Source organism: Pecten maximus, chromosome 12, assembly GCF_902652985.1.
Source record: "Pecten maximus chromosome 12, xPecMax1.1, whole genome shotgun sequence".
NCBI lineage: Eukaryota > Metazoa > Mollusca > Bivalvia > Pectinida > Pectinidae > Pecten > Pecten maximus.
Window position 1 is genome coordinate 29,651,887 of NC_047026.1, and position 144,179 is coordinate 29,796,065.

Here is a 144,179-nt window from a genome sequence, read left to right on the forward strand (position 1 = left end):
ATATTTACCATCAGATATAACAAAGATGGTCATATGAGGAAAGATATTTGGAGGATTACCATCAGATATAACAAAGATGGTCATATGAGGATAGCTATTTGGAGGATTACCATCAGATATAACAAAGATGGTCATATGAGGAAAGATATTTGGAGGATTGCCATCAGATATAACAAAGATGGTCATATGAGGAAAGATATTTGGAGGATTACCATCAGATATAACAAAGATGGTCATATGAGGATAGGTTTTTGGAGGATTACCATCAGGTTGAAACAAAGATGGTCATATGAGGATAGGTTTTTGGAGGATTACCATCAGATATAACAAAGATGGTCATATGAGGAAAGATATTTGGAGGATTACCATCGATGTAAAAAATATGGTCATATGAGGATAGGTTTTTGGAGGATTACCATCAGATATAACAAAGATGGTCATATGAGGAAAGATATTTGGAGGATTACCATCGATGTAAAAAATATGGTCATATGAGGATAGGTTTTTGGAGGATTACCATCAGATATAACAAAGATGGTCATCAGATAAAGCAAAGCAACGAAAGAAGGGACAGGAGAGACAGAACAACAGCACAAAGACTCAAGGGGTAACAATTGGCGCAGCAGTTCAATTTTGATCACTTTGATGTCTCGTAGAACAACCCTCCAAATGATGTGGCTGATCTATCGTCGGATGTCTTTATATACATCGTGACGAGTATGTGATGACTGTAATTCATCAAATCATTTTCTGAGTTTGTCTTGTCTTTTTCTAAAATAAAAAATGGCATTTACGTTGTATGCGGTATGTATAACGAGGTCAATGTTCTTGTCAGAGACATAGCAAGCAAAATCCGCCCTTAACGTCGTAGTTTATTGTTTCTTGGAGATATTACGTACAAAAAATGGTAGCAGCTTCGGTATTAACAAAATATTTCCATTTCATATAAAATACGTTTTGGTTCCTGCCTTCTATTACATGTATATTCACCTCTATAAACATTGGTAGACACTCTGTGTCATACACCTGTACACAATAGCATGCCCAGGTCTTTTGGGACAGTCACACAGGAAATATGCCTCAATTAATTACATAGCATATTACATCATTTGCAACACATTAAATGCATGATAAATATCTGAAATATTACTAGTTTTGTCGTCAGTTACCGCGGAATGCGAAAATCAGTAGAGCGTGACGACTATATATAATTGTTATGATGGGACTTACGTATGGCCAGCGGTAAACAATTCGTGTTAATTCTTTCTTAATATAAGATATAAATTTGAGATATCATTTAAACAGTAAACTTGGCTTTTATCATCATATAATTGTCATGTAAATACAGTAATCTTAAAATATACATCATCATAACTCTTCATATACTCATGTAATTACAAAATGTTATACGTATATTGGTATCATTATGGTGGTATTGTTGCATTTTAAAGGTGATTATTGAATCTGTGCCACGATAGTATATATCTTACCTCAATATTGAATTGAGTATTTCAAAAGCACAAGCTCCATACATTAGATTCTTTATTGTGTCATAAATTGCTATTACATCTGATATTGTTTCTTCAGTCAGACATATTTTGCTTTTGATTTTTAATCATTATCATGTAATATATTAATTTTATTTGACCAATCATTAGATTTGATCTGTATAATTATTTGCCCTTTGTATTATCCACATCGTAAATTCATTGGTATCTATATTGACATTTGACCTTTACTGTTACACTTGTGTATTCTCTGGGTGTTGAAATTTGACCTATATTGTTTACATTTACTTATATAAGTTTATTATTTCCATAGCAATAAATTGATAGAAATGCATCTATATATAAAAAAAAAATGACAAACAAATGCGAACTACTTATTGTGCGTTTTCATTTCCGAAACCACGTGAAGTGATCTTCAAGCATTAGCCAATCAAATCGCATTAAACCACGTGATAACACGATAATCCCGATCAAAGGTCACCGTGTCAATTAATCAATACGCATTTAGATTTTATTCCACGTGTGGTATAAACGGAGTCATTTTACAGGTGTAAGTATTATCGTATGCCTTTGGAGTTAAATAACACCCATTTATTGTGGTAGAAATAATTTTAATCTACGGAAGGCGATCTTACTAAAATGTTATCCACTCATTAGAAGATATTTTAAAGAACAGTGCCATAATGTGATTGTTATTCAACCTGAATTGTTATTTGACCTTTTTTGTTATTTGTCCTTCCATTGTTTATATGTCCTTTTTTCTTAATTGATCTATGTTGTTTTTTGCCATGTTTTATAATTTGACCTATTTAATTATCTGACCTATTTTATTATCTGATTTATATTGTTATCTTAAAACACCTTTATTCGGCATTTATTGCAATAGTTTATTTCTATTCGACCTACATGTTATATATTGTTATACATATGTATACCTCTATGACCTACATACTATATGATGTTATATACCTCTATGACCTTCATACTATATGATGTTATATACCTCTATGACCTTCATACTATATGATGTTATATACCTCTATGACCTTCATACTATATGATGTTATATACCTCTATGACCTTCATACTATATGATGTTATATACCTCTATGACCTTCATACTATATGATGTTATATACCTCTATGACCAACATGTTATATAATGTTATATACATCTATGACCTACATACTACATTTGTATATGATGTTATATACCTCTATGGCCTACATGTTATATATTGTTATATACCTCTATGGCCTACATGTTATATACCTCTATGACCTACATGTAATATATTGTTATATACCTCTATGGCCTACATGTTATATACCTCTATGACCTACATGTTATATAATGTTATATACCTCTATGACCTACATGTTATATAATGTTATATACCTCTATGACCTACATGTAATATATTGTTATATACCTCTATGACCTACATGTAATATATTGTTATATACCTCTATGACCTACATGTAATATATTGTTATATACCTCTATAGCCTACATGTTATATACCTCTATGACCTACATGTAATATATTGTTATATACCTCTATGACCTACATGTTATATATTGTTATATACCTCTATAGCCTACATGTTATATATTGTTATATACCTCTATGACCTACATGTTATATACCTCTATGACCTACATGTAATATATTGTTATATACCTCTATGACCTACATGTAATATAATGTTATATACCTCTATGGCCTACAAGTTATATATTGTTATATACCTCTATGACCTACATGTAATATATTGTTATATACCTCTATGACCTACGTGTTATATACCTCTATGACCTACATGTAATATATTGTTATATACCTCTATGACCTACATGTAATATATTGTTATATACCTCTATGGCCTACAAGTTATATATTGTTATATACCTCTATGACCTACATGTAATATATTGTTATATACCTCTATGACCTACGTGTTATATACCTCTATGACCTACATGTAATATATTGTTATATACCTCTATGACCTACATGTAATATATTGTTATATACCTCTATGACCTACATGTTATATATTGTTATATACCTCTATGGCCTACAAGTTATATATTGTTATATACCTCTATGACCTACATGTAATATAATGTTATATACCTCTATGACCTACATGTTATATACCTCTATGACCTACATGTAATATATTGTTATATACCTCTATGACCTACATGTTATATACCTCTATGACCTACATGTAATATATTGTTATATACCTCTATGACCTACATGTTATATATTGTTATATACCTCTATGACCTACATGTAATATATTGTTATATACCTCTATGACCTACATGTAATATATTGTTATATACCTCTATGGCCTACATGTTATATATTGTTATATACCTCTATGACCTACAAGTTATATATTGTTATATACCTCTATGACCTACATGTTATATATTGTTATATACCTCTATGACCTACATGTAATATATTGTTATATACCTCTATGACCTACATGTAATATATTGTTATATACCTCTATGACCTACATGTAATATATTGTTATATACCTTTATGGCCTACATGTTATATACCTCTATGACCTACATGTAATATATTGTTATATACCTCTATGACCTACATGTAATATAATGTTATATACCTCTATGGCCTACATGTTATATACCTCTATGACCTACATGTAATATATTGTTATATACCTATATGGCCTACATGTTATATACCTCTATGACCTACATGTTATATATTGTTATATACCTCTATGACCTACATGTTATACACCTCTATGACCTACATGTAATATATTGTTATATACCTCTATGGCCTACATGTTATATAATGTATCACTATAGCCTACATGTTATATAATGTTATATACCTCTATGACCTACATGTAATATATTGTTATACACCTCTATGACCTACATGTAATATATTGTTATATACCTCTATGACCTACGTGTTATATATTGTTATATACATGTATACCTCTATGGCCTACATGTTATATAATGTATCACTATAGCCTACATGTTATATGATGTTATATACCTCTATGGCCTACATGTTATATAATGTATCACTATAGCCTACATGTTATATAATGTTATATACCTCTATGGCCTACAAGTTATATATTGTTATATACCTCTATGGCCTACATGTAATATATTGTTATATACTGTATCACTATGATCTACATGTTATATATTATTATATACGTCTATATTTACCATTGTATGGCACTGCCACTATATAACACTACCAATTCAGTTGCGAGTTCACCAGCTTATGAACTGCCAACTGAAATTTGAATTTGAAAATTTCAAAAAAAAAATCGCACGACAAATAAAAAATCGCAGATGGTAAATATAAGCATTGAACGGCTTTCAGTTGGCATTCATAGTCAATATGAATGCCAACTGGACAGAGGCAAATTCAACATGAAGCGCGGCCTACTTTTAATATATTGTTATTACCGCTATGAACTACATTAAATAGTGTATATATCTTTTAGAAGTAGATTGATATGAAGTTTTATTCACTCACTTATATTCATATGTATAGTTAATATTTTACTTATATTAAGTCTACATACGAGACAAGCGTACATTGACTATATATGCACACATTTGCAAGTACCATAACGTGAAATTTGAATATGTTTGGTATTTTTTTTTACTAGCGATGTATTTATTTTTCTAGTCGACATTTAGTTTTGTTTTCAAAACACGGATACAATTTTCCACGTATCAGCGGCACGTCCACCAGAAACATCAAAGATAGACTTGGAAAATAATCAAAGTGAACAAACATTTTTAATGTTACGTTTACTTTATGTACATTGGTTCGTTAGCTTTATATTGTACCGCCCTCTGTTGGTTAATTCCGGCAAAACAAGGGAGATAAATCACGCTAAATTCCGATGCGGGACACACCCCAACAGCAGAGAGCGAACTACCTGTCTAACAAATGACACAAGTTACATAAAGCACTTGAAGGTATACGATGTAACATGTAACGACATTTATACCTTCTTGTGCAATGAATGCGAGAAAAATGCGTTTACCTCTCACTAGCGCGGAATGTTTTCTACCTGTTCGCATCCACGTGAAAAGGTATGCCCTTAGTCCCAGACTTAGAATGAGCTAAGGCACAGTCTCGGCTTTTAATGTCTGGCTATTACTGTCTCTGGGCGGCCATTAGGCAGTTTGAGTGGCTGTAACATGGCCAGTATGTATGTCTTTCAGACAGCGAACAAATCGCCCGGATCGAGACATTTATGAGCAGACAAGTTGAAAAGATGATAATTTTAAAATCTCAATTTTATTTTTCTCAACTTTAAATAGGATTTAAATAGCATTACGAAGCACAAGAAACGAACAGAGATCACCTGTTTCTATCAGTGTTATGTACGCATTTTTTCTCTTTTTATTAAAGTAACAGATCAGACAATTTCAGAGTTTGACATTTGCTGCTGAGAAAGACAGGCTATTATGGACTTCTGATATTCTAGACAGCTCAACCCTGTGCGGCCTAACGGATAATTTTGATCGGAGTCGATCTTGCCAAATCATTGACCGATGTTTTATGGGTTCCTACAGCAGTAATTTGCATTGAACGTTTTAAATACACAAACAAATATGTGGGTAATTATGTCATTCCGTTATTAACGAATTGATAGAAAACCGCCCATGCTTTGTTTATATGTATGCTTCATTAAAAGTCAAGAGAGAGACAAACACAAATTAAAAGATATGTTCTCAAATCGGGACGCAAAAGAAAGAGCCGAATTTGTCCTTCTAGATTGGATATAGACTACGTATTACATATTTCAGTAGCCGCATTGGACATTTAAGGCCCGGGATCAGGACACAAAATACTGGTAAGCTTACGAGTTACTAATGACCGTGCCGTGCGACCACAATATCATTTAATACAATGTTCATTTTTGTGGTTAGGTATTTTGTTTCTATAATACCTTTCTGAACCCTAATTAAATATTGTCTCCAAGTTGGCGTCGCGATATCTATTTTCGTAATAGCGGTTTGTTTATGCCTATTGTTAAATGTTGTTTTTGTTGTTGTAAAACGCATTGTCTTTTCTGTTTGATTGGTATTATTCTCGTCGTCTGAATGACTATGAATATGAAAAAATCAGCAATGTTTCATTTTCTATAGCTTTCAGTAATAAATTGATTATCTAACGGACTATCTCACATATTTCTTTTACACTGATGATATGGTCAACCATATGAGATCCCAGCTAATCACGTATCCAATGGGAAGCAATTATAGGGGCCCCACGCCCTAGATGGGGGACATTATCTGAGAGTAAGATAGAATCATTGATATTTTGACTCCAGTGTGCTTCCCAAAATAACATGTTACCTTAAAATAACTTGACTGGCTCCCGAACGAATATTTCATTTGGTATTATCCTAAACAAGGCACATTTCTTTGAATGGATATTGACCATGTTAGATAACCTATTCCTTGTAGATAAGTAGATTTATTTTTACACATCAGTTACACAGCCCAAGATAATTGTTACTTAGTCCTGTTAAATATATAATAACCGTTATCACACAATACAAGCTTAATATAATGTCCCGCATCTCGCTTATTGCTGCAACGTCCCGATTTCTCTAATAGTTCATTTAAACGCTCCCCCCCCCCCCCCCCCCCCCCCCCTTCCCCCTCTGGATATTGCTAAACATTTAGATTGACTTAGTTTAACTTACTATATATACAAGATAACAGGTGAGCATTAGGTTCTAAGCGTGCACATTCCGTTCGATATGTTCATATTTATTTTAATATCTCCCGTCTGGATTTGTATACGTTCAGCTCCAAACGTTACTGAGGAGTATAGAAAGACGAGAGCTGGTAGTTATTTTTCAGAATTTTGCTATATCTACTACTTAACCTATATTTAATGGTGTTAGATATAACGAGGTTTCTTACGTGTAGTGTAACAGGTATTTGTGAGTCGTTGATTTCATGGAATGTTAATTAGCTATTCTAGATTTCCATAAGCAGGGTGTGGCACCTTATACAGACTTAAACAGTTCTCGCTTGCCACCCGTAATACAACGCAGCCACCTACGTCTATCGCCATCATCAGAACTTCTACAGAAACCTTTAAAACTATCAAATCTGTGTTATCATTTCAATTTAGATATGTGTAGATTCAGATTAATAAATTCTTATATGAAATTTGTCTTTTGAAAAAAAAGGCACAGAGGAAATTAAATTTCTATGAAGAAGACATTGCTTTCAACACACAAAGAAGTTTAATGACCCTTTTAGTAGGATTTCGTTACTCTCGGTGAATTCTGCTCTTTCCTCGGCGGAGGCGAGTGAACTTGACTAAGCTTGAGGAATGTCGACTGGTATATACATAGATCTCTTGGGAACAAGTAAAATCTGTTAAAACGCCACAACTGTGAAATGTATGCAGTCCCAAGAAAAACTTAATAAGTACTTTTAGTGATTTCTACCTAACTTCTGTAATTCGGTCATTGTATAACCAATATAATATCAGCATGTATATTGTATGCATCGTATAGTTATTTCTGTCTATTCAGAAATCATATTTCCAAAATGTTACAACAAATCTTAAATAATTGAAATGTGACAATGTCATATAATATTGCACATCTTAATGACATAGAAAATACAATAAATATATACAGAAATTTCTCATGTGTCAAAACTTAGCACAAATATCAAATAAATTTCTGATTGGATGAACATTTGACGAATCAATATATGTGTTCTATATCCCTTTGTATCACGGATCATAGATAGGGAATGCGAGCCCTTAATAGGAGTAAAACTATTAACAATGAGCTATCCAAATAACAAGTTTGTGCACAGACCAATGATGACACGACCAGGATCCGGAATAGCGGCCGTTCTCTGCTTTGTAAGCATACTAGAGAAAATCAACACTCTTGTCTTCGTAACGAACAATGAAAATAGAACATTTCTATATACATTCAATGAGGACTTTGTGACAAAACAACCATTCCCCATCGTCTTTCTCGATACAGTCGCCATTTTCCTCGTCAGCGGTTGACGTCTATCACCGATATCATGATATTATGAAAAACTTCGAACTTCGAAAAGACTAAAGCTTGTCTTATCTGCAATAGTAAGAGCTTTCTTTTCCTGGGGATATCAGGCGCCAGTATATTTTCTTGAATGGATTATGGATTATGCATTATGACCTTCACATTAGAGGTCTTTGTTGTATGCTATGAGGATTATTTCACTAAATATTAACAAATCTCAATGTCTCATATTAAGGAATATTAACGATTCGTCATTTTTTTTTTTTTTTCGAAACCATATATATATATATAGTCGTTTACTGTTTGGCATACAAACAAAATTTAGATTCAAGAAATGTATCATTCGTTATTTTAAGGACAGTTATAGATTTGTCAATTGTTTTGGCGAAACCCTAGTCGTTTGTTGGTATTAAGGCCATCAATTCCCCAGGCCGTCGCCAAAGTTACGTAATATCCAAAAAGGTATGAAAAGATTGAAAAGGTGGCTGTTTGTATAGAAGGGAAGACGAAAGAGCATCAATGTTCGATAGAGGTGGAATAATATTGAGATATTTCTGTTTCGACACCTGACAGTGAAATACTTCATTGTGTAATCCACAAACGGTGGGAGGGGTAGAGAAACATTACGGGAACACGTTTCTATTCTCAACATTGCCAGTTGAAAGCTGTCTCGGAGTTATGAGTGGAGATGACTGAAATGCGCAATATGGAGGAATAAAGAACTGCCTTTGTTGGTAATATTTTGTGAGGCTCATTACTAAACTGTCTCCACTGTACACACACAGCCATACAGTGAAGGGGCGTCATCATCTCCCTACCCACAATACCAAATCTCCAGACACTTTCCTAATGTTAGGATCGTCCTTTTATACCGCTCTGAAAAGACACGCCATATTAACTAACAAAAATGATCAACATATCTATTGTATATTTAACCCATATGTAAGTTTATTGAAATATGTATAAATAAAAATTGATTAAAGTTGTTTGGAAATAGTATTACGTGGTATTTATTTATTTATTTTTCTCTGATTTTTCTGACGTGTGGTGGTTAATCGACAGGGTTTTATATAGATAACACAGGACCGCTAGAGTAAGTATCTGTGACTGACAGTTCTAAAGACCGCTACTTGTTAAATTTCACCTATTGTATATACTTTCTTGACATGAATTTAAATGCATAACATACCCATTATATACGTAGATATAGACGATCCGGGTTATAATTAATATCAGCACGTTTAGGTGTTTTTATCCTTCGTTTCCCGTCAGATTTCATACTCACTGTCTTGTGTGATGTATTCTAACGCGAAATCACGTACAGATACTAAATGCATGTCTCTCAATATATTGCGACTCAAAAAAATAAATAAAAATTAAAAAAAAATCTTCCTGGTATATGTATGTATCCGCTACATGTGTGGTCCATAATTCATAAATAAGAAATTTCATAGCTATTTTTACTATTTGCTTTTACATCTTTTTGTTTTCTGATTTTCACATTTTGTAAGACATAGCCGCGGAAACTGTATAGACTTTTACAGCTTTGATTTAATATCTTATCTAAATTTCAATAAAATGTTAGTATATAACAGTTATTTAAAACCTGATATATACTGTTTATATGTGCATTTTTATCATATTTTGAGGACGACTCAAATATTTTGACATGTCGGGAGAATAATATACCAAAACAATTATAAAATATGACTAGTATCGAAGACATTGGACAGTAAAGCATTCGGTTAACGAAATACCATAGTACGTCTTATTCATCATTCTTATTATTTCTTTCCAGAATATCCTTCCGCGACAGCGAAGAATAGTTCGATTTGTTTTCTGATTTGAACACATAATCCCATCAACTTGGGAACTGGACAAGATTTTTTGTTACAAGTACTCTCCGTAATTAATATTGACATTGATAGTTACTGTTGTAAAAAGAGAAAAATTCGGTCTTTAGGACTGTCTAGAAATTGAGCAAAGCCTCGTTCTGAAAAATCTGAGCTCGGTTTGGAGATTTTTTGTCTCCTATCTCATACTCTGTTGATAAATCCATTCTTTCTCAATACAGCTAAAAACAATTCACAACTAATTAATGAACATGGTTTTATCGAGGCTTGTTATTGAAACCATCAATAGTCCATGGTGGGATCAGGCAAAGCTTAATGGTATCATACCTTCATCTGAAAGTTATGTTCAGCGACCATTCTGGAACTCTCGTGATTAGAAGCCAAAAGTGTAGCAATCAAGAAAGGACGTTTGGAAGATCAACCAAATGGGTCTAAACAAATGTTTTAAAGTATAAAAGCAGTGGACACTTATTCCTTTAATGAATTGAATCTAACTACATGTATTTAAAATATGGCTTATTTGAATAAAATATAATGTTTAACAGGTATGTGCAGCGGAACAGGACAGGCTGAAGTCCGGGTAGCCTGACACCTGTTTCATCCTTATTCCTTTACTTAAGGGAAATCCATAACTTATGCATTTCTATTGAAAAATATAATTTAAATTTCCTTTAATACAATAATGCGTCTTATTGGGGAATTTGAGTTAAAGGGATATTCCTTGAAATAAGAAGCATTGCTGGTAACTTCCGTCTTGAGGTCCCGGATTCGGGTCTCGGTCTGTGTCAACAGGCTTGTCTGGCCGTCGAATCTTTGTCTGTCACTATCTATAAGACTTAAAAATCAGCGACGAGAGCTCACTACCAAACAATTGTAAGTAGTTTCTTTACAATCTTCCACGTCTTAACAACGTTAATGAAATGTTTGTAACGCACAGCCCCCTATAGACGTGCTTCCAAGAGCTTCAACACCTTGACTAGGTGTGAACGGAAGCCAAGGTACCATAGTACCAGGCGGTATCGTTCCCAGGTCCGGTGGGAACCTCCATCCCTATTCACGGAGGGTTAACAGGATATCGATCACACCACATGGTGGTCGATGTAATTTTATATTTGTAGTAAGTAGAACATCCTTATAAATCAAATCGCATTAATTAGTTTTTATATTCTTTTAATGTAATATATAAGGAATGAGACGAAAAAACAAAAGTTATTTACAAAATACCCCCTCATGGGCCCCAGTTAGATTTAATACCCGGACAAGTGCGTGACAAAACTTACTGATATACATAAAGTAGTTCGGATTCCCTTTGAGAACTCCCGATCCTGCCTGAAACCCTCTCACGGGTCCGCTAGGTGACTAGTTTGCAGTCGACATGCTATAGTGACGGCCGCCTCCCCAGCCCTACCACATTCCCCTTTGTCCGTGTGCATGTTAGACAAACATTACTGATTCCGTAGTTTTTTATTTGTTAAACATTGTGAAAACGTTCTCTGCGTTATTTGCTCCTTACCATCGCTTGTTACTCCTGCTAGACCTATCAGGCGAAGGTATCGGGTTTTAGGTGCATAGGTAACGCTTCCTCCCCCATATATATACCCGTCTAATGACAAGCCAACAACACATCTCCAAGTATCGTTTGCACACAAACAGTCGTTTTGCTTTGTCATTTAACTTTTTCTTAACATAATTTATTGCTACATTAATTACTTCAGAGGGAAATTAGGCGGCCTAGAGAATCGTTTAGGGTGACGGAATGTGGTGTCTGTAAACCTAATTACCGATGTGTTGTTACCCTGTATCAGTACACAGGTACCGTTTATAAATATATTTACAGGTAAAAAGCACAGGTACATTTTATATATATATATACAGGTAAGTATCACAGGCACATTACAAAGGTACATTCAAAGGTACAGTTTATATATATACAGATATGCATGTATGCCATAGATGCATTACACAAATTAACTACAAGGATACAGTTTATATATATACAGGTAAATATTACAGGTACGCTATACATGTAAACTACAAGGGTACAGTTTGTATATATACAGGATAATATCACATATACACTACATATTTTATTGATGTTCGAAAAACTTTTATACATTATACATGTGTCCATTATGCAGGTGTAATTATACATGTGTAATTATACAGGTGTCCATTTACAGGTATATAGTATATAGAAAACATTATAAAGATGTACAATATACAATAAACAGTATACATAAAACAGTATACATAAAACAGTATACATAAAACAGCATACATAAAACAGTATAGTGATGTATAGTATTCATCAAACCATATATAGATGTACAGTATACATAAAACAGTATACATAAAACTGTGTAAAGATGTACAGTTTACATAAAACAGTATACATAAAACAGTGTAAAGATGTACAGTATACATAAAACAGTATACATAACACAGCATACATAAAACAGTATAGTTATGTATAGTATTCATCAAACCATATATAGATGTACAGTATACATAAAACAGCATACATAAAACAGCATACATAAAACAGTATAGTGATGTATAGTATTCATTAAACCATATATAGATATACAGTATACATAAAACAGTATACATAAAACAGTATACATAAAACAGCATACATAAAACAGTATAGTGATGTATAGTATGCATTAAACCATATATAGATATACAGTATACATAAAACAGTATACATAAAACTGTGTAAAGATGTACAGTATACATAAAACAGTGTAAAGATGTACAGTATACATAAAACAGTATACATAAAACAGTATACAGATGTACAGTATACATAAAACAGTATACATCAAACAGTATACAGATGTACAGTATACATAAAACAGTATACATAAAACAGTATACAGATGTACAGTATACATAAAACAGTATATAGATGTACAGTATACATAAAACAGTATACATAAAACAGTATACAGATGTACAGTATACATAAAACAGTATACAGATGTACAGTTTACATAAAACAGTATATAGATGTACAATATACATAAAACAGTATACATAAAACAGTATACAGATGTTCGGTATACATAAAACAGTATACATAAAACAGTATACAGATGTACAGTATACATAAAACAGTATACAGATGTACAATATACATAAAACAGTATACATAAAACAGTATACAGATGTTCGGTATACATAAAACAGTATACATAAAACAGTATACAGATGTTCGGTATACATAAAACAGTATACATAAAACAGTATACAGATGTTCGGTATACATAAAACAGTATACATAAAACAGTATACAGATGTACAGTATACATAAAACAGTATAAAGATGTACAATATACATAAAACAGTATACAGATGTGCAATATACATAAACAGTATACAGATGTGCAATATACATAAAACAGTATACAGATGTACAATATACATAAAACAGTATACATAAAACAGTATACAAATGTTCGGTATACATAAAACAGTATACATAAAACAGTATACAGATGTTCGGTATACATAAAACAGTATACAGAATTTCGGTATACAGAATTTCGGTATACATAAAACAGTATACATAAAACAGTATACAGATGTACAGTATACATAAAACAGTATAAAGATGTACAATATACATAAAACAATATACATAAAACAGTATACATAAAACAGTATAAAGATGTACAGTATATATAAAACAGTATATAGATGTACAGTATACATAAAACAGTTTACATATTTACAGTATTTAGAAATCAGTAAACAGGTGTACAGTATACATGTGTACAGTATACAGGTGTACAGTATACATGTGTACAGTATACAGGTGTACAGTATACAAGTGTACATTATAGAGGTGTACAGTATACAGGTGTACAGTATACAAGTGTACATTATACAGGTGTACATTATATAATATACAGGTGTACAATATACAGTATTCAGGTGTACAGTATACAGGTGTACAGTATACAGGTGTGCAGTATACAGGTGTACGGTATATAGGTGTACATTATTCAGGTGTACAGTATAAAGGTGTACAGTGTACAGTATATAGGTGTACATTATACAGGTGTACATTATACAGGTGTACATCATACAGGTGTACAGTTATACAGGTATACAGGTGTACAGTATACAGTATACAGCTATACAGTATACAGGTGTACAGGTGCACAAGTATGCAGGTGTACAGGTGTACAGGTATACAGGTGTACATGTACACAGGTGTACAGGTATACAGGTGTACAGTTATACAGGTATACATGTGTACAGTATACAGTATACAGCTATACAGTATAAAGGTGTAAAGTATACAGGTGTACAGGTGTACAGGTGTTCATGTATACAGGTGTACAGGTATACAGGTGTACAGATTACCAATGTAGGACATTTTACGAGCATTGAAGGGAAATAGTACCCTGCGATTGATTTCTGTCATTATTATGCTTTTCCCGTTGATGTTTCTTATGTTTTTTGATGTCTGACAATATAACAGTATTTCGGCATTAATTATCATACCAGATATTATTTGCTTTCTTTAAACACAAAAAGACATTAGAAATTCCCGGAGAAAACTTCAAAAGAGATCACTGTGGTTTGGTAAGAATGACTTGGTAAGAGAAATAGCTATTTTCTCTTTAATCTATTTCATTTATCTGTTTACGTTTCCTTTTCTACTATGAATATTTTTATATTGAAGTAGAATTACTGGAAAATATATTACTAACAATCTAGGGCGTATTATCATTTTACAAAGTGTTTGGACACATCTGAGACATTCACAATAAACATTTCTTAAATGAACTCAAATTTTATCTATAAAATATTTGTATCATTTAAAGAGTTTGTCTTTTTCTCTTGGGGACTGTCAATCATACCTAGCTCTATCAATAAAAATCAGAATTGTACGTGACAAGGATAGGGCAGATGAAAAGGCCGAACACTGCATTGGTGGCCGGCATTTTTTGACAAAATATGAATCCGCTGATGCATAAATATTAATTTCATGATACAAATCTCCTCACTAAAGGTTATTGGTTGGTTTCGGACTTTTGACGGACCCATTCAATATATAAGTCAGCTGGACACTGACTGGAAATGTCGACTATTCGTCAAAATATGTTATTGACACGATCGCCAGCGCGACAAACCATATAATTGTATATAACAAACAGCGAAGAAATTAATTTTTCCACACTGTCAGTGAATCGGCGAACATAAAAATATATCATTTTTAATATAATTATGCTATAAACATTCGCAATGGGAACATTTAAGAACATTATTTGAAGTCCTGTTGAATCGATCCCTGGTCTAACAGTCTATAGTCTAGGCCATGCCACTATTAATGGAACACCTTAGTAATGGCTGATAAAGAATTTTGAAATAATTATGTAAATATTCCATTTTATTTGTGATCCATTAGAATTATTGCGGAATGTGTGAGTTTTCTCAGCGAATTTTGACGGAGTATTCAATATACACCTTTTACCAAGAACTAATTAAAACAACTGCGGGGGACAACGCTTGTAGCTTTAGGGGAAAACTACAAATATACTAACTCGTGTTGTCAAGGACGATTTCAATCGTATATAGATAATTGTCGAGAGAGTCTTTTTCTACTCGTTTTTGACAACTGTTCAGTGTATCTCTCAGTACCTTTTGGCCTGTTCCTGACCTTATTGGATAGATGTTATCATATAATGAAAGCATATACTACCATGACAGAGACGTTTTGTGACTGACAGTCCGATAGTGGCTATCAGTACTATCAGACTGGGTGTTGGTTCCATACGTGACGTCCTATATACATTGTACCATTTAGCATCCGACCTGCATTCCGGGTAATTATAAAAAAAGACAGTTGTGAAATCTTCAATTGTGAAATAAGAAGGACCGAATCGTGATTTTGATTATCTCGCGGGGATGAATTGGATCGTTCTGGAGACAACTTTAAAGTAGTTCAAGTTAAATTAGTTTCAAGACTTACCCAGACCACTACCCTATTTGATCGACACAGCCAGGCACAATCCTTCATTATTAATGTATTTTTTCACATGTCAATAATATGACAGATACACCATACCATATCAACCCATGTGGTGGGTTTACGCAGATTATAAAATAATAGGCGAACTGTATTTAGTTTCATTAAATCGTAAAGTTAAGTTGTTGTAGAGGACGTTAGTTGGCAGCTCAAGCTGGACAATTATTGAAACTGACACCAAACCACATATATGTATGGATTATCAAGCAGTTTACTTTGAAACGAAGTTTATCATCGGTCAGGTGACCAAACTGATGAGCGAGCCCGCTAAATATTGATACCCTTTATAAGCACGAACGATAAATGTATAATGTATAATATGATTGGTTTTATTTTTCGGAAAAAATACCTTTTCCTCTAATGTTATCCATTGATGTGGTTAGATACGTGTATTTACCACCCTAGAGGGATGAAACGCGAGAATTTGGTTACCAGAAATCTGAGCTAAGGGCGACTCGAGATTAGGGGCATGTATACAGGGTGGCATAATGTCTACCCGACTCTGAGTCTGAGCAAGAGAGCCAAGTTAACGAAAGCCAACATCAGCAGGGCGTACGTATGTCAGTTTTGTATAAAATCTTCTTGTAGTGTTAGCTGACTACATTCCGGATTACTTATTTTAGCGGGTTCGACACGGGCCTATAAATATGCCGTTGTGTAATGCTATATACACTGTCATGCTGTGATGCAACCTTCCAAGTGACAGAGCCATGATCGACATGACATATGTCACGAGGCACAAGACAGATAGCCATATATGGGAGTCAGACTAGCTCATACCCAGCCGTGGGATCTTACGCGCTATTTGAAAGTGAGATGTCGGGTTCATCGAGACGTTTGCGTGCGATTACAACCAAGCGGGTAGGTTTTAGCGTGTGATGGGCTCTGATCACGCTAGTCTAGGTATGCGCTTTGTACGTAATTGAGAAAGACCCACCACGGATTTTCCCGCAGTCACAGCGATTCATAATATCGTGTTCTGTCTCTACAAATACACGTCGCAATGTCTCGTATTGTAGACGATCCAGGAATCATATTGAAAATCCAACGTATTGCCTGTAACAGTGTATGTTATGCTTTGTGTGGAGTAAATTGGTCGTGTTTTAAAACTAGTTTAAATATGATATAAACATCGTATATGTACAGACTGTTTTTTTTCTTTTAGTTAAGATATCTGCTAAAACGCATCCTCGAATGTCTAATTCTGGGGAGAGGGGACATTGGGATTGTTGTGTTGCTCATTCGTTGGTAAATACAAATCATATTAAACTTCTATATCAGACCCCATCACTCTTTTCACAGAATCCAATCTTTAAGCCCACCCTTTCGTCATTTCACTCCAGAAAAAGTAAATAAACTGTAGAATAATTTATGATGGTTTCTTGCAGACAAGATGTTTGCTCTATTCGTAGTGGGTAAGTTTACCCAGGGGTTAACATTGGTAGTTAGTCGGTATACGTAGTGGGTTAGTATAACCAGGAACTGATTTACCTAGTGGGTTAGTATACCCAGGTACTGATTTACCGAGTGGGTTAGTATACCAAGCTATCGATTTACCTAGTGGGTTAGTATACCAAGGTATCGATTTACCTAGTGGGTTAGTATACCTAGTGGGTTAGTATACCTAGTGAGTCAGTATACCTAGTGGGTTGGTATACCTAGTGAGTTAGTATACCTAGTGGGTTAGTATACCTAGTGGGTTAGTATACCTAGTGGGCTAGTATACCTAGTGGGTTAGTATACCTAGTGAGTTAGTATACCTAGTGAGTTAGTATACCTAGCGAGTTAGTATACCTAGTGGGTTAGTATACCTAGTGAGTTAGTATACCTAGTGAGTTAGTATACCTAGTGAGTTAGTATACTTAGTGGGTTAGTATACCTAGTGGGTTAGTATACCTAATGGGTTAGTATACCTAGTGAGTCAGTATACCTAGTGGGTTAGTATACCAAGTGGGTTAGTATACCTAGTGAGTTAGTATACCTAGTGAGTTAGTATACCTAGTGGGTTAGTATACCTAGTGGCTTAGTATACCTAGTGAGTCAGTATACATAGTGGATTATACCTAGTAGGTTAGTATACCTAGTGGGTTAGTAAACCTAGTGAGTTAGTATACCTAGTGGGTTAGTATACCTAGTGAGTTAGTATACCTAGTGGGTTAGTATACCTAGTGAGTTAGTATACCTAGTGGGTTAGTATACCTAGTGAGTTAGTATACTTAGTGGGTTAGTATACCTAGTGAGTTAGTATACCTAGTGAGTTAGTATACCTAGTGAGTTAGTATACCAAGTGGGTTAGTATACCTAGTGGGTTAGTATACCTAGTGAGTTAGTATACCTAGTGAGTCAGTATACCTAGTGGGTTAGTATACCTAGTGGGTTAGTATACCTAGTGAGTTAGTATACCTAGTGGGTTAGTATACCTAGTGAGTCAGTATACATAGTGAGTCAGTATACCTAGTGGGTTAGTATACCTAGTGGGTTATACCTAGTGAGTTAGTATACCTAGTGTGTTAGTATACCTAGTGGGTTAGTATACCTAGTGGGTTAGTATACCTAGTGAGTCAGTATACCTAGTAAGTCAGTATACCTAGTGAGTTAGTATACCTAGTGAGTTAGTATACCTAGTGGTTAGTATACCTAGTGAGTTAGTATACCTAGTGAGTTAGTATACCTAGTGAGTTAGTATACCTAGTGAGTTAGTATACCTAGTGAGTTAGTATACCTAGTGAGTTAGTATACCTAGTGGGTCAGTATACCTAGTGGGTTATACCTAGTGGGTTAGTATACCTAATGGGTTAGTATACCTAGTGAATTAGTATACGTAGTGGGTTAGTATACGTAGTGGGTCAGTATACCTAGTGGGTTAGTATACCTAGTGGGTTATACCTAGTGGGTTAGTATACCTAGTGGGTTAGTATACCTAGTGGGTTATACCTAGTGGGTCAGTATACCTAGTGGGTTAGTATACCTAATGGGTTAGTATACCTAGTGGGTTAGTATACCTATTGAGTTAGTATACCTAGTGAGTTAGTATACCTAGTGAGTTAGTATACCTAGTGAGTTAGTATACCTAGTAAGTTAGTATACCTAGTGGGTTAGTATACCTAGTGAGTTAGTATACCTAGTGGGTTAGTATACCTAGTGGGTTATACCTAGTGGGTTAGTATACCTAGTGGGTTAGTATACCTAGTGAGTTAGTATACCTAGTGAGTTAGTATACCTAGTGAGTTAGTATACCTAGTGAGTTAGTATACCTAGTGGGTTAGTATACCTAGTGGGTTAGTATACCTAGTGGGTTAGTATACCTAGTGGGTTATACCTAGTGAGTTAGTATACCTAGTGAGTTAGTATACCTAGTGAGTTAGTATACCTAGTGAGTTAGTATACCTAGTGAGTTAGTAGTAGTTAGTATACCTAGTGGTTAGTATACCTAGTGGGTCAGTATACCTAGTGGGTTAGTATACCTAGTGGGTTAGTATACCTAGTGGGTTAGTATACCTAGTGAGTTAGTATACCTAGTGAGTTAGTATACCTAGTGAGTTAGTATACCTAGTGAGTTAGTATACCTAGTGAGTTAGTATACCTAGTGGGTTAGTATACCTAGTGAGTTAGTATACCTAGTGGGTCAGTATACCTAGTGGGTTAGTATACCTAGTGAGTTAGTATACCTAGTGGGTTAGTATACCTAGTGGGTTAGTATACCTAGTGAGTTAGTATACCTAGTGAGTTAGTATACCTAGTGAGTTAGTATACCTAGTGAGTTAGTATACCTAGTGGGTTAGTATACCTAGTGGGTTAGTATACCTAGTGGGTTAGTATACCTAGTGGGTTAGTATACCTAGTGAGTTAGTATACCTAGTGAGTTAGTATACCTAGTGGGTTATACCTAGTGAGTTAGTATACCTAGTGAGTTAGTATACCTAGTGAGTTAGTATACCTAGTGAGTTAGTACCTAGTGAGTTATATACCTAGTGGGTTAGTATACCTAGTGGGTTAGTATACCTAGTGGGTTAGTATACCTAGTGGGTTAGTATACCTAGTGAGTTAGTATACCTAGTGAGTTAGTATACTAGTGGGTTAGTATACCTAGTGAGTTAGTATACCTAGTGGGTTAGTACCTAGTGGGTTAGTATACCTAGTGAGTAGTATACCTAGTGAGTTAGTATACCTAGTGGGTAGTATACCTAGTGGGTCAGTATACCTAGTGGGTTAGTATACCTAGTGGTTGTAGTATACCTAGTGAGTTAGTATACCTAGTGAGTTAGTATACCTAGTGAGTTAGTATACCTAGTGAGTTAGTATACCTAGTGAGTTAGTATACCTAGTGGGTTAGTATACCTAGTGGGTTAGTATACCTAGTGAGTTAGTATACCTAGTGAGTTAGTATACCTAGTGAGTTAGTATACCTAGTGAGTTAGTATACCTAGTGAGTTAGTATACCTAGTAAGTTAGTATACCTAGTGGGTTAGTATACCTCGGGAGTTAGTATACTAGTGGGTTAGTATACCTAGTGGGTTATACCTAGTGGGTTAGTATACCTAGTGGGTTAGTATACCTAGTGAGTTAGTATACCTAGTGAGTTAGTATACCTAGTGAGTTAGTATACCTAGTGAGTTAGTATACCTAGTGAGTTAGTATACCTAGTGGGTTAGTATACCTAGTGGGTTAGTATACCTAGTGGGTTAGTATACCTAGTGGGTTATACCTAGTGAGTTAGTATACCTAGTGAGTTAGTATACCTAGTGAGTTAGTATACCTAGTGAGTTAGTATACCTAGTGAGTTAGTATACCTAGTGGGTTAGTATACCTAGTGAGTTAGTATACCTAGTGAGTTAGTATACCTAGTGAGTTAGTATACCTAGTGGGTCAGTATACCTAGTGGGTTAGTATACCTATGGGTTAGTATACCTAAGTGAGTTAGTATACCTAGTGGGTTGTATACCTATTGGGTTAGTATACCTAGTGAGTTAGTACCTAGTGAGTTAAGTATACCTAGTGAGTTAGTATACCTAGTAGGTTAGTATACCTAGTGGGTAGTATACCTAGTGAGTTAGTATACCTTGTGAGTCAGTATACCTAGTGGGTTAGTATACCTAGTGGGTTAGTATACCTAGTGGGTAGTAACTGGGTATACATGTAGTACCTAGTGAGTAGTATCCTAGGAGTATACCTAGTGAGTTAGTTATACCTAGTGAGTAGTATACTAGGGGTTATACCTAGTGAGTTAGTATACCTAGTGAGTTAGTATACCTAGTGGGTTAGTATACCTAGTGGGTTAGTATACCTAGTGGGTTAGTATACCTAGTGGGTTAGTATACCTAGTGAGTTAGTATACCTAGTGAGTTAGTATACCTAGTGAGTTAGTATACCTAGTGAGTTAGTATACCTAGTGAGTTAGTATACCTAGTGGGTTAGTATACCTAGTGAGTTAGTATACCTAGTGGGTTAGTATACCTAGTGAGTTAGTATACCTAGTGGGTTAGTATACCTAGTGGTTAGTATACCTAGTGAGGTTAGTATACCTAGTGAGTTAGTATACCTAGTGAGTTAGTATACCTAGTGAGTTAGTAATACCTAGTGATGTTAGTATACCTAGTGAGGTTAGTATACCTAGTGAGTTAGTATACCTAGTGAGTTAGTATACCTAGTGAGTTAGTATACCTAGTGGGTTAGTATACCTAGTGAGTTAGTATACCTAGTGAGTTAGTATACCTAGTGAGTTAGTATACCTAGTGGGTTAGTATACCTAGTGAGTTAGTATACCTAGTGAGTTAGTATACCTAGTGAGTTAGTATACCTAGTGAGTTAGTATACCTAGTAAGTTAGTATACCTAGTGGGTTAGTATACCTAGTGGGTTAGTATACCTAGTGGGTTAGTATACCTAGTGGGTTATACCTAGTGGGTTAGTATACCTAGTGGGTTAGTATACCTAGTGGGTTAGTATACCTAGTGGGTTAGTATACCTAGTGGGTTATACCTAGTGAGTTAGTATACCTAGTGAGTTAGTATACCTAGTGAGTTAGTATACCTAGTGAGTTAGTATACCTAGTGGGTTAGTATACCTATTGAGTTAGTATACCTAGTGAGTTAGTATACCTAATGAGTTAGTATACCTAGTAAGTTAGTATACCTAGTGGGTTAGTATACCTAGTGAGTTAGTATACCTAGTGGGTTAGTATACCTAGTGGGTTATACCTAGTGGGTTAGTATACCTAGTGGGTTAGTATACCTAGTGAGTTAGTATACCTAGTGAGTTAGTATACCTAGTGAGTTAGTATACCTAGTGGGTTAGTATACCTAGTGGGTTAGTATACCTAGTGGGTTAGTATACCTAGTGGGTTATACCTAGTGAGTTAGTATACGAGTTAGTATACCTAGTGAGTTAGTATACCTAGTGGGTTAGTAACCTAGTGGGTTAGTATACCTAGTGAATTAGTATACCTAGTGAGTTAGTTTACCTTGTGAGTTAGTATACCTAGTGAGTTAGTATACCTAGTGGGTTAGTATACCTAGTGGGTTAGTATACCTAGTGGGTTAGTATACCTAGTGAGTTAGTATACCTAGTGGGTTAGTATACCTAGTGGGTTAGTATACCTAGTGGGTTATACCTAGTGGGTTATACCTAGTGGGTTAATATACCTAGTGAGTTAGTATACCTAGTGGGTTAGTATACCTAGTGGGTTAGTATACCTAGTGAGTTAGTATACCTTGTGAGTCAGTATACCTAGTGGGTTAGTATACCTAGTGGGTTAGTATACCTAGTGGGTTAGTATACCTAGTGGGTTAGTATACCTAGTGAGTTAGTTTACCTTGTGAGTTAGTATACCTAGTGAGTTAGTATACCTAGTGGGTTAGTATACCTAGTGGGTTAGTATACCTAGTGGGTTGGTATACCTAGTGAGTTAGTATACCTAGTGAGTTAGTATACCTAGTGAGTCAGTATACCTAGTGGGTTAGTATACCTAGTGGGTTAGTATACCTAGTGGGTTAGTATACCTAGTGAGTCAGTATACCTAGTGAGTTTGTATACCCAGTAGGCTAGTATACCTATTGGGTTAGTATACCTAGTGAGTTAGTATACCTTGTGGGTTAGTATACCTAGTGAGTTAGTATACCTAGTGGGTTAGTATACCTAGTGGGTTAGTATACCTAGTGGGTTAGTATACCTAGTGAGTTTGATTTCGACTGTGAGCTTGCAATCAAACTAGAACATTACCTCTATTGATATAGGAGTTGCCGATTACACAACTGGAACATTACCTCTATTGATATGACAAGAGTTGTCGATTTCCAAACTTGAACATTACCTCTATTGATATAGGAGTTGTCGATTACCAAACTAGAACATTACCTCTATTGATATGACAAGAGTTGTCGATTTCCAAACTTGAACATTACCTCGGTTGATATTAGAGTTGTCGATTACCAAAAGACGCTCACTCTTCTGGAACACACGGCGGTTTTCTCTGGTGTTATCGAGTGGTTTCCGAATAAACATTTTCTCCCTTATTCCAGTTAGAAAGACTGTTGGATTTCTCGTTTTGTTTTTAAACTTTGTATTTTCAAATTGAGTTTTTATTTATCTATTTACACGTGGTATTGTTTTTATCCGCTGTTCTTTAAGTCAAACACTTGGGACGGACATTTATCTTTTTTCTTTTGTCTTTTCATATTAGCGTAACGCACATCAAGATGGTATTTGCACGAATATCTAGTTATCAGTCGACACTGCAGATATATATTTTCTGCGATCAACTGAATACGGTTTTGACTCCTCATATTGACTTCCACTTAGTTACAAAGTGTTGGTGTTATTGATGGTAGAGCACCGAAAACGTTGCACCATATGCTCAATAAAAATCGACCTCGGGGAAGCTACAAAAACGAAACGACCACTTTCTATTTAAAGCCATCTATGAATGCTATTTCCGTCTATTAATTAGAAAAGTAAATAGTTTGCAGCAAAGACGAACGCGGGAGGATCAGAGGCATTCCTGAGGCCGACGTCATTGTGTACAGAAATTGAGACGCATTTACCTCGAATTAAGTTCGTAGACTGAAAACATGGTAAATATTTTTAATTTAATTTCACAAATGAAGTAGAGTAGAGGCTTTCTCGATACATAAATTCGCAGTTATACGTCAAAACTCGGGTTGAGAGAGGGCAGAGGAAGAAGTATTATGCTCCGAGACAAAACTAATTTAAACGTTCATTTTGTCACGATTATTTTTTTAAATCAAACTGCATTTAATCATGAAAATAAATAATACTCCACCCATGAAATTACGGAAAATTTACACCGATTTTAACTCTACTTTTACGTTTAAAAGATTCTGGTTAAAATGTGGGACATTAATTAATTATCATATCGAGCTATCGTATTCTAACATTTAGACATGACACTTGAACAATTTGAATTTTTACAGTTTATATCACTAACGATATTCATTTATTTTTTTTTTACATTAAGAAAACAGACGTAAAACGTTTACAGCTGGCTGGAGATCCGGTAGTAAAAGTCATATCTCGGTTTTCTCAATGGTATGGCAATCCAAACGTAAGCCAAAAGTAATATCAAAAAATTAAAAATGTATGAATTAAGTGTTTAAACTTCACACTGTACGTCAAAGGTTGACGAAACGTTGATAGCATCAGGACATGTATGAGATGTCTTAAAGGAATAACAAAATAATCTGTCGATTTGACTTGTAAAATATTCCTCAGGTGTGTGGCAGGGTTCTCTTTCAGGAACATCCGATACTCTTGTTTGTATCCCTAGCAATCCAACTGTTTATCTACATCTACCTTCGAAGCTCGGCAGAGAACTCCACGTGGACAAGCTTACGTAAATACTGACAAACATTAAAAAAAATGTATACCAAAATATACTTATTATATATAATTGAATATTGTTTACTGTCGTTTGTCACTCTTAATTAATTTGTGCTGTATCACACATAACACAGTCAATGTTCTGCCGATCTAACAATCTGCCGTACACGTTAAGCTGTTAAGTCTTTGACGGAAATCCCAGCCGACATAACTTAACGCTAAGATAAAATGACCTAGGTGTTGTGTAAGCATTAATGTTGCATTGTGTTAAATCCTACATTTTCAATATAAACAACACATAAGGATATACAGGCATTCCTGTTATTCGGCATCTTTCCTAGTTTGCTCCATAAAGTGTCCATACACGTGTAAATATCTCATTAAACTCTATACAAATGAAACCAATAGTGTATAATTCACAGCTTTGTTTAAGGTAATAACACGTAATCTGTCAGCAACATAGACTAACAGACGGCTAACAAACGTTACCCTCAACAGACAGCTTACAGACGATACGGTCAACAGTCGGTCAACAGACGGTCAACAGACGATACGGTCAACAGACGGCTTACAGACGGTCAGGTCAACAGACAGCTTACAGACGATGCGGTGAACAGACGGTCAACAGACGGTCAACAAACGGCTTATAGACGATACGGTCAACAGACAGCTTACAGACGATACGGTCAACAGACGGTCAACAGACAGCTTACAGACAATACGGTCAACAGACATCTTACAGACGATACGGTCAACAGACGGTCAACAGGCGGTCAACAGACGGTCAACAGACATCTTACAGACGATACGGTCAACAGACGGTTAACAGACGGTCAACAGACAGCTTACAGACGATACGGTCAACATACAGCTTACAGACGATACGGTCAACAGACAGCTTACAGACAATAAGGTCAACGGACGGTCAACAGACAGCTTACAGACGATATGGTCAACAGACAGCTTACAGACGATACGGTCAACAGACGGTCAACAGACAGCTTACAGACAATAAGGTCAACAGACGGTCAACAGACAGCTTACAGACGATATGGTCAACAGACAGCTTACAGACGATACGGTCAACAGACGGTCAACAGACGGTTAACAGACAGCTTACAGACGTTACGCTCAACAGACGGCTTACAGACGATACGGTCAACAGACGGAAACAGACGGTCAACAGGCGGCAACAGACAGTTTACAGACGATACGGTCAACAGACGGCTTACAGACGATACGGTCAACAGACGGTCAACAGACGGTCAACAGACGGCTAACAAGCGTTACGGTCAACAGACAGCTTACAGACGATACGGTCAACAGACGGCTAACAAACGTTACGGTCAAAAGACGGCTAACAAACGTTACGGTCAACAGACGGTCAACAGACGATACGGTCAACAGACAGTCAACAGACAGTCAACAGACAGCTTACAGACGATACGGTCAACAGACGGTCAACAGACGATACGGTCAACATACGTTACGGTCAACAGACGGTCAACAGACGGTCAACAGGCGGTCAACAGGCGGTCAACAGACGGTCAACAGACGGTCAACAGACGGCTTACAGACGATACGGTCAACAGACGGCTTACAGACGTAACGGTCAACAGACTGTCAACAGACGGCTTACAGACGTAACGGTCAACAGACGGTCAACAGACTGTCAACAGACGGCTTACAGACGATACGGTCAACAGACGGCTTACAGACGTAACGGTCAACAGACTGTCAACAGACGGCTTACAGACGATACGGTCAACAGACGGCTTACAGGCGATACGGTCAACAGACGGTCAACAGACGGTCAACAGACGGTCAACAGACAGTCAACAGACGGCTTACAGACGATACGGTCAACAGACGGCTTACAGACGTAACGGTCAACAGACGGTCAACAGACGGCTTACAGACGTAACGGTCAACAGACGGTCAACAGACGGCTTACAGACGTAACGGTCAACAGACGGTCAACAGACTGTCAACAGACGGCTTACAGACGTAACGGTCAACAGACTGTCAACAGACGGCTTACAGACGATACGGTCAACAGACGGTTAACAGACAGCTTACAGACGATACGGTCAACAGACGGTTAACAGACAGCTTACAGACGATACGGTCAACAGACGGCTTACAGGCGATACGGTCAACAGACGGTCAACAGACGTTACGCTCAACAGATGGCTTACAGACGATACGGTCAACAGACAGCTTACAGACGATGCGGTGAACAGACGGTCAACAGACGGTCAACAAACGGCTTACAGACGATACGGTCAACAGACGGCTTACAGACGATACGGTCAACAGACGGTCAACAGACGGTCAACAGACGTTACGCTCAACAGATGGCTTACAGACGATACGGTCAACAGACAGCTTACAGACGATACGGTCAACAGACAGCTTACAGACGATACGGTCAACAGACGGTCAACAGACGGTTAACAGACAGCTTACAGACGTTACGTTCAACAGACGGCTTACAGACGATACGGTCAACAGACGGAATCAGACGGTCAACAGGCGGCAACAGACAGTTTACAGACGATACGGTCAACAGACGGCTTACAGACGATACGGTCAACAGACGGTCAACAGACGGCTAACAAGCGTTACGGTCAACAGACAGCTTACAGACGATACGGTCAACAGACGGTCAACAGACGGCTAACAAACGTTACGGTCAAGAGACGGCTAACAAACGTTACGGTCAACAGACGGTCAACAGACGGTCAACAGACGGCAAACAAACGTTACGGTCAACAGACGTTATAATCAAAAGATGGGCAATAGACGTTACGGTCAATCCGCCATAACAATGGCTATGGTAAAACAGGACATCTGAAATACTATAAAACAAATCGGTATGAAATTGTCAATCTTTTCAACTGGATCTAAAGTAACAGTCGTTGCATCACTGTTTTTAGAAACCAGTGTTAGCAGTTACGCCCATTATGGGGCTCAGACTGTTTGATATTTTGTACCTTGTGGCCATTTCGTTTAAAAGCAGATCTACTGTATTCTAAAGAAGCAGGAGCCACATGTAAGAAACAAGAAAAAAAACTATATACATTATATGTATGTGTTCCTTTAATATAAAATCGCAAAAAGAATTATATTTTTTCAAATCACGCATGATTTACTCTATATATTAATTGGCGTCATACACGTCAATACCACAGAAACGCCTGAGATTATTTTTAACATCGCTAACATCGAACAGAACAGATTGGACAAGAAATCGGGCTTTGGGGTAGCTGTTAATGTAACTTTCAGGCGTTTTTTTTTTTGTTTTTTGTTTTTCCAGAGATTTGGAATCCTCGAAAACAACGAGAAATTACGAAGAATTCGTATGTACTGAGTATTGTTGTAGCTCAGAGTGATTGTGGTCTAGATTGATGTCCCCTGAAGTACAGGACACCGTGGAAAGTCAGTGTTGCCCCATCAGTATGTCCAAAGATAGAGAATGTAAAGTAATTATTCATTCGACGATCATGTTTCAAAAAATTGAAAACAAGATAAAAATATCTTTTACTTATCTGAATACCTCTGGCTCTTAAACCTCGAATCGACTTCCGTTTTATTTCATAAATGAAATGCTATTTGTAATGAAGTCTGATATCATGTTTCATTTTTTTCTAATAAGATTACAAAAAAGTATATGACTATCGTGCTGAGATGTATGTAGCATCGGCTGGTTTTCTGGTATGATTTATGAATGAGTTAACTCCAGAAAGCCCGGATGCACAAGCATTCAATTACCGGGTGAAACATGTCATGTTCAACATTAGAGGGATTAGACCTCCGTACGTGCGTTACATTAATTGTAACCGACAGAAACATGATGCAGTTTGTCACCGGGTCATCTTAGATATCTCACATCGCAAACATGCTATTCCTAAGCATGATATGCTCAACAAGAATTTGTCCGGTTACATAAAAACAAAAAAACGCAATTTCTGGCAGAAGGGAAAGACTTTACTGATGTCAGGCGGACACAGATTGTATGGATAAAGTGTGCGAGCATTGCTGGTCCTTCGTGACCTTGACGTTGTCCTTGTGTTGCATTCATCCTCCCTAACCCCTTTGTATGTGAGCCTGACTGTTGTGAGGACGTTAGATTCATGTAACTAAACAGTATATCTAAAGCTTCCTCCTAACTTCTGTCTGTCGCCTTTTTAATCAGCTCCTCCTACGATCTGTCCTTGTTTCTCCCTACGCCTGTTATCCCTGCGAACAGGAGGTAATACTGTACACGTGTTGCCAATTGGACGATGATACGAATTTTTTTATCTTTTGGAATAGTAATCTCTTTTCTGTCTTTTCTACCGTTATGCAGGAGTAGTAACTACAGTAACTACATTGTAAGCAAATCTGGTATTTCTCGACCAGGGGACAGAACCCGAAACATTCCTCACATGGGTGGATGCTCATCTAAAGACCAAAAATCAGGCAGTGTCAAGGAGGATATTAAGACGCAGAAAGAAACGATGACCCCAAATTTAGTCGCCTCTTAAGAATCCTGCAATGCGGCATCAAGTGCAGTTCTTAAGCCCTACCTGCAGGGTAGCCAAAAGAGGAAATCCTCAGTCCAGGTCTAAGGTATCCAGGTTATTCCGGTGTAATAGGTTGAGACCGCTGTCGTGACTGTTGGAACGTTTCCCAGAATACGTTCCTAAGCCAGGTGCCAATTATAGGAGTCTACAGGGGGTATCCTGTTTATAGGACAACTTCTTCCATAAACAGTCTGATATACACTACCACGTAATACTTAACTCACATTCCTCTTATTCAGATGTCCTGTGTAATTTGAATTCCTTTGGATAAATCATTAAAATTGTAAAGCTCTATTTACTTAGAATTACCGCTGGAATTCAACAATCTTGTTTTTTTTCTATGACATACATTCGAGTACCTGGTGGATAAAAACGTTTCTTCCGATAAACTTCTTTCTTTCGCCATTACGTAAATTGTAAAGACTCAGATTGGATTTTGCATGGAAAGAAGAATGAATTGGTTTATTTTAAGTCAGACTAAGGTTCAATAGTTCATTGGGAAACTAATCACTGCTCTGTAATTATCGTACAATAACACACTAACATACCCATTAATATGATCCGATAATTCTAAGTATAGTTGTTTTTACGCCAGAAGACCAAAAGGTTTAGCTGTTTCTTTTTAGAGATGTGTAATGCAGATATACATCAGTGTAGTACTTTAGACATCTTTAGGTTTAAATCTTACCAGAAACGGGATAAAACAAAAATAAAACAAAAATTGATAGCCTTTAATTCAGCGACGTTTCAGAACAATAGCATATGCACAAGCTAACAAGACATTATGTTACGGTTGCAAGCCATGATCATCGAGTACCATGGACAATGGTTGCACCGTACACCCTGTACTAGTCGTGTCGACCCATACGTACCGGGAGATTGGCTGTGGTCGGTACCTTGTGATGGGCCTGGTTTACCACTATGACACACTTCAAAGACAGGTCCGCTCCGCCATGTAATCAGGCGACACTGACAATTATAATTTGGCCGTTTTGTCCAACCCCTGTCCCACCCACTGCAGACGTGATCATGTAAACGGTGCGTGGATCGAACGTAGAATTAACCGACCCACAACTCAGCACCTTGTCGAGACCTGATGTAGGTACCCGATGTACAGACACGTGGGGCTGTACAGACCGCGTTCTGGAACGTGAAGACACTATCTCTCTTATTCTACAGTGGCATTGTTAAATGGCTAAAGGAAATTCAAATCTAAAAGTTATATTTGCGATTGAAATTGATGATAACTTAAGGATTTCTTACGTTTGGTTTATTGAGCTGCTTACGCTTTAAGACATGTTTCAGTAGAATGATGTCATAACACCAACAAATATGCGAGGTTATCACTTTTTTTTGTGTGTAAAAAAAGGTAAAACATTTTTGTCTTTTTTGTTGTTTGGCATCCTACGCGCTCGGGCCGCCCATTTTGTTGTAACTTAACTTAAAATTATTCACATTGCAATGGAATCAACATTAAACTACGCTAATGACAATGTTGAGAATGCTATGAGGCTTTCAATTCATCTATTAGATGATATATGCATGTGTAAACAGGTTTTATTGTATAGCATTATTTCAGACAGTTATGGTTTGTGTTTCTCGGGAAGCTGAGCAATTTATTTGACCGCCTATGCGCTTCCATCCGGGTCAACATACGTGATTAATATAAGTTGATATGACTTGTTTCGCAATTGTTGTTATATATGTATAAAGTTGACATTTATATTCTCCTAAATATAAGTTAGCTTTGTTCAACAAAAACCTAGAATTATGGAAATATGTTGTTGTTTATCTCACAATGTCACGCTATTCTGATTTATTTTTCAACACTAATGACGGCGATGTTTACAACATCTATAAACAATTTCCTTACACGAGTAATCAGTGTTTAGCTACTAAGTACCTGTTGTACAATCGTGTATATATCCTGGGTCATTGGACTGAACAGGTAGGGAATACCGTCCACACGTCATCATCCCTCTTAGTCAAATAAATTCGAAATAGACCTAAGTTGGAAAAGTACAAATGGTGTGACAAATACCCATGGGCAACGTAAGAACATATCTAAACCACCAATGGAAACGGCGTCGACATAAAAAGCAAAAATAATGATATCACAATTCTCCACATGACGTCAAAACCAAGCAACAAACCTGGAAGGCATAGCGTTTGATACGTTTTACAATATATATCTAAATATTCAGCGAGATTATCCGGATTTGTTGGATGGGGGATGTATTTAATGACGTCAAACTATCAAAATCTGTCATTTTAAAATATATATTGTCACCAGCTGACACAAACATTACGGACACACGAATGAACGGGGAGAGATCATGCTTCTTTTCTTTAGTTGAACATCTTTACAAGACTGTTAGAGCTGACACAAATGACACGAACTTGCATACAATATTGTAACACGTTGTTTGTATGTAAAGACAAGTATTATGGACATTCCGAGAGGTCACTGGTTTATGGACGTCAGCTGTACACGGAGAGGGTTTCCGTCACCACGAGGACAGGTCTGCATGTCAGAGTTTGTTATGATTTACCATGGTGTGTCATCATGGCGACTTCTGAGTGTCTTCCTCCTGGTGTTACTCCACTAACTGGCATTTGTTGAGTTTAGACTTTTTTCTTCATGTTGAAAAAAACAACAAACTTGTGTACACTTCATTAACCTACTGGATGTTACTACGAGTGAGCAGGGAAGTGTGATGGCCTTAACTTGTCGTGTTGGTTGGGGACCTCTGCCACATTTCTGTCGTGAATGTTAAGGACACATAATGTGACACGTTTTACATAAGATACAGATGTTCTGATAATATCCATTTTAAAATAGTCTGTACTCAGCCTACGTTGTCGACTTCAAAGTTATTGTTGTAGAGTTGCCGTTATTGTGTATTATATTCCTATATTCTTTCTAGCCTGTTACTTTTAGATTAATAGAAACAGGTAAAAAAAAACAAGTTTGTTATTATTCTAATATGTCGAGGTCGGTAACAGTTAAACAGTTACTTTGAAGTGCTTTCTGTAAATACAATACAATTTTGTGGAAATTTGCATCTCCTCAATTCATTCCGCGAAATTCAATCTAAACCCTGACCTAATATACGTCAGAAAATTTACATCTGGCAGTGTTAATGTTTATATTAAGAAATAAATAAATTGTAGGCCTCTCGGGTGTATGATTGTACCTACAGGCGATACAAGGTGTAAGGATACCCGGCTACAAACACTGGCCTTACCCGACAATTCATTCATCTATCTGCTTTCTGTGTCGTATCTTATTTACACGAACAAATAACCTACATAGTGTACAATTTTATGTACCGGAACCTTACTGAAATGAGAGAAGCTGGCTGACAATGAAGGTATCTATACGTCCCGTGAGAGGTATATCATCTGCTGGTCCAATATTACCGATCTTTACAGTAAATCCCAGGCAATATGACCCTCTCTCTGTCGCCTTAATTATTAGTTGAGGATGTCGTCCATAAAGCGTTTTGTGATAATGTGATATGGTCATAACAGCAGGCAAAATTTGTATGGTCACGTGATAAAACCCTAACAGCAGGCGAATTCTTGTGATCACGTGATGCAGCCGTAACAGCAGACAAAACCATGCGGTCATGTGATACAACCCGTATCGTATATTAACCTTTATTTCCTTTATCGTCTATGAGCCTTTGTTTCCTTATCCTGTATGCCTTTAATCCTTTATTTCTTTTATCCTTTATTTCTGTTTTCGTCTATTATCCTTTGTATCCTTTATTTATTCTATCATTTATTTCTTATTCTACATTTTCTTTATCCTTTATTTACTTATCTTTTATTTCCTTTATACCTTTTTCTTTAACTTCCATTGTCTATTATCATTCGTTTCCCTTATCCTTTATTTACTCTATCTTTTATTCCCTTTATACGTTTTTCTTTAACTTCCATTGTCTATTATCATTCATTTCCATCCTCTATTTACTTTATCCTTTATTTCCTTGGTCCCTTTTTTTCTTTACACTTTATTGTATATTATCCTTTATCATATATTGTACTTTATTGTCTATAATCCATTATTGTTTATTTTCTAATATTTACCATTGCAAACTGTCCCATGACTTCGCTATTTGTAGTGTCTGAATTAACAAAGGCAAACTGGAACTGACAATGTTTCGACTTCGCTATTTGTAATCTCAGGATTAACCCAATCTAACCGGAACTGACAGTGTTTCGACTTCGTTATTTGTAGTGTCTGAATTAACAAAGTCAAACCGGAACTGACAATATTTCGACTTCGTTATTTGTAATCTCAGGATTAACCTAGTCTAACCGGAACTGACAATGTTTCGACTTCGGCATTTGTAGTGTCAAAATTAGCACAGTCTAACCGGAACTGACAGTGTTTCGCCTATCTGTAATATAGACATCACTGTTATATCTGTATTTCTGTAGTAGTAATGGTGTACCACGTCATTCTATGTAGAAATGGTACTGTTATGTTATTACCTATATTTATAATCATATGGTCTATGGTTTATGATGTAGATACGTTATAGTGTTTCTCGATATTGTGCTGTTAAAATGTTTTCATTTAAGACATTATTGTCGTTATTGGCCACAGTTTAGCTCTGCTACTCAATATAACATATATTCGGTATAAATATACATGTTATGTGTCAGTATTTCTAATGGTACCTACACGACAACGATGTTGTTTAAACCTAATATCAAGATGACATCTGCCCAATAATAAAATGCTAGGAGCGAATTTGTTTTTCTCGTTAACCGATTTCAATTGTTGTAAAAGTAATGTTTCCTTACTTGTTTTACTAGTGAAAGTTTGTCGTGGAGATATGATAAATATAAATGCTCACCGTGTAAAACCATGACATAAACAAGTCAGCCAAATCAAAACTAAATATGGAAGACTTCGTAGAATTATATTCAGTGTTTGAATCGAGAGAACATATTGGATGGTCAAGACTAAAGTATAAGAGTAAGCGAAAACCTGATTGTGGTATTATCAACGGATTACTTTGCAATGTTTTTTATGAGATAAGATACTGAACTACGACTATCGATATCTATTTTATCTGATCATTGAGTACCTAATGTCGAGAAGCTTATATCAATGTCTGCAAAAATAATGTCACAATAATTGTATGGTCAAAATGCATACATGGTAAGCATATTTTCAATGTTCTAAGTTGGATCGGGTTGGGGCGTATCGTTGAATCAAATCCAATAGAAACATTTCACAGCAATAGACAAAAGAAAAAAAATCCATTAAATGTAAAAATAGAAAGACCGTGAGAGGAATAGAGAAACAAGAGAAGCAGGATAAAACTTCATATATGGTAAATTTGTTGAACAAAATACTTAGAATTCGCCTTTTAACTCCTACGCTGAACCATCTCCTCAGATCGTTTGCGATTGGAGGTAATATCTAAAGGTTCCAATACTCTCCAACCGAGAATCTTTAACCCTTGACAGGGGGTATTACAAATATGACATGGCATTTTGTGTTCACGTCTCTGTGTCAAGATTGTTGTGATGTATAAGCCGTCTTTGACACGACGTCTCTTTAGCCAAATAGCATACCCGATATCGTCCCCTTAACCGTCCGAGAGTGCTTGAATCACATCTTGAAATGTGTTTTTGAATTCAGATATCTGAGGGGATCACATTGTTAAGGTTTTATCCTTTATGTATACGCCAATATTTAAAATAACTCTGAGAGTATCTAGGAAGGTGATGGTCCTTATTGGGGTAGTCTGATTAGGGTTAAAGTCTTTTAGTTTTGGTAACATTAAATAAACATTTTGTGATGTCTTACTTTCATCATTTATAATTCGACATGAAAAGTTAAAATATCAAAAGCACAATTTGTGGTATTTTTTCAAAGTTAGCCTCTAAAGGCACGCGAATTAAGTGTTTATATCAAATGAAATATTTCAAGTGTCGCTAGTGATCACAAATATCACTAGACGTATTGTGAGTACAATGGCGGAGAGCTCTCATGGCCAAGAAGGGGGCTCAAGTGCTCGCGCGGGACTACCTCTTGCGGAGTATCCCTTTACCCCTTTTGAATTCGTCAAGTAGGTGTCACACGGGTATACCGGGAGGGGGAGCCACTGGCAACTGCATATATCACGTTCTTCCCTAATAGGCTCCGAATTATCATGGGTAGACTCGTTATATGAACGAGTGGATCACTTCCTGTTTTGTTACATGATAATCGTTATAAGTAGATAGTAAATAAGATATGTATGTTGTATGTATGAAATGAACTTTTAAATCAATATTTTCTATTTTAATGAGCAGCATTCACTCAGTGTACATTGATGTATGTGTAAGGTTTAGAATGACTGTGAGTTGTCCGCTTAAAATGCCTAATTTACAAAAGTTGATATACTTATTTAATTAACTCTGTTACGGCGGACAGTTTTGATAAAACCACTTGAATGTAAACTTGATTTGTGTTACAACAATTACGAAACAATATTGAGATGGAGGCGCGCGAGGGTCCTACTGTGGCAGGAAACTGGAATTCCATAAGAAAACCCATAAAGTCGGGCATGTCCGAACATTGTTGGCAAGACAGAATACATGGTCCTGAAATACATTGTCTAAGTGTGAACTTTCATCTTTAGAATTGAGACTGAGTGCAAAATTGTGAGTTCCTAATCACATGAATTGTAAAATATCAAAGCATCCTAATTTAGGAGAGCTTACGGTTTGTGATTGATATACTTATTAATAAGTACAAATGTTCCCAATTGACGACCTTACTTGTTTGAAGGGCAGGATTGTGCTCGCTACGCAAATGCCTGACTGTTTCAGGTAACTGATGCAATAATCCTCTCTGATGCGTTATATTGTGCCCGTTTTCATTAGGGGTTCCAATAATACAAATCTTGTGTCGTTATTGCGACAAATGGAACCTCTGTGAATTGGAATGGTGTTGTCATATAGACTCGATTGCTTGCTGGTTTGCTGAATATATCACGCCGTGAACGGCGAGGGACACTTTGAGTGAGATGGAAGTCCTTGTAGTAGCTGGTAGCTAACACACTGAACAACATACGGGATGCCCGCTACATGCTAACTAGGGAAGAATTGGGATTATATTCTATGTATATAGCTATTTCATAAAGATATTCATCATTTTGTTGTAGATTTTACTGTAATTTGATGATTTTCTTGGACGGAGGCGTCTAACGTGGAAACACGTGCAAAGGTAAGAGACTTCGCACACTTGTATTTAAACAGGCGATGAACTTCTCACTGTATACCAACAATACATTAGTCGTACACCAAGGCGCCTCGCGTGACAGACATGTCTCCATTCCTTTGACGAGAGGTCTGAGAGTTTTGCTGTTAATGGTTTACTGACCGTGTATTAGGAGCCAGGAGGTGTCAGTACTGTACACACGTACCCGTGTTTACCGACACTCGCCTAGAGTTATGGCAGAATCATATATATACACCGCCTCGTAACAACACGTGTTTTAATTGAAGTGCTATTTGCACTTTTAAACGTCTGATTCAATATATCACTGAAATGTCATTATAGATCAAGGACAATTACAAAAACGAACGTAGAAATGATCTAAAACATATACGTAATGGGTCTCACCGCGCGGTCTTCGGGTGGCTGGGGACAAAGGGTGGTACATGCTTATAAGTAGTGGTGTTCATCTGATGATCAATTTATTGCAGTTCATAAGGTATATTGACGGGTTTCTTAACGCCAAGAAGATAACTCGAATTTTGAATACGATAGCTAACATTATTTCCATTTTTCTTACTGAAGTGCATTTCTATGGGATTTTTTATATTATATCTTACTGGCCGGTATGACTAGTCGTGGAACAAAGCATCCAAGGAATATCAATGTTGTTTACAGAAAACAAGGCTAGGATTGATAAACTAATCACCAAACATGTTAAGACTACTATAAGAGATCGATAGACTATTCCAACAGTCGATCCTCCATTAGAAGATTTCCCGATCTCATGAAGCTGCAAGTGTTCGATTTGGAACAAATTGGGCAACCGTAAATTAACGATTGCCTTCAAATGGAGACATGAATGATAATTTTGTTTATATACATTTCCACATTTCCCCGTCGTTACATGACCATAGCTGTTGATCGGACGTTAAACAGCACCAACCCAAGTCAATCCATACTTCCAGCCACTGAAGTATTCACCAGATAGTCCGAGAAGGTCGAGACGATTATATGATAGTTTTATATGCATAGTCCGGCATATATTGCTGTTATTGGTAGTTTGCAATTAAAAGGTTCTACTTATACATACATATTTTATACAATCCTCTTTGTTCATAAACTGTTTAAAAATTTGTATGACGCCTATAACTATATGGTTTAGCTTTGTAATGATAGATTATTCGACAGAAAATAGAAATTCCGTAAAGTGTGACTTTTTTATTAGTAGGTCCATAGATGAAGCAACACTTCCAGGTTTCGTCATGATGTACGCTTAGGGATATACACTATAAAAACTATGATGATTGACAGACTACAAAAAATATACCATGCTTGTATTCTGATTTTAGATCTTCAATATCAAGTTAGATAAACATGTTAAGGGGGCGTTTTATAGTTTGACATTAACGCGGATCATATTTGAGCATCTCTACTTTTTTTGGATCGGTTGAGGATCAGTATAAAAGTTGGAAACCTCTGGAACTCGTCAAAATTTCATTACAGTATAGACTGTCTACAATATAAAGCAAAATAGATTATACACGGGGCATATTTCACATTATTCTATATATATTCAAAGATTTAATGATATTTGATAAGTTTTTGTTAGTTTGTGTAAACAATGTTTTACATTATTTTTTTTAAATTATTTTTTCGTTTAATTTTGATATATGTTAATCTGTTCCCCCATGCACTACTACTGACCGAATTCCGGTCTCCGTTGCGGAACTTTCAATCATGTTTCAGACGGAAATATTCAAATTTATTCAAAAAAGCTCACCTGCCTAGATTCGAAATGACCAGCTTAACACTAAATTGGTAGACATATCTAGGTGTTTCCTTTCACATATTTCGAGTTTTATTAAAAAAAACTATTTTGACATACACGTGGGCATTAAATTAATAATTCTCTAATCCTGATCTTGTAGGCCAGGTGTTGTGCCTCCCTGATAACGAGGACAGGATGAACTCCGCGTCTCAACACCGATCTCTTCCACGTACGAGGTAAACGACCACAGTCGAGCTAGGAGGTACATTGTATGTATAACACTAAGTTGGAAACTCGGTTGTTGTTCTGGTACTATTGATGATAAGTCGGAGACTTAGTACACTTAAATGAATGAATATGATGTTCCCGTAGGTTACACTTGCAGGCAGATATTTATACAATTACTGTGTGTTACATTGTGCTAATTCTTAAATAGGCAATACAAAAAAAGAAAGAAAGAAATATTCCGGTGTAGTAGGACTTGCAGGTGAAGTTCAAACAGATTGTTCTTGATTATGTGACATATGGGCTTTATTAGAGGTCAATCCGCCAAAACAATCCCTGACGAAAATGTCTTAATTAACTATTAGTCAATGGACACCTCCTATACAGAGGATACGTTTTCTGTGATCGTTTGTTTGTTTGTGGCTTTGTGTCGAAACAACGCCTATCTAATATACCAATACATCATCTTACCTGTACACGTCATTACGACTTAACCAATCAGAGTTCCGGAAAGGTGGGTGCTTTATGATATATATCTTTAATTCTTTCAAGCAATTAAGAAAAAGTTGTTATTTTGATAAAATTTCTACCGAAAATATTTTATTGGTACGTGTTTATTGTCCTTGATTATATGCCTCTTGAAATACTGTGGCTTATAAAACTGAAATTATGTTTTTAATTGCAGAAGACAATGGCCGATCAGGCGAAGTAGTTGAAGAGCAATTGATTTGAGTAGAATGTAAAAGACAAGACTATGATCGGCGTGAGCGTGGAGAGGATATTCGTTAAGGTTAGATTGGTTTTGATGCCTTTTGATGCCCTCTGTACATGTCAATATGTCCCTTTTACAGGCCAGACGTTTTCACGACACTGATAAAGTTGTATGTCGAGAAACGTTTGGTCTCAACAGACCGCCATTGTAGAGGAGGTGGTATGCACCCGACCGAGCCGAGTTCGTCATTGTAACATGCAGCTCGGAGCAATCCGGATTGCTTTCACACATTGACTGCATTCGGTGTCTATAATTGACCTTTGAACCAACTACAGCTTCACCATAGCCCTTGGGTAAACAAGTCAGCAGGGACACACAGTCATCCTTGTTACTTTTAATTAGAATCCAGTGGGGAGGGAACATAAAGAATCCCTATGCTGAACCTTCGACGTCAGGCAATGACTTCACTATTCATTTGGAAATACAAACCTATTAGATTTTTCGTGAAAAACCTCAACTACAATTGAAATAGCTTTCCGTTGAATGGCATAATTTTGTATGTGTTTAAATTACAGTTGATGGAGAGATAATTAGAGAGAGTGGTCAGTTCGCTGTGTGGTCAACGTTACTGACCAGCCGGACGTAGCCCTCGATAAATCTCGCGTCCTATAGGTTGGTGCGTCGGTAGGGTCGAGACACAGACGCATGTTAGTTGTAATTGGGGCCATATAACTTAATGTAAACCACGCCCACGCGACAACCGACTCAGCAAATGAGTTTAACCTTTAAACTTTTAGTCATTTTCTCTCCAAATATTGCACTCTGATGAATAAAGAGAATTATATTTAAGGTATTAGCTTGCAATCTTAATAGAATAGGTGTTGAAGTGCTGATAATTATTGTAGTAAATAATAATCAAACAGGACAGAGATTAGGATAAAATCTCATTATATCTTGTTTTCGTGTTATTTATTATTCAGACAGCAGATGTGGATCAAATCTCCTGGTGGGGTGATTGCAAATTAGGAGACATCAGAATTGTGTTCAGATGACCTCGGACCCTACCATCCGTTTGTACGCGTGGTCTTGGTGACAACCCTAGCGTCAAACATCCCTGGTATAGGACACCGTAATACTCTCAGAATCACTAAAATTCCCATCGATGACGTAATTGTTGCACTAATGGCCAAATACCTAAAGTAAAGAAGACGTTTACCCTTGTGATACACATGGTCTTATTCCAGTACTCTTTCCGTGGTCTTTTTTGTATCTTCCTTTTGTTCATTAGCTTAACCAAGCTTTATTTATATTTTGATATGTGTATTGTTTATTTACACGTCAGCAGTCTCTATTTTTTTTTAATCTACTATACCCATGACAATAATTTATTTTTATCAGTGAAATATGGTGAAACGATTGTCCACAGCATTAGTAAGTCGGTTTGACTGTGCCGTCAAGTATACAGGTATCAAAATGGGGGGAATATGTGTCAAAACAATGAAAGGATACGACAATAATAAAAGAATTGGAATTTAAAATGTTAAGAGCAATCAGTGTTGATATGTTGTACCGTTAACATGATCACATTTACAGGCAATCGTGTTTACTATTCCCATCGCGTGAACCATCATCCCGAAACCTGCTTAATGATTAATTTTCCGGTACCAATTATTGAACATTGTTTCAACTTACATATGAAGTGCTTTGGCGTTGTGTTAACAAATACTACAGTTAAACATCGTTAACTCGCAGTCTGATAACTCGAAGATCGTGCTTAACTCGGAGTAAAAAAATCCGACAGCTAAAACATACTCGTTATCTCGAAAAGAAAATCAGTTTCTCACGAACTTCCACATAATGAGGTTTGACTTCCGGTTTGTTAACGAAGCTATTTGATCCTCTATATATCATACATATGCTCCAAGCATGATTTGTTTTAATATGATACTAATGAAATTCAGTCCCCGAAAATATAAAAAGTCAAAGAAAGTTATTTTTGCATAATGTTACAAATTCAGTTACCTGTTGTCGCGTCATTGCTGCACGTGGTAAAATAAGGCGGGAATGAGCAGACGACAGATTTGGGAACTGAACTGGTGTGCTTACCTTGCATAGCTTTGACTGTTATATTTTATTACGTTTCTCTATACACATATTAATATGTCATATAAGGGGCTAATTATTGCAATTCTGACATGAAATTGTTTCCCGTCGGAAGTTTATAGGTATGGTGCACATCCGTTGTAGTGTCGTAATAATTTAAACCCAGAAGTAGGTGGTTTGGTGGTATAGTTAGAACAACTTCTGCCCTAACAGGTCAGACACGATAGGCGAAATGTCTATATTTAAGTTACTAACGTAGATTTATGAGTTGAGGAGGTTCCACGTGGTTAGTTTGCTTGGTTAGTTTTTGTGTGTGTTTTATACATGTAATGCATTTTTATGAAGCATGTATGCATAAATTTATATGCTAATGTTGTCAATGAAAAGGCAAGTAACGGGGTTTTCAAGCATGAAAGGACTAATCAACGTTAGCTATAGGCGAAAACCCCAGACAGAGCGCTAGTGATGAATAACTAACATCTTAGTGACAAATTTACGTCCATTTGTATATATGAAGGATGGAATAACAGTTAAAATTCCAGTGAAATGACTCCCGTCTGTATTAATACAGCGCATGTGTAATATACAACACGTGGATGTATTGATACCTACGTCACGCTCATTAAATAATCTGTAAAGAAAACAAATTCCAATCTTTAACAATATCATAATTGTAAAGAATCAAGGTATACTTCCTTTGTTCCGAGACTTTGCCATACTGTTGAGAACGTCAGTCTTCAACCGTTTATATATTATGTAACTAGATAGCCACCCTACTTCTCTTGCTTTTCATCTCTCTCATCTTACTCATCAAGTGCGCGTTGCATATCTCATTTACCTACGTACAATATACCCACAATAAAATCCTAATTCAGCGGACACCATCTCATTGTTACAAATAACACGTTTCCGTCATACATGGCCACAGTTAGGAGAAAGAGAGATATTCGTTGATGACGTAATGATCTGTTGGCGTGTCTAGTGGTTCCGTTGTCAATACCATACTTCTCATATTGAGAATGTCATATTATTATGTCATATTGAGCATAGCATTTTGTATGGATTTGAGTCAGATTTACCCAGCGGGTGGCGCCGTTGATGTAGAAGACGTTTACCCATTAGGGACGCCTGGTCATATTAGTTTTGTAATTTTTCATGGGCTTTCATGTTAATCTCTATTTTTTCACAGGTTTTATTTATTTAGAGTTAGAATGTAACCTTCTCTTCTTTTTTGGTCAAAACAGCAAATATTATAAAAAAATTCTCAGACATATGATTAATTGCAAAATTCAATGCTTCACTGAATAAAGTTTTTTTGTAAGGTCCCACCCGCTTAAAGAGAAAACATAAAATGTTAACTTTATTTCGTTATATTTGGCTTCGTCATACTGGCATTCATATTGTCAATAAACTTTAACTCCTGTTTAATATTTTATGAATCTATATACATAATTGCAATGGGAAATATCCATTCACAAATACATGTACATGTATATACATAATTTTAACGGGAAGTGTCCATTCACAAATATATACATAATTTTAACGGGACATAGAAAATGACTTTTTACTTGAATTCTCTAAACAAATTTTCAGATTTTGTGATTAGCAATTCGTTGCTGTGTTATTTGTTACTGTAAAAAGCAGAACGATATCTTCACTACTGATAACCATTTCAGAAGACATCATTCCCCGTTATAATTATGTATATATTTGTAACTGAACATTTACCGTAATTATGTATATATTTGTGAATGGACATTTACCGTTATAATTATGTATGTATTTAGGATTAGACATTTCCCGTTCTTATTATGTATATATTTGTGAATGGATATTTACCGTTATAGTTATGTATATTTTTGTGAAGGGATATTCCCCGTTACAATTATGTATATTTTTGTGAAGGGATATTCCCCATTACAATTATGTATATATTGGTGAAGGGATATTCCCCATTAGAATTATGTATATATTTGTGAAGGGATATTCCCCATTATAATTATGTATATATTTGTGAATGGACATTTCCCGTTAAAATTATGTATATACATGTACATGTATTTGTGAATGGATATTTCCCATTGCAATTATGTATATATTTGTAACTGAACATTTACCGTTATAATTATGTATATATTTGCACGTGATCATTCCAGTTAAAACCTATGTATATATCTGTACCTGAAGAGGCTAATACCGCAAACGTTCAGAAAGGCAATGCTGTTCGAGCATGCGCACAAAACATTTACTTTGATCTAACTGGTAAGTGAAATAAAAATGGCTGCTGCCGTTGAGATGTTGTCAGCATTCTGATGTTTATCTCCTTATAGAAATGTATGACGAGATGTCACGTCGTGGTGACAGGCTGTCAGTTGAGGGTGAGGAAACCTCGCAAGTCTTTGTACATTGCTGATAAAACACCGGCCTGATAGTCGGTAGATATCATCCACAATGACACACATCTTCGTCCATTTCTTGTTTAGAAGAAGCCTTGCATGGTGTTTATTCGTCTTTTATGTGCGGAAATTTGATATTTGTTGGCTAAAGTAAAATGTTAAACACAATTTAAACTTGTTTTGTGGTATATAAAACTTGTCGGTACCCGCCCCCTTGTCGTGATAATATCTAAACGTTGACATTCCTTTAATGGTCAGCATACCCATCAACGCCTGCCTACATACATATAAAAAGGAGATGAGGAGAAAAAACGTTCGGCTGTGCTTGTGAATCAATCAACTCATAAAACTTACAATTTAATATCAAAGGGTATACAAAATGATACCGTAGTCGGACCCGTGAGGGCTTGCTTTTATTTCTATATAAATGTCAGTTAAAGGAAAGATATGTCTGTCTTTACGGTCAGTTTAATCTTTGACATAATGTGGGCTTAAGAATACGGGTATTGGATAGAGTACCCCTAAATCAACGTTAATCAAAGGACGTGATAGCTGCCTTGTCCGATCTCTAGGACCAAGCGGAGACGAGTGCAGTGTCGGCCCACTGTTCGGGTCTTTTGCCTGTCAACTTTATCCAGAAATATATTTTTCATATTTTCTTTTTTATGTACTAAGATACATGTTCTGTGACTATTGGTCAGAGGAGGGGGACACCGAAGGCAGCTTTATAATAAAAATATGCATTTCTGTGAAGAAATGTGACTTTTTAAGTCGAATTTCTTCACTACATTACAACAATGTAAGAATGGCGAGCTATAGATGTTGGTGACGCCGGCCAGCCTCGTGGCAGAAGGAGCCGTAACCCGAGAAAAATTAACTCCATACGGAACATAAATAAGATGAGATGTGTTTGATCAAAAGTCCAGCTTACATTTAGAAATTAAACTGCTGATTTATAATCGGAGAAGTATCCAGACAACTGTTCTACCGTATCTGTTCAGACATATGGTTATATATGTCCACATTCACAGAGCATTCAAAGGGGAAAACTTGTGGAACCCACCTCGTGAAACCATGTTATGTTCAAATAGGTATAAAATATATTCTGCATAAAACATTTTGTAAAAGAATCTTAATCAATTTTCCGGTGGGGGACCGTTTTTCCAGTACTAAAACGGAGTAGAAGACACGTTCTCGATATGGGGTACCGTAACAGTGATCTTGTTGGGTGGCCGAACATACAGACACTTATCTAGAGGTAGAACTGTGTCTCCGTACTCTTACGAGAGCAGTCAGCATCTGTCAGAAGGTGTAATCCTACATCCATCTTAATAATTAGTCAACCAAATGTGGGACTGTTTACACAATTGTACGTTTTCTCAAAGTGGATTATCTCGTGAAAATGTCTATAATTGTTTCATGCTTTCAAATCTTACTTTAGGTATATATCAATTATCATAGTAAGAACATTTTGTCAACATGTTTAGTTATTACATCTGAATGTAATGCGATATGGGTATTCAAAACATTCTAGTGAAGAAAGATTCCTTATGAAATGAAATCTCACTTAATTACAATCAGATTTGTTTCGACTCACTTTTGTAACAGTATCTCTGGGTATCCTTATTCTAAATTCATTTTTGGTTTGGTTTAACATTTTCTTCACATTCCATCAACAGCTTAGGCGATTCTTATACTTTTCTAAATAATGGACAATAGTGATGACTTTCTGATCGGTAAAGTACAGTCGAATGCAGCTATTCTGCTGTTTTATATAACTTTATGTAATCAACATTTCTTGTGAATTAATCCTGCTCAAGTATACTGTAGTTTGCTATTTTAGCGGGTGATGTGATTTAGCAACATTTGCGGTGATAGGATATAGCGCGAAAATAAATTCCCAATGAATGTAAATATAAACTCAATATAAAAACTTAATGCAGAATATTGAAAATCGAAATCTAACAACTATACAATATAATTTGATATATGTAACGTATACTTTGCAGGATTTTAATAATACTAGTGACAAGAGTTCTTGTCATTTTGTTTCTAAAAAGATAGTCAGTAATTGATCACAGATATTTATTGATGTATACGCAGTTTAAACAGTTATTAGATTCGTGTATCTAATGCATAACTTGAATCTATTGTCATTTCTCCTGTGTTTATTTTTACACTGCTTTGGCCACAGATTGTTAGAACCACCATACATATATCGACGTTATAACAATCTTCACATGTATTTTCTGATACATAGACGAACACAATCTAAGTGGGTTTGTTTGAATATACAATATCTTCCCTGCAGATAGGGTGTAAGAATTGTACCTTCTGCCCCCGTTGCATGGTCGTGAGAGGCGGCACTTTCCAACCCTATTTTATCATGTCTCCCTTGACATTACATAACTTTTGGCCTTAGTGGGGCGTTTGGCCTTACGCGGTAGGTTCCGGTTCAATCCCCTTGTCCGGGTGATTTGTCCTGCTGGGTGTCTTCGGCAATATGTTTCAGTAAGGTAGCACTATAAAGTCGACATCATTTTCGTGCTATAAGACAAACACCAATATACCTAAACATCACAAAGCACACACACTGCTCGCATGCATCTTGCACATATGGGCGCGTCCTAGTTGACTTATTATAGTGGTACAAAAGGTAAACAAAATGAATGTCAATGCCCAATTCACTCAAAAAAAAAATGAACTTGAACATGTCAAAATTTCAATTTGAAATATTTCAAAGTGAAATTTCTGTTAAACATAGGAGAGTTATTCCATAGTACACTTTATTCGATATATAAACAACTTTCAGAGAAATGGCCATTAATGTTCGTTTTTTTATATTATCTTTTATTGATTGTATGAACATATTTTTAGGCGTTTACTAGTGATTGTGCTTTAATACAAGATATTGATCTGATAAATAAAGGTCTTATTTCAGAACGTGACGTGAAATTATTGAAATGTCGATTTTTATAGGCGTTTCATTATTACACGTGTCTATAACGTCGCGTCAAAAATAGGGACACGACATCAACGGAACGTAAAACCCGAAAGGTTTCAGAGATAATGTAATGTTCTCGAGAAACTAATGTGTACATGGAATTTAGAGTGTTAAATAAATACACGTATTTTCTTGCTTAAATCTACTTTTATTACGGTTTGATGAGGGTATATTCTATAACAAACATCCACTATAAAATCTACTTACCACATGTTTTTCATTCGAAGTTTTTATTTTCAAAATCAAGCAGCACTACCCTCAGGACAAGTGCTTTGAAATAAACGTCAAAAACAAGCTGCTGACAAACAAAGTATATTTTTAAAGAATTTCTGCTTAACATATTTACGTTTTATACGATGGCGTTCTGTTTGCTGGTTTTAAGTAATAAATTACTCCACACTTCGTTACATATGCGAGATTTGATCAAGTGATTGTGAGTTTCGGGTTAACTCTATAATTTCTGGTTTAAAGCAACACGGTCTTCTTCATGTAATATATATAAGTAATTGGTGAGTTTCGTAGAAAATATGAATTGATAATCAACTAAGAATAAATTCTCACCTTCCGGCACTATACAAACATGCAGACAAATATGCCAAATGCACTGTACTACATAGTCAGAATAAGCAGTAAACGAAGATTCAATATCACCATCTATTCACCATTTTATTACAAAACAAAGCCCTGTCTATAGCGGCTTTGTGGATTCTAAATGGGAACATCATGAGGTAATCAATTTTTCGGTAAAGAAACGAGAATTGCTTTGACTTATCCACATGAAGTAATTAAAACCATGCATGTTGCGGTGAGTCAGTAACAAATATGATGTTACTAGTGCAACTAGAAGCGGAAATAGCAACAATTGATGAATCACACAAAAAAGAAGCTTATACGGGGTGTAGCAGTGTTTAATTTAAGAACATGTTTCATTAAGAAGGTAATACCTTAAGTATTTATGTGAAACAGTATAAGGCGAATCTCCATACTTCTCCACAGGGTTGTAAACTGAATACCAAGATATACAGGAGATAGTAAAGCGATTAAATCATTGCCACTTCCTTAGTGTGGTCACGGAGGGTTTAAACCACACTTGACAATAAACCTGCTCTGTGATGTTACATGCTTTACAAACAACAGAATCTGTCTTACTTCACACAAAGTGAAAAAGTCTCATTCAATTCCAGTATAACAACAATCTTTATCAGATCTTCGGCTGATTACAAGACCACCAGAGACACACCAAGGAGTTTTGTATTAAAGTCATCACATCAGCATTAGAAAAAAGGTTTATCATGACGGGCACTGTAATAGATTTCTTTCCACAGTTTTTTTTTTAAACATTTTTGCGTTACAGGACAGAAAACCCGTATGACAAATGCACTTTAAATGAAGTATAAGTCGGTTAGATATTTCAATAATTATGCGTTTTGGTTATATCTTGTCAATCATTAAACAAAACAAATCCAAAAATCAAGTCATTTTATATCAGATCGGATAAATGCTATCATCTACTTTTGCATGACTAATTAAAAGATAGGATACACTCCAGCAGTAATGCTATCGTAAAATTTACCTTGATTATCTGGACAACTTTTTGTGGTAGAATGATAAAAGTTAATTTTATACAACAGGGATATTGTAGATGTAACATTGTGGTGTGATTATTATTGTCATACTTAAGGTAAACGTTATATGGCTTGGTAGTGATGTGACCATTATTGTCATACTTTAGATTAACGTTATATGGCTTGGTAGTGACGTGATCATTATTTTCATACTTAAGGTAAACGTTATATGGCTTGGTAGTTATGTGATCATTATTGTCATACTTAAGGTAAACGTTATATGGCTTGGTAGTGATGTGATCATTATTGTCATACTTAAGGTAAACGTTATATGGCTTGGTAGTTATGTGATCATTATTGTCATACATAAGGTAAACGTTATATGGCTTGGTAGTGATGTAATCATTATTGTCATACTTTAGGTAAACGTTATATGGCTTGGTAGTGATGTGATCATTATTGTCATACTTTAGATTAACGTTATATGGCTTGGTAGTGATGTGACCATTATTGTCATACTTAAGGTAAACGTTATATGGCTTGGTAGTGATGTGACCATTATTGTCATACTTAAGGTAAACGTTATATGGCTTGGTAGTGACGTGATCATTATTGTCATACTTTAGATTAACGTTATATGGCTTGGTAGTGATGTGATCATTATTGTCATACTTTAGATTAACGTTATATGGCTTGGTAGTGACGTGATCATTATTGTCATACTTAAGGTAAACGTTATATGGCTTGGTAGTGATGTGATCACTATTGTCATACTTTAGATTAACGTTATATGGCTTGGTAGTGATGTGATCATTATTGTCATACTTAAGGTAAACGTTATATGGCTTGGTAGTGATGTGATCATTATTGTCATACTTAAGGTAAACGTTATATGGCTTGGTAGTGACGTGATCATTATTGTCATACTTTAGATTAACGTTATATGGCTTGGTAGTGATGTGATCATTATTGTCATACTTTAGATTAACGTTATATGGCTTGGTAGTGATGTGATCATTATTGTCACACTTAAGGTAAACGTTATATGGCTTGGTAGTGATGTGATCATTATTGTCATACTTAAGGTAAACGTTATATGGCTAGGTAGTGACGTGATCATTATTGTCATACTTAAGGTAAACGTTATATGGCTTGGTAGTGACGTGATCATTATTGTCATACTTAAGGTAAACGTTATATGGCTTGGTAGTGATGTGATAATTATTGTCATACTTAAGGTAAACGTTATATGGCTTGGTAGTGATGTGATCATTATTGTCATACTTAAGGCAAACGTTATATGGCTTGGTAGTGATGTGATCATTATTGTCATACTTTAGATTGACGTTATATGGCTTGGTAGTGATGTGATCATTATTTTCATACTTAAGGTAAACGTTGTATGGCTTGGTAGTGATGTGATCATTATTGTCATACTTAAGGTAAACGTTATATGGCTTGGTAGTTATGTGATCATTATTGTCATACTTAAGGTAAACGTTATAAGGCTTGGTAGTGATGTGATCATTATTGTCATACTTAAGGTAAACGTTATATGGCTTGGTAGTGATGTGACCATTATTGTCATACTTAAGGTAAACGTTATATGGCTTGGTAGTGACGTGATCATTATTGTCATACTTTAGATTAACGTTATATGGCTTGGTAGTGACGTGATCATTATTGTCATACTTAAGGTAAACGTTATATGGCTTGGTAGTTATGTGATCATTATTGTCATACTTAAGGTAAACGTTATATGGCTTGGTAGTGATGTGATCATTATTGTCATACTTAAGGTAAACGTTATATGCCTTGGTAGTTATGTGATCATTATTGTCATACTTAAGGTAAACGTTATATGGCTTGGTAGTGATGTAATCATTATTGTCATACTTTAGGTAAACGTTATATGGCTTGGTAGTGATGTGATCATTATTGTCATACTTTAGATTAACGTTATATGGCTTGGTAGTGATGTGACCATTATTGTCATACTTAAGGTAAACGTTATATGGCTTGGTAGTGATGTGACCATTATTGTCATACTTAAGGTAAACGTTATATGGCTTGGTAGTGACGTGATCATTATTGTCATACTTTAGATTAACGTTATATGGCTTGGTAGTGATGTGATCATTATTGTCATACTTTAGATTAACGTTATATGGCTTGGTAGTGACGTGATCATTATTGTCATACTTAAGGTAAACGTTATATGGCTTGGTAGTGATGTGATCATTATTGTCATACTTTAGATTAACGTTATATGGCTTGGTAGTGATGTGATCATTATTGTCATACTTAAGGTAAACGTTATATGGCTTGGTAGTGATGTGATCATTATTGTCATACTTAAGGTAAACGTTATATGGCTTGGTAGTGACGTGATCATTATTGTCATACTTTAGATTAACGTTATATGGCTTGGTAGTGATGTGATCATTATTGTCATACTTTAGATTAACGTTATATGGCTTGGTAGTGATGTGATCATTATTGTCATACTTAGGTCAACGTTATATGGCTTGGTAGTGATCTGATCATTATTGTCATACTTTAGATTAACGTTATATGGCTTGGTAGTGATGTGATCATTATTGTCATACTTAAGGTAAACGTTATATGGCTAGGTAGTGACGTGATCATTATTGTCATACTTAAGGTAAACGTTATATGGCTTGGTAGTGACGTGATCATTATTGTCATACTTAAGGTAAACGTTATATGGCTTGGTAGTGATGTGATAATTATTGTCATACTTAAGGTAAACGTTATATGGCTTGGTAGTGATGTGATCATTATTGTCATACTTAAGGCAAACGTTATATGGCTTGGTAGTGATGTGATCATTATTGTCATACTTTAGATTGACGTTATATGGCTTGGTAGTGATGTGATCATTATTGTCATACTTAAGGTAAACGTTGTATGGCTTGGTAGTGATGTGATCATTATTGTCATACTTAAGGTAAACGTTATATGGCTTGGTAGTTATGTGATCATTATTGTCATACTTAAGGTAAACGTTATAAGGCTTGGTAGTGATGTGATCATTATTGTCATACTTAAGGTAAACGTTATATGGCTTGGTAGTGATGTGACCATTATTGTCATACTTAAGGTAAACGTTATATGGCTTGGTAGTGACGTGATCATTATTGTCATACTTTAGATTAACGTTATATGGCTTGGTAGTGATGTGATCATTATTGTCATACTTTAGATTAACGTTATATGGCTTGGTAGTGATGTGGTCATTATTGTCATGCTTAAGGTAAACGTTATATGGCTTGGTAGTGATGTGATCATTATTGTCATACTTTAGATTAACGTTATATGGCTTGGTAGTGATGTGATCATTATTGTCATACTTAAGGTAAACGTTATATGGCTTGGTAGTGATGTGATCATTATTGTCATACTTAAGGTAAACGTTATATGGCTTGGTAGTGACGTGATCATTATTGTCATACTTTAGATTAACGTTATATGGCTTGGTAGTGATGTGATCATTATTGTCATACTTTAGATTAACGTTATATGGCTTGGTAGTGATGTGATCATTATTGTCATACTTAGGTCAACGTTATATGGCTAGGTAGTGATCTGATCATTATTGTCATACTTTAGATTAACGTTATATGGCTTGGTAGTGATGTGATCATTATTGTCATACTTAAGGTAAACGTTATATGGCTAGGTAGTGACGTGATCATTATTGTCATACTTAAGGTAAACGTTATATGGCTTGGTAGTGACGTGATCATTATTGTCATACTTAAGGTAAACGTTATATGGCTTGGTAGTGATGTGATAATTATTGTCATACTTAAGGTAAACGTTATATGGCTTGGTAGTGATGTGATCATTATTGTCATACTTAAGGCAAACGTTATATGGCTTGGTAGTGATGTGATCATTATTGTCATACTTTAGATTGACGTTATATGGCTTGGTAGTGATGTGATCATTATTGTCATACTTAAGGTAAACGTTGTATGGCTTGGTAGTGATGTGATCATTATTGTCATACTTAAGGTAAACGTTATATGGCTTGGTAGTTATGTGATCATTATTGTCATACTTAAGGTAAACGTTATAAGGCTTGGTAGTGATGTGATCATTATTGTCATACTTAAGGTAAACGTTATATGGCTTGGTAGTGATGTGATAATTATTGTCATACTTAAGGTAAACGTTATATGGCTTGGTAGTGATGTGATCATTATTGGCATACCTTAGATTAACGTTATATGGCTTGGTAGTGATGTGATCATTATTGTCATACTTAAGGTAAACGTTATATGGCTTGGTAGTGATATGATCATTATTGTCATACTTAAGGTAAACGTTATATGGCTTGGTAGTGACGTGATCATTATTGTCATACTTAAGGTAAACGTTATATGGCTTGGTAGTGATGTGACCATTATTGTCATACTTAAGGTAAACGTTATATGGCTTGGTAGTGATGTGATCATTATTGTCATACTTAAGGTAAACGTTATATGGCTTGGTAGTGATGTGATCATTATTGTTATACTTTAGATTGACGTTATATGGCTTGGTAGTGATGTGATCATTATTGTCATACTTAAGGTAAACGTTGTATGAATTGGTAGTGATGTGATCATTATTGTCATACTTAAGGTAAACGTTATATGGCTTGGTAGTTATGTGATCATTATTGTCATACTTAAGGTAAACGTTATAAGGCTTGGTAGTGATGTGATCATTATTGTCATACTTAAGGTAAACGTTATATGGCTTGGTAGTGATGTGATAATTATTGTCATACTTAAGGTAAACTTTATATGGCTTGGTAGTGATGTGATCATTATTGGCATACTTTAGATTAACGTTATATGGCTTGGTAGTGATGTGATCATTATTGTCATACTTTAGATTGACGTTATATGGCTTGGTAGTGATGTGATCATTATTGGCATACTTTAGATTAACGTTATATGGCTTGGTAGTGATGTGATCATTATTGTCATTCTTAAGGTAAACGTTATATGGCTTGGTAGTGATATGATCATTATTGTCATACTTAAGGTAAACGTTATATGGCTTGGTAGTGACGTGATCATTATTGTCATACTTAAGGTAAACGTTATATGGCTTGGTAGTGATGTGATCATTATTGTCATACTTTAGATTAACGTTATATGGCTTGGTAGTGATGTGATCATTATTGTCATACTTAAGGTAAACGTTATATGGCTTGGTAGTGATGTGATCATTATTGTCATACTTAAGGTAAACGTTATATGGCTTGGTAGTGATGTGATCATTATTGTCATACTTAAGGTAAACGTTATATGGCTTGGTAGTGATGTGATCATTATTGTCATACTTAAGGTAAACGTTATATGGCTTGGTAGTGATGTGATCATTATTGTCATACTTTAGATTAACGTTATATGGCTTGGTAGTGATGTGATCATTATTGTCATACTTTAGATTAACGTTATATGGCTTGGTAGTGATGTGATCATTATTGTCATACTTTAGATTAACGTTATATGGCTTGGTAGTGATGTGATCATTATTGTCATACTTAGGTCAACGTTATATGGCTTGGTAGTGATCTGATCATTATTGTCATACTTAAGGTAAACGTTATATGGCTTGGTAGTGACGTGATCATTATTGTCATACTTAAGGTAAACGTTATATGGCTTGGTAGTGATGTGATAATTATTGTCATACTTAAGGTAAACGTTATATGGCTTGGTAGTGATGTGATCATTATTGTCATACTTAAGGCAAACGTTATATGGCTTGGTAGTGATGTGATCATTATTGTCATACTTTAGATTGACGTTATATGGCTTGGTAGTGATGTGATCATTATTGTCATACTTAAGGTAAACGTTGTATGGCTTGGTAGTGATGTGATCATTATTGTCATACTTAAGGTAAACGTTATATGGCTTGGTAGTTATGTGATCATTATTGTCATACTTAAGGTAAACGTTATAAGGCTTGGTAGTGATGTGATCATTATTGTCATACTTAAGGTAAACGTTATATGGCTTGGTAGTGATGTGATAATTATTGTCATACTTAAGGTAAACGTTATATGGCTTGGTAGTGATGTGATCATTATTGGCATACCTTAGATTAACGTTATATGGCTTGGTAGTGATGTGATCATTATTGTCATACTTAAGGTAAACGTTATATGGCTTGGTAGTGATATGATCATTATTGTCATACTTAAGGTAAACGTTATATGGCTTGGTAGTGACGTGATCATTATTGTCATACTTAAGGTAAACGTTATATGGCTTGGTAGTGATGTTACCATTATTGTCATACTTAAGGTAAACGTTATATGGCTTGGTAGTGATGTGATCATTATTGTCATACTTAAGGTAAACGTTATATGGCTTGGTAGTGATGTGATCATTATTGTTATACTTTAGATTGACGTTATATGGCTTGGTAGTGATGTGATCATTATTGTCATACTTAAGGTAAACGTTGTATGAATTGGTAGTGATGTGATCATTATTGTCATACTTAAGGTAAACGCTATATGGCTTGGTAGTTATGTGATCATTATTGTCATACTTAAGGTAAACGTTATAAGGCTTGGTAGTGATGTGATCATTATTGTCATACTTAAGGTAAACGTTATATGGCTTGGTAGTGATGTGACCATTATTGTCATACTTAAGGTAAACGTTATAAGGCTTGGTAGTGATGTGATCATTATTGTCATACTTAAGGTAAACGTTATATGGCTTGGTAGTGATGTGATCATTATTGTCATACTTAAGGTAAACGTTATATGGCTTGGTAGTGATGTGACCATTATTGTCATACTTTAGATTAACGTTATATGGCTTGGTAGTGATGTGATCATTATTGTCATACTTAAGGTAAACGTCATATGGCTTGGTAGTGATGTGATCATTATTGTCATACTTAAGGTAAACGTTATATGGCTTGGTAGTTATGTGATCATTATTGTCATACTTAAGGTAAACGTTATATGGCTTGGTAGTGATGTGATCATTATTGTCACACTTAAGGTAAACGTTATATGGCTTGGTAGTGATGTGATCATTATTGTCATACTTTAGATTAACGTTATATGGCTTGGTAGTGATGTGACCATTACCGTCATACTTTAGGTTTTGGTTTGGTTTATTTTGTTTAACGTCCTATTAACAGCTAGGGTCATTTAAGGACGACCTCCCGTGCGTGCGACATGCATGCGTGTGGCGAGTGCGTGTGTGTGTTTTGGGAGGCTGCGGTATGTACGGGTTAAGTCTCCTTGTGATAGGCCGGAACTTTTGCCGAGTTATAGTGCTACCTCACTGAAGCATACTGCCGAAGACACCCAGCAGCACACCCCACCCGGTCACATTATACTGACAACGGGCGAACCAGTCGTCCCACTCCTAATATGCTGAACGCTAAGCAGGAGCAGCAACTACACGTGTACCATTTTTAAAGACTCTGGTATGTATCGGCTAGGGGACAAAACCCAAAGCCTTCCTCAGAGTGGCGAACGCGTAACTAAAGGCCAAAAGTGAGGCATTGTCAAGGGAGACATTAGGAAGAAGAAAGTTGTTCAGAAAGAAGAGAAAAGATAAGATCCCAAATTTAGTCGCCTCTTACGATCATGCAATGGGGGCAGCAGGTACAATTCTCACGCCCTACCTACAGGGCAGTCATACTTTAGGTAAACGTGATATGGCTTGGTATTGATGTGACCGTTATTGTCATACTTTAGGTAAACGTTATATGACTTGGTAATGATGTGACCATTATTGTCATACTTTAGGCAAACGTTATATGACTTGGTAATGATGTGTCCATTATTGTTATACTTTAGATAAATGTTAAAGATTTAAAAAGTGAGGTGACGACATTATTCCTCTTTTATTATGCCCTGTATGTTTTGTGTACAAATTGCACCTGCTGTCCCCATTGCATGGTAAGAGGCGACTAAATTTCAGATCCTATCTTTTCTCTGTTTGCTTTATATCATACATCTCCCTGCCACTGCTTCATTTTTGCCTTCGGCTGAACTTTGGCCCCTGTGAGAAAGGCCTTGGGTCCTGTCCTTGGACCGATACATACCAAGGTCTCTAAAACGGTAGTTTCTAATACATCTTTGTGCTTAGAATTTTAGAAGTGGGACGACTGGTTCGGACCTTATCAGTGTAATGTGGCTTCATCATTTTTGTTTTACTTTGATTTTGTATTGTTTGACGTCATATCATCTGCTATTGTCATCAGCCTCCTTTGTTTGCGACCTGCGTGCGTGAGATGATTTTGTGAGAGTTTTGGGACGCTGTGATACAGTATGTTCGTGTTCCTGATGTCCACTTTAAAGTGCTATCTCACTGAAGCATACACTCGAAGACACACAGCTGGACAAATTCAGATATCAACTGAATATCAAAACAGAATAAACAGGATTACAGTTTTACGGAAATAATCACCGTAAATTATGTAATACCTGTAAAACCATACCATGAACACCTGTGGATGAGTTCGTCTGTACACCTGTGCCGTACATAGATAAAATAAATTTGCATAGTGATAAGAAAGATTTATATTATGAATATCTCAGAAAAAATACATTTCAAATTTTGCAGTAGATAATATATAATTTTTATTAAAATTCAATTTAAGATGTTGAAACAAAATACATTCCTTCTGTACGGATAACTGCTGCGGCGATATCAGCGTGCTCTGGTGTACGTGCATTAACCTAGCGAGGTATTTTCATCATATAATACCACATCAAAAACCATGTGGATAGGTTTTTGCAATACCAAAGATTTGAAAGAAAAAGGTATTAAAACACTCTTCGGGGTGAGCGAAATGGCATGATAGTTGATTCAAAATTTAGAATTATTTGTAGATAGGCTAATGGGTTGCAGAGAAATTAGGCGATTATTTTAGGAAACCTAATCATTACGTCAAGTTTGTAGCTGAAACTAAATTCAAAACATATAATCAATTGATGCGGGTATGCTTTGCATTACTAATTACCAAGCTAAGTAGAAAGGTGTGAAGGAAAATCCTCGGCGATTTAACATTGACGTCTAACATCGTGTGATGTACACGTTACACCACTAAACCTAAAATATCAATTGGGGATATTTATAATAACTAATAACACCGACAAACTCAACTTTAATCAACATCGTACGATTGTGTACTACATGGTCGCAAATTACTACGCGAGATATGCGGAATGATAATTTAACACGCCTGTGGCGGGGAAGCGTCGCTCCGATTGGATCCCGTTATCGCGAACACGACTTGATTGTGAATATGATACACAGTGCGCCTGCAAAACATTATCTCTCATTCAATTTAAAATGAGCATGGGTTCATTGAAGAGGACAAGAAAAAATGAAATGCATTTACTGTGGTTTACCCTGAAACATGCATTTGGGTTAAGCTTTGTAAAGATAGGATGTCATTTTAATCGTTGTTGTTGAGTTCGCATTTTAACGACTAAAATGCATTATTACATCCACCTGGTTATGAAGTAATGTATGTAACTGTGTAATAAGCGCAATAGACAGGATGATATAAATCTCAATAATGTTTATGTGTACACATAGTGTGGAAGTGATTGAGTGGGAGATCTAATTGTAGTGGTTAATTTCTGTCAATCAGATCTGATTAATATCGCCCACGCCTCGTATGGTGTAAGTCGACATAAAACACATATTATTTATCACTTTGAGTCACAGGGATAGAAAATACTAATTAGAAAGTGTCATTTAAACAGGTGAGAAATGAAGGTAGATTTTAATTAAGATTGACGAACTTGTCAGTGATGTAGTTATTGATACTACTATTAATCATCAAGTGGAATGAATCGAGTTATTCCATCACGATAATGCCACCTAAAGGCGGGGCTGACGTAAGTATTCAGTCATCAAACTCATTCATAAAACAGCTAAAATTCATTCATCATGGGTATCCTGTTGTACGACACATATCCTGTTATGCTGGTACGGTATATATCCAGCTAAGTGATACTGTAAACTGTACGGTATATATCAGTTAAGTGGTACTGTAAACTGTACGGTATATATCAGTTAAGTGGTACTGTAAACTGTACGGTATATATCTAGTTAAGTGGTACTGTAAACTGTACGGTATATATCAGTTAAGTGGTACTGTAAACTGTACGGTATATATCAGTTAAGTGGTACTGTAAACTGTACGGTATATATCATTTAAGTGATACTGTAAACTGTACGGTATATATCAGTTAAGTGGTACTGTAAACTGTACGGTATATATCAGTTAAGTGGTACTGTAAACTGTACGGTATATATCAGTTAAGTGGTACTGTAAACTGTACGGTATATATCAGTTAAGTGGTACTGTAAACTGTACGGTATATATCAGTTAAGTGATACTGTAAACTGTACGGTATATATCAGTTAAGTGGTACTGTAAACTGTACGGTATATATCAGTTAAGTGGTACTGTAAACTGTACGGTATATATCAGTTAAGTGGTACTGTAAACTGTACGGTATATATCAGTTAAGTGGTACTGTAAACTGTACGGTATATCAGTTAAGTGGTACTGTAAACTGTACGGTATATATCAGTTAAGTAGTACTGTAAACTGTACGGTATATATCAGTTAAGTGGTACTGTAAACTGTACGGTATATATCAGTTAAGTGGTACTGTAAACTGTACGGTATATATCAGTTAAGTGATACTGTAAACTGTACGGTATATATCAGTTAAGTGGTACTGTAAACTGTACGGTATATATCAGTTAAGTGGTACTGTAAACTGTACGGTATATCAGTTAAGTGATACTGTAAACTGTACGGTATATATCAGTTAAGTGGTACTGTAAACTGTACGGTATATATCAGTTAAGTGGTACTGTAAACTGTACGGTATATATCAGTTAAGTGATACTGTAAACTGTACGGTATATATCAGTTAAGTGATACTGTAAACTGTACGGTATATATCAGTTAAGTGATACTGTAAACTGTACGGTATATATCAGTTAAGTGATACTGTAAACTGTACGGTATATATCAGTTAAGTGATACTGTAAACTGTACGGTATATATCAGTTAAGTGATACTGTAAACTGTACGGTATATATCAGTTAAGTGATACTGTAAACTGTACGGTATATATCAGTTAAGTGGTACTGTAAACTGTACGGTATATATCAGTTAAGTGGTACTGTAAACTGTACGGTATATATCAGTTAAGTGGTACTGTAAACTGTACGGTATATCAGTTAAGTGTACTGTAAACTGTACGGTATATATCAGTTAAGTGGTACTGTAAACTGTACGGTATATATCAGTTAAGTGGTACTGTAAACTGTACGGTATATATCAGTTAAGTGGTACTGTAAACTGTACGGTATATATCAGTTAAGTGGTACTGTAAACTGTACGGTATATATCAGTTAAGTGGTACTGTAAACTGTACGGTATATATCAGTTAGTGGTACTGTAAACTGTACGGTATATATCAGTTAAGTGATACTGTAAACTGTACGGTATATATCAGTTAAGTGGTACTGTAAACTGTACGGTATATATCAGTTAAGTGGTACTGTAAACTGTACGGTATATATCAGTTAAGTGGTACTGTAAACTGTACGGTATATATCAGTTAAGTGGTACTGTAAACTGTACGGTATATATCAGTTAAGTGGTACTGTAAACTGTACGGTATATACAGTTAAGTGAATACTGTAAACTGTACGGTATATATCAGTTAAGTGGTACTGTAAACTGTACGGTATATATCAGTTAAGTGGTACTGTAAACTGTACGGTATATATCAGTTAAGTGGTACTGTAAACTGTACGGTATATATCAGTTAAGTGGTACTGTAAACTGTACGGTATATATCAGTTAAGTGGTACTGTAACCTGTACGGTATATATCAGTTAAGTGGTACTGTAAACTGTACGGTATATATCAGCTAAGTGGTACTGTAAACTGTACGGTATATATCAGTTAAGTGGTACTGTAAACTGTACGGTATATACCAGTTAAGTGGTACTGTAACCTGTACGGTATATATCAGTTAAGTGGTACTGTAAACTGTACGGTATATATCAGTTAAGTGGTACTGTAAACTGTACGGTATATATCAGTTAAGTGATACTGTAAACTGTACGGTATATATCAGTTAAGTGATACTGTAAACTGTACGGTATATACCAGTTAAGTGGTACTGTAAACTGTACGGTATATCAGTTAAGTGGTACTGTAAACTGTACGGTATATATCAGTTAAGTGGTACTGTAAACTGTACGGTATATATCAGTTAAGTGGTACAGTAAACTGTACGGTATATATCAGTTAAGTGGTACTGTAAACTGTACGGTATATATCAGTTAAGTAATACTGTAAACTGTACGGTATATATCAGTTAAGTGATACTGTAAACTGTACGGTATATATCAGTTAAGTGATACTGTAAACTGTACGGTATATACCAGTTAAGTGGTACTGTAAACTGTACGGTATATATCAGTTAAGTGGTACTGTAAACTGTACGGTATATATCAGTTAAGTGGTACTGTAAACTGTACGGTATATATCAGTTAAGTGGTACTGTAAACTGTACGGTATATATCAGTTAGGTGGTACTGTAAACTGTACGGTATATATCAGTTAAGTGGTACTGTAAACTGTACGGTATATATCAGTTAGGTGGTACTGTAAACTGTACGGTATATATCAGTTAAGTGTTACTGTAAACTGTACGGTATATATCAGTTAAGTGATACTGTAAACTGTACGGTATAGATCAGGTAAGTGGTACTGTAAACTGTACGGTATATATCAGTAAAGTGGTACTGTAAACTGTACGGTATAGATCAGGTAAGTGGTACTGTAAACTGTACGGTATATATCAGTTAAGTGGTACTGTAAACTGTACGGTATATATCAGTTAAGTGGTACTGTAAACTGTACGGTATATATCAGTTAAGTGATACTGTAAACTGTACGGTATAGATCAGGTAAGTGGTACTGTAAACTGTACGGTATATATCAGTAAAGTGGTACTGTAAACTGTACGGTATATATCAGTTAAGTGGTACTGTAAACTGTACGGTATATATCAGTTAAGTGATACTGTAAACTGTACGGTATATCAGTTAAGTGGTACTGTAAACTGTACGGTATATATCAGTTAAGTGGTACTGTAAACTGTACGGTATATATCAGTTAAGTGATACTGTAAACTGTACGGTATATATCAGTTAAGTGGTACTGTAAACTGTACGGTATATATCAGTTAAGTGGTACTGTAAACTGTACGGTATATATCAGTTAAGTGGTACTGTAAACTGTACGGTATATCAGTTATTGATACTGTAAACTGTACGGTATATATCAGTTAAGTGATACTGTAAACTGTACGGTATATATCAGTTAAGTGATACTGTAAACTGTACGGTATATATCAGTTAAGTGATACTGTAAACTGTACGGTATATATCAGTTAAGTGATACTGTAAACTGTACTGGTATATATCAGTTAAGTGATACTGTAAACTGTACGGTATATATCAGTTAAGTGATACTGTAAACTGTACGGTATATATCAGTTAAGTGATACTGTAAACTGTACGGTATATACCAGTTAAGCGGTACTGTAAACTGTACGGTATATATCAGTTAAGTGGTACTGTAAACTGTACGGTATATATCAGTTAAGTGATACTGTAAACTGTACGGTATATATCAGTTAAGTTGTACTGTAAACTGTACGGTATATATCAGTTAAGTGGTACTGTAAACTGTACGGTATATATCAGTTAAGTGGTACTGTAAACTGTACGGTATATATCAGTTAAGTGGTACTGTAAACTGTACGGTATATATCAGTTAAGTTGTACTGTAAACTGTACGGTATATATCAGTTAAGTGGTACTGTAAACTGTACGGTATATATCAGTTAAGTGATACTGTAAACTGTACGGTATATACCTAGTTAAGTGGTACTGTAAACTGTACGGTATATATCAGTTAAGTGGTACTGTAAACTGTACGGTATATATCAGTTAAGTGGTATTGTAACCTGTAAGGTATATATCAGTTAAGTGGTACTGTAAACTGTACGGTAATTATCAGCTAAGTGGTACTGTAAACTGTACGGTATATACCAGTTAAGTAATACTGTAAACTGTACGGTATATATCAGTTAAGTGATACTGTAACCTGTACGGTATATATCAGTAAAGTGGTACTGTAAACTGTACGGTATGTATCAGTTAAGTGGTACTGTAAACTGTACGGTATATATCAGTTAAGTGGTACTGTAAACTGTACGGTATATATCAGTTAAGTGGTACTGTAACCTGTACGGTATATATCAGTTAAGTGGTACTGTAAACTGTACGGTATATATCAGCTAAGTGGTACTGTAAACTGTACGGTATATATCAGTTAAGTGGTACTGTAAACTGTACGGTATATACCAGTTAAGTGGTACTGTAACCTGTACGGTATATATCAGTTAAGTGGTACTGTAAACTGTACGGTATATATCAGTTAAGTGGTACTGTAAACTGTACGGTATATATCAGTTAAGTGATACTGTAAACTGTACGGTATATATCAGTTAAGTGATACTGTAAACTGTACGGTATATACCAGTTAAGTGGTACTGTAAACTGTACGGTATATATCCAGTTAAGTGGTACTGTAAACTGTACGGTATATATCCAGTTAAGTGGTACTGTAAACTGTACGGTATATATCCAGTTAAGTGGTACTGTAAACTGTACGGTATATATCAGTTAAGTGATACTGTAAACTGTACGGTATATATCAGTTAAGTGGTACAGTAAACTGTACGGTATATATCAGTTAAGTGGTACAGTAAACTGTACGGTATATATCAGTTAAGTGGTACTGTAAACTGTACGGTATATATCAGTTAAGTGGTACAGTAAACTGTACGGTATATATCAGTTAAGTGGTACTGTAAACTGTACGGTATATACCAGTTAAGTGGTACTGTAAACTGTACGGTATATATCAGTTAAGTGATACTCTAACCTGTACGGTATATATCAGTTACATGTAAGTGATACTGTAAACTGTACGGTATATATCAGTTAAGTGATACTGTAAACTGTACGGTATATACCAGTTAAGTGGTACTGTAAACTGTACGGTATATATCAGTTAAGTGATACTGTAAACTGTACGGTATATATCAGTTAAGTGATACTGTAAACTGTACGGTATATATCAGTTAAGTGGTACTGTAAACTGTACGGTATATCAGTTAAGTGGTACTGTAAACTGTACGGTATATATCAGTTAAGTGGTACGGTAAACTGTACGGTATATATCAGTTAAGTGGTACAGTAAACTGTACGGTATATATCAGTTAAGTGATACTGTAAACTGTACGGTATATATCAGTTAAGTGGTACTGTAAACTGTACGGTATATATCAGTTAAGTGGTACTGTAAACTGTACGGTATATATCAGTTAAGTGGTACTGTAAACTGTACGGTATATATCCAGTTAAATATAATTTTATACCGGTATGCTAGATACGAATTATTGATTTAGATTGATGCGGTAAATATTTAGTCGGAAGAGTAGGTATGGTTAAATCTTTTATAGAATCCAATTGTAGTCTTGTTTAAAGTTTGAATTTAATGTGAAAGATTCATGTGCCCTTTGCCTCCATACTTCGACATCGTATCTCAAACATTAGGCTGAACGTGATGCGCGTAATCTCGTGTCGAATACTCATGTCAATTTCAATAAAAATACAAAAAAATACCAATTCTCAAACATTATCATCATTCATAAACATTGATTATAATACATCAAGGTAATATACACGCCCACGCGAAGTCATTTATCTAGTTATATAAGATACCAGCATAGCGGTACAGTAACATAATGTCCTCCAAAAGAGCAGCGAGACGTTTGTTTTATGGATTCTAGAGTTTTCAACGACACCAGTGAGGGCCAACCTGGAACAGTAAATCTAGATACTTCAGTGGATAATCGAGTTCTTCGCATGTGTCACACCTTCATGTCAATAACATCAAGACTTGCCATACTTAGCATGTCATAAACGGCAGCCCGGAGACGTCGTTCAAACAAACCCTTTACGGTGTGCGAGGTTATTTCTGTTTCCGAACGGCCCTCCCGGGAACGGTCATGACATCCACGCACTTATACATCTATGTCTTTTACGCATGTGCGTCACACCCTGAATTTCATGAATGAACTAAAAATATGAGAGGTTAAAATACATAAGTATTAGAGGATATAAAAACAATGAGCTTATTGCAGGATAAGATAAATACGGATAACACGACGAGTGATCGTTGTCTTCACCTGAGTTGCTTTCACCTGAGTTAGTTATTCTGGCAAAGTTACAAAAATACGAGCTTTAGCGAGTTTTTTGTAACTTTGAAAAAATACAATGTAACTAACGAAAGTTAAAGAAATCCCATATACAACGACCACGAGTTTGTGTGACCTGTTTCTACCACACAATAGATAAGCTATTTTGAGGATGAATTGACTGTTTTTTGTCAATGTGTGTTATTGTGACAACATCAGGTGTTGTGTAAGGATATGGCGTTAATTAATATGCAAAACTTACAATATCGGAAATGTATGGAAATATAACATTTTATCATAACAAATCATAACGACTAATAAGTAAGTTTATTCTTTTCAAAACAATAAATTGGTAGAAACTTATATATATTAATGTAACAAAACAACTGCAACTACTTCTTGTGTGTTATTAACCCCTGGACATCATGAAGCGGCCTCAATTGTTAGCCAATCAAATCGTATGGAATCACGTGATTAAAAAATAGTCCCGATCAAAGATCAACATGCCAACCTATCAAAACGTATTTAGAGTTTATTCCGCGCGTGGTATAAGTGGAATGTTATTCAACAGTCGTGATTATTCCATGCCTTTAGTGTTGAATAGCACGCATCTATTGTGGTAGAATGGTTATTACACAAGTCAGAAGAGTTGTATTGGATTAAAAGAAACTGTGTAATATTAGATGTTAGAATAGCACAGATTACTAGACACTTTAAATAACAGTAGGTTGTAGGATTTGTATGATAGTGCGGAACTGATGCCCACTTTATAATGCTACCTCATTGAAGCATACTGCCGAAGACATCCAGCAGGACAACCCACCCGGTCACATTACACTGACAACGGGCGAACCAGTCGACCCACTCCTAAAAATACTGAGCGATAAGCAAGAGTAGCAAATGCCAATTTTTGGAGACTTTGGTATAGGCCAGGGGAGATAATCCAAGCCTTCCTCACAGTGGCGAACCCTCAACTAAAGGCCAAAAGTCAGATAGTGTCAAGGGAGACATTAGGAACAATAAAGTTGCTAGAAAGACAAAAGATAAGATCCCAAATTAAGTCGCCTCTAACGATCATGCAATGGCGACAGCAGGTACATTTATTACGCCCATCTGAAAGTCATGAGAATGACCGTAAAATAAAGACACCTATAATAGCAGTAGAATATTACACACTATAATAACAGTAGAATATTACACACCATAATAACAGTAGAATAGTACACACTTAATAACAGTAGAATATTACACACCATAATAACAGTAGAATATTACACACTATAATAACAGTAGAATATTACACACTATAAAAACAGTAGAATATTACACACTGTAATAACAGTAGAATATTACACACTATAATAACAGTTGAATATTAGACACTATAATAACAGTAGAATATTACACACTATAAAAACAGTAGAATATTACACACTGTAATAACAGTAGAATATTACACACTATAATAACAGTTGAATATTAGACACTATAATAGCAGTAGAATATTAGACACTATAAAAACAGTAGAATATTACACACTATAATAACAGTAGAATATTACACACTATAATAACAGTAGAATATTACACACTATAAAAACAGTAGAATATTACACACTATAATAACTGTAGAATATTACACACTATAATAACAGTAGAATATTACACACTATAATAACAGTAGAATATTAGACACTATAATAGCAGTAGAATATTACACACTATAATAACAGTAGAATATTACACACTATAATAACAGTAGAATATTACACACTATAATAACAGTAGAATATTACACACTATAATAACAGTAGAATATTACACACAATAATAACAGTAGAATATTACACACTATAATAACAGTAGAATATTACACACTATAATAACAGTAGAATATTACACACTATAATAACAGTAGAATATTACACACTATAATAACTGTAGAATATTACACGCTATAATAACAGTAGAATATTACACACTATAATAACAGTAGAATATTACACACTATAATAACAGTAGAATAGTACACACTTAATAACAGTAGAATAGTACACACTATAATAACAGTAGAATATTAGACACTATAATAGCAGTAGAATATGAGACACGATAATAACAGTAGAATATTACACACTATAATAACAGTAGAATATTACACACTATAACAACAGTAGATTATTACACACTATAATAACAGTAGAATATTACACACTATAATAACAGTAGAATATTACACACTATAATAACAGTAGAATATTACACACTATAATAACAGTAGAATATTACACACTTAATGACAGTAGAATATTACACACTATAATAACAGTAGAATATTACACACTATAATAACAGTAGAATATTTGACATTAGAATGACATCAATCGTAGATTGAGTCTAAGCAAATCTAGGTCAAATCCAAGATTGAATATCAGATAAATCTAGGTCAAATCCAAGGTTGGAGAACACATAAATCTAGGTCAAATCCAAGGTTGGCGACCACGTTTATCTAGATCAAATCCAAGATTTAAGACTACGTTAATCTAGATCAAATTCAAGATTGAAGACTACGTAATTCTAGGTCAAATCCAAAATTGAAAACTACGTAAATCTAGGTCAAATCCAAGATTGAAGACTATGTGAATCTAGGCCAAATCAAAGATTGAAAACTACTTAAATCTAGGTCAAATCAAAGATTGAAGATTACGTGAATCTAGGTCAAATCCAAGATTGAAGACTACGTGAATCTAGGTCAAATCAAAGATTGAAGACTTACGTGAATCTAGGTCAAATCCAAGATTGAAGACTACGTGAATCTAGGTCAAATCAAAGATTGAAGACTACGTAAATCTAGGTCAAATCAAAGATTGAAGACTTCGTGAATCTAGGTCAAATCAAAGATTGAAGACTACGTGAATCTACGCCAAATCAAAGATTAAAGACTTCGTCAATCTAGGTCAAATCAAAGATTGAAGACTACGTAATTCTAGGTCAAATCCAAAATTGAAAACTACGTAAATCTAGGTCAAATCCAAGATTGAAGACTACGTGAATCTAGGTCAAATGCAAGATTGAAGACTACGTGAATCTAGGTCAAATCAAAGATTGAAGACTACGTGAATCTAAATAAAATCAAAGATTGAAGACTACGTGAATCTAGGTCAAATCCAAGCTTGAAGACTACGTGAATCTAGGTCAAATGCAAGATTGAAGACTATGTGAATCTAGGTCAAATGCAAGATTGAAGACTACGTGAATCTAGGTCAAATGCAAGATTGAAGACTACGTGAATCTAGGTCAAATCAAAGATTAAAGACTACGTGAATCTAAATAAAATCAAAGATTGAAGACTACGTGAATCTAGGTCAAATCCAAGATTGAAGACTACGTGAATCTAGGTCAAATCCAAGCTTGAAGACTACGTGAATCTAGGTCAAATCCAAGATTGAAGACTACGTGAATCTAGGTCAAATGCAAGATTGAAGACTACGTGAATCTAGGTCAAATCCAAGATTGAAGACTTCGTGAATCTAGGTCAAATCAAAGATTGAAGACTATGTGAATCTAAATCAAATTAAAGATTGAAGACCACGTGAATCTAGGTCAAATCCAAGATTGAAGACTACGTGAATCTAGGTCAAATCCAGGACATTCCACACTGTAATACGAGTCAAATTCAAGGTAGAGGGTTAGATAAATCTAGGAAGATCTAAGAAACATCAAAACAAATTCTGATAGACGAAATAATAGATCAATCTAGGATTGATCAAAAACATGTTAAATGATAATTAATGAATACTTGATATGAACAGTCAGACCATATTAGGTATTGGGATATTATGTTACTGTATTAGGCCTCAGACACTGTTTGCGGGATGTTTCGGGTGCGTTCCTTTTGTAAACAGTCTGATGCCAAATTTCTGTTCATACTTAATTATGTACATATGAAATAATCTGATTGTGAATTAAAGGTGATCATTGCCCACGCAATAATATATAGAGAAAATATCAAATTTCAAACAAAAATATACTGTTCCTCCAGATGTCCTTTCCTTCTGCCATTGACTTAATTAGATAGTCTAGTGTCTAGCATGACAAGGACGATACTTTCCTACAAATAGCCACGACTACAGACACTATATTAAAGCGAGTGACGCGATGATATCGACAACGATAATGCTATGTAACATTGCCTTGGATCCACCTGTACCAGGTACGTACGGTATCAAGTAGGATATAGACTGTCACCTGTACCAGGTACGTACGGTATCAAGTAGGATATAGACTGTCACCTGTACCAAGTACGTACGGTACCAAGTAGGATATAGCTAGACTGTCACCTGTACCAAGTACGTACGGTACCAAGTAGGATATAGCTAGACTGTCACCTGTACCAAGTACGTACGGTATCAAGTAGGATGTAGACTGTCACCTGTACCAGGTACGTACGGTATCAAGTAGGATATAGACTGTCACCTGTACCAGGTACGTACGGTATCAAGTAGGATGTAGACTGTCACCTGTACCAGGTACGTACGGTATCAAGTAGGATGTATACTGTCACCTGTACCAGGTACGTACGGTATCAAGTAGGATATAGACTGTCACCTGTACCAGGTACGTACGGTATCAAGTAGGATGTAGACTGTCACCTGTACCAGGTACGTACGGTACCAAGTAGGATATAGCTAGACTGTCACCTGTACCAAGTACGTACGGTACCAAGTAGGATGTAGACTGTCACCTGTACGTACGGTATCAAGTAGGATATAGACTGTCACCTGTACCAGGTACGTACGGTATCAAGTAGGATATAGACTGTCACCTGTACCAGGTACGTACGGTATCAAGTAGGATATAGACTGTCACATCTACCAAGTACGTACGGTATTAAGTAGGATGTAGACTGTCACCTGTACGTACGGTATCAAGTAGGATATAGACTGTCACCTGTACCAAGTACGTAAGGTATCAAGTAGGATGTAGACTGTCACCTGTACCAAGTACGTACGGTATCAAGTAGGATATAGACTGTCACCTGTACCAAGTACGTACGGTATCAAGTAGGATGTAGATTGTCACCTGTACCAAGTACGTACGGTATCAAGTAGGATGTCACCTGTACCAGGTACGTACGGTATCAAGTAGGATGTAGACTGTCACCTGTACGTACGGTATCAAGTAGGATGTAGACTGTCACCTGTACGTACGGTATCAAGTAGGATGTAAACTGTACCAAGTACGTACGGTATCAAGTAGGATGTAGACTGTCACCTGTACCAAGTACGTACGGTATCAAGTAGGATGTAGACTGTCACCTGTACCAAGTACGTACGGTATCAAGTAGACTGTCACCTGTACCAAGTACGTATGGTATCAAGTAGGATGTAGACTGTCACCTGTACCAGGTACATACGGTATCAAGTAGGATGTCACCTGTACCAAGTACGTACGGTATCAAGTAGGATATAGACTGTCACCTGTACCAAGTACGTACGGTATCAAGTAGACTGTCACCTGTACCAAGTACGTACGGTATCAAGTAGGATATAGACTGTCACCTGTACCAAGTACGTACGGTATCAAGTAGACTGTCACCTGTACCAAGTACGTACGGTATCAAGTAGGATGTAGACTGTCACCTGTACCAAGTACGTACGGTATCAAGTAGGATGTAGACTGTCACCTGTACGTACGGTATCAAGTAGGATGTCACCTGTACCAAGTACGTACGGTATCAAGTAGGACGTAGACTGTTACCTGTACGTACGGTATCAAGTAGGATGTCACCTGTACCAGGTACGTACGGTATTAAGTAGGATGTAGATTGTCACCTGTACCAAGTACGTACGGTATTAAGTAGGATGTAGATTGTCACCTGTACCAAGTACGTACGGTATCAAGTAGGATATAGACTGTCACCTGTACCAAGTACGTACGGTATCAAGTAGGATGTAGATTGTCACCTGTACCAAGTACGTACGGTATCAAGTAGGATGTCACCTGTACCAGGTACGTACGGTATCAAGTAGGATGTAGACTGTCACATGTACCAAGTACGTACGGTATCAAGTAGGATGTCACCTGTACCAAGTACGTACGGTATCAAGTAGGATGTAGATTGTCACCTGTACCAAGTACGTACGGTATCAAGTAGGATATAGACTGTCACCTGTACCAAGTACGTACGGTATCAAGTAGGATGTAGATTGTCACCTGTACCAAGTACGTACGGTATCAAGTAGGATGTCACCTGTACCAGGTACGTACGGTATCAAGTAGGATATAGACTGTCACCTGTACCAGGTACGTACGGTATCAAGTAGGATGTAGACTGTCACCTGTACCAGGTACGTACGGTACCAAGTAGGATATAGCTAGACTGTCACCTGTACCAAGTACGTACGGTACCAAGTAGGATGTAGACTGTCACCTGTACGTACGGTATCAAGTAGGATATAGACTGTCACCTGTACCAGGTACGTACGGTATCAAGTAGGATATAGACTGTCACCTGTACCAGGTACGTACGGTATCAAGTAGGATATAGACTGTCACATGTACCAAGTACGTACGGTATTAAGTAGGATGTAGACTGTCACCTGTACGTACGGTATCAAGTAGGATATAGACTGTCACCTGTACCAAGTACGTACGGTATCAAGTAGGATGTAGACTGTCACCTGTACCAAGTACGTACGGTATCAAGTAGGATATAGACTGTCACCTGTACCAAGTACGTACGGTATCAAGTAGGATGTAGATTGTCACCTGTACCAAGTACGTACGGTATCAAGTAGGATGTCACCTGTACCAGGTACGTACGGTATCAAGTAGGATGTAGACTGTCACCTGTACGTACGGTATCAAGTAGGATGTAGACTGTCACCTGTACCAGGTACGTACGGTATCAAGTAGGATGTCACCTGTACCAAGTACGTACGGTATCTAGTAGGATGTAGACTGTCACCTGTACCAGGTACGTACGGTATCAAGTAGGATGTCACCTGTACCAAGTACGTACGGTATCAAGTAGGATGTAGACTGTCACCTGTACCAAGTACGTACGGTATCAAGTAGGATGTAAACTGTCACCTGTACCAGGTACGTACGGTATCAAGTAGGATATAGACTGTCACATGTACCAAGTACGTATGGTATTAAGTAGGATGTAGACTGTCACCTGTACGTACGGTATCAAGTAGGATATAGACTGTCACCTGTACCAAGTACGTACGGTATCAAGTAGGATGTAGACTGTCACCTGTACCAAGTACGTACGGTATCAAGTAGGATATAGACTGTCACATCTACCAAGTACGTACGGTATCAAGTAGGATGTAGATTGTCACCTGTACCAAGTACGTACGGTATCAAGTAGGATGTCACCTGTACCAGGTACGTACGGTATCAAGTAGGATGTAGACTGTCACCTGTACGTACGGTATCAAGTAGGATGTAGACTGTCACCTGTACCAGGTACGTACGGTATCAAGTAGGATGTCACCTGTACCAAGTACGTACGGTATCTAGTAGGATGTAGACTGTCACCTGTACCAGGTACGTACGGTATCAAGTAGGATGTCACCTGTACCAAGTACGTACGGTATCAAGTAGGATGCAGACTGTCACCTGTACCAAGTACGTACGGTATCAAGTAGGATGTAAACTGTACCAAGTACGTACGGTATCAAGTAGGATGTAGACTGTCACCTGTACCAAGTACGTACGGTATCAAGTAGGATGTAGACTGTCACCTGTACCAGGTACATACGGTATCAAGTAGGATATAGCTAGACTGTCACCTGTACCAAGTACGTACGGTATCAAGTAGGATATAGACTGTCACCTGTACCAAGTACGTACGGTATCAAGTAGACTGTCACCTGTACCAAGTACGTACGGTATCAAGTAGGATATAGACTGTCACCTGTACCAAGTACGTACGGTATCAAGTAGACTGTCACCTGTACCAAGTACGTACGGTATCAAGTAGGATGTAGACTGTCACCTGTACGTACGGTATCAAGTAGGATGTCACCTGTACCAAGTACGTACGGTATCAAGTAGGACGTAGACTGTTACCTGTACGTACGGTATCAAGTAGGATGTCACCTGTACCAGGTACGTACGGTATCAAGTAGGATGTAGATTGTCACCTGTACCAAGTACGTACGGTATTAAGTAGGATGTAGATTGTCACCTGTACCAAGTACGTACGGTATCAAGTAGGATATAGACTGTCACATGTACCAAGTACGTACGGTATCAAGTAGGATGTAGATTGTCACCTGTACCAAGTACGTACGGTATCAAGTAGGATGTCACCTGTACCAGGTACGTACGGTATCAAGTAGGATGTAGACTGTCACATGTACCAAGTACGTACGGTATCAAGTAGGATGTAGACTGTCACCTGTACCAAGTACGTATGGTATCAAGTAGGATGTAGATTGTCACCTGTACGTACGGTATCAAGTAGGATGTAGACTGTCACCTGTACCAGGTACGTACGGTATCAAGTAGGATGTCACCTGTACCAAGTACGTACGGTATCAAGTAGGATGTAGACTGTCACCTGTACCAAGTACGTATGGTATCAAGTAGGATGTAGACTGTCACCTGTACGTACGGTATCAAGTAGGATGTAGACTGTCACCTGTACCAGGTACGTACGGTATCAAGTAGGATGTAGACTGTCACCTGTACCAGGTACGTACGGTATCAAGTAGGAGGTAGACTGTCACCTGTACCAAGTACGTACGGTATCAAGTAGGATGTAGACTGTCACCTGTACCAAGTACGTACAGTATCAAGTAGGATGTAGACTGTCACCTGTACCAAGTACGTACGGTATCAAGTAGGATGTAAACTGTCACCTGTACCAGGTACGTACGGTATCAAGTAGGATGTAGACTGTCACCTGTACCAAGTACTTACGGTATCAAGTAGGATGTAGACTGTCACCTGTACGTACGGTATTAAGTAGGATGTAGACTGTCACCTGTACCAGGTACGTACGGTATCAAGTAGGATGTCACCTGTACCAAGTACGTACGGTATCTAGTAGGATGTAGACTGTCACCTGTACCAGGTACGTACGGTATCAAGTAGGATGTCACCTGTACCAAGTACGTACGGTATCAAGTAGGATGCAGACTGTCACCTGTACCAAGTACGTACGGTATCAAGTAGGATGTAAACTGTACCAAGTACGTACGGTATCAAGTAGGATGTAGACTGTCACCTGTACCAAGTACGTACGGTATCAAGTAGGATGTAGACTGTCACCTGTACCAAGTACGTATGGTATCAAGTAGGATGTAGACTGTCACCTGTACCAGGTACATACGGTATCAAGTAGGATATAGCTAGACTGTCACCTGTACCAAGTACGTACGGTATCAAGTAGGATATAGACTGTCACCTGTACCAAGTACGTACGGTATCAAGTAGACTGTCACCTGTACCAAGTACGTACGGTATCAAGTAGGATATAGACTGTCACCTGTACCAAGTACGTACGGTATCAAGTAGACTGTCACCTGTACCAAGTACGTACGGTATCAAGTAGGATGTAGACTGTCACCTGTACGTACGGTATCAAGTAGGATGTCACCTGTACCAAGTACGTACGGTATCAAGTAGGACGTAGACTGTTACCTGTACGTACGGTATCAAGTAGGATGTCACCTGTACCAGGTACGTACGGTATCAAGTAGGATGTAGATTGTCACCTGTACCAAGTACGTACGGTATTAAGTAGGATGTAGATTGTCACCTGTACCAAGTACGTACGGTATCAAGTAGGATATAGACTGTCACATGTACCAAGTACGTACGGTATCAAGTAGGATGTAGATTGTCACCTGTACCAAGTACGTACGGTATCAAGTAGGATGTCACCTGTACCAGGTACGTACGGTATCAAGTAGGATGTAGACTGTCACGTGTACCAAGTACGTACGGTATCAAGTAGGATGTAGACTGTCACCTGTACCAAGTACGTATGGTATCAAGTAGGATGTAGATTGTCACCTGTACGTACGGTATCAAGTAGGATGTAGACTGCCACCTGTACCAAGTACGTACGGTATCAAGTAGGTTGTCACCTGTACCAGGTACGTACGGTATCAAGTAGGATGTAGACTGTCACCTGTACCAGGTACATACGGTATCAAGTAGGATATAGCTAGACTGTCACCTGTACCAAGTACGTACGGTATCAAGTAGGATATAGACTGTCACCTGTACCAAGTACGTACGGTATCAAGTAGACTGTCACCTGTACCAAGTACGTACGGTATCAAGTAGGATATAGACTGTCACCTGTACCAAGTACGTACGGTATCAAGTAGACTGTCACCTGTACCAAGTACGTACGGTATCAAGTAGGATGTAGACTGTCACCTGTACGTACGGTATCAAGTAGGATGTCACCTGTACCAAGTACGTACGGTATCAAGTAGGACGTAGACTGTTACCTGTACGTACGGTATCAAGTAGGATGTCACCTGTACCAGGTACGTACGGTATCAAGTAGGATGTAGATTGTCACCTGTACCAAGTACGTACGGTATTAAGTAGGATGTAGATTGTCACCTGTACCAAGTACGTACGGTATCAAGTAGGATATAGACTGTCACATGTACCAAGTACGTACGGTATCAAGTAGGATGTAGATTGTCACCTGTACCAAGTACGTACGGTATCAAGTAGGATGTCACCTGTACCAGGTACGTACGGTATCAAGTAGGATGTAGACTGTCACGTGTACCAAGTACGTACGGTATCAAGTAGGATGTAGACTGTCACCTGTACCAAGTACGTATGGTATCAAGTAGGATGTAGATTGTCACCTGTACGTACGGTATCAAGTAGGATGTAGACTGCCACCTGTACCAAGTACGTACGGTATCAAGTAGGTTGTCACCTGTACCAGGTACGTACGGTATCAAGTAGGATGTAGACTGTCACCTGTACCAGGTACATACGGTATCAAGTAGGATATAGCTAGACTGTCACCTGTACCAAGTACGTACGGTATCAAGTAGGATATAGACTGTCACCTGTACCAAGTACGTACGGTATCAAGTAGACTGTCACCTGTACCAAGTACGTACGGTATCAAGTAGGATATAGACTGTCACCTGTACCAAGTACGTACGGTATCAAGTAGACTGTCACCTGTACCAAGTACGTACGGTATCAAGTAGGATGTAGACTGTCACCTGTACGTACGGTATCAAGTAGGATGTCACCTGTACCAAGTACGTACGGTATCAAGTAGGACGTAGACTGTTACCTGTACGTACGGTATCAAGTAGGATGTCACCTGTACCAGGTACGTACGGTATCAAGTAGGATGTAGATTGTCACCTGTACCAAGTACGTACGGTATTAAGTAGGATGTAGATTGTCACCTGTACCAAGTACGTACGGTATCAAGTAGGATATAGACTGTCACATGTACCAAGTACGTACGGTATGAAGTAGGATGTAGATTGTCACCTGTACCAAGTACGTACGGTATCAAGTAGGATGTCACCTGTACCAGGTACGTACGGTATCAAGTAGGATGTAGACTGTCACATGTACCAAGTACGTACGGTATCAAGTAGGATGTAGACTGTCACCTGTACCAAGTACGTATGGTATCAAGTAGGATGTAGATTGTCACCTGTACGTACGGTATCAAGTAGGATGTAGACTGTCACCTGTACCAGGTACGTACGGTATCAAGTAGGATGTCACCTGTACCAAGTACGTACGGTATCAAGTAGGATGTAGACTGTCACCAGTACTAAGTACGTACGGTATCAAGTAGGATGTAGACTGCCACCTGTACCAAGTACGTACGGTATCAAGTAGGTTGTCACCTGTACCAGGTACGTACGGTATCAAGTAGGATGTAGACTGTCACCTGTACCAAGTACGTACGGTATCAAGTAGGATGTAGACTGTCACCTGTACAAAGTACGTACGGTATCAAGTAGGTTGTCACCTGTACCAGGTACGTACGGTATCAAGTAGGATGTAGACTGTCACCTGTACCAGGTACGTACGGTATCAAGTAGGATGTAGACTGTCACCTGTACAAAGTACTACGGTATCAAGTAGGATGTAGACTGTCACCTGTACCAAGTACGTACGGTATCAAGTAGGATGTAGACTGTCACCTGTACGTACGGTATCAAGTAGGATGTAGACTGTCACCTGTACCAGGTACGTACGGTATCAAGTAGGATGTAGACTGTCACCTGTACCAAGTACGTATGGTATCAAGTAGGATGTAGACTGTCACCTGTACCAAGTACGTATGGTATCAAGTAGGATGTAGACTGTCACCTGTACGTACGGTATCAAGTAGGATGTAGACTGTCACCTGTACCAGGTACGTACGGTATCAAGTAGGATGTAGACTGTCACCTGTACCAGGTACGTACGGTATTAAGTAGGATATAGACTGTCACCTGTACAAAGTACGTACGGTATCAAGTAGGATGTAGACTGTCACCTGTACCAGGTACGTACGGTATCAAGTAGGATGTAGACTGTCACCTGTACCAAGTACGTGCGGTATCAAGTAGGATGCTGGCTGTTCCGTCTTCTTTGATGGCATTTCAACGTAGGAATTGACATCGTTCGTGTCACATTCTGTTCGTTCGGTCTTTTTGTTTACATCAGAACATCAGTTTTCGCACTGCATTATGGGATTGGGGATTCTGATATTGGAGTCTTAATTATGACGTCGTCTCGACGATTTAGATCTGTCATGAATTCCCATCTATATTTATGTCGGGACTGACGTGATATATTACATGTACACAAGTGTATGATTTATGTAACTACACATTTTCAGAACCGAGCGTTACGTTAAATTCAATCAGGCAACATAGACACTCTTTAATTTGCGCTTCAATAAAATCAGAAAATTGACATTTGCTTTGGCGGTGACCACCTTTAGAAAAGACAGTACCAACTTCTTGATTTTAGATGATATGTCGTTGTGGTAAACTTACATTTATAACGTTACATGCCATCACATAGCTATTGTAAGTATACGTCATAAGGGAGAAGTCGTTATAAGATTGAAATACTGACTAAAAAGCATTTTGTTATCTCATACGTCAATGCAATATGATCGAGCAAGAGTATGCTGACCCTGTCTGAATCGTGATATTATTACAATATGGAATAATTATTTTTGAATTCTTATTTGAGAATCTATTTCCATAGCTTTACAGCATTTGTAACCGATATCATTAACTGAGATAGCAACCCCAATTCGTATTTCGCTACTGTACGCATGCTCGTCACACCTAAGGCGTTCATGAATGAACTGGAGGTAGACTGTAGGGGCTACTGTATACAAACGGAACTGCCTAAGTATACAACTCTAAGTCCATATTGACCTTCCGTTACAACAGATTTACCGTCAAGAGTTTGTTCTGGGATTTTAACAACATATAAATGTCACTTTCGCCGTATCACCTAGATCCGTATACCTTTAATTTACAGTGTACAAACGTATTTGTTCAACAATTACGCCACAACGTTAGGGCATTTCAGATGTTATACATAGCAAATATCGGCAATGTGTGGGCTGAGTTAGCACAACGCCGAAAAACAAACGCCAATCCGTCATTTTGGAGCCAAAGCGCCCCAATATTTTCCCCGGCCATTCACAAATCAGGGAATCCTCACGGCTACTCGAAGAGGATTCTTAATAACAGCTATGTTTATTCTAGTAAGGTATAGACTATTTAGGATTGAACAGGTCAGTCCCAGGTACACATCAGATTACCCAAAGGAAATAACATTTGAGATTCTCTACTTGTGCATGTATGTGACACTTCCAGGTCAGAAAGCGGGAACATATATACATATAAAGAGAGAGAGAGAACTCGGACACCGGGTCAATGAGTGCTTAATGTTCCTCCTACAAACATGAACATATAGCAAAAATGTGACTGAAAGCAATTACAATCAATGAACAAAAACAAAAACAAAAAACAAAAAACAAAAACAGAGAATATCGACATTAAAACGAAACCATAATTGCAGCTCAAAGTAACATATATATGAGAATTAGACCAGGCGTTCCGGTGGATAAGCTTAACGTGTCTGTTCTGCTCCAGTGACGATACCTTCCATGCCATATAACCACTTATAGCTTTGTGTCCTGAGAATATGTTACATCAAAAATATAATGTGAAATAACTAGCTAAATAGCTAATTAGTTATCTTTCTATATTTGAGATAAACTCTCAAGGAATGAACAGTCAGCTCAGTGCAGTTTAACAGTAGCTAGACTATATGAAAAAAATCAGCTATATTTTCAGTAAAATGTTTAACATAAATGTAGATTAAGATAAAAAGCTCTATATAATTTATCAGTAAACTCTATATAATTTATCAGTAAACTCTATATAATTCATCAGTAAAGCTAATATAATTTATCAGTAAAGCCTATATAATTTATCAGTAAAGCCTATATAATTTATCAGTAAACTCTATATAATTTATCAGTAAAGCCTATATAATTTATCAGTAAAGCATATACAATTTTTCGGTAAACTCAATAAAATATATAAGTAAACTCTATATAATTTATTATCAGTAAACTCTATATATAATTTATCAGTAAACTCTATATTATTTATCAGTAAAGCCTTTATAATTTATCAGTAAAGCCTTTATAATTTATCAGTAAAGCATATATAATTTATTAGTAAACTCTATATACTTCAACAATAAATTTTAGAATACAAGGAAGCTTAATACTGATTACCAGTAATTTTTATTGGTAAGATTAGCAATCTTTGTAATGTTATTCTAACTGTGTATGTATTTATCTTTGATAACATCAGTTTAACATTAGGCCTAACTCAACTCGGGTTCAATGTCAACTCACAAACATTATGATTTTACTGGTTTTTGACCTCTAACTCTTTCACCTGTGAGAAATGTTACCCTTGACGCCTTCAGTAACTAAAATACCACATTTCTCTCCTTAAAACCGCTAGAAAATTACCATTCCTGCCACCTTTGTACTCTGACGCCTTCAGCTACTAGGAAGTGACATTCAACTCCTTAAAACTGTTAGAAAGTTACTAATAACGTCTTCATCTACTAAACAATTTCAACTTGGCGACTTCGTTTTGACGAATGTGACATCTTCTTACGATAAAAACTGATAAATACGACTTTTAGCTCCGCCTTCTAGAGATGTGGCCCTTGGCGTCCAACTTTGGACTTTCAGTAATTATTCCACTGGTAGAGAGAAGAGTACACACATGAACAAGTTGTTTATATACTATTTTTATGAATGAAATAAAAAATAATAATTGAGACATAAAACATGTATATTGTAATAAACGTCGACACTTTCAAGTCACTGTCGGCGCCATAAATTACACGCTAACAATTCGCTCTAGCTTTTTGTAAAAAATGGAAAACATGATCAAAGAGCACGTAACAATGAAAGGAATGATATGCGGGTCTAGCGTTTTCTGATGTAGACAATGTTACGTTTACAATAATATTTTGCATATAAAATGTACTTAGATAGGACAAGCACGAGAGTAGCACTTGGATATAATTTTAAAAATATATTAAAGAGGCTTGCCCGCAGAGAGATCAGAAAAATTGGCTAATAGAAAAAGATTTTTTACACATGACAGATTGTTGGAATTGTTGAGTTTTTCATTTTATTTTCCTTATAAAACGCTGAAAAGTGATATTAAAACCTCATTTTTAAATATTATTTATTTAATCGCAACCCGCAATAAGTCTAATTTGATTGACACATCAAAGAAACAAGCACGTGCACAGTGCCGCACAGTGATAACTTCAAAGGCAGCGGCGATTTACAAAGAAGATTTGCCGTTATATTCCATACATTTCCCTCTCAGGTTGAGTTTTAAAACGTCTTTTAAATACATATTCTGTAATTGTTTTCAAGAAATAAAGTCGGAAAGCCTCTAATTTTTTCACATAGAAACGTGTACTGAAGTTTATTTAGTGATCGGAGATGTGCCGTTTACCGGTCCGTCTGCGGGTAAGCCTCTTTAAGGATAGGCCGAAATTAATTTAAAATCAAAGCTGATTTGACATTTCGGGACTCATCAGTGATACTATTGGGGAGACAAAGATTAGGAAATCCCGAAGAAAAATGATAAAGAAATTTCTATTATGCCACAATTGATAACAGTGAAATAGACATGGGTACAGCTAGGGTCAAATGTAAAAGATACACCTAGAGTAGAGAAAGAAAAGACATAAAAAGACCGACTAGTCTGGAAAAGAAAGCAAAGATTGAAGGTTTCAAGTGTTGCAATGGGCTGGTCTCTTCAATGGCCACTAGATATAGAAGACACGGTCCTTGAAGTGCAAATTTTCGTCGCTTTCTACACTAAACATGAAGTTGGATATATCGGGCCTTATTCGTGGGCTCTCCAATATCTACTGAACAGAAGACAAAGGAGAAACATCCCCAATCCTACAGGGGTGGGCTAATTAGTCACCCCCTACTACATACAGAGAGACACAGCAGACGTTCCTTCCCGAGCTCATGCCCTGGTGGAAAGGCTCTACCCTAAACGTAACCAAACTATATTAACAGAATTGATATTTTCTATTCATTACTTGGCGTCTTCCTTTAAATATTTTGCTGGTAAAGACTGTCAGTACAAAGTGACATGATGTGGCATGTTACAGAGGCCATGCAAGGTACTTCGGTGTGATAACACTATACGCGGCAGTCAGTGGCCACGTTACATTTATATATATATATATATATGTGTATACGCGATCAATTTCGTGATATGGCCTGAGCTGTTGTGATGACTTTCGTTTCCCTTTTTCTATTGATGTAACTTCAGTTGTTGCGGAAAATTTAACACAAATATTAAGTTTCCCTTAATTAGACATACCCCGTTTTGTATAAATATCTTCATGTGACGTCCCTAGATAAATGTAAGTAAAAATCGGACTTGTTCAAATGTGAAAATCGATAATCGTGACGTAAGATATTTATTCTTGTCTTAACCTTACGATAATGCATCGGTGAATATTGAGTATATACTCTTTTGCCATTTAAAATGCAAATGTCGCTAGCAACACCCTCGATATTATACGAGTGAACAAATATAGCAGGACCGAGATCTAATCGTCGTTGTTTATTTGAGATGTCATTTCTGATAATCTAAACTCAAAATAAACAAATCAAATTTCAAATTATACACACCTACCTGTAGTTATGAGCCTGTATCGTAATTCTATATAACCGAATGTAAATTGCATGGAGTGACGGTATTCGACTCAGTGGGCCACTAGACTGAAGCCCGGCTGGAACCCAATTTCACATTCATACAAACGCTTGTTTTCATTATAGCGAGAATGGTGCCGTACAAACAGGCGATATCATAAAGGTGGCGACCTGTTGATAGTGGTGGAGCGTCAACATTGACCTCTGCTCGGACGGAATGACCGTAGGGACGTAACTCCTCCCGTTCTAGTGGATTGAATACGCTCTGCTGTGAGGGAGATAACTCCTGTGGAAACAGACCGGAAATCCATGGTGTTTCAATAGTCGCGATACAGTGACTAACACGTGACAAATGTTATAGCATTGTTTACATTACACCTGCAATATTGATAGGGGTTTGGCGTCCTCGCAACACACAGGGTTATAGGAGGACGGCTGTCAAGGAAACACCAACAGCCAGGTTCATATGAGGACGAGTGTCAAGGAGACACCAACAGCCAAGGTCATATGAGGACGGGTGTCAAGGAAACACCAACGACCAGGTTCATATGAGGACGAGTGTCAAGGAGACACCAACAGCCAAGGTCATATGAGGACGAGTGTCAAGGAAACACCAACAGCCAGGGTCATATGAGGACGAGTGTCAAGGAGACACCAACAGCCAGGCTCATATGAGGACGAGTGTCAAGGAGACACCAACAGCCAGGCTCATATAAGGACGAGTGTCAAGGAGACACCAACAGCCAGGTTCATATGAGGACGAGTGTCAATGAGACACCAATAGCCAGGTTCATATGAGGACGGGTGTCAAGGAAACACCAACAACAAGGGTCATAGAGGAACGTGTATTATGTAGACACCAACTGCCAGGGTCATATCAGGACGGATGTCAAGGAGACACCAACAGCCAGGGTTATATGAGGACGGGTGTCAAGGAAACACCAACAGCCAGGTTCATATGAGGACGGATGTCAAGGAGACACCAACAGCCAAGGTCATATGAGGTCGGGTGTCAAGGAGACACCAACAGCCAGGTTCATATGAGGACGAGGGTCAAGGAGACACCAACAGCCAAGGTCATATGAGGTCGGGTGTCAAGGAAACACCAACAGCCAAGGCCATAGAGGAACGAGTGTCAAGGAGACACCAACAGCCAGAGTTATATGAGGACGGGTGTCAAGGAGACACCGACAGCCAAAGTCATAGAGTAACGTTTTTCAAGGAGACACCAACAGCCAGGTTCTTATGAGGACGAGTGTCAAGGAGACACCAACAGCCAAGGTCATATAGAAACGGGTGTCAAGGAGACACCTTGGGAAGAAAACAAATCAAGTAAAGACAAAGCAGTGGGGACAGAAAGGAAATAATTAAGACCACAAGTGTTGTAGTGGGGACAGAAAGGAAATGATTAAGATCACAAGTGTTGTAGTGAGGACAGACAGGAAATGATTAAGATCACAAGTGTTGTAGTGAGGACAGAAAGGAAATGATTAAGATCACAAGTGTTGTAGTGAGGACAGACAGGAAATGATTAAGATCACAAGTGTTGTAGTGAGGACAGAAAGGAAATGATTAGGATCACAAGTGTTGTAGTGAGGACAGAAAGGAAATGATTAAGATCACAAGTGTTGTAGTGAGGACAGAAAGGAAATGATTAAGATCACAAGTGTTGTAGTGAGGACAGAAAGGAAATGATTAAGATCACAAGTGTTGTGGTGAGGACAGACAGGAAATGATTAAGATCACAAGTGTTGTAGTGAGGACAGAGGGTTATTTTAGTCTGTTAAATGTCTCCTTGATAAAAGACATGGAAGAAACCCAACTTTAAGTCGTCTTCCACGGTCAACATACAGCGTTAATAACACCATTGATATATCTGACATGTGGTTGTCTTATGACGTCATTTTAAAATGTGTTTGTAACACTTGAATCACCGCTTTACAATATCTGAGGATTAATAAATACGTTTACTTGAAGTAAATTTGACAAAAAACACGACGCAAAATGTCTTCATTGAAACAACCAGGTATCTTATTTCAGTCTCAATTTCTAGTATTGGTGTCCGCATCTTTAACGTCAATCATAATGTATCACGACATTTGATTGGTCAATGGAAATAGGTTACTATGTTATATATGTACCGCCACAGTTTCGAACGAGAGCACAATTATTCCCTAAAAGGCTTGCCAGTTAGTCTAAAATCCTCTTGTGTTTTGAAAATTACGACAGAAGATGGTGATTAAATTTTCGGATATTTAGCTTTACTGGTGATGCACATAAAAAAAACATTCATTTCGGACAATATAATCACGAAAAATTGCCCGAAACTTCACAATGAAGACAGGTTACCTCTATTCTTTAAGAAATCGAGTTGTTCTGGCGACGATTCGTGATGTTGGTAGCTACAAAATGGGGCGGGAATGCTAAGTAACATATGATAGAAGCTGTATTCTCCTCTGATACAGACTGATCCTGCCGTTATTGATGTTAATTATAACTCTAACAAGAACCTGTATATATTTGTATATAACAGTGTGTGTTGGTTCGTATCTTAATCTCAGTAGTCGTCAACCTGATATAATCATCGCCATCATCATTGCCGTCATCTGACGTTATCTGATATCCTCGCCCAGGTAAAGGTTACGACAGCGACACATTGTAGTGTGTGGACTGACTTGGATACACAGTTGACGACCTGGTGGAATTAAGTGTCGTCTGATCGACATATCAGTCTTCTTCCTTTAGCCTAGTGAAATTTAGAGTACCGATCACTATTAACCTGTTCGGAGGTGGTTCAGTAGTTTTGTATACCATATACACTAGTTAATGTCCTCAGGATCTGTAGGCTCGTGTATGACAACTACATTTTGTATATAACCACCTCGGCTGTGTATCGAAGGGATCAGGTCATCAGACACCACCCAAGTACATAACATACATCTGTATCTACATGTAAATGCATACTTTATATAATTTGATGGAAGACTTTCATTGGTGTGGACATCAAACTTACAAAAACACACAACATTGCACTTCTGATACGAATTACTTCTTCGCCTTCCATTGGCGTCCTTCGTGTACTGCCAGCGAAATACTCAATCCAAGTATAAGGGAGTTTGTTTCCCAAGTGTTCCAGGCGTGGGCAGAAGATCTATTTTGGTCACCTCAATGTTCCTTATATAGAAAACACGACAGGAAATCACCGATTATTCTCCTATGATGAAGATGCTGAAGGATACAGCGGGCCTCGTTATGGGGCTCTCCAATGTCCCCTGAACTGAAAACATAGGAACAATAACCCTGACCCAGCAGGACGGCAGTTAAGTCATTGTCACCATACAGTCATCGCACACTACAGGTAAAATAAGGTTTGGAGTGAACACCTCCAACCTAATGTGACGTATAATGTAATTGTTTCATTGAATTTAGTCATGTGTTACGCCACTCAGCCATGTTTGAACTCGAAAATATGCCTTCACAAACATTTCACCAGCAATTTAAAAACGTTACTGAATGAAAATTTGGTATTATCGAGTCTTTGTTTGTTTGTTTCTTTTTGTTTAACGTCCTTTTAACAGCCAGGGACATTTAAGGACGTGCCAGTTTTTGGAGGTGGAGGAAAGCCGGAGTGCCCGGAGAAAAACCACCGGCCTACGGTCAGTACCTGGCAACTGCCCCACGTAGGTTACGAACTCGCAACCCAGAGATGGAGGGCTAGTGATAAAGTGCCGGGACACCTTAACCGCTCTACCACCGCGGCCCTCGAGTCTAATGGTACTTTCGTTGTGGACCAGTCAAAGCGCCAAGGGAGGTGACGGATCTGCTGATATTTTAACCGATGAGTGGACATTTACTTAAGAAATAATTAACGATGATTCGTGTATTGTTGCAGGATATACAACGAGGACGAGGATATTTTGCAATTAAATTAATAACGAAGGCCGCAGGCCTGAGTTATTAATCAAAATTGCAAAATATCCGAGTCCGAGTTGTATATCTTGCAACAATACACGAGTCAAAGTTGATTATTTCTATTCTACCATGTACTGTTTAGTTCTGAGTACCTCTTTCTAATAGAAATGTGTCGCTACATGGCTGTTACAATTCACAAGAAACGATAAGACGCGCGTGCTAATTAATATTCAAAAGCTGACGTCAATTCCAAGCCGTTTCGATAACTTTCGGGGATGTCGGCAAGCAATTCATGTAGAAATGCTCTCCAAAGGTTGCCTGTGGAAATTGACCTTACAACATATTGTTAAGCAAAGTCTGCTCTGGGTGGATAGAAATTAACAATCTGCTGAATTTCTCCGTTGTTAAATACATGGTCTCCGACGTTCAAACGTTCTGGCGCCGCCATGTTTGTTTACACATGCACGATTTCGGAGGGGAAAGATTGTAACAGCCGTGACTCACGAGCATGTATTATTGACACGAGCGTGTATTATTGGAAAATAATACATGGTTTTAAACCAATCAAAACTGTCGTTGCATGGCAAACATGGTAGAATAACACTTCCACCCCTCCCTGACCGTTAGTCCATGAATCGCTTAGAGAGAATAGCTGACAGCCATATGTTTCTTCATCAGTATGGCAACTATGGGAAGATTTAATTCAACTTTTCTAACTCTCATTTTGTTAACCTGCATTAACTGATAGAGTGGTAGCAGCTCATTCTTCCGAAACACCTGGTCGTATCCTTGTACTCATCAGGGGTTAATGTGTCAGTCTTTCCCATGTTCATATTTTGCCTCCATTTTATCTTTTTGTAATTAAAGTTACAGTTCAATTACTCGTCAATGTCTGTTGTTTTTGTTTGTGTTACGGTTTATTGCTGAAATGCCTGTAAAAGCAGTCGAGTACATATACCTTTCTCTCATTCCTAACGGCTATGTTACTGCGGTCAGTTATAGGACTAAAGTGTTAAGACAGGGTATTGATTACTGTTTCTTTGACACAACGAATTGGAACTAACAAAAATCACAGGTCGTTCACGAAACAAAGGAGGCAAAGAAAGTTCTTTGGATTCTGCTTATATGAGCTTGAATGCCTCAAAACCATCGTCATCGATTGAACTGTTCAACAGAGAAATGGTTTCCATTTAATAGCGAAGTCAGTGATAAGTACATGACTTTCACAGTGTTCAGAAGAAGAGTTAAAATTACCGTTGATTATATTACTTGTTTGACATTGTTTAAATCCTATTACTAAGTACATTAGATTTCTTACAGATTGCTCTTTTGTTGGGGTGTCACTTTGACTTGACAAACAAGGTTGTCAACACCTACGATGAAAGTGATAATGCTAACATTGTCTGTGATGAATTCGAACTATTTCTACGACGGCTTGAATCTGAATATTTCCTCGAACACACACACACCCGCTAAAGAGATCGCCCCGTGCGGATCTATTTAAACAACAAGACGTCAAAACTCGGTAAATTATGACCTCATTGAATTGAAATATGTTTAAATTATTCATGTTTCTACAAATAAATCAAATTTTTAGGTTTAAATTTTATAATGCATTCCTACAAATATTTAGCTATAGAGAAACTTTGTATAATAAATCTGAAAATCGGAATTGATAGGAAACTCTACATTGAATATATGAATAGGGAATTATAATCAGGCCTCCTAGTCTGGCTTGGCCCTAGTTAGGTATTCATTTTATATACAATGGCATAGTAACCGATTCCTCACATGTCCTTGTGAAGGTCCGCCGTAGAGTAGTAAATAACAGTGTATGTTTATGATAAATATCTGTAGTAGGTACCAAAGACGAGTCGGTAAGAAACACTACAGACACCTGGGTTTACGTATAGGTGTATCCAGTGGTATTTGATTTTAACTTAAATAACTTTTGCATGATTACGATGACATTTTATATTATTCAATGAAATCATTTTGACAGATCACGTGAAAATGTTAAACGGTAAACTCACACCACAGGGCAGTGTAACTGTATCCCAGTACATGATCGACTATTGGTGTGACAGTGAATGTCTATATATAAATAATACAGTAAGAAGATTCAATGAAGACTTGGTTTATAGTGCTGGTATCTATAGGAAATCTAGTCTCGATTATATATATAGAAAGGACACTTAAAAATTCAGAAGGCAGTTTCGATTTTTTTTAAATTATAATTTATCTATTTTTTTCTATTTTTTTTTTTTAATTTTATTTTTAGACATTATCTATAGAATATATGTTGATAAAGTTTAAATTGTTTCCCTTCAGTAAGGTATCGCCATCATGCTTTGCGTCTCTCCATTCGGACAGGATTCAGTTTCTCTTCATACACCTGGGAATGTCATAGCCAGGGGAGTAAAACCACAGTAGATACATATGTATGTAAACTTCTTTCCTTAAAAAATACTCCTCCAGAAATCCCACCACATTGCATAAGATCTGTCAAATGTTTCACCTCCGGCTTCTTACACACACGTCTTCTGTGTGTTTGACTGCGGTGGACCGATTTAATAAGTTAATTAAGTGTATGTCTGACCTTGATGATTCTGGGAGGGCTATTCTAGTCCTGTCCTTACAAGTGGTGATGTCACACTGACCACACCGAGTCATGGACGTTAAAGTGGAATTACCCTTTTCACGCCACCCTTGACCTGAGTACCACTTGGGCGGTTTAAACAACATCTGACATCTCCGTATACCCCAAGAGTCTTCAACCTGTTTTAAGGGCTCTCGTCACATATACCCGCCGTGGCCAACAAGTTCATCCCAAACAATCAGGCCAAGCAGAAACAGAGCAAACCCTATATAGGTCAGCAATGAGCGACCATATCCGGGTAGTATTGGGTATAATTAACATGAAAATAAATCGTTCAGGTTTTCATCTCTTTTATACAAATGATCATTGATCAACAATTACCTTTCTTGTTGCAACTTATAATGTCATAAAATTTCGCATAAAGAAACATTTTGACATTACCACTTCTTTCGCCCAACACATCCGTACTAGGTAACATTTTGACTTTATGACGTTCATTCCCCAAACACATCCGTACTAATAATGATTTAGACTTTTCCACGAAGCATCATTTGACATAACAAAGTTCATTCCCCAAACACATCCATACTAAGTGTCTTTTTGACTTGACCATGTTCATTCCCCAAACACATCCGTACTTAGAATCATTTTGACATAACAACGTTCATTCCCTAAACACATCCGTACTAAGAATCATTTTGACATAACCACCTTCATTCCCTAAACACATCCATCCGTACTAAGAATCATTTTGACATTACCACGTTCTTTCCCCCAACACATCCGTACTAAGAATCATTTGACTTTACCACCTTCATTCCCCCAAACACATCCGTACTAAGAATCATTTTGACATTACCACGTTCTTTCCCCAAACACATCCGTACTAAGAATCATTTGACTTTACCACCTTCATTCCCTAAACACATCCATCCGTACGAAGAATCATTTAGACTTTTCCACGTTCATTCTGGGTTCGTCAGATTTCATTCAATCACAAGGACTTGACACAAGCGGAATAATTCTTGAAAAGTTCTCGTGAGAGACAAAGACGTTGATGGTGATATACGATTCTATATGATAATATTGTACTTATTGTACTAAGTTTAGACATGGACGATGAATGGTTCGCTATTTTCCCGATGAATTCAGAAATAACTCTGTTACAAGTAATCATATTTACATACAGAATGCGTATATTAAGGTTGGCGACATTTTATGTCAAGTACAGTTCCAATTTCGACATAAATAGAATGATTTTATTTTAATTATCTTTTCAACATATTTTATCCATGATTTAAATGTCCTGTTACAACGACCCTCGCAATCTGTCAAATTTTTGGCGGCTAATCCAGACGAGGATCTTGCGAGATAAATGTTTACTTTCAATAAAAACGAACACCTCATAAATCGTGACTACCTACCTGTATCAATGAAAACTACTGAAATGTATTCGGGCGTGTGAAATCACGTGACACTTTTTAATGGAAATTAGATACGCTTCTGCAACATTTGCAAATAACCTGAATGATCCACAGCAACTTCCGGTTAAACCCAGTCATAAAGGTTGGTGATTCTTCCTGAAAAATGAAGCTCGGAAAACGTGTATATATGTAGGCTAGACAGACCATAATGTTATGTCATTCATAAGCACATGTGAAGAAGCTAATATTCCTTCCTCAAACGTTCTCGGTCAGGGGCTGCTCGTAGGCAGAGCGGCACGTTACACATCAAACGCCCGTTATAGTGTATGTCTTTGGCCGGGGGATACACCAGTTGATGGCCAGGTAAAATGCACGGCCAAGGAGAATCATTTTTTTTTTTTTTTTTTTGCATTTGTGTGAAAATATCTAGCGTATGTTACATTTTGAGATAAACAAAATATAGGTGTGAACATGGGACATATTACGTAATGTGTGGTATACTCTAGAGAGGTACAGTGATAGGAGAAACACGGTGGTATATAATTCGTGATTTCATCATTTCTGATGTCAAATATAAACTCACTTGATCGAGTCTATGATATTGTATTTTGAAATGTTGCTATAGCCATCTATCAAAGTAGCGAATGTTTTAGCAAAGTGTGTTATGGTCCTATAACACGCATTGCTATCGCTGATAATGCTAGTTTATCAACAGTAGCAGAACAATGCTTGTTATAGGAACGTAACACCATGCTTCTCAAAGATCATATATATGCCAGCAATAGTCACATCAGAGACGTATACACCTGATATACAAGTCTCTGGTCACATGTAGTCTCAAAACGCGTTTTGCACTCTCTATGCATTGCAACGGGAGAATGTAAAACAAATGTAAATATATCACTTATGTATTAATGTTAGATATGCCCGATTTTCTCTCATTCTCATTGGCTAAAACATGGTCACGCGGAAGTTGATATTAAGATATATTAAGTCAATGTTTCTAATTTTCTAATGATCATTTTGACTTCACAATGCCCGAATATAAAGTTCCTGATATCAAGATAAATATAAAGCAATTCGACCCATTTGCAATCAAGTTTGGTATCTAATAAAAAAATTATTACCATTGATGTAGTCAATATATACCAATTACCTGTTGAAATCTAAAATACTGACCTGGGTCTTCGGCCTCAGTTCATATTTGATTAACGCCATATTGACCTCACTAAAGGTCCATAATTAATAGCTATTGAACGTATCAAAAAGTTAAAGGAGTATGCTGCCTTGTCATCTTTTAGAATTGTACTTACCTTTGGTTTGTGTCTGAGTTATTTCCCCTTGGGATTACATATTTCGTGTAGAGTGTGGGAGTCCTTATTTATAAGCATCACTATCTAATAATTCTAACAGTAACTTGATACACTCGTCTATTTGCACCTAACCAGCCAAATATAGCTTTCATAAATCACACTTACAGATTTCAATAGTGCAGTTCACGTCCGGAAAGACACTCCTGGTTTCATTAAGCCAGCTATATAGTATAAGACGTCCTCCCTTCTTAACCCCAACCAGATCTCCATCGTCCATTTTTGCAGTAAGTATCTGAAATGCCTGAAATTTAAAAAAAAATGTAATGGGTTATGATAACATCATCCACCCGTTGACGGGTTTTAAGCCCTCGCAACAGCTGATGTTATATGAAGGGCCGCTAATAGGCTGTTTTTATAGTGCCGTCACACTGCATTGACATACCCGACACTGTAACATGACACCCAACCGGTCATATTACACTGACAATAGCCATGTGTTAACCAGCCCTTACGCCTACTCCTTTAGAACCGTATGTCAAGCGATGGCCCTTGTATCCGCCAGGAGTAGGTAGCAGTTGTATTGACTTTGGTCTGTCTCGGCCAGGGGATATGCAAAACCAATTATCTGTGTTCATGGGCGATGGATTAACACAAAGATTAAAGGGTAATAACCAACACATGTAGTTAGGACTTGATGAGAAAATATGGATCCAAAATGTCCCAATGGCTGCAGCAGGTCTATATTGGTGCCCCTAAACAGAAAACACGAACTAAAAGCCCCACGCAGGTTTGCAGGGGTTACCACATTAGTCGCCTCCTGCGCACTTCTTTTTTTTCGCGAACTGCCCCTGTGTTAAAGGTGTTAGCCAACCTGAATAAATTGTATCTTGTCTCGCACTTAAAATATAGCAAATTACTTACATTTCAACGACAAAAAAATGAAGTCACAGTATACATCTGTCTATATTAAGAACTTTACTAAGCTTTACATGATAGAAATTGTCTCGTAGATCTACAACCAATCACAAATTTATATAAAATGATTTTTTTAAAGTATTCTATGCGGTTTACCCTTTACAAGCCGATCTATCACATGTAACATCTAATCTACTTGTCAGCGAGCTGGAGACAGCTGACACAAGATGGCGCTCCTTGCATCTAAGATCCATTCGACCTTCACCTTTCAGCTTTTCAGAAGCGCTGGTGCGCGAAAGATGAAATGATTTGATACGAGAGATTTTTTATAACTCCTGCGTAAGACTGTCACTTCTCTCATAAGATAACAAGGATGAGTAGATAGGAAAGACTGACGGCTTTCTATCAATTTTCAAACGTCGACTTCTGTTTGATGTAGCTATGGAGGTGACATGTCGTATGCTGCGCCATTGTGTTAATTTGGCGGGTAAATAAAAATCTGGTCAGATTTCAGTTTTATTTACAGTAATATTTACATGCGATGAAAAGATGTTAACTCTTTTATGATTGAAAATATTTTGGGGTCAAAAGTCGATCGTCAAAAAGATGAGATATGTTTATGTCATTATATGTAAGGTATGTGTGTCACGTGATCGGTAGCGCAACAAGTACAAAACTTATTTTTGTCTGGCACCAGAACATACACACTAACCTATTTATTTCAGAGGTATGACATTTCTGTACAATTGAAATCACGAAGTAATATTTAAAATTGAATATATGTGCTATATTAATACAGGTATAAGATGAATGAGTTTTCCTAACACTATTGTAATTCTGTCCATTTTCTGCAAAAAACATTTCTCATATACAAATGTATATACAAATACGGAACAGTATATAAATCTAAAAAGCATGTCGAACTCTCGAACTCAAACAGAGATAACATTTCCAGACTGAATTTAAATGATTTGATTAATATAATGTATTGGAGATTTATGTTATGCCAACCGTAACATGTACATATTTTACTCTAGTAACACCCTCCAAAGGTTCAAGCTTCTACTTTTATCTTTAAAACTTAAAGTAGACAAACGATTTATTGTATCACGAAGATATTATATATCGTATTCCGGCTCACTTATTGCTAGGACTTTGCTATTAGTATTGAATTGTCGGGGTTAATTATTTCTATATCGTGGGCGTAATTTGTTGGTGTTAATTATTTCTATCCCGTTGGTGTCATTTGTTGGTGTTAATTATTTCTCTAACGTGGGTGTCATTTGTTGGTGTTAATTATTTATATACCGTGGGTGTCATTTGTTGGTGTTAATTATTTCTATATTATGGTTGTCATTCGTTGGTGTTAATTATTTCTTTATCATGGGTTTACTCCTATTGTTTATTAAAAACTCAAGTTTCCCATATGAAAAATGTTCCTGAATATTCCCATAGCGAAATTAAGGAACTTAGGAGCGTCTTAGCATATAGAATATAAGGACTTATAAATAAGAAAAAAATGCTTTTCACTTAAAATTTATCAAGATTTCCTCAAAGTTTAGTTTAATATTACATAGAGGATCACCGAGACCTTAACATATTTAAATCTCGTAGCCACAACTATTCTGTCAAAGAAACCGACTATAGTTTAAATCCACTTCCTTGAACCTGATGATACTAAGCGGGTTTAAATTCCCACTCCCCCGTGTTAACCTAAGCCCGGGACGTTTACCGCAGACATTAATCTATAACGTCCATGTAAAGGTGCAAATGTAGATGAGTTTTGTCAACAAGTGCACTCCTGTCAATCTCCCATTATGAACCCAGACCGTCACACTTGAACATAAAGAAACCTTCCCAGTGTCTAGAACGATCTGGAATTGTCTAATTCAAAAACTATATCTATAATGAGACTGTACTTAAATAAACGAAACTCCATATTGCGGCATATAGTTTAGCTCCATATCAATTGTCTGCCTTCAATAAAAATAGCTATACTAGCAGAAACGAGTTCATCTAGGTACCCATTTTTACATACGCTACGTTATAACGTCAGTCTGATTAAAATACAGATCATCATTATACACTACGTTATAACGTCAGTCTGATTAAAATACAGATCATCATTATACACTACGTTATAACGTCAGTCTGATTAAAATACATATCATCATTATACACTACGTTATAACGTCAATCTGATTAAAATACATATCATCATTATACACTACGTTATAACGTCAATCTGATTAAAATACAAATCATCATTATACACTACGTTATAACGTCAGTCTGATTAAAATACAGATCATCATTATACACTACGTTATAACGTCAGTCTGATTAAAATACAGATCATCATTATACACTACGTTATAACGTCAGTCTGATTAAAGTACAGATCATCATTATACATTACGTTATAACGTCAGTCTGATTAAAATACAGATCATCATTATAAACTACGTTATAACGTCAGTCTGATTAAAATACAGATCATCATTCTACACTACGTTATAACGTCAACCTGATTAAAATACAGATCATCATTATACACTACGTTATAACGTCAACCTGATTAAAATACAGATCATCATTATACACTACGTTATAACGTCAGTCTGATTAAAATACAGATCATCATTATACACTGCGTTATAACGTCAGTCTGATTAAAATACAGATCATCATTATACACTACGTTATAACGTCAGTCTGATTAAAATACAGATCATCAATATACACTACGTTATAACGTCAACCTGATTAAAATACAGATCATCATTATACACTACGTTATAACGTCAGTCTGATTAAAGTACAGATCATCATTATACACTACGTTATAACATCAGTCTGATTAAAATACAGATCATCATTATACACTATGTTATAACGTCAGTCTGATTAAAGTACAGATCATCATTATACACTACGTTATAACATCAGTCTGATTAAAATACAGATCATCATTATACACTACGTTATAACGTCAGTCTGATTAAAATACAGATCATCATTATACACCACGTTATAACGTCAGTCTGATTAAAATACAGATCATCATTATACACTACGTTATAACGTCAGTCTGATTAAAATACAGATCATCATTATACACTACGTTATAACGTCAGTCTGATTAAAATACATATCATCATTATACACTACGTTATAACGTCAATCTGATTAAAATACATATCATCATTATACACTACGTTATAACGTCAATCTGATTAAAATACAGATCATCATTATACACTACGTTATAACGTCAGTCTGATTAAAATACAGATCATCATTATACACTACGTTATAACGTCAGTCTGATTAAAATACAGATCATCATTATACACTACGTTATAACGTCAGTCTGATTAAAATACAGATCATCATTATACACTACGTTATAACGTCAGTCTGATTAAAGTACAGATCATCATTATACATTACGTTATAACGTCAGTCTGATTAAAATACAGATCATCATTATAAACTACGTTATAACGTCAGTCTGATTAAAATACAGATCATCATTCTACACTACGTTATAACGTCAACCTGATTAAAATACAGATCATCATTATACACTACGTTATAACGTCAACCTGATTAAAATACAGATCATCATTATACACTACGTTATAACGTCAGTCTGATTAAAATACAGATCATCATTATACACTGCGTTATAACGTCAGTCTGATTAAAATACAGATCATCATTATACACTACGTTATAACGTCAGTCTGATTAAAATACAGATCATCAATATACACTACGTTATAACGTCAACCTGATTAAAATACAGATCATCATTATACACTATGTTATAACGTCAGTCTGATTAAAGTACAGATCATCATTATACACTACGTTATAACGTCAGTCTGATTAAAATACAGATCATCATTATACACTACGTTATAACATCAGTCTGATTAAAATACAGATCATCATTATACACTACGTTATAACGTCAGTCTGATTAAAATACAGATCATCATTATACACCACGTTATAACGTCAGTCTGATTAAAATACAGATCATCATTATACACTACGTTATAACGTCAGTCTGATTAAAATACAGATCATCATTATACACTACGTTATAACGTCAGTCAGATTAAAATACATATCATCATTATACACTACGTTATAACGTCAGTCAGATTAAAATACAGATCATCATTATACACTACGTTATAACGTCAGTCTGATTAAAATACAGATCATCATTATACACTACGTTATAACGTCAGTCTGATTAAAATACAGATCATCATTATACACTACGTTATAACGTCGGTCTGATTAAAATACATATCATCATTATACACTACGTTAAAACGTCAGTCTGATTAAAATACAGATCATCATTATACACTACGTTATAACGTCAGTCAGATTAAAATACAGATCATCATTATACACTACGTTATAACGTCAGTCTGATTAAAATACAGATCATCATTATACACTACGTTATAACGTCGGTCTGATTAAAATACATATCATCATTATACACTACGTTAAAACGTCAGTCTGATTAAAATACAGATCATCATTATACACTACGTTATAACGTCAGTCTGATTAAAATACAGATCATCATCATACACTACGTTATAACGTCAGTCTGATTAAAATACAGATCATCATTATACACTACGTTATAACGTCAGTCTGATTAAAATACAGATCATCATTATACACCACGTTATAACGTCAACCTGATTAAAATACAGATCATCATTATACACTACGTTATAACGTCAGTCTGATTAAAATACAGATCATCATTATACACTACGTTATAACGTCAACCTGATTAAAATACAGATCATCATTATACACTACGTTATAACGTCAGTCTGATTAAAATACAGATCATCATTATACACCACGTTATAACGTCAGTCTGATTAAAATACAGATCATCATTATACACTACGTTATAACGTCAGTCTGATTAAAATACAGATCATCATTATACACTACGTTATAACGTCAACCTGATTAAAATACAGATCATCAATATACACCACGTTATAACGTCAGTCTGATTAAAATACAGATCATCATTATACACTACGTTATAACGTCAGTCTGATTAAAGTACAGATCATCATTATACACTACGTTATAACGTCAACCTGATTAAAGTACAGATCATCATTATACACTACGTTATAACGTCAACCTGATTAAAATACAGATCATCATTATACACCACGTTATAACGTCAGTCTGATTAAAGTACAGATCATCATTATACACTACGTTATAACGTCAGTCTGATTAAATACAGATCATCATTATACACTACGTTATAACGTCAGTCTGATTAAAATACAGATCATCATCATACACTACGTTATAACGTCAGTCTGATTAAAATACAGATCATCATTTTACACTACGTTATAACGTCAACCTGATTAAAATACTGATCATCAATATACACTACGTTATAATGTCAGTCTGATTAAAATACAGATCATCAATATACACTATGTTATAATGTCAGTCTGATTAAAATACAGATCGTCATTATACACTACGTTATGATGTCAGTCTGATTAAAATACAGATCATCATTCTACACCACGTTATAACGTCAACCTGATTAAAATACAGATCATCATTATACACTACGTTATAACGTCAGTCTGATTAAAATACAGATCATCATTATACACTACGTTATAACGTCAGTCTAATTAAAATACAGATCATCATTATACACTACGTTATAACGTCAGTCTGATTAAATACAGATCATCATTATACACTACGTTATAACGTCAGTCTGAGTAAAATACAGATCATCATTATACACTACGTTATAACGTCAGTCTGATTAAATACAGATCATCATTATACACTACGTTATAACGTCAGTCTGATTAAAATACAGATCATCATCATACACTACGTTATAACGTCAGTCTGATTAAATACAGATCATCATTATACACTACGTTATAACGTCAGTCTGATTAAAATACAGATCATCATCAAACACTACGTTATAACGTCAGTCTGATTAAAATACAGATCATCATTTTACACTACGTTATAACGTCAACCTGATTAAAATACAGATCATCATCATACACTACGTTATAACGTCAGTCTGATTAAAATACAAATCATCATTATACACTACGTTATAACGTCAGTCTGATTAAAATACAGATCATCATTATACACTACGTTATAACGTCAGTCTGATTAAAATACAGATCATCATTTTACACTACGTTATAACGTCAGTCTGATTAAAATACCGATCATCATTATACACTACGTTATAACGTCAGTCTGATTAAAATACAGATCATCATTATACACTACGTTATAACGTCAGTCTGATTAAATACAGATCATCATTATACACTACGTTATAACGTCAGTCTGATTAAAATACAGATCATCATTTTACACTACGTTATAACGTCAGTCTGATTAAAATACCGATCATCATTATACACTACGTTATAACGTCAGTCTGATTAAAATACCGATCATCAATATACACTACGTTATAACGTCACTCTGATTAAAATACAGATCATCAATATACACTACGTTATAACATCAGTCTGATTAAAATACAGATCATCAATATACACTACGTTATAACGTCACTCTGATTAAAATACAGATCATCATTATACACTACGTTATAACGTCAGTCTGATTAAATACAGATCATCATTATACACTACGTTATAACGTCAGTCTGATTAAAATACAGATCATCAATATACACTACGTTATAACATCAGTCTGATTAAAATACAGATCATCAATATACACTACGTTATAACGTCAGTCTGATTAAAATACAGATCATCATTATACACTACATTATTACGTCAGTCTGATTAAAATACAGATCATCATTATACACTACGTTATAACGTCAATCTGATTAAAATACTGATCATCATTATACACTACGTTATAACGTCAGTCTGATTAAATACAGATCATCATTATACACTACGTTATAACGTCAGTCTGATTAAAATACAGATCATCATTATACACTACGTTATAACGTCAGTCTGATTAAAATACCGATCATCATTATACACTACGTTATAACGTCAGTCTGATTAAAATACCGATCATCAATATACACTACGTTATAACGTCACTCTGATTAAAATACAGATCATCAATATACACTACGTTATAACATCAGTCTGATTAAAATACAGATCATCAATATACACTACGTTATAACGTCACTCTGATTAAAATACAGATCATCATTATACACTACGTTATAACGTCAGTCTGATTAAAATACCGATCATCATTATACACTACGTTATAACGTCAGTCTGATTAACATACAGATCATCATTATACACAACGTTACAACGTCAGTCTGATTAAAATACCGATCATCATTATACATTACGTTATAACGTCAGTCTGATTAAAATACAGATCATCATTATACACTACGTTATAACGTCAGTCTGATTAAAATACCGATCCTCATTATACACTACGTTATAACGTCAATCTGATTAAAATACGGATCATTATCATACACTACGTTATAACGTCAGTCTGATTAAAATACAGATCATCATTATACACTACGTTATAACGTCAGTCTGATTAAAATACAAATCATCATTATATACTACGTTATAACGTCAGTCTGATTAACATACAGATCATCATTATACACTACATTATTACGTCAGTCTGATTAAAATACAGATCATCATTATACACTACGTTATAACGTCAGTCTGATTAAAATACAGATCATCATTATACACTACGTTATAACGCCAGTCTGATTAAATACAGATCATCATTATACACTACGTTATAACGTCAGTCTGATTAAAATACAGATCATCATTTTACACTACGTTATAACGTCAGTCTGATTAAAATACGGGTCATTATCATACACTACGTTATAACGTCAGTCTGATTAAAATACAGATCATCATTATACACTACATTATTACGTCAGTCTGATTGAAATACAGATCAGCATTATACACTACATTATTACGTCAGTCTGATTGAAATACAGATCAGCATTATACACTACGTTATAACGTCAATCTGATTAAAATACAGAACATCATTATACACTACGTTATGAAGTCAGTCTAATTAAAATACAGATCAATATTTACATTTACCACGATATAAAGTTAGTAAAAAGATTTGCAGTCTATGTGACCATAATTGACACCCAAAACGTGACAACAATCCATACCGCGCATGAATATATTCACCTGCCAGAACTATTTTTAACTCACGTAAATCGTTTTTTATGTTACATGTAATATAAAAGTATCAAAAAGACATTTTATGCAATATTGTTACACAAATATCTAAAATAATTGAACATACTTTGTTTTTTTCGTATTATTTCAATGCACTTTTTTGTTTGCCAATCTACACGTGACAAATGAATTTTGAAAAAATAGGCTGTTCTATTTGTCGAACCCCATTGACGAAATCGCTGAATATTGGCATTTTTTATGCTAACTCAATTCTAATTTTCAAAAATAACAAAACGAATATGTCGAGAATGTAAATATAAGCATTAAACTGTCTTTTTTTGGTGTCTATGGTCGATATAGATGCCAGAGCTTTGCAAACAAACGTCATATTGTGCAATCCTTAATCATTATACACTACGTTATAACATCGCGGTTTATTTAGAGTACACTCCGATTTTTTGTTTTTGTGTGTGTGTTATACCTCCATAACCTTGTCATTTTAGCCTTTCTGTGAAGTCCACGTTTAGAAATATATAGAGCTACAATATGTAAACAATTCGATAGAAATGATTTAAAAATATCCGTTTTATTTGCCTCCTGTATTTGTATACCCAAGATTATAACGCGCCTTATATGTTGATATGCAGCTGAATATAAGTTTGCTCTCTTAGTTTACTGGCTAGTAGACTCATAACTCTTTCGTGACTCTAAAAACTCCATTCAAACCAACTTTGAAAATAATATCGGCAATAAATTGCCCTGAGTTGTCTTCATCAGTGGAGCCCGAGGTGACATCTGTTTAACTTCCTACGAATTGTGTACCAACAGTGTCCTTACAGTCCGTAAAACTACCATATATGGAGTTGTTTAATTCATGAGAAGGGGTGACGACCCCGCCTCTATTTGACCTCATATTTGACCCTTGTCATTAAAACTGTCATCGTGGAAGGGAACTCGCACAGCTTTCAACGTAATCTTAGAGGAAATAAAAGTTTCATAAAGATATTTAATTTCAAAAATGATGGCGTTGAAGCCCCAGACTATTGTATTAAATATAGCAAATATACAATTTTCTAGTGCTATTAATCCGGCTCTGTTGCCTTGTGTATTTTTCTTGTGTAAGATTAAGAAATACAAACTGATATCTGATACATCTGTCATTTGTAAGAACATTTGATACCCGTAAGTTCCTGAAGGCATCGTGCCGACAGTTTGATGATATACAGCAGATACATCACGAACAATGGGTGGTTGACCGGGGCGTACATCAGGGCGGGGCTTGGGTGTGACGAAACAGTACCCTCGAGACACACCCGAAACAAAGCCGAGTGAAATGGGGGAGGCTTTAAAATATCATGCTTATTGATTAAGAACGTGAATATCTCAACATCATACTACAGTACAAATTAAGGTGTGTAACGGATAAAAAAAAATCTATTTAAACATTAATAAGTTTAAAGGGAAGTAGTCATACGTTTAACCTCAATACGCAAGCGTACTAGAAGACATATTTCCAAAATATTTTACTACCTAAACCCTTCCCGTTTCTGACCCCAGTTCTTCCCGATCTCTGACCCAAAATTTCCCGTCTGTGATCCCAGCTCTCGTCTCTGAACGAAAACTTTTCCGTCTCCGGCCCCAACCTACCCGTCTCTGACCCTAACCCTTCCCGTCGTTGACACCAACCTTTTCCGTCTCTGACCCCAACCTTCCCGTCTCTGATCCCGACCTCCCCGTCTCTGACTCCAACCTTCCCGTCTCTGACACCAACCTCCTCGTCTGTGATCCCAGCTCTCGTCTCTGACCGAAAGCTTTTCCGTCTCCGGCCCCAACCTACTCGTCTCTGACCCCAACCCTTCCCGCCGTTGACACCAACCTTCCCGTCTCTGATCCCAACCTCCTCGTCTCTGACTCCAACCTTCCCGTCTCTGGCCCTAACCTACGCGTCTCTGACCACAACCCTTCCTGTCGTTTACCCCAACCTTTTCCGTCTCTGATCCCAACCTTCCCGTCTCTGACCCAAACATTTTCCGCCTTTGACCCAAACCTTCCCGTCTTTGACCCCAACCTTCCCGTCTCTGATTACAACCTTCCCGTCTTTGACCACAACCTTCCCGTGACTCCAGCCTTCCCGTCTTGACCCGCAACCTTCCCGTCTCTGACTCCAACCTTCCCTTCTTTGACCCCAACCTTCCCGACTCTGACTCCAGCCTTTTCCGTTTCCGACCCCAACCTACCCGTCTCCGACCCCAACCCTTCCCGTCTTATACAGTCTTTTCCGTCTCTGACCCCTACCTATCCTGTCTCTGAGCCTAACCCTTCCCGTCTCTGACTCCAAACATTTCTGCCTCGGACATCATCTGTTCCCGTCGCTGACTCCAGCCCTTCTCGTCTCTGACCCAAATCGTCCCGTCTCTGCCCCCAACCCTTACCATTCGGTGCCCGGCTATGGCCTTACCAAATGTATCTGTCTGACATTGACCCAGTCCTTACCTTTTCTAAACATTTATCTACAGTGATCAAAGTCAAGCACGGATTTGACCACTAACCCACGAACAGGCGTACATTCATGGTTTGTCGTTGCACTCAAAATCTTCCCAGCATTTTCCCTCCAAAACCTTTCCTTCCCAGTATGCTTTACTCCAATTCCTTACATTATCATCATTCTTTATCCCCAATCATTCTATCCCAAGCTTGATATACTCCTAAATTACCCCCCCCCCCCCGGCTTCTCCCCCCCCCCTTTTTCCCCCTTCCCCCCCCCTAAAAATTTTTCCCCAAAAACCCCCAACCTTCCCCCCTTTATTCCAACCCCCCCTGCCCCTTTTCCCCAACCCCCCCCCGCGGGCAACTTCCCGCCTTTCCCCCCCCTTTTAAACCCAACCTTCCCCCCACCTTTTTCCCCCTTCCCCCCCCCCATTTTTCCCCCCCCCCCCCTTCCTTCTCAGTTTTTCCCCCTTCCCTCCACGGCTTTACCCCAACCTTCCCCCCCCCCCTTTCCCAACCCCCCGCCACGTTCCCCCCTTCCCCACACAACCAAAACCTTCCCCCCCGGCCCCCAAAAACCTTTCCCCGAGCGCTTTCTCCCCCCCCCCCCCAATCTTTACCAAAAACCTTCCCCCCCCAACCCCCCCCCCCGCAGGCTTATTCCCCCCCCCCTGAAAGGGTTTTTAACCCCCTTCCCCCGACCCCGGCTTTTTTTCCCCCCCCCACCAGCCTTTCCCTAAACCCCCCCCCCCAAGGTTCCCCCAAACCCCCCGGGCAACATTACCCAACCTTCCCCCTCAGGCTTATCCAATTCCCCCCCGGGTTTTCCCAAACCTCCCCCGCCGCAGGTTTATTTTCCCCCCCCCCAAATTTTCCCAAAAATTTTCCCCTCCCAACCCTTTCCCCCTTCCCCCCCCCACATTACCCCAAAAAACCCCCCGGGCCCCAAGGTTTTAAAAACCCCCCCGGGACGGTTTACTCCAAAAACCCCCCCCCGGGCAGCTTACTCCAAACCCCCCCCCAAGTTTTCCCCAAACCCCCCGGGCACAGTTTCCCAAAAACCCCCCGGGCCCCCCTTTCCCCAAAACCCCCCGAAGGGGTTTTCCCCCAACCTTCCCCCCCCCAAGGTTTACCCAACCCCCCCGGGAAAGGTTTTAAACTTGGGGGGAATTTTCCCAAACCCCTTCCCCCGCCCCCGGGTTTTTCCCCCCGCCTTTTTCCCCCCCCCCGGGGGGGACTTTCCGAACCCTTCCCCCCGCCACTTTTACCCCGACCCCCCGCCACAGCTTTTTTCCCCTCCCCCCCAGCCTCACACCTTCCCCCCCCCCACCCACCCCCCCCCCCACGGTTTCCCCCCCCCCCCCCCGGGGCTTTACAAAAAAAACCCCCCCCCCCCTTCCCCCCCCAACCCCCCCCCATTTTAACCCCAATTTTTCCCCCCCCCGGCCCTTTTTTTACCCCAAACCCCCCCGGGACATTTTTACCCCCCCCCCCCTTTACTCCAAACCTTTCCCCCCCCAAACTTTCCAAAACCCTTCCCTCCCACCCTTTTCCCCCCCCCCCCACCCCAAAACCCCCCCCCCAACCCCAAAAACCCTTCCCCCGCCCGCTTTCCCCCAAACCCCCCCCCGGGCACACCCCCCCCCCAAAATTTAAAACCCCCCCCCCCGCCCCATTTTACCCCAACCCCCCCCCCAGCATTTCCCCCCCCCCCCGGAGGCTTTACCCAAAAACCTTCCCCGGGGTTTTTCTCAAACCTTCCCCCCCCAGCTTTCCCAAACCCCCCCCCAAACGGCTTTCCCCCAAACCACCCCCGGAAGGCTTTACCCCAAACCCTTTTCCCCCCCCCCCTTTCCCCGTTTTTTCCCCCCAAGTTTTCACCCCGCCTTCCCCCCCCGGGCCTTTACTCCAAACCCCCCCGGGGTTTTTTACTCCAAACCCCCCCCCCCCCAAGCTTTACTCCGAACCTTTCCCCTCCCAAAGGGCTTTCCCCACCCCCCCGGCCCGCCCCCCCCCCCAACCCTTTCCCCCTCCACGGTTTTTTTAAATTTAAACCTTTTACCCCCCAACCTTCCCCGCCGCGGCTTTACTCACAAACCCCCCTCCACGGCTTTCTCCCCCCCCCGGGACGGAAAAAACCTTCCCCCCCCCCGGCTTTTTCCCAAACCTTCCCCCCGAAGTTTTAAAAACCCCCCCTTCAAGCAGGTTTTCTCCCAAACCCCCCCCCCCCCCCCTTTCTCAAACCTTCCCCCGCCAGCACTTTACTCCCGACCCCCGCCCCCCAAAAAAACCTTCCCCCCCCTTTCCCCGCGTTTTCAAAACCTTCCCCCCCCGGGGTTTTCCCCCAAAAAACCCTTTTCCCCCCCCCCCCCCAACCCCCCCCCCGGGTTTTTAACCCCCCCGAATTTTCCCCCCCACGCCCCCCAAACCTTCCCCCGCCCAAGGCTTTACCAAACCCCCCCGGGGACCCCAAAAATTTTCCCCGGCACAGGCTTTAAAATTTTCCCGCCTGGGACCCCCCCCCCCCCCCGGGTTTTCCCAAACCTTCCCCCCCCACAGCTTTCCCCCCCCCAACTTCCCCCACAGTTTTACTCCCAAACCCCCCCGCCAGCAGGCTTTACCCCCCAAAAACCCCCTGGCAAAGGCTTACTCAAAAACCCTTCCCCCGGAAAGGGTTTTTCACAACCTTCCCCCCCACAGGCTTTACCCCCAACCCCCCCCCACAGGCTTTACTCCCAAACCCCCCCTCAAGCAGCTTTACCCCAAAAAACCCCCCGCCAGCATTTTAAAAAAAACCCCCCCCCGGCACAGGCTTTACCCCCCCCCCCCCAGGCTTTCCCCAAACCCCCCCCACGGGGTTTACCCCAACCTTTCCCCCCACCAGTTTTCAAACCCGACCTTTTACGCCACATTTTTTCCCAACCCTTTCCCCCCGGCAGCTTTCTCCCCAAACCCCCCCCCGGCCCCAAACTTTCCCAAACCTTCCCCGCCAAAAACTTTATTTCCAACCCCCCTCCGATTACCCCCGGACCCCCCCTGCCGCATTTTTCCCCAACTTCCCTCCCCCCTCCCAAACCCCCCCCCCTTTTTTACCCCCCCCCCGCCGCAGGCTTACTCCCCCCCTCCCCCAATTTTCCCCCCTTTCCCCCTGGGTTTTAAAAAAACCCCCCCGCCAGGGGGGTTTTACCCCCAACCCTTTCCCCGCCGAAGTTTCAAAAAAAACCCCTTCCCCCCCCCAAAAAAAAAACCCCCCTCCCCCCCCCTTTTAACTTCCCCCCCCCCCCCAGGCTTTACTCCCAAAACCCCCCCCCCTTTTTTTAAACTCCCCCTTCCCCCCCCAGGCTTTATCCCAAACCTTTTCCCCCCCCACCTTTACCCCCCTTTTTTCCCCTTTTTTTCCCCCCTTTTCCCCCCCAAAATTTTTCCCCCCTTCCCCCCCCGCCGTTTTCCAAAACCTTCCCCCGCCCCCCCAAAACCCTAACCCCTTTTCCACTTTACTCCCACCCCCCAAAAAAATTCCCCCCCCCCCCCTTTTTCCCCCTTCCCCCCCGCGGGGTTTATTTCCCAACCTTCCCCGCCCGGTTTTTTCCCCCCCCCCCCCACAGCTTTACCCCAACCCTTCCCCCCAGCGTTTTTTTTTTTCCCCCCCCCCCCCCCAACTTTACTCCCAACCCTTTTTCCCTTTCCGAAATTTTAAACCCAACCCTTTCCCGCCAGCTTTTTTCCCCAACCTTCCCACCGCGGTTTACTCCAAACCTCCCCGCCAGCAGCTTTCTCCCAACCCCCCCCATTTTTTTTCCCCAAACCTTCCCCGGAAAGGGTTTACTCACAAACCTTCCCCCCCCGGGTTTAAACCTTCCCCCCTTTCGGGTTTCCCCCAAACCCTTCCCCTCCAGGGCTTTCTCCAAACCCCCGGGCCCCTTTTTACTCACAATTCCCCCCCCCGCGCACCCACCCCCCCCCCCCCCCCCTTTCCCCCCAAAACCTTCCCCCCCCCGCGACACAACCCCCCCTCACATTTTCCCAAAACCTTCCCCCCCGGGTTTACCAAAAAAAACCCCCCCCCCCGGGCCCCGGCTTTTTCCCAAAACCCCCCCGCGGGCTTTCCCCCAAACCACCCCCCCCCCCGGGGTTTACCCAAAACCCCCCCCCAAATTTTTCCCCCAATCCCCCCCAGGTTTTCCCCTTTTAAACCTTTCCCGCCAGGGCTTTACTCCGAACCTCCCCTGCCGCATTTTACCCAAACCTTCCCCCCACCCTTTTACCCCCCCCCCCCCTTTTTACACCCCCCCCCCGCACTTCTCCCAATTTTCCCCCGCCGCGCCTTTTTTTTCCCCCAAAACCTTCCCCCAGCGGCTTCCCCCCCCAAACTTTCCCCCCCAAGCTTTAAAAACCCCAAACCCCAAAGGGAAAAACCCCCCCCCGGGGTTTTCCAAACCTTCCCCCCCAAGGTTTTATCCCAAACCTTCCCCGGGCACTTTTTTAAACCCCCCCCCCCCCAACCCCAAAAATTTTTCCCCGGCGCAGCTTTTTCCAAACCTTTCCCCCCGGCGCGGCTTTCCCCTCCCAAACCTCCCCTCCCCAGGTTTTACCCCCAAACCTTCCCCCCCAAGGCTTTACCCCCCTTTCCCCCCCAAAATTTTTTTAAACTCCCGACCTCCCCCCACGTTTAAATCCCCCCCCCCCCCAAAGGCTTTACTCCCAACTTTCCCCCCCCGGCAATTTCCCCCTTCCCCCGGCAAAGGCTTTACTAAAAAAAACCTCCCCCCCCCCAGGCTTTCCCCCAACCTTCCCCCCCATTTTCCCCCCCCCCCAACCACCCCGGCAGCGGGTTTTTACCCCCAAACCCTTTTCCCCCCAGCAGCTTTACCCCCAACCCCCCCACCCCCAAAACCCCCAACCTTTTCCCCACCCCCCCCCTTTACCTCCCAACCCTTTCCCCCGGCCCCCTTTTACCCCCTTTCCCCCCCCACCCCCCCCCCCCAATTTTTCCCCAACCTTCCCCCGCAGCGGGTTTAAAACCCTTTCCCCCCCAAAAGGTTTTTACTCCCAACCTTCCCCCCCACGGTTTACTCCCAACCCCCCTCAGGGCTTTACTCCAAACCTTCCCCGGGAGGGCTTTACCCAAACCTTCCCCCCCAGGTTTATTTCCCCCAAAACCCCCCCCCCCTCCCCCTATTCGCTCCACCCCCCCCCCCCCCCCCCCCCCCCCCCCCCCCCCCCCACCCCCCCCCCCCCCCCCCTCCCCCCCCCCCCCCCCCCCCCCCCCCCCCCCCCCCCCCCCCCTTTACTCCAAAACCCTTTCCCCCCACCCTTAAAACCCCCAAACCCCCCCCCGGGCGGGTTTCCCCAAAACCCTTTCCCCCCAGGGGGCTTTTTTTCCCCCCCCCCCCCCCGGCTTTACTCCCAAACCCCCCCCCGGGGTTTCCACAAACCCCCCCCCCGGCGCTTTCTCCAAAACCTTCCCCCCCACGGTTTTCCAACCTTCCCCTCCCAACCCCAAAATTTCCCCCCCCTTTTCCCCCCCCCCAGCTTTACCCCAAAAACCTTCCCCCCAGCGGGCTTTCTCCCAAACCCTTTCCCCCCCCCCGGGTTTCTCCCCCCCCCCCGCCCAGTTTACCCCACCCCCCCCCAAGCTTTTACTAAAACCCTTTCCCCGCCGGTTTAAACAAAACCCCCCCCCCCCACCTTTTAAACCCTTCCCCCCCGGTTTACTCCCCCCCCCCTCGAAAGGTTACTCCAACCCCCCGGCCGGGGGGGTTACCCCAAAAACCCCCCCCCCAGCGGTTTCCCCCCCCCCCCACAGGCTTTACCCCCAAACCCCCCCGGGCACAGGCTTTCTCCCCAACCTTCCCCCCTTTCCCCCCCACCCCCCCCCCCGTCCCCTTTCCCCAACCACCCCCCCCGGCCCCCAATTTTCCCCCCCCCACACCCAACCCCCCCAAAATTAAAAAACCCCCCAACCTTTCCCCCCCCCTTTTTATTTCCCCCCCCCCCCCCCCTTTTTTCCCAAAAACCCTTTCCCCCGCCAGCAGGCTTTACTACAACCCCCCCCACGGGCTTTACCCCCAAAAATTTCCCCCCCAGCAGGCTTTCCCCCAAACCCCCCCCGGCGAAAGGCCTTTCCCCCAAAAAACCCCCCCGCGCCCCAAAACCCCCCCCCCCCCTAAACCCCCCCCCCACTCCCCAAAACCCCCCCCGGCAGCGGGTTTTACTCAAAAACCCCCCGGCCCCGGTTTTTCTCCAAACCCCCCCCCCGCCTTTCTCCCCCTTCCCCCCTCAAGGCTTTACCCCAAACCCCCCCGGAGCGGGTTTCCCCCCAACCTTTATTTCCCCAAAGTTTTCCCCCCCCAACCCCCCGCCAGCGGGTTTTCCTCCCAACCTTCCCCTACCCCCTTTTCCCCCAAACCTTCCCCGCCCAGGTTTTCCCCCCAATTTCCCCACCAGCGGCACCTTTCCCCAACCCCTTCCCCTCCCACCCTTTTACCCCCCCCCACCCCTTTTTTCCCAAACCCTTTCCCCCCGCCCCTTCCCCCAAAACCCCCCCCGCGGGCCTTTAAAAACCCTTCCCCTCGGGGGTTTTACCCCCAAACCTTCCCCCCCCGCAGGCTTTACTCCCCAACCTTCCCCCCCCCCCTTTACCCCCAAAAACCCCCCCGGACGGGCCTTTCCCCCCCCCCCCCCCGGGCTTTTACCCCCAAACCCCCCCCGAAAGGTTTTTCCCCCCTTCCCCCCCCTGGCACGGCTTTACCCAACCTTCCCCTGCCACGGTTTTACTCCCAAACCTTCCCCCCACGGGTTTTTCCCCGACCTTCCCCGCCAGCAGGTTTTACCCCAAAACCCCCCCCGCCCCGGCTTTTTTCCCAAACCTTCCTCCCCAAAGGGCTTTCCCCCCAAAACCCCCCCGGGACCCAAACCCCCCCCCCCGGCCCCCCCCCTTCCCCCCCCCCAACCCCCCTTAAAAAAAAAACCCCCCCAAATTTTTCCCCCCCAACTTTCCCCCCCTTTTCCCTCCCCCCCCCCAGCAGTTTTACCCCACCTTTTCCCCCCCGGCAGGTTTTACTCCCAAACCTTCCCCCCCCAAAGGCTTTACTCCCCCCCCCCTTTTCCCCAGGCTTTACTCCAACCTTCCCCGCCCCATTTTTCCCCAACCTCCCCCCCCCCCAATTTTTCCCCCAATTTTCCCCAACCCCCCCCCCCTTTTTCCCCAAACCCCCCCCCCCTCCCCCCCCGGGCCCCCAAAACCTTCCCCCGCCCGGCCCCCCAAAAATTTTTCCCCCCCCCCAGCGGTTTTACCCCCCCCCCCCCCCCTTCCCCCCCCCCCCGCCCCCCACCCCCCCCCCGGGTTTTTTCCCAAACCCCCCCCCCACTTTCCCCCATTCCCCTCCCCCCCCCCTTTTCCCCCAACCTTCCCCCGCCCAGGCTTTACTCCCAAACCCCCCCGAGCAGGCTTTAAAACCCCAACCTTCCCCCAAGGTTTTACTCCAAACCCCCCGCCACAGTTTTTATCCAACCTTCCCCCCGCCACACCCCCCCCACCCCCACCCCCGGCGCGGGTTTTTAAACTCCAAACCCCCCGGGCACAGGTTTTCCCCCCAAAACCTTCCCCCCCACAGCTTTACTCCCAACCCCCCCCCCCGGGCCTAAACCCCCCCGGAAACGGGCTTTCCCCCCCAACCTTTCACCACCCTTTTCTAAACCCCCCCCCCCCCAACCCACCCCCCCCCCCAGCCTTTTCTCCCCCCTTCCCCCCGCCCATTTTTCCCCCCAAACCTTCCCTCCAAAGCTTTTAACCCCAACTTCCCCCGCCGCGGTTTACCCAAAAACCTTCCCCCCCACAGGCTTTATTTCCCAAACCTTTCCCCGCCCAGGTTTTTCTCCAAAACCCCCCCTTTTTACCCCCAAAACCCTTCCCCCCCACAGTTTCCCCAACCCCCCACCGCATTTTTCCCCAAAAACCCCCCCCCCCCCTTTCCCAAACCTTCCCCCCACAGTTTCCCCCAAAACCCCCCCCCAAAGGGGCCCACCCCCCCCACACCCAAACCCCCCCCCCCCTTTTTTCCCCCCTTCCCCCCCACCTTTTTTTTAAAACTCCCCCCTTCCCCCCCCTTTTAAACCCCAACCTTCCCCCCCCCCCAAACCCCCCCCCCGACCCCCCCCTTCCCAAACCCCCCCCACAGTTTTTCCCCAAACCCCCCCCCCCACCCCCCCCCCCAAACTTCCCCCCCGCCAGCGGGCTTTACCCCCAAAACCCCCCCGCCCGGGTTTTACTCCCAACCCTTTCCCCTTTCCACAGGTTTTCCCCCCTTCCCCCCCGCAGCTTTACCCCCCCCCCCCCCCTGCCGGGGGCTTTACCCCCAAAAACCTTCCCCACTTTTTTTCCCCAACCCCCCCCCCCCCACCCCCAAAAAAACCCCCGCCTTTACTCAAAAACCCCCCCCGGGCAGCAGGCTTACTCACAATTTTTCCCCCCCCCATCACCCCCCCCCCCCAGGCTTTTCCCCCAACCCCCCGGTTTACTCCAAACCTTCCCCTCACGATTTACCCCCCCCCCCAGCAGGCTTTACTCCCCCCCCCCCCGCATTCCCAACCCCCCCGGCCCCAGGTTTTACCCCCCCCTTCCCACCCGAAAGCTTTACCCCCCCTTTTCCCCCACGGCCCTTTAAAAAACCCCCCCCCCCCCCCCCCCCCCCCCCCCTTTTTTTCTCCAACCTTCCCCTACCAGGGCTTTACTCCCCCCCTTCCCCCCCGGGTTTTCCCCAAAAAACCTTCCCCCGCGGGTTAAAAACCCCCCCCCCCCTTCCCCCCCAACCCCCCCCCACGGGCTTTACCCCCCAAAACCTTCCCCCCCCTTTCCCACCTTTCCTTTCCCAAACCCCCCCGGCAGCATTTTAAACCCCAAACCCCCTGGCAGCCTTTTTCCCAAAACCCTTTCCCCCCCCCCGGGTTTTACCCCCCAAAACCCCCCCCCCGGCAGGTTTTACTACCCTTCCCCCCCCAAAGATCCCCCCCCCCCGGGCAGCATTTTTTTTCCCCCCCCTTCCCCGCCGGCCTTTTTCCCAAACCTTCCCCCCCGAAAAGGTTTTTCCCCCCAAACCCCCCCTACCCGGGCTTTCCCCCAACCCCCTTTCCCCCACCCCCCCCCCCCCCCCGCCTTTCCCCCCCCGCCCCCCCAAATTTTCCCCACCCCCCCCCCAAACCCTCCCAAAAAAATTTACCCCACTTTACCCACCCCCGGCCCGGTTTTCCAAATTTTTCCCCCCACAGTTTTCCCCGGGACCTTCCCCCTCAAAGGTTTTACCCCCCCCCCCCCACCTTACTTTCCCAAACCCCCCCCCACAGGTTTTCCCCGCCCCTTCCCCTGCCAGCGGGCCCTTTAACCCCAAAAACCACCCCCCGCCCAGGAACCCCGGGCCCCCTTTCTCCAAATTTTCCCCACCACTTTCCCCCAAAAATCCCCCCCAATTAAAACTCCCCAAACCTTCCCCAAAGGCTTAAATCCAACCCCCCCCCCCCCCCGCCACATTTACCCAAACCTTCCCCCCAAAGGTTTTTTCCCAAAACCCCCTGCAGAAAGTTTACCCCAACCCCTTTCACCGCCAGCAGGCTTTACTGCCGAACCTTCCCCTGCCAGCAGGCTTTACTCCCGAACCTTCCCCTGCCAGCAGGCTTTACTCCCGAACCTTCCCCCGCCAGCAGGCTTTACTCCCGAACCTTCCCCTGCCAGCAGGCTTTACTCCCAAACCTTCCCCCGCCAGCAGGCTTTACTCCCGAACCTTCCCCTACCAGCAGGCTTTACTCCCTAACCACCCCCTGGCAACAGGCTTTACTCACAAACCTTCCCCTGGCAGCAGGCTTTACTCACAAACCTTCCCCCGCCAGCAGGCTTTACTCCCGAACCTTCCCCCGTCAGCAGGCTTTACTCCCAAACCACCCCCTGGCAGCAGGCTTTACTCCCGAACCTTTCACCTCCAGCAAGCTTTACACCCGAACCTTTCACCGCCAGCAGGCTTTACTGCCGAACCTTCCCCTGCCAGCAGGCTTTACTCCCGAACCTTCCCCTGCCAGCAGGCTTTACTCCCAAACCTTCCCCTACCAGCAGGCTTTACTCCCGAACCTTCCCCTGCCAGCAGGCTTTACTCCCGAACCTTCCCCCGCCAGCAGGCTTTACTCCCGAACCTTCCCCTGCCAGCAGGCTTTACTCCCAAACCTTCCCCCGCCAGCAGGCTTTACTCCCGAACCTTCCCCTACCAGCAGGCTTTACTCCCTAACCACCCCCTGGCAACAGGCTTTACTCACAAACCTTCCCCTGGCAGCAGGCTTTACTCACAAACCTTCCCCCGCCAGCAGGCTTTACTCCCGAACCTTCCCCCGTCAGCAGGCTTTACTCCCAAACCACCCCCTGGCAGCAGGCTTTACTCCCGAACCTTTCACCTCCAGCAAGCTTTACACCCGAACCTTTCACCGCCAGCAGGCTTTACTCCCGAACCTTCCCCTACCAGCAGGCTTTACTCCCGAACCTTCCCCCGCCAGCAGGCTTTACTCCCGAACCTTCCCCCGCCAGCAGGCTTTACTCCCGAACCTTCCCCTGCCAGCAGGCTTTACTCCCAAACCTTCCCCCGCCAGCAGGCTTTACTCCCGAAACCTTCCCCCGCCAGCAGGCTTTACTCCCGAACCTTCCCCCGCCAGCAGGCTTTACTCCCGAACCTTCCCCCTTGCCAGCAGGCTTTACTCCCAAACCTTCCCCCGCCAGCAGGCTTTACTCCCAAACCACCCCCTGGCAGCAGGCTTTACTCACCAAACCTTCCCCTACCAGCAGGCTTTACTCCCAAACCTTCCCCCGCCAGCAGGCTTTACTCCCAAACCACCCCCTGGCAGCAGGCTTTACTCACAAACCTTCCCCTGGCAGCAGGCTTTACTCACAAACCTTCCCCCGCCAGCAGGCTTTACTCCCGAACCTTCCCCTACCAGCAGGCTTTACTCCCAAACCACCCCCTGGCAGCAGGCTTTACTCACAAACCTTCCCCTGGCACAGCTTTACTCCACCAAACCTTCCCCGCCAGCAGGCTAACCTCTCCCGAACCTTCCCCTAACCAGCAGGCTTTACACTACCTCCTCCCAGAACCACACCCCCTGGCGCAGGCTTTAAACTCCACAAACCTATCCCCTGGCAGCAGTCTTTTAACTCACAAACATTCCGCCCGCCATCAGGCTTTACTCCCGCCCCTTCCCCCGTCGCAGTCTTTAAACACTTCTCCCAAACCACCCCCCTGGCAGCAGGCTTTACTTACCCGAACCTTTCACCTCCAGCAATCTGTTACACCCCGAACCTTCCCCGCCGCAGGCTTTACTTTACTACTTCCCGACCTTTCCCCCGTCGAGCTTTACTAACCTTACTATCCCAACCCACCGCCCTGGCAGCATGCTTTAACTCCCGAACCTTTCACCTCCAGCAAGCTTTACAGACAAGACACACAACATTAAACAGCACACACCCGACTTTTACCGCCAGCAGCTTTACTACTCCCGAACCTTCCCCCGTCAGCAGGCTTTACTCCCAAACCAAGCCCCCTGGGCAGCAGGCTTTAACCACTACTCCCAGAACCTTTCATTCACCTCCAGCGCTTTACTACTTTACCTCCTGAACCTTTCCCCTGGCCCAGCAAGCTTTACTCCTGAACCTTCCCCTGCCAGCAGGCTTTACTCCCTGACCTCCCCTGCCAGCAGGCTTTACTCCCGAACCTTCCCCTGCCAGCAGGCTTTACTCCCGAACCTTCCCCCGTCAGCAGGCTTTACTCCCAAACCACCCCCTGGCAGCAGGCTTTACTCCCGAACCTTTCACCTCCAGCAAGCTTTACTCCTGAACCTTCCCCTGCCAGCAGGCTTTACTCCCGGACCTTCCCCTGCCAGCAGGCTTTACTCCCAAACCTTCCCCTACCAGCAGGCTTTACTCCCGAACCTTCCCCTGCCAGCAGGCTTTACTCACAAACCTTCCCCCGCCAGCAGGCTTTACTCCCAAACCTTCCTCCGCCAGCAGGCTTTTCTCCAAAACCTTCCCCTATCAGCAGGCTTTACTCCCAAACCTTCCCCCGCCAGCAGGCTTTACTCCCAAACCTTCCCCTACCAGCAGGCTTTACTCCAAAACCTTCCCCCGCCAGCAGGCTTTACTCACAAACCTTCCCCCGCCATCAGGCTTTACTCCCAAACCTTCCCCTGGCAGCAAGTTTTACACCCGAACCTTTCACCGCCAGCAGGCTTTACTCCCAAACCTTCCCCTGGCAGCAGGCTTTACTCCCAAACCTTCCCCTGGCAGCAGGCTTTACTCCCAAACCTTCCCCTGCCAGCAGGCTTTACTCCCGAACCTTCCCCCGCCAGCAGGCTTTACTCCCGAACCTTCCCCCGCCAGCAGGCTTTACTCCCGAACCTTCCCCCTGCCAGCAGGCTTTACTCCCAAACCTTCCCCTACCAGCAGGCTTTACTCCCGAACCTCCACTTGCCAGCAGACTTTACTCCCAAACCTTCCCCCGCCAGCAGACTTTACTCCCAAACCTTCCCCTGGCAGCAGGCTTTACTCCCAAACCTTCCCCTAGCAGCAGGCTTTACTCCCAAACCTCCACTTGCCAGCAGACTTTACTCCCAAACCTTCCCCCGCCAGCAGACTTTACTCCCAAACCTTCCCCTGGCAGCAGGCTTTACTCCCAAACCACCCCCTGCCAGCAGGCTTTACTCACAAACCTTCCCCCGCCAACAGGCTTTACTCCCAAACCTTCCCCCGCCAGCAGGCTTTACTCCCAAACCTTCCCCTGGCAGCAGGCTTTACTCCCAAACCTTCCCCTGGCAGCAGGCTTTACTCCCAAACCTTCCCCTGCCAGCAGGCTTTACTCCCAAACCTCCACTTGCCAGCAGTCTTGCTCTCTAACCATTCCGTGACAGCTTCCTACATTGTATGTTTACTTGACTTGAAATATGTTTTGTTTTAAGTACATATCCTATGATACACACATATGGTTATATCATGACAAACCGATTCTCCACCCACGCGTGTAACCTCCCCCGACGCCTGGGGACCGTGTTGTTCTTAGAGAAAGGCGATGGCGCACGCGTGTTTTACTGAAGAGCAGCCCTATCCCCCCGTTAGTAGTGCCTAAAATCCTCCCACGCATAATAGATAAGCTCATCCCCACCCACGCCTAACACCGATATGTGGTTTCAGATGCTTTATAATTCTTCACAATCAATAATTGTTTCCGAAGATAATTTTCCAAGACACCACAGATACGGTGTACATGGCCCTAAACACGCACATAATGGCTGTTCTTAGATGGAACACGGGTCATGTTTGGTATTAGTGTTTTTTTCTTGCACGCTCCATTGATGGGTATAGTCATCTACCAACACAACCAATTATAGATCTCATGTGTCAAAAGGAGAAGAGTGAGAAGGGAGGGGTAGTAGGATTGACACAGGGAGATTTCGGCCGTGACAACAATCTGGGTTGTATTATACAATGGTTATAAATGAAGTATATCATATTGTGTGCCTTCATTAGATTTGAAATTATTGGGGTTTTTTCCCATTTAATGGTTCCCTTGTCATTGTGTTGTTTATTGTTTAATAATTTTCCTAGGGTTTTTTAAAATCATGTTTTGTGCATATTCCTTTGTTAGTTATATATAAAATATATATATAAATTATAACAATAAATACAAACCAAGGTCTCATCGTTATAATTTATATAAAAACGTACCAAACACTGGAGATCATGATATGTATATACAGGTCTTACTAACTGCTATGTTATCATAGATCAAGATATTTAATTAAAATATAGAACCCATTTATCTCGTATATTTAGAAAATACAAATATAAAAAATACAAATATTTATTCTATGTACACGATTATACTAAGATCACAAGATCACAATATACATTGAGTAACACCCCGATAACACCCCCCCCCCCCCCCCCCCCCCCCCCAGCCCCTTAGCTCAGATTACGTTTGTATGCGTTAAGAAGATATTTTTTTTTAGTTGTCGCCTACTATATGTTTTACTCGATGAATGAGTACGTACATTGTATCTGCATGAGACAGACAGGTGTGAAGTCAATTTAGTTTCACGAATCATCGAGTCCGCTATCTGTTTGTTTTATCTTCAAGGAAATATTTTACCGACTTTAATTTTTATAATGTGACGAAGTTCTTATCACCTGCTACACCCCCGCAAGGCACACAACCTTCCGCTGAGAACATTCGACAAATTTATACGAATTCAATACAAACTCGTTCTTTAAATTATGTTTATTCTGTTGTTAAAATATTTCCAGAATTAGACGTAGATCTGTCCACAATAAGTTTCCAAACTATTTGCTGACATTTCAAATCCAAAATTATGATGGAGAATTCAAACAAGTAGTCATTCAGAAACATGGCTTCGCTCCAGGTTGTGGTGAATTGATTATCATCGATGCATTATAGTTGTCAAGTTTACTTCAAATGTCAACACGACACAAACCTAAAGAAACAGTGCATTATTAGTATACAGATATCAATAATTTTACTGTATTTTTATGAATACTAATTATATATCTATAATAAAAGTGTTAAGTATAGGCCCTACGGACGTAGTAATACATAAAGAAAAATAAAAACTCGACAACACATCTTTAGCGCTTTCGTCGCGCATCTTGGCGATTCTTCAGATTGAAGAATCAACCGCTGAAGACGTGCTGTCGAGTTTTTCTTTGTATATATATACACCTACATAGGGACATCAGCCGCCTTACAACCCATAGGAGATTCAAAACAAATATAGCTAAAAGCCAAGATTAATATGAAGTCAGTAAAAAAAGAAAATGGGTACAAATATAGCACAAAAGGGGAAAAAAACAACTATTATCCAAAGAACCATAAAGTTTTGAGCGATAATATTGCCCTTAAGTAGTACAAATGTTGTTTTTTTTGTTTTTTTTTAACGTTAAGGTCAAAGACCAGCGTATACATTTTATAGTTACAAAGGTTAAAGACATAGACGTTCACAAAGACTAACGGTTTTGACAGGTGTACAATCTATCTACCTTATAACTTCTGGTCATGGAACAACGGACACAAAGATTCTACAGTTATATGTACAATTTAGTTACGCCATCAATTAATCTGTGTAATCAATAGACTTACATCTTAGAGCTGATGCAACGCCCATCAAAAGATAGCGTGTAATATACTAAAATATATCTGCACAACTGACACGATTTAATCAATCAATTCGAAAACTCAGATATTGCGGATTGATATAAACTGTGATAAAAGGGACACAAGTGGGACCAAAGGAGGTGATTGGGTCTTTTACATTTGAAAGTCTCACAATGGCTAGTTAACCCTTCTGAAAAGTCAGTCATTTCTCAACTTAACGCCATCAGGCATACTTCGGACTAAGGAATCGGTAAGTACGTGTGTAGACGTATTTTAGCTTTCATGTTGATTTCCGAACTTAAAAGGGGGAAATGTTCACATTTAATGCATTTTGGTTTAATATTTCTAATGAGAATTTTCGTCGTGATTGGTCAAATATCATGGTGAGCGATAATGGGTTTCTTGACTTCTTCACAAATTATATTTGTATGTTGAAAGAATATCATCTACTAGTATTATAGTCACCCTTTTAGATACAAAAGAAGTAGTTAATTGAAAGTTTGTATCAATAAAAATCCTAACGAAGCTCCTTGTAAATGGTACATGTATGTATAGGTGTGTCATGGAGTACCTGGCGCTCCCAGACGGTAGCAGACGTATACTAAGTATACTTCCACTGACAGGTTATTTCAGGAGTTGTAACTTTATGCCAGCACTTAGACAAACCACGAAATATCGACACTTTCCGTGGCGATTTTCACCTATTTAGAAACATCAGCTCAACACATCACCAATTATCACACATTAATCCGATTTCCTTGGATTGCGTAAAAGCACAAAGCGAAAGTGAGACGATAAAAGACCTATTTTAAGGATAGCGATGGGTCCCATGGGGCCCGGCGACGACGGCAAGGTACAGGGCCAAGTAACTAACGACATAAAGGGGATTACGAGGACGGGAAATACCAAGGATTGTCGCCGAAATAAGTGACAAAGTGATGCATCATTCACACATACATCAAATAGGGATGGTTTACCAGAATTTAACATTTCATATAAAAATTCGAATAGGTCGACAACCGCAATTAGTTCCAATGTAACGACTTCGAGTGTAAAGGTCGGGTAATCAAGAAAAATTGTGATTCATCAGTTCGGTATAAATACATGCATCATTTGAAAACATGTTGAGATTATAACGCAAACATCGACTGGAATTTGTAAACTTGCCAGCTTTGGAATACTTTTGTTTTCTTTGTCAAGCGAAGAGTGCTGACAAGGTTACATAGATAGTTCTAGGTAGCAAGGTAATGAGTGCTTAAGGAAATGATATTGTGATCCTATTGCAATAGAAGGAAATAAATGAAAAATACCTTGCCCGCACTAGGCTTCGAACAAGTGACCTCTCGCTCTCAAGCCAAACATCCTACCACTAGACTAAAGGGAAAGTCCCGCTATAGCCGGACTAGTAATGTGTCCTTTACCATCTGATTTTTAACTCTAACACGCATTTCAGTGTTTAGAGATATTTCTACTTGTAAGTGGAGGTGGTGTTTATTGATATTTCTACTTGTAAGTGGAGGTGTTGTTTAGAGATATTTCTACTTGTAAGTGGAGGTGGTGTTTATTGATATTTCTACTTGTAAGTGGAGGTGTTGAGGGGCCGCGGTGGCCGAGTGGTTAAGGTGTACCCACACTTTAACACTAGCCCTCCACCTCTGGGTTGCGAGTTCGAAACCTACGTGGGGCAGTTGCCAGGTACTAACCGTAGGCCGGTGGTTTTTCTCCGGGTACTCCGGCTTTCCTCCACCTCCAAAACCTGACACGTCCTTAAATTACCCTGGCTGTTCATAGGACGTTCAAAAAATTTTTTTGTTTAGAGATATTTCTACTTGTAATCGGAGGTGTTGTTTAGAGATATTTCTACTTGTAAGTTGAGGTGTTGTTTAGAGATAGTTCTACTTGTAATCGGAGGTGTTGTTTAGAGATAGTTCTACTTGTAAGTGGAGGTGTTGTTTAGAGATATTTCTCCTTGACTGTGGAGTGGTGTTTAGAGATATTTCTCCTTGACTGTGGAGTGGTGTTTAGAGATATTTCTCCTATTTCTCCTTGACCTTGGAGTGGTGTTGTGAGATATTTCTCTTTGACTGTGGGGTGGTATTTAGAGATATTTCTCCTTGACTGTGGGGTGGTATTTAGAGATATTTCTCCTTGACTGTGGAGTGGTGTTTAGAGATATTCCTCCTTGATTTTGGAGTGGTGTTTAGAGATATTTCTCCTTGACTGTGGAGTGGTGTTTAGAGATATTTCTCCTTGACTGTGGAGTGGTGTTTAGAGATATTTCTCCTTGACTGTGGAGTGGTATTTAGAGATATTTCTCCTTGACTGTGGAGTGGTATTTAGAGATATTTCTCCTTGACTGTGGAGTGGTATTTAGAGATATTTCTCCTTGACTGTGGGGTGGTATTTAGAGATATTTCTCCTTGACTGTGGGAGTGGTATTTAGAGATATTTCTCCTTGACTGTGGAGTGGTATTTAGAGATATTTCTCCTTGACTGTGGGGTGGTATTTAGAGATATTTCTCCTTGACTGTGGGGTGGTATTTAGAGATATTCCTCCTTGACTGTGGAGTGGTGTTTAGAGATATTTCTCCTTGACTGTGGGGTGGTATTTAGAGATATTTCTCCTTGACTGTGGGGTGGTATTTAGAGATATTTCTCCTTGACTGTGGAGTGGTGTTTAGAGATATTTCTCCTTGACTGTGGAGTGGTGTTTAGAGATATTTCTCATTGACTGTGAAGTGGTGTTTAGAGATATTTCTCCTTGACTGTGGAGTGGTATTTAGAGATATTTCTCCTTGACTGTGGGGTGGTATTTAGAGATATTTCTCCTTGACTGCAAGGTTGTTTTTTGTGATGTTATTTAATTTTTGACACGTGTACCTTTTAGACCTGTTGCACATCTGGACGTGGAAGTAAAGCTATCAGAATTTTTTAAGTACCCCTCAGAGATACTGGCATGTATGCGGACACAGCAAGCGGCGACACTACATACTACTATGTATGTAGTCAGCCGAAGGTAACCGACATCGTGCTATCATCATTTGACAGTTAACAACACAATTTTAAAATCAAAACAGCAGTAACACACCATGGATGCGTTTGGTATACTATATGTCTCTGAAGTAAAAAATGAGATTTAGAAAAAAATATGTGACATTTTTATTGTACAGGCAGGTAAATTACATCATTAGGAATTTGGACGTTTCCGAATTCTTGTCAGAGTTTATTGCATGAATGGTCGCGGAAATGACATTTCCCACAAACACAAAATCGTGAAGCAGTATTGACCATTTTAAAGTATTTCGTGAATGTGCAATGTCTGGCATTTGATAACAGATAATCAGAGGTTTGTATCGACTATTAAAGGAAATTCTTTGTCTTGGTGGCAATAGTTTTTCATCTGAAATAAAATGCAATATAAAAGTCGTTTATCGACTTCCGGTTCTGTGTAATGGGCCAATGCAGGAAGAAAAAGAATACGCCATTGTCATTGGCTGAAAGTCTCGCCGAGTAACAGTGACATCGTCAATATGATAAACGGAATATTCCAAAGTACTGCGCCACATGGTTTCCAACAAATTTCTTTTACAAAAGGAATATAACATGTCCTCATGTCATAATAACATCAGGGACATGGCACAAATGTCAAACCTCAAAACCCGTGCATACGTATATTATACGAACCGTTGTGTTGAGAAATTCTGCCAAGTCCCTGTGATGATAATAATAGTCTAAAATTAGCCCAGGTATATCCGCCAGATTGTGTATGACCGACACAACAATGTTTCTCGAAATCAAAACTAGACTTTTCGTACGATTATTATTTTCACACAATAGCTACCGTCCCGTTTAACTGAATGTGACTTAAAAATCTAACAACTTAGTACACGTGGTGCACTAAATCAAACCGTACGCTATGGCCCTAACAAAGGCATTTTAATGATATGCACATTTCAAAGAGAGAATTGTTTACGTATGCTGTTTTCTGTGATATAGGAGTCCCCACTGATAAATGTACCTTGTGTAATCCAGCTGTTTCCGAAAAATATCATTTCTGTCTGTGAACAAATCTATTAACAGGTCCCGAGTCTCGAGGCCAGTGTTGTATAATTATATAGTATCTATGAATTATAGTCTACATTCATGTGTATTACGAAGTCAAATTGATAATTTGTAAATATTCTTATATATGACGGAATCTTGTTGCATTTGACTCTTGATAATAATGAAACAAGAAAATTATTTTAAAGCATTTTGATAATTCTGGTTTCATCAGTTCGAAATATTCCGTTGTCCTGAAATGTTACAATTGTTAATTAGTCTGATTTGAAAAAAAAATGACTCTCAGAACCGTGATGAGTGTCCGATGCAAGAAATCATTAATTGCCTTTTGTTATTTATGTATCAGCTTATTCTCATTTGATGGAGTCATATTACAAAACGCAGTGTACTCTAATAAACCGTGAAGCGATTTATGGTGAGAGAAGCGATTTATGGTGAGAGTACGTTCCGTTTTTTGTGTCCTGTCTCTATCAGATAAAAGGACATTATGTATATAGTCAAGTCAATCATTATAATTTAATCTATTACTGAGAAAATCTACTTTTATCAACGGCCGCTTGATCAGCCTGTCGAAAGCGACGTTTCAAACGATGACGTCATTTTTGACGTTATGGGCTGAGAGCAATTGTTTAATCTTTTAAGTCTATAATGCTTGCTACAAGCAACAGTAATTTATTTCCTATCTCTTTTCCTCAGACCCTGGGAATTCGGAGAACCAATATCACTATGTTGGGACCAAATGACGTCATAAGACTGTCAGACGACCAAATTGTTGTTTGTGGGATCGACCAACATTCAAGTTTCCTGTCCAGATGTAAGTCTTGTTTCGTCATCCGTGTGGCGACTTAGAAAATATGCAACAGTTATCATTCTATATCAATATGTAAGATTTTCATCCTCCAATTCGTCCATTCAGTTTTCGTCTTAAAACACATGCATGGGTGGTCATCTATGTTGTGTTCAAATAGGCGGAGTCGTATTGAAGGGAAAGTTACATGGGACGGACTCTACAACGTCTCCGGTGTAAGAGATAATCCCATTGGTTCGTCTTCACGGGTGGCGGAGAGAGATATTCAGACAGAATAGAAACGGAGGGGGGTCAACTCGTCCATTCAAAGAATTAGAAGGGATGGGAATGTTTATGAAAAGCCAGTAAAGAAATAACCCGATATGGTTATGGTTGAACATACCTGGATTTAGCCACATACGACTATAAATGGTTTAATGTAATCACAGGCAGTGGTTAGCTGGAAGATACGTACACCTGTACTTTAGGTAAAATGTCATCTGTCTAATTGGATAACGCCAATGTTAACAACTCTGTTTTATGAAGTTATAACACACAAACATCTGTGTAAACTAGCAAATCAACTTATGAGAGACATACAAGGAATATTATAGTCATGTATTCCACACACGTAAAATACATTGGATTGTATATTTTGTAGTTATAGGTGCCAGAAGAAACAATATCAGGTAGCATATATGTATACTCAAAGTACATGTAAATCGAAAGATCATGCTGCTTACACGTAAAATAACGTCATTCACACGTGGCGTAACATGTCAAATATATGCGACATTACAAGTAACTTACACGTGAAATTACACGTCACTTACACGTGAAATTACAAGTAACTTACACGTGAAATTACACGTCACTTACACGTGAAATTACATGTCACTTACACGTGAAATTACAAGTTACTTACACGTGAAAGAAATTACACGTCACTTACACGTGAAATTACATGTCACTTACACGTGAAATTACAAGTTACTTACATGCGACATAACAAGTTACTTATGTGACATTACAAGTTACTTACACGTGAAATTACCCGTTACTTACACGTAAACATAAATAACCAGCTAAGAGGATGGTACATGCACACAGATGATAGTATCTATCGGGACAATGATAGTTATTCAATTCAAATTAAAAACTTTATTAGAACTGCTCTAATCACAAATGTAATTTGATGGCTAAACACGAATATTCAAATACATAATTAGTGTGTTCATTACTAAAATCATACCGACTTCATACATACAAATGTACATATTTGTCACTCGATTACCATTTAATTAAAATACATGAAAATATAGATAGGGTCGCATGTCAGTGCGTTTAGTATATATATATATAGACTACGACAAACGGATATTGTCAATCACCACCTCAATATATCTCGTCTCTGAGTCACTCTTAATCATTGTCATAGGTACCTCAAGTGATCATTGATGTTACAAACTTATATATAGGTAGGTCAAGGCCGGAGGTCCACACGTAATCGCCATGATGTACATAGAGGCCACGTGATTATAGACCTGAAGTACTTTGTAGGTGTCGTAACACACATTTTATACATTATTAACATTCCTGAAGCAAAAACGAAGTCAAACGGTACATGGATTGATAAGAATATTGGTGGTTATCCTAGCTAATTTGACCAGGGTTATCGACAGTGATGTTGACACAGACGTAAACCCCGTGGGGTAGTATGAGATAGCCATTGTCCAGATAACACTCAAAGCCTTATCTATTTTATTATCGAACCTGTCAAAATTAGCTGCTGATAATAGCCGGATGGATAGATGATCTGATGACGCGGACTGTGGACACCAGGGGGTACTCCAATCATAAATCGAGTTTTTAAAATCTATTTTTTTTTCTTTTATAATACAAAACTGTATCGTCATTTGTGTTGCTACATTTCATATATCTAACTGTTCACACATGTGTCATTATGCACCATGTGTTGGTGATCCGAAGTTAAAGATTTGAATTTCCTGTCGTAGTTGTACTGTGTTGAATCTATGTTATGTATATACATTGTGATCCAAATATTCATATCATCTAATAAATACTTTTCACTGTGATAGCATGTCAGGGATATCAGGCCGATCATCACTATGCCATTGAAACGTGGAAGTGGCGTAGTGGTGTAAGCTGCAGGTATTTTCTGGCGAGGCGATTACGGTACCGTAGATCGCGATACCCGGTCAGGTACGAGTAAAAATGCCTACTGACGTTATTTGTGTATTATATACTAATATACGTACGAATTGTACAAGACGTAATTTCATCATAACAGAATACTTAACTGAGTAAGAAATTGACCTAGGATCCAGAAATGTTTGGGAGGTGAATGTGACCGTCTTTAAAATCGGACACCACATTTCAATTATAGACTAGCCACAACCACCTGCCCATTTTGAGAAGAATTGTTCAACTAATTCTTAACTTAGATTACTCTCCAAGTTTGAAACTTCAGAATGGGCATTACCCTAGAGACCAAAGTCATACACGCTCATTTCTATATATAATCTTAGAATTCCAGAGACAGGGGGCCAGTCTATTTCAAATAGCGACGCCAAGGATTGTAGGACTGGCGGATGGCGATTTTAATTCCACCATCAAAAATGCCACCTAAAATGATTCTAAATGAAACTTATTTTTGAGCAACTAAACAAAACTTCATTGTGAAAACGTGAAGATTGAATACCAACTGATGTCCTCATCTGTATGCTATTCCTAACTCCGAGTGAGTTATGTAGTGTACACTGTTGTCAATGTGTTTATTGATCATGAATATCTTACGTGGTGGTTCAATTGCTCTTAATTGCGATTTTTCTGTTAATCGAAACATATAAATAATATAATGTTGAACAGCTTCAGTAGACATAAATGTGTTTTCACAATTGAAGGGACGCAACCCGTACGTATTTTCTCTTTCGATAAAATGCAACTGTATCGCATGCTACAGGTATCGGTGTTCACATTTATTTCCTATCCAACCAAGTCAATCAACCCCACCCCGCAGAAATGAATTGAACTTTTGTTTTTACATATGCTCCATAACCCCAGTTAACGGTTAACCGTGCATCTTGCCCCCCCCCCCCCCCCCCCCCCCCCCCCCCTAAAATCATTTATTACCTTACCCCTCCTCCCCGATAAAATTGCATATACTACATTTCGCTCCCTTGCATTAACTCGTTCCCGGGAATGTCCAGCTAAATTTGCACGTGCTCCCTCGTATCCCTTCACGTTCCAGATATGCATCAAATGAAACCACCATATTAGCTAATTATCCAAAACAAATGAAAAAAACAACAACTAATAAACGTCCCTAAAACCAAGAGGCCAAGCATCGGTCACCTAATTTCAGTAATTGTGGCAAAATACTTTTAAAGTTATATTTCAAATATTTTCCTACTTTTGAATTGCCTCTTCCAACAATGATTCAATGTACAGGTGAACCAAACAAATCCCGTCATTCGTGAATTTTTTTTTTAAAGTTGTTTATACAACATTACATCCCTTTTCGCTAACAAGAGGCCCAGAGGGCCTGTATCGCTCACCTTAATATTTTAATAATTATGGCAAAATAAACTACAATCTAATCATTCTCACTACGTTACATGAACATCTAACGACATCGCCTAAGGGGTCACGATCGGTGACCTTTGAGATATGTGTATTTCACTGTCTGGGCGAATTGTCAATTTGTCGATGTCATCGAAGCAAGTCATTTCGTCACAGTATGCATCTGAAGCAAACCATCTCGGTATATCATGTATTAATATGTAGCTTCAACCTCTGTGACGAAATGACTTGAAACATATTGACAGATTATGCAAGCTATGCACTCTAGTCATGCTAATTCGGACACATAAAATTCACCTCCAAGATTCTGGAAGTAGCCATTTGAATGGCTAATCCAAAAGGTCGTCCCGACGTGACCCCTTATGGGATGTTGTTAGATGTTCATGTAACGTAGTGAGAATGACCATCTAGATTTTAATTAGATTGAACTAGAACTGTCGCCAGGATGGCTGACTAATACCCCCGCAATCTACTAGAGTCAATGGTGAATTGGAACTGTTAATTAGAGGCCAACTAAGATAACCCAGTAATAAAGTGACCAGTTGCCATAGCAACCATAATTTTGAGAAAAAGAAAGTGGCATGTACATCTACACATGGTCCTCTATATTTTTGTGAAGTTTCAATGAAATCGGCCCATCAGTTTAGGAGTTGTCCGGACAAAATGCGTCTACAGAAAGACGGACGGACAGACAACCTGATTCCAGTATACCCCCCTAACTTCGTTGCGGGAGTATAATACATTAATTTACGTTATACCAGGTATTTCAAATATTTCCCTATTCTTGAACTGCCTCTGCCAGCAATGGTTTAAAGACCCAAGGTCTGCTTTCGAGTTTTTGTCCACATTTCTTCCATCTCGTAATTCAGTTAAATGTAACCTTTTAAAGCTAAATCTAATCCGCCAATGTTGCACATTATGTGCCAAATGATATTCAAACAGTGAAGATAATTTATACGAGTCTTACTCGCTAAACGAACACTAGAATGAAGTTCCAACAAGACATTACTAAAAGGTTGGAAAACAAGTTACTTTTGGCATTCCTCGCCACAAAAGGTGATACAAGTTAGTGCTAAGCTGCCTTTAACAGCTTTATATAGTTATTAATTATTTGATCATTGAACTTTCTATGTAGTTTGTAATAAGATTTTTCAAGCTTCTTCATACAGAACTTTGGAAATTAAGTTTGAAACAAGAGACCCCAGAAGGATCTTGGCGCCAACCATTAAATTATCATTATTGGTCTTATGAAAGACTAGCCGTATCTACTTTTCCTCTGCAAATTATTTGATAAATGATAACAAGAGATCCCAGAGGGATCTTGGCGCCCACCATTGAATAATCTTTATAGGTTCCATGTCAGATTGATCTTTTCTCTACTTTTCCCTTCCTCTAAGTCTTACTAATCTGTAAATTCAGAATCAGCCCTCTAGTACTTTTCAAACAAGGGGAACCTATATATAAATTTATGATTTAGCGATAATGGCTGTCTGTCGGCCATGTTGTTTTCCGATTGGTCCCAAAATGCAATACCAGGGACCAAGGGGAACCTACATATGAAATTTGAGAAAGATCCCTTCAGTACCTTCTGTAAAATAGCGTTAACAAACTTTAATTGTCAAAATACAAGATGGCTGCCTGTCAGCCATGTTGTTTTCCGATTGGTCTCAAAATGTTATACCCATAACTAGGCACCAATGGGAACCTACATATGAAATTTGAGAAAGATCCCTTTATTACTTTCTGAGAAATAGCAATAACAAACTTCAATTGTCAAAATCCAAGATGGCTGCCTGTCGACCATGTTGTTTTCCGAATGGTCTCAAAATGCAATATGCATAACTAGGCACCAAGGAGAACCTACAAATGAAATTTGAGAAAGATCCCTTTAGCACTTTCTCAGAAATAGCGATAACAAATTTCAATTGTCAAAATCCAAGATGGCTGCCTGTCGGCCATGTTTTTTTCAGATTGGTCTCAAAATGCAATATGCATAACAAGGCACCGAGGAGAACCTACATATGAAATTTGAGAAAGATCCCTTCTGTACTTTCTGAGAAATAGCGATAACAAACTTCAATTGTCAAAATCCAAGATGGCTGCCTGTCGGCCATGTTGTTTTCCGATCGGTCCCAAAATGCAATATGCATAACTAAGCACAAAGGGGAACCTACATATGAAATTTGAGAAAGATCCCTTCTGTACTTTCTTAGAAATAGCGATAACAAACTTCAATTGTCAAAATCCAAGATGGCTGCCTGTCGGCCATGTTGTTTTTCGATCAATCCTAAAATGCAATATGCATAACTAGGCACCAAGGGAAACCTACATATGAAATTTGAGAAAGATCCCTTCAGCACTTTCTCAGAAATAGCGATAACAAATTTCAATTGTCAAAATCCAAGATGGCTGCCTGTCGGCCATGTTTTTTTCAGATTGGTCTCAAAATGCAATATGCATAACAAGGCACCGAGGAGAACCTACATATGAAATTTGAGAAAGATCCCTTCTGTACTTTCTGAGAAATAGCGATAACAAACTTCAATTGTCAAAATCCAAGATGGCTGCCTGTCGGCCATGTTGTTTTCCGATCGGTCCCAAAATGCAATATGCATAACTAAGCACAAAGGGGAACCTACATATGAAATTTGAGAAAGATCCCTTCTGTACTTTCTTAGAAATAGCGATAACAAACTTCAATTGTCAAAATCCAAGATGGCTGCCTGTCGGCCATGTTGTTTTTCGATCAATCCTAAAATGCAATATGCATAACTAGGCACCAAGGGAAACCTACATATGAAATTTGAGAAAGATCCCTTCTGTACTTTCTCAGAAATAGCGATAACAAACTTCAATTGTCAAAATACAAGATGGCTGCCTGTCGGCCATGTTGTTTTCCGATCGGTCCCAAAATGCAATATGCATAACTAGGCACCAAGGAGAACCTACATATGAAATTTGAGAAAGACCCCTTCAGTACTTTCTCAGAAATAGCGATAACAAGAATTGTTTACGGACGGAGGGACGGACGGACGGACGGATGACTGACGCAGGGCGATTTGAATAGCCCACCATCTGATGATGGTGTAGCCCACCATCTGATGATGGTGGGCTAACGAGGGGAAGCTACATATGAAGTCTTATAAGAATGATGCAAGAACTTCGAGAATATCCATAAAAAAAATTCAACCGACAACATCAAAGATGGCCTCTTTAGCGGCGTTTTGATTACCAGATCCGACAATGTGTACAACTAAGGACCGAAGGAAACCTATATTTTGAGAAATATCCTTTAAGAAGATATAGTAGATATAACAAGGACTGGTGGCCGATGATTTTATTAACCCACTAGTATAGCATTGCGCTTGAATGATCCGTAACAAATTCCATGAACTGTACTGGGCCAGAAACTGAGGTAGGAGTGTACGTGAATCCCAGGAAATCAAAAATATCAATACTTGATCAAGACTATCTCGGGATCATTTCTGGTAAGTTAGAGCCGATTCTCACTGGTGGGATTTTAGAAGAAGTTTGAAATAGGTGTTGTTCAGGAAAACCATGATTGTGCAATCATGCTACAAAATGGCTGCCGTGGCTGCCATATCAAAGTTTTTACGAGACCGAAAAATAACACCACTTTGTTGACTCTCCTTCCATAACATCCTCACCAATTTCCAGTTCAATGGCACCAGTGGAACTGGAGAAGTTTAAAATGTGTTTTTCAAGATGGCTACCATGGCGGCCATCTTGAATTTCTGACCGACCTGAAAAATAACACTTGGTCAGGACCATCTCAAGATCATTTCAGGCAAGTTACAGCTCAATCCCACAATTGGAATTTGAGAAGTTTGAAATGTGAAAAGTTTAGGCACAGCGCAATAACTAGCATAAATGAATTTCAATATGTCCGTCTGTTGGCCATTTTGTTTCTCCGAGCAGTCTCAAAATCCAATTGACATGACAAGAGACCGACAGGAACTTACATAATTACCAAGTTTCAGAAAAAACATGTCCAGCATTTAAAGAAATAGGATGAACTTCAACAGTTAAGATCAAGATGGCCGACAGGCAGTCATTTTGTCTCTCAGATTGAACGGACATTTAATGATTCAATATATGGAATTATTTGAAGGTAAATTCAATTGAACTAATGTTTTTGAATATGCTACATTTTATTCAATCCAAAATTGACATATATAAATATCAGTATACATTTGAAAACAATCCATCTCAGGATTTTTATTTGACTCAGGATTTTACAACTGAGAGTCACCGACTCCTGAGATTTTGATCCTACTTTTATTTACTGTTCAGTAGTTTCATTCACTATTCAGTACAAGTTATAATAACTATAATTTACTTGTTATCAAATTGAATACTATTATTCAATTAATTACAGTTTGAGGAAAGTCCTCAAACTGGAGATCTCCAGTTTGCCAACATTTGACCCTTGACAGGTATGGTAAATGGAAGTCAGTCCCTGATATTAAGCATCTAACCATTTATGCAGTATTACAGGCAACTGTAAATCAATGGTTTCTGAAAAACAATTCTTACAATCTTTATAGCTCAAATGATGTATATGTTGGATAAAGAGTCGATATGCAATGGTCACATGGAAAGAAGATCCTCAGGTCTTTGATAATATATTGTATAATGACAAAGATTAACCCAGCATTAGAGTCGATCTGATAATGTGTTGTATAATAATAACAAAGACTAAAATGATAAGTTTAATTTGTTTAATGAAATATTAAGGAATATTTTGTTTTCCCCCCATCAACATGTTTTCTACAAGTAATGAGCACTATCTAACTATTGCAGTCCTGCGACACCTTAAGGTTCATACATCCATGTACCACTGACCCCTGGTACTGGTCAAGTCCAGCTTAAAATCTACTGGTCTGCACCGATTTACACCTTCCTGGATTTCTTGGCCTTTCCTCTGACAGGGGAAGCCTAAAAAAAAAAAAAAAAAATTAAATCTCACCAGCAAATATTACCCAGAACAGTATCTTCACCTGGTCCATAGTTCAGAAGAGTACAAAATTAGTAACTAGGTTTAATATTACTCTAGTCCCATCCATGTACCAAAACAGTTACATCCAGAAATATTTCAGACTTAAAGGGACATCACGGTAAACCAATTTTTATTTTGTATTTTTTCATATTATTGGGTATATCTTTTAAAAAAAATAACCTGATGAATAACCATTCGAATTTGATGATATATGTACATAAAATACATCCAATTATTAATAATAAAAAGGTTATCACAATTCGTTGATCAATAGTCTGGATATGTAAATTTTGTGACATACACGATAAAACGCATGCGCACAACGAACTAAAACACCTGAAAACAAAAATGGCTTCCAATGTGAATCAACTGCGGTTAAAAACGACAACAGTTTCCGCAATAAGAGAACAATGGCCAAATGGGTCAGACAATCCTAGAATTACACTTGGGAAGCAGTACAATATATTGAAACAGTTCAAACATGAAAACAGCAGTAATACAGAGGCTGCTCGTATTCTGCTTGATTGCTGGATAGTAGGCCGTAACAAACTAGGTATTATTTACACAAACTCGGTAAAATTTACACAAACACATAAATATTTGTGCCGGAATTTATACAGAACGTGTTATCTAACATTTTAACCACTGTATAATATCGTTATCCAACTAACCAAGATGGAATATTTCGACTTATAAACTATCGTGTGTTTGTGTTTACAAATGAAAATGCCTCGATTTCAAAACAGTCACATGCTATGATTTAAGAATAATTTCCGGGCTAAATTTAGAGGGGGATTCCCAACTTAATTGAGTGGTCAGTCTGGACATAGGGATCGACTCTGAATATTGGGATAGCACAGAAACATAACTGGAAAGGAACAAAACATGTACATTCAATGAAAATAACGTTTTACCGTGATGTCCCTTTAAATAACCATTTACTGTTGTATAATACAATTTTTTTTAATATTATTTTTTTAAAGAACATATTTAATTCATTTTGTTTTTCCAATAAATCAAACCCACTATCAATTACCCAACATTAACTAGGGTACCAGACGAAGAAATATCTTAATACATTTTTTTTTACATCAATCACAAGCATTAACACCATACCGGTGCATGCTCCATCTAATACTCTATAACTTGGGTATGACTCAATATTTTGCTCTCACATACTCCACATAGTAAGTAGATGGTAATGTTTAGAAACTTTTGTGCGATATCAACCTGTTGATCTCGGAAAATGTTTTATGACGAAGTGTATATTACCGTTATCATGTAATTCTTAAGTGATTATTGGTGGGTGCGACATTAATATGTTGTCATTAGCGACACCTGCCAGTGTTCCGGTATAACCTACCTTCAATCACACACTGCATTTTAACACTGGATTATCAACATAGGTCATAAACAACACATTGAATATTTTCGTACATAATTTTGGAAACTTTTAATGTCTATTTTATGCGAAATGTTTGAGGTTTTGGTATAAAAAATGCATCAATGGTATTAAGGCCAACATAAAATCTCCACCGTGGAATATTTTCCCACTTGTTATTCTAGATTTTAATATCAATTTGTACCAGGGGAAATTGTCACTGAAATTGACAATACATACAGCTTCTTAAAAGTACATTAAAAATATTTTACACTCAATATAAGCATTACTCAGATCCACACGTGTTGTGTTTGTTCATGCTTTATTCATGTGAATTTCCAACTGATTACAGATGTGTACATTATTTTTTTCATAATTATTTTAGAACAATGCAAATATATATCTATCCATGATGCATTTAAACTCCGTCTAAAATTGCCTCCATAAAGCCAGAAAATTATCTATCAATCTTTTTTGTTGTTGTTATATTTGATTCAAATACTACTACAACAATACAAAAGATCTTTTCAAAGTTAAATTAAAGGAATAATCGAGTGGAGCTTAACACTTCCAGAACACATGGGTTTTATTGTCATTTTCCAACAGTCAATTTAAATCTCAATCATTGTTTTGCTACAATATTTGTTTTAATCATTTGAGCTAGAATAATCACTTTTGTGACCCAAAATATCCACCATTTTGATAGTTTCCCCGACATTCTGACTACCTAAAACAACCCTACACTTGTAAGTATATTTACACAACAAAATGGCCCCAACTTGCAAGCATTGGAAGTTGTCGAAGATATATAAAATGCCCCCAACTCTCCATGAAAACAGAGGAAGTACAGTGGAACTTCGTTAACTCGAACTCGGATAACTCGAATACCCCGCTTAACTCGAAGTACCTCGCCGGTCCCGGCCGAATTCTCTCTTTATCTTAGTAAAAAAAACTCGGATAATTCGAATTCGGATAACTCGAAAAACTCGGATAATACGAAGTAAAAATTTGGTCCCAACAATAAAAATCCTACTTGAAATGTTCGAATAACTCGAAGTATATTTTTCGTCGATCGGTGGCAAACGCCGACATTTTTTAAGAGCTAAATTCCGTTTGTAATACTGAACATATCGGCACTACTAACCTACATGCTATTATAAGTGTTTCATAAATTCATAAAAGAAATTGTCGGTTGAATCTTATAACAACAAGTCTTGGTGATAAAAAGTACTGCTTTACTTACATCAGGTAATTTCCCAAGGCGGTCGCCGATATCAGTACACACGATAGTCAACAACTCATCTACCCGTTCGCTCAAGCGGAACTAATCTCTGACACACCGGTAGATCTACCCGGCTGATGTTTTTACAGGTGTAGAAATGACACAGTCACCGGCGCCTATTAAATCTTTAAACTGCTGAAACAATAGCGTAATTACTGCTGAGGTGTTCAGAGTACAACTGTAACGGTCAGTGCTGTCTATTAAATCGGATAAAACGCCAACTCAGTTACAGTAACATTTTATACGCACATGCGCAGCCCAACTTCCGGTGCTAATACACATGGAAATGGCGTGGTTATCAATACAAAGTAAGTAGGCCGATCAAACAGTATTTTATATATGTCCAATAAAAGGTAATGGTTCTGTTACGTTTTGTATGCAATCTGTGTTAAACTTAAACGGTTATTTGTTTTGACATTAATAACTTGTTATTTTGTCGAATTCCGTTTTATCGTTTACATTTGGCAAACATGACTTGCACATCAGATCGTTATTGAAGTGACTAAGTGAAAGACACTTTATCGTGACTTTATATCTGCAAAACTACACCAAATTACAAGTGACATAACGAAACATTACATATATATTTACATGTATTGACCAGTCTTCACACTAAACTGATGAGCGACAGAGCGAAGTTATAATGATTATATAATGTTGACAAATATTGACCAAACTTTTCACCAAAAACGATAACTCGCTTAATTCGAACACTCGGATAACTCGAAGTTTTTCCGTGGTCCCGTCGACTTCGAGTTAACGAAGTTCCACTGTAAATGTAATTGACAAGAGTATATATTTTCAATTGTATACAGTAGAGATGGAAGATTTAAACTTGATTATACCAGATTTATTTCAAGATAAAGGTAAACCAACATCAGTGAAACTTTAACTTTAAATTTCTTTTCAATTTACCCGATTATGAATGACCTTTTCAAATGACATCGGTACAGTATTTTAAAAATGGGTCATGATTTGAGATAAAACAAAATGTATCTACACCATCATGATTTGTGTTTTACTATATACAGTATACCAGGTAAATATAAATGATGTACAGAAGATGTCACATTCTGTTACACAAGGGCAAATGAGATGAAATAAACATCTGGCCATACGTATGTACCAACATGTTAGATGTCCTCCAAATACACTCAATCTTCTATTCATATTGAAGGCTACATACTGTACAACATTCCAAATTTTTCCCTCTTTAAGATGCAAAACAAAATTTAATTGCGTATTTTTGTGCAGCGGATCTTGTGCAGTTAAGTCAGAAGCTTCAAATCTGTAACTGCACGGAGACTGGGCATCCAATCTTACACAGCCAATATGATGATGGGAAAGGTAGAAATACAGGGATTCTTTTTTTTTTTATCGTTTCTGAATGGTGCCATTTCGACTCTACAGGGTAGAAAATTTGTGAATAGGGAGGGAATCTTATTCAAGATAAAACAGGAAATTTTGGAAATTTTTGTATAAAATGAAATAAAATCCTGAAAAGCCCGGAAATAATTCTAGATTGAAGTACTCGTCTAAGACATACTGTTCAGCTTGTTATTTTCAAGGGTGAAAAATTCTGCAATTTTCATTAAAAACGAAAGAATGAATTCTTAATGAATCAAAATTTTCCCATCTGGCTTGAGAGAATGTAGAATATTCCCTTGTTTTACAGATATTCCACTAAGCTATATTTAGCATTCAAACAAAGTATGGTTAAACAAGATTAAATAACTGTATGCTTATGAATGAAAATATTCTGTAAGACGAGTTAATTTCATAAAAATCTGTTCCGATTAATCATAATTGTCGAAATAACCTTGGATAATTAGAGGCAGCCGAGTCTGCTTATGACAGTAGAGTATGACGAAAGTCTAAATTGCAGAATTTCGTGGATAATATTTAGCATTGTTTTATTATTTCTCGAGTCAAACGTTTGCGACATTGTCAATGACCCGCGAAATAGCGAAAATATCATCCGCTCAAAAAAAACAGCTATATGATAGTCCTGACTGTAAACTAGACATCAAAACTGGTATCGGAACTGAAAAGACTTCATTGAGAACACATGCTTGTCAAAGTGAAATATGATACAAATTCAAAGGTGTTAAATTAACAGGAGATTAACTTCCCTAAGAAACCCAGCTGTTCATCATAAATTACATCCTTTACGTGTATTGTATATAAAATGTCAACAACTTTGAAAAGCACAATCTACTAAAGTCAATAACTTAGACATAAGTAGTCGATAAACTACGATAACTTCACAACCATTCATAGCCCTACTGGTCAGGGCCCGATCATAAAACAGTCGCACAAGGGGAAATCGTGCTCACAAGGGCCGTAGCAAACCATATTTATCATGCTAAGGGAGGCAATTCACCATAGACATCTGATATTCAAGCAAAAGTATAGATATGCTACAATTCAACAACAGGTGTTGTTTATTTTTGACCCTAAGAATAGATGTTATCAGATAAGGTATCTTTATATATAACATCTGGAAAGGCAAAGTCCGAAGTATTGTGAAGAAATGATTTACTCATCTTAATTAGGGGCCAGATCAGCTGGAGAAAATGATCTAAATCACAAGTTTTATAATATTTCAATTGGAAGTTAACAGCACCCCGAAATCCCCGATCCATCTCAGATTTTGTAAAATTGTAGCACTCAAATTATGGACAGAACAAATTTTATATTAATTTGACTGTTTTTAGTGACATTATGTAGTAGTAGATCATTGTTCATATCCCCCCTATTTTCAGAAATGATTTCTCTGATCCCTGCCATGTCCTTGACCTTTGGAGCATAAAAAAATACATTAAAAATACTCCCTATCAGTAATCGGGATATTCAGTCATAACCATACCTTGGTCATCTTTCCTTTGCGGGAGTTAGCCTTTGTTGTCTCCTGAAAAAAAGTTTATGAAATTCAATTAGCTTAAATTGAATAAGCTTAAAATAGGGTAGAGAACAAGGAAAAAACACATTCCTACAAAGTGACAGGAATTGAACGAAGGTCTTTGGTGCGATTAATTATGTATTTAAAAACAAATGAATCTGGGCCTTTAACATGACAATTATTATGTATTTAATAATAGAACCTGGGTCTTTGGCAGGATCCATTATTATGTATGTAACAACTCCTGAAGTATATTACTTTGTGTTGTTTTGAGAATGAAATTGGTAGAGTGCGTCACAAGCTTATCGTAATTTGTGCTCATGTTTATATTTACTATGTAATAAATGCTGAATTTTGAAAGACATATTTGGAGACCAATTGGAAAAGTAGTCCACCTGCAATCTGAAATAACATTTTTTATGATTTGCAAATAATACTTGTACAACACAAACATCAAGCACAATCTTTAATGTGAATTTCGCATTCGTGTACAAAATACCACGTCAGCTTAAAGTCCAGTCACTTCTGATGTACCCCGAAAGGTAAGATGACTTGCAAAATGGCTAATGGAGGCCCAACATGATTTACTAAGATTGTATTGGACATTTATGTCCATGACAAGACTGATCACAAATCTAACTGCACTTCAAATCTGCAGGTGTCCAGATGGCTGATAAATGGGGAGGTCGTCCTGCAATCCCATACACAGTTTCCGGGAATCCCAACTATTCACTTCATAACCTAAGTCAATCTTTCAGGGTTTTTTTTATATAAAGAAATTGATTTTACACTGCAAATTGCTGGCAAGCTTCGAGATATATAATACATCCAAATTATTAGGGTCAATGTTCATTATATACCATAGGAAAACATTAAATCTAACTTCCAAAACACATCACTGACACGAGAATCAAACAGAAAAAAAGCTATTTTATATCCTATACACATTTGACAAAAAGAAACCTATATCTTGGTAACAAATGAAGTCACTCTGACTTCTAATAGAAAGTTACGCCAAAGTTAAACAGGTATAAAGCCGCTGCAGTGGTGCAGGTATAGAGTAAGCCTACCAAGGCTCATGGAGACAAACACATAGTGTTAAAGGGGAAAATAAATTGTCTGTTGTCAAGATTAGTTTGGTAGGTGTACCAACACCTTAGAGCTACAACTATTTAATTCATAATTTCAAGGTAGCTACAGTGACCTAGATATCTCGGTCATCAATGAAGCTTGGGTCCCCACCATTTTCCCACTACACACCTCTATTACATTCATATTTAGATCTCAGATAAATTTGTGTGAACAAGTCGGGGTTTCTTTGAAGAAATGTTGCTGACATTAACATGTTGATGTGTACTCATGTTAAAGCTTCAAAGGTTTATTATTAGGAAAATATACACAAATATTTAATCATTTCATGGCAAACATAATCCCAAATCTTGTGTTGTCTATCGGCTAAAACTACAGGAAAAGCAAACATTCATTTTAGATAAAGTTCACACTAATTTTTTTTAAATTAAAATTATATTATCAACTATCTTTTATGAATTGGAAAGAGTCGGGTCAGGGAAATGAATAGACTGACATAACACAATAAATGTTACAATATATCGATTTTATTAAATGCCATGATTGCTCGAGTCGCTCTTCCAAGGGGATAATTAGGATATGGGGTTCATTGCTGACTTCAGCTCCACTATATTTATATAGTGATTTTACTATATGGCATATATTTAAACAAAAATGTCAATACATGTAAAAATGGATGTTGCTTTTAATTTTATAGGGTCAATTTAAGGGTACTTTAAACTGCCACAGAAAGTGGGTGTGAAACTAATTGGAATAAACATAAGTTTATTATGAGATAAAGAGTTGTTTTGTGGGGAATTAATGCAAATCCTGTACATGTATATTCAGTATTAATGGCACTAAACATTTGTTATGTTGCACCACTACACCAGGCCCAATGCACAGTCTCTAGTATAGCACAATGACATAACTATCTTTATTACCAGACATTACAAATATTTTCATATGTATTTATTAATACACTAAATATAGCTTTAATATTAAGTTAAAGAGAGTACAGCACATTTATACTTTGATTCTATCCTATCATTGCAGTAGACTGATTAAGATATATTTTCTATTTTTCTGTTGTTAAACTCGAGCTACACTTGGAGGTACAAGCGATACCCACAGAGAGGATGTGATGTTGTCTGACAATGAGGGATTAAGGAAGACTGAAGCTCTGTACACCTGTATACCTCACCTGTAGTGTTCAAGGGGAGGTCATCCAGTGTAACATCTGCCTTTCAGTGTAGATTTAGTATGAAATATTAGCAAGAAATCATTTGTCTTGTGACCTAGAATCACTTAAGTAAAACAGAAATTCATGGTAAGAAAGATGTATTTGTAAATATATCTTAATTTATATCACTATTCAGTATAGTGGAATGCAGTGTTTACTTATCATATAATTGTCATTTGAAAATTTTAATATCTAAAACAGCAAAAAAAAAAGCAGGATATAATGTATACACCACCTGCACATGTTTCCTTGTAATGCAAGAGCAAACACGACTACTGATTTATACTTTTTTAAAGATAAGGTAATTCTTAAACAATTAAGTGAACCAAAACACAAATTTAATGTGTTTTTATTTATCAATCGATACAGGTCACCTATCAGTGCTCTAAACGGTCATTCATCAAACAAAATATTGCATATGACATGTAAAGATTTGTTAGCATACATTTAAACTATTGGCTGGCTCGTTTGATGAGTTTATCGTCCTGTGATCAGTCAGGGATATTATGAGTTGGGGTCTCCTTGTAGTAGTTGAAGTTGGAGTCAATATTGATCTAATAACCCCTACATTTCGGCCCTATAATTATGACCTGGACTCCAGAGGCAAGTTTTTTTTTAATCTTTTCATATATATTAACGACCAAATACGAGTTCATGTCCATGTTATACAAAATGTTCAACTCATGAGATAATTTACCCTTGAACTTTTTTGTTACCTCGACCTCTGATTAGTCACCTAATTAGTCAACTAGTCATGTTTCATTCCTAATAAGTCAGTTTCAGACTGTCTGTCAGAACAAAATGTCAATCATTTACCGAGAAATACCTTGACCTTGCAATTGCTGGACCTCAACCTTGTCAATCAGTAAATTGGCTTATCATGCTAAAACTGAATCCATTTCACAGTAAATTTCTTCTTTGATTACAGCCATTTTAGCTACTTAATATAAGGTATACAAAATTTGCACATTTTTGTAAATGAAGATCAATCTATTAGCTATTCAAAAAGAGCGATATATTGCTTTCAAAGACGTAGCTAGGGTAGGTGTAATATCCACAGACACTACTTATCCTCAGGACAATATGTAATCATACATGATGTATAACTTACTCAATAATACTTCACTAACACTGTGCCCAGAAACCAGATCAGTCAGACTTGTAAGATCTTTTATATTGTCAACTTGTATTTGACAATATACTTTCAATATATATGAAATCCAATTTTCAATTTTTTGATCTTCTGATTAAAATCTTCACACAAATCTACTAGAGTAGTTTTTTTTAGATTAGTATGAGAAGTGGACAAGAAAAATGAAGACATGAAAAAATATTATGAAATATAAAATGATAATGTTATTTCAGCCTTCTAAATTATGAACCTTCACTAAACAGTGTGCATCTCAAGCAGTCTTGTAAGGCATCAACAGACATGTAAACATACCTCTTAACACCAGAGGTTCCCGATATTACCACATAGACAAGAGGCCCGGGGGCCTTAAAGGATATCCTGAGTTCTTAAATACATACTAATAGTGTTTTTTGTTAAATTAAGAATTTAACACAATTAATTGACAAGCGTAACCTTGAAGATAGGTCAAAGTCATTCAATTCAACAAAACTTTTCAGTTTGATCAAAGCATGCAACTGTTTTAATATCTTACCCAGGGCCTCCTGGTTATTGCAAATTGTTCAAAGATTTTAACACTTTTGACCTTTGTGATCTTTAACGTCCATCAAGGTTATCATTTGAACATCTTTGATAGTCCTTCATCCTAACATGAAACTGGCTCAATATCATGGCTATGGGCCTCTAAGTTATTAAGAAGTTGTTATAAAGATTCCCAACTCATTTGACCATGTGACCTTGAATGTAGGTCAAGGTCATTCTTTAGAGCAGCTTTGTAGCTTTTCATTCCAGCATGCTACTGGCCACACTATATATCACTCAGATGTACTAACGATGCAAGATGACGCCAGACAAAAGGCGATCAAAATAGGTCACTGGAGACTGTTTTGGGTGACCTAAAAATGTATTTGAAACATCTGCATATGCTCCTTTGATGGCAATTAAACCTAAAACCACCAAAAACGAAAATTGTGCTAAAAATATATAAACCTACCTAAAATGGCCACTAAACAGCTGCAGAACAATGTGGCATATAATCGGCAGGTAGTTTTAGCATTAATGGAAGTTAATGAAACCACAAAACATGCCTTTAAAGATGGTTTTTATACAGGTAGTCTTCAGGGCAGGTTACACTGTATGTTCAATGTTTGCTCTACATCCTCCTATTACAAGGCACAGAGAGAATGGAATATGTGTGGCGAGATTATATAATACCATTTAAAACTGAACACTAGGAGATTGGAAAACAAGTCATGACATATGTCACAGTGACCTACATTGATTACTTGGTCAGTAGGTCTAACAATCACTGAACTAATACTGTAGGGTTATAATTTCTTCAATCTTGTATTTATACAGTGACCTATCAAGGTTCTGAGCATCAACCTGTAAGTACCTCAATATCTCTCCTAGCCAAACTAAGGACTGTTGTGCGTGATCTATCAACAAGTCAGAGATACACTTGAGGGTGCCCTCCCAGGGACATCGATTATACTAGAGCTCTTTGAAGATTAACGCCAATACATCAACCAGATATACCACTAACAAATATATGACAGAAAAGGCAATCCACACGAGAACTTGCTGCTACTCCTGTTAAGAGTCTTGTACATGGGGGTGCAAGCATAAAACCTGGGCAGAGTTCTTTGTGGGTGGGGTCTAAAATATACATGCATAAGGGCTGAGCAATATACTATGCAGGCAGAGGTTTCTAGAGGCAGGATTATATCCTGAAGTGTATTATTGTCCAACTCAAGTTGTTTTATTTCAACAAGTTTTAAGCAAAAATCACATTTCCATTTTGTGCTGGAGATCAATGAGTTGATGCACACTCGGTACATCACTATATTTTGTACAAGAATTTCAGAGTTTTGAAGAAAGTGGACAGGAATGGGTTAGGCAGCTCAAGGGCCAACTTTGCATGGGTATTCAAGTTACTGAGAGGGTTGAAATTCAGAATTAGTTTTTTAAAAGTAGGTCCAAGATCACGGCCAATGTCAGCAGGTCCACAAACATATAATACCAACGGAAAAGGCTTGTCACAAGGAACATACACAACAAATATAAAAGCCCTATCTTGTACAGTTAACAAGTCATCTGTAATTGTTAGTACCAATGGAAAGGGTTTGTCACAAGAAACATGCATAAAATAAACACTGTTTTTATTAAGAGTTTAATCTAGCTGTATAGGAACAACACCAACAGCTCCCCTGGACTTAGTCATACCAAGCTAAAAATCATTCAAAATACAAATTACAGTAGATTCAAGAAAAGGTTAAATAAATTCAATACAAAATAAATTTAAACTAACCAGGCTTTGGTTTATTAGCTGTTGTCAGGATGAGTTGGTGTAGTTAAACACCTGGTCTATCTAATACCAATATGTCTCTTTATCATGGACTTGTCCACTCTTCCTGGTATGGGAAAAAAGATAATTCCCTGAATATATATAGCAGTTTACCAGCGTCAACAGCAGATTATAAAAGGCAGGGATCTATTTGCGAGTTAGTATCAATGAGAAGATACTCTTCATTTCACAATACCCAATAAATTTGTCATACAATATATCCAGATTTAAAATGTGTTGAGAAGCAATCGTGACAGCCTTCCTAGGCAGGGTGGGAGCATAGCCACACCGAGGTGGTCAACCACAAGACCTACCTAACAAAGCAATACTTGTTCACTTACTCCAGTCTGGAGATCAACAAATCCTCCCCAACACCTGCCATTCACAGGTGAGACCAACTTATAGCCTACATATAGGTGTATGTTTACAATTCTGGTGGGCTGTGTACTCCACAGTTCATTCATGACTGTCGAGCTCACACAAATCGATAAGTGATGAGCCAAGTCGATATATGCAATATTAAAGAAACATATTCTAACTTTGTCCACAATTTAACAAGTGTCTCAAATTTAGAAGAAACTCCAGAGTTTCATTGAACTTTATGACAATGGTAGAAAAGTTTAACACCTTTGCCAGGATTTCAAACCCTGACATTAATATGCATCCAAATAT

The 144,179-nt window shown here is 38.6% G+C and overlaps 2 protein-coding genes across 6 annotated transcripts in view; one reads left to right on the top strand and one right to left on the bottom strand.

The window, feature by feature from the left end:
* Positions 1 to 35,898: 35,898 nt before the first annotated feature.
* Positions 35,899 to 116,411, top strand: LOC117338975 (formin-like protein 20). The gene is made up of 4 exons (XM_033900340.1): positions 35,899 to 35,993; positions 36,549 to 36,570; positions 113,066 to 114,808; positions 114,981 to 116,411. Exons 1-4 carry the CDS (start codon positions 35,899 to 35,901, stop codon positions 116,409 to 116,411), a joined length of 3,291 nt encoding a protein of 1,096 aa, XP_033756231.1.
* Positions 116,412 to 131,862: 15,451 nt separating this feature from the next.
* The window catches only part of LOC117339375 (nucleoplasmin-like protein ANO39), a 46,572-nt gene continuing 34,255 nt past the window's right edge, over positions 131,863 to 144,179 (bottom strand). For 3 of the 5 annotated variants that reach the window (XM_033900932.1, XM_033900930.1, XM_033900928.1), the window contains 2 exons: positions 137,688 to 137,729; positions 131,863 to 132,094 (listed from right to left, as the gene is read on the bottom strand). In XM_033900932.1, the coding sequence (XP_033756823.1) occupies positions 132,050 to 132,094; positions 137,688 to 137,729 (87 nt within the window). In that variant the 3' untranslated portion in view covers positions 131,863 to 132,049. The remainder of the gene's footprint in view (positions 132,095 to 137,687; positions 137,730 to 144,179) is intronic. The other 2 variants (XM_033900933.1, XM_033900929.1) reach the window with 1 other exon arrangement.

Excerpts from the sequence above, each read along its gene's own strand:
- LOC117338975 (XM_033900340.1), top strand. The coding sequence starts at position 35,899 with ATGGCGGAGAGCTCTCATGGCCAAGAAGGGGGCTCAAGTGCTCGCGCG. Across the intron at positions 35,994-36,548 it reads ACCCCTTTTGAATTCGTCAA|AATTGAGACTGAGTGCAAAA; the intron begins GTAGGTGTCACA and ends TTTCATCTTTAG. Across the intron at positions 36,571-113,065 it reads TTGAGACTGAGTGCAAAATT|AAAGTTTACCCCAACCCCTT; the intron begins GTGAGTTCCTAA and ends AACCCCCTGCAG.